The sequence below is a fragment of the Lampetra fluviatilis genome, chromosome 59, assembly GCF_964198595.1.
Source record: "Lampetra fluviatilis chromosome 59, kcLamFluv1.1, whole genome shotgun sequence".
In the NCBI taxonomy this organism is placed as follows: domain Eukaryota; kingdom Metazoa; phylum Chordata; class Hyperoartia; order Petromyzontiformes; family Petromyzontidae; genus Lampetra; species Lampetra fluviatilis.
Window position 1 is genome coordinate 5,286,364 of NC_136333.1, and position 140,128 is coordinate 5,426,491.

The 140,128-nt window shown below is 51.5% G+C and overlaps 10 protein-coding genes across 14 annotated transcripts in view; 3 read left to right on the forward strand and 7 right to left on the reverse strand.

Annotated features, from left to right (window-relative positions):
• Nucleotides 1-961: 961 nt before the first annotated feature.
• FXN (frataxin) lies at nucleotides 962-8,299 on the reverse strand. The gene is made up of 4 exons (XM_078880941.1): nucleotides 8,089-8,299; nucleotides 6,284-6,481; nucleotides 3,379-3,476; nucleotides 962-1,852 (listed from the first exon to the last, which is right to left on the reverse strand). The coding sequence occupies exons 1-4, from the start codon at nucleotides 8,215-8,217 to the stop codon at nucleotides 1,696-1,698; spliced, it is 582 nt and encodes a 193-aa protein (XP_078737067.1). The 5' UTR covers nucleotides 8,218-8,299; the 3' UTR covers nucleotides 962-1,695.
• A 518-nt stretch (nucleotides 8,300-8,817) lies between these two features.
• Nucleotides 8,818-17,034, forward strand: PMF1 (polyamine modulated factor 1). Its single transcript, XM_078880948.1, has 5 exons — nucleotides 8,818-9,190; nucleotides 11,257-11,362; nucleotides 12,131-12,225; nucleotides 14,198-14,393; nucleotides 15,891-17,034. Exons 1-5 carry the CDS (start codon nucleotides 9,048-9,050, stop codon nucleotides 15,954-15,956), a joined length of 606 nt encoding a protein of 201 aa, XP_078737074.1. The 5' UTR covers nucleotides 8,818-9,047; the 3' UTR covers nucleotides 15,957-17,034.
• Nucleotides 17,035-18,312: 1,278 nt separating this feature from the next.
• Nucleotides 18,313-32,106, reverse strand: DDA1 (DET1 and DDB1 associated 1). Its single transcript, XM_078880942.1, has 5 exons — nucleotides 32,044-32,106; nucleotides 31,652-31,732; nucleotides 26,660-26,711; nucleotides 25,368-25,429; nucleotides 18,313-24,390 (listed from the first exon to the last, which is right to left on the reverse strand). The coding sequence occupies exons 1-5, from the start codon at nucleotides 32,104-32,106 to the stop codon at nucleotides 24,280-24,282; spliced, it is 369 nt and encodes a 122-aa protein (XP_078737068.1). The 3' UTR covers nucleotides 18,313-24,279.
• Nucleotides 32,107-33,678: 1,572 nt separating this feature from the next.
• On the forward strand, nucleotides 33,679-40,882 carry MRPL24 (mitochondrial ribosomal protein L24). Its single transcript, XM_078880943.1, has 5 exons — nucleotides 33,679-33,993; nucleotides 36,177-36,272; nucleotides 37,587-37,690; nucleotides 38,694-38,824; nucleotides 39,445-40,882. Exons 1-5 carry the CDS (start codon nucleotides 33,799-33,801, stop codon nucleotides 39,579-39,581), a joined length of 663 nt encoding a protein of 220 aa, XP_078737069.1. The 5' UTR covers nucleotides 33,679-33,798; the 3' UTR covers nucleotides 39,582-40,882.
• Nucleotides 40,883-41,327: 445 nt separating this feature from the next.
• Nucleotides 41,328-46,705, reverse strand: LOC144950830 (small EDRK-rich factor 2-like). The gene is made up of 3 exons (XM_078880944.1): nucleotides 46,487-46,705; nucleotides 44,153-44,255; nucleotides 41,328-42,983 (listed from the first exon to the last, which is right to left on the reverse strand). Exons 1-3 carry the CDS (start codon nucleotides 46,491-46,493, stop codon nucleotides 42,890-42,892), a joined length of 204 nt encoding a protein of 67 aa, XP_078737070.1. The 5' UTR covers nucleotides 46,494-46,705; the 3' UTR covers nucleotides 41,328-42,889.
• A 288-nt stretch (nucleotides 46,706-46,993) lies between these two features.
• FKBP8 (FKBP prolyl isomerase 8) lies at nucleotides 46,994-62,556 on the forward strand. Its single transcript, XM_078880946.1, has 10 exons — nucleotides 46,994-47,151; nucleotides 49,919-50,264; nucleotides 51,128-51,278; nucleotides 52,276-52,445; nucleotides 52,751-52,839; nucleotides 55,144-55,367; nucleotides 56,032-56,207; nucleotides 57,238-57,315; nucleotides 57,908-58,045; nucleotides 59,527-62,556. The coding sequence occupies exons 2-10, from the start codon at nucleotides 49,935-49,937 to the stop codon at nucleotides 59,611-59,613; spliced, it is 1,443 nt and encodes a 480-aa protein (XP_078737072.1). The 5' UTR covers nucleotides 46,994-47,151; nucleotides 49,919-49,934; the 3' UTR covers nucleotides 59,614-62,556.
• Nucleotides 62,557-63,774: 1,218 nt separating this feature from the next.
• LOC144950738 (uncharacterized) lies at nucleotides 63,775-73,771 on the reverse strand. Its single transcript, XM_078880811.1, has 7 exons — nucleotides 73,745-73,771; nucleotides 72,986-73,249; nucleotides 72,313-72,486; nucleotides 71,345-71,372; nucleotides 70,048-70,324; nucleotides 68,847-69,772; nucleotides 63,775-67,411 (listed from the first exon to the last, which is right to left on the reverse strand). Exons 1-6 carry the CDS (start codon nucleotides 73,769-73,771, stop codon nucleotides 68,875-68,877), a joined length of 1,668 nt encoding a protein of 555 aa, XP_078736937.1. The 3' UTR covers nucleotides 63,775-67,411; nucleotides 68,847-68,874.
• BDP1 (BDP1 general transcription factor IIIB subunit) lies at nucleotides 73,161-87,726 on the reverse strand. The gene is made up of 11 exons (XM_078880947.1): nucleotides 85,691-87,726; nucleotides 83,077-84,007; nucleotides 81,765-81,877; nucleotides 80,066-80,494; nucleotides 78,627-78,760; nucleotides 77,305-77,399; nucleotides 76,787-76,841; nucleotides 76,030-76,158; nucleotides 74,906-75,443; nucleotides 73,745-73,962; nucleotides 73,161-73,249 (listed from the first exon to the last, which is right to left on the reverse strand). The coding sequence occupies exons 1-10, from the start codon at nucleotides 86,644-86,646 to the stop codon at nucleotides 73,803-73,805; spliced, it is 3,540 nt and encodes a 1,179-aa protein (XP_078737073.1). The 5' UTR covers nucleotides 86,647-87,726; the 3' UTR covers nucleotides 73,161-73,249; nucleotides 73,745-73,802.
• Nucleotides 87,727-88,664: 938 nt separating this feature from the next.
• Nucleotides 88,665-117,681, reverse strand: TRIM36 (tripartite motif containing 36). Of its 2 annotated transcripts, XM_078880949.1 has the most exons (11): nucleotides 116,188-117,681; nucleotides 113,330-113,624; nucleotides 103,495-103,667; nucleotides 102,036-102,218; nucleotides 101,432-101,578; nucleotides 98,996-99,091; nucleotides 97,515-97,768; nucleotides 96,460-96,584; nucleotides 94,912-95,262; nucleotides 94,049-94,490; nucleotides 88,665-93,220 (listed from the first exon to the last, which is right to left on the reverse strand). In XM_078880949.1, the coding sequence occupies exons 1-11, from the start codon at nucleotides 116,296-116,298 to the stop codon at nucleotides 92,581-92,583; spliced, it is 2,817 nt and encodes a 938-aa protein (XP_078737075.1). In that variant the 5' UTR covers nucleotides 116,299-117,681; the 3' UTR covers nucleotides 88,665-92,580. The 2 variants fall into 2 exon arrangements, with proteins under 2 accessions (XP_078737075.1, XP_078737076.1); XM_078880950.1 differs by lacking the exons at nucleotides 113,330-113,624; nucleotides 116,188-117,681 and adding an exon at nucleotides 109,996-110,022.
• Nucleotides 117,682-123,219: 5,538 nt separating this feature from the next.
• LOC144950836 (AN1-type zinc finger protein 6-like) overlaps nucleotides 123,220-140,128 on the reverse strand; it is a 19,612-nt gene continuing 2,703 nt past the window's right edge. For 2 of the 4 annotated variants that reach the window (XM_078880951.1, XM_078880953.1), the window contains exons 2-7: nucleotides 135,443-135,517; nucleotides 135,011-135,184; nucleotides 132,485-132,851; nucleotides 131,486-131,610; nucleotides 130,798-130,911; nucleotides 123,220-129,679 (exon numbers count right to left, since the gene is read on the reverse strand). In XM_078880951.1, the coding sequence (XP_078737077.1) occupies nucleotides 129,528-129,679; nucleotides 130,798-130,911; nucleotides 131,486-131,610; nucleotides 132,485-132,851; nucleotides 135,011-135,161 (909 nt within the window). In that variant the 5' untranslated portion in view covers nucleotides 135,162-135,184; nucleotides 135,443-135,517 and the 3' untranslated portion in view covers nucleotides 123,220-129,527. The remainder of the gene's footprint in view (nucleotides 129,680-130,797; nucleotides 130,912-131,485; nucleotides 131,611-132,484; nucleotides 132,852-135,010; nucleotides 135,185-135,442; nucleotides 135,518-140,128) is intronic. The other 2 variants (XM_078880952.1, XM_078880954.1) reach the window with 2 other exon arrangements.

Below are 140,128 nucleotides of genomic sequence, written 5' to 3' on the forward strand. Positions count from 1 at the left end.
ACCAGTCATCAGCAAGTCCACTCAGCTCCACATCCTCCTGTACCACATCACTTCATCTCTTCTCTAGCCCGTGCCGTGTCCGTTTTGCCCCCTCGATCCGGCCGAACAAAAGCTTTTTAGGCATGTGGTAGCTGGGCATGCGGTAGCTGGGCATGCGGGCTACATGGCCCAGCCAACGCAGCCTTGCCTGCCAGAGGAGCTCACCGATGAAACTTTGTCCAGATCTTTCAAGGATTTGTGAGCTCTTCGCATAATCCAGCCTGGTTAAACCCAAGATGGATCGTAGGCAGGTCAGCCTAAATGTTTCTAACCGGCGAAAATGTTCCATTAGGGGGGTCCACGTTTTGCAAGCGTAGAGAAGGGAGGGAATGCCTGTGGCCGAAAAGACCTGAAGCTTCCTGCGGAGCGACAGACCAGGTAGCTTCCACACAGCGTTACGCAACCGATGAAAAGATATTGCTGCTCGACTGATTGGGAGTGAATTCTCTGCTGTTAAACCGGAGCCGGTCATGAGCACACTGCCCAGGTATTGGAAACTCTCCACTCTCTCCACTACTGCCCCATCACCGATTGGGAGTTGTGGGGGTGGAATGTCCGACGGTACAAAATACCCAGGCAGATGCTTAGTTTTGGTGGGGCTGATGGTAAGGCCCCACCTCGACTCACGAAAGACCCCCGTAACGAAGTCTTTGTCATCAACACAGTTCCTTTTCAAAAAAATGTTTTTCCCTTTGCCCAGTTCCACCCAGATCGTGCTGCCGGCATCATGTGTCTCCACGAGCTGCTCTCTCGGAGCAGTGCAACCCTTCGCGATGGGAAAGAGCCGATCAAAGTGGCTTCTTCAAGCGACTTCTTGAGATCTATTCAAGTGACCTCTGGTGCACACAGCAAGGGGCAGCACTTTCCTCTTGGGTGTCGTCCCCCCCCCCCCCCCCATTGGCTGACATGCACACACGCCATATATACAAAAACACCACCAGTTTATTTTTTGCCGAGAATTCCCAACATCGGACAGCCCACGCGGGACAGTTCGCAAGGTGAAATCGCAAGTGCTCGGGGTCTTTATCGCGCAGTCGATATCGCGAGCGCGAAGACTGCGACCGCGACAAAGTACAGTGAAGTCGCGATTATCCACGGGAAATTAACAGCACTTGCGAATAAATAAATAAATAAAGTGCCCTGGCGCCCACTGGTTCAAGAGCTGCCCCTCACTCGTTGAGGGTCAGTGACTCAGTGACCCATCTGGCCACGAATACACTGCCAAGTGCACTGATTAATGTGCTTCAAACATAACAAAAAACACTTTTTGGACACGTTCTAAATATTCACCCCCCATTCTATATTCGGTAAAACAATGTTGTTATAGCCTAATTCTCAGGTGTTTTCGACGACTTATTTGTACCTGGGCCAATGCCTTCGCAACCGTCACTTCACTGTACCCATTTCGACATGGGCGAGAAATCAACGTCGCTTTGTCAACGTGGTAACCGGCCACTGCATTGTTTGATGCCACCCGTATCCAATGTCCATCTGACGGTCGGCGTTTGTTCATCAGCGCCAGTTGCTCTACCATCGGTCAGGTTCGGTTGTTCCACCATCGCCGCCGCCGCCTCCCGCCTCCACGTCTCACGAGCGGGTGGCGCCGTGCCACGAGGTAGTTTTGTCGCCGACGTCACAGTGGCAGCGGGTGGCGGCTCACTCTGGGAGCTTCCCGCCGGCGTACGGCAGCGCCGTGAGGTCGAAGGGCGAGTGGAGTACGGAGGAGAGCTCCCGCGAGAGCAGCACGTGGAGCGACGTTCCGTCGTGAGCGTAAATCCAGCAGTCGCCCGTCCAGTCGTAGCGCTTTGGACCGCTGTAACGCACGCACACCCACGGAGATAACGGCAGTGAGCAACTTCTCATGACATTTATGGGGAGGGGTGGGTGGGAGGGTTGCCAATGGTATCCCAAATGTGCTATTGGCGTCATGTCCAGCAAAAGAAAGATACATATGGATGTTTAGGGCCCGCGCAAGTGGATATCACAGAGCTAGCTTCTGAAATGCCTTTGAGTGACCTATGGTCCACACATAATAGGGGAGAGAAGCACTTTTCCACCCATCCATTCATGTTTTTTTATTCTCAGAACAACAATTCGGCCAATCTTCAGTGTAGATGCGTCCCAAGTGTAATGTTATAACGTAGTTTTATAACGTAATCTCATTATTTAGTATTATGATAAGTTATTGGTGAGTTGAGACCTTGCACCAGCCTACATCGTTGACACGCTGCACCCATATGCCCTCCCCTCAAGGTCCCTAAGATCTGGGCATGATGCAGATCTTCTCTCTGCATTGGCAGGTCGAGACTTTGGTCTATGGGTGACTGAGAAGTTTCCCCGTCGTGTAGCCTCCAGGCTACGCAACACTCTTTCACGAGGTAGCAGGGATCTCTGAGTCTGTGGGCATTTAAAAAATGCAAAATTTTCTTGCTGTGGATTTTTAAAAAAATTCTTGCTGTGGCTTTCACACCTGATGATGATTGCTTGTGTTGCAGTCGAAACGTCGTGAGAATTTTTATTGTTTTATATTAATATTATTTTATTATTTCCCTTCTACGTGACTTTACCGAAAGAACCAAGAATATGAATCCCTGCAGTCACGAAAGCTTTAAATCGAAACCCATTGGTTCGTAAATCAAAATTTAATGTATTCATCGATGGTCATTAAAACAGATTCTTGAGGTGGACAGGTGCCTCTTGCGATCAGAGCGGTCACGGTTGAGATGCTGGCTTTGCATCCTGGGCAGCTACCCTGTGATTCGACCGGGATCTCGGGTATGCCAGATTGATGGTCTCAGCCCGCTGGCTAACGCTTGCATAAAAAAAAAAACGATCTTTAAAAAAATGTTTTTTTAAAATATAATTCTGCACTTATGTTCACTAATTCCCACTGAAAAAAAATGATTTGGCCATCATGCGGTGGACATTAAGTCTTAGTAGCAGAGCAGGTGGGAAAGTTTTGCCCTCTGCAGTGTAAATCAGACGTCATTTTGATAGGATTTCAGAGGTACCTTTGAAATAGCTACCTCCATGGGCCATTCTATAACATGAAGGGTCGCACTGCTCCTGCTACAATCCGCATGGATCGTCTCGTAACGTGACACAAACGCACGCTCAAAACACACGTATCGACTCATGTACGTATAAATAAATTACCGACAAACGTATGCGCAAGTGTTTCATTGCAACAAACGGAACAAAGACAGCGGAAAATACAAATGAAGCAGTACAAATTTGACCGAAAAAGGCATCAATCCTTGAATCAAATCATGACCTCAAATCGTGACGATCCATGGAATTGCATGGGCTGTACACTCAATGCGTGCGCAGGTCGGTCACCTGAATGGTGAAGAGAGCCATAACTGCTTGTTTGGCGTCTGCTTGTTTATCACGTAGGTGCCCAGGCCCCTGCCAAGCTTTACCGTCAACACTCCCGTCTGCAGAGTAAGAAAAACGCAGAGTCAGCACAAGAGGTCTGTCAACATTACAACATTCATTGATATTCACCACCACCACCACCACCCCTCGTCCAGGACCGCCCATTATCGTGCGTCGATGAGGTGGAAAGAAAAGGCTGGTTGGGCAATTACGTGGCCGAGTGATTTGAATGTCAACCTGTGACCGCCACTGCGAGAGAAATGATCAGTCTATCCGCTGCCATCGCCCTTCGTGGTCTTGCGACGCCACAGTCCGTCTCTCACTCCTGTCCACGAGCCGATCTCATTGCCATTCATCACCGAGGTGGCCGCAGCCTTGGGCCCTTTCTGTCCTAGACTCTTTGGTTTTTCGGTAAAGTCACGTAGGTAAAAAATTCAAATAAATTTAATCACGACGTTTCGGGCGCAACACAAGCGTCCTTATTCAGGTGAGGACAACTTAGCGAAAGCACAACCGCTTAAGTGTGTCGTGATTTAATTTACTTTAATTTTTTACCTACGTGACTTTACCGAAAAAACAAAGAGTATGAATCCTTGCAGTCACGAAAACGTCAAACCTTTCTGTCCTTTCGACTGCCATTTGGTCACCAGTCTCGACCGTCAGATGTCATTCCCTTTTAGCAAAGTGTCCTTCAAATGCAAGGCAGTGACGGTTTTTTTTGTCGAGCGGTGGCGGCATCTGCCGCTTCACACGTGGTTGTTGAACTTCTCTGGCACCGTACATAGCCGACCGTGCGAGTCGGAGGTGCCGCTGGTTTGTCCGTGGTTCGAGCCCAACAGCCACCCTCTTAAATTTCGATTTAAAGCTTTCGTGACTGCAGGGATTCATCTTCTTGGTTCTTTCGGTAAAGTCACGTAGAAGGGAAAAAATAAATAATAAAATTTTATTTTATTATGTTTTATTTATTTTATTATTTCCCTTCTACGTGACTTTACAGAAAGAACCAAGAGCCACCCCCTTGTTCAATACTGCGGGTGATTGACCAAAACATAACGCTTCACGGTGGACGTTAAACATCCCGTGACGTTATAGTATAAAAAGGCTCGAGACCTCACAGTTAAAACAAAACAAAAAAGTTTTTGCTATTTTATCAGGTAAAGCCCACTGAATTAAATAGCCGTTTTTCAGAAGTGACCTGGCCACAAATGATATCTCAATGAAGTGGCTTATCATCACTCTGAAACGCGCATTGATTCTAAACGGGGAGACACACATGCAAACTCCAAATACACAGCAGCAGGTGTCAAGGTCGGGGATGGAACCTACAACCTCCTGTATACCAGGCGAGGTATTTAACATCTCCTAGCCACCGTGATGACAATGAGAGAGAGACGAGCAAACTGTAAATATACAACAGGTGTCGTCAAGGTCGGTGATGGAACCCACGACCTCCTATATACCAGGCGAGGTAGTCAATATCTCCAAGCCACCGTTATGATGATGATGAAAGAGACATGCAAACTCCAAATGTACAACCCACGACTTCCTGCAGACCAGGCGAGGTAGTTAACATTTCGCGACCGTGGCACACGTAGTGCGGGGTTTGTGAAGATGAGGTGGTGGGGCAGAATCGGTGCAGTTATCACTCGCCACTTATTGATAGGCATAGCATAGTGTGCTAACCATTGCACCACCACTGCACCCGGTCTCTCTCTATGAGTGCCAGCACTGAATAGATGTCGCAATGTGGAATCGTGCAAATAAGGGGAAATGCTCTTCGCAGCGATTTCACATGTCGCTTAAATACGGTTGAGCAAATCGTTGACAAAATTGTAATGATATTCAATGTGCGTTTCACACAAACCTGGAAAGAAAAAGACAAAAGTATTAACACGTCAGTTTCAGGTGCATACATATTGTGACCACGGTTTGTATTTTTTGTTTAAAATCAGTGAGGAAATTATGAAAGAACCTGGGCGCCCATTATTTGTTGTAATAAATTCGTATTAATGTCCAAACACAGATACTCCTCTACTTACGAACACTCGAATTCACGAACTTTCAGAGATGTCCAGATTCCTGTTCGGACCGAGAGTCGTAAGTTCAACCACCGCGCAATAGATGGCGGTGGTGGCATCTACATCTGCGGCACATGAAGAATCGGTGGCATCTACATCTACAGGAGAGTATACAACTTTAAAATCCATTCCCCGTGTTTAGTGTACACGCCGTACGTGTTTGGAATCGACAGGAGGAAAGTTGGACTTACGAACGAATCGACTCTGGAACCTAACTCGTCCGTAAGTAGAAATCCCTAAATACAGGCGTCAGGGTCTGGATCGGACCTGCGACCTCCTGAATACCAGGCGAGGTAGTCAACACCTCCTAGGCCACCGTGGCGCTTAGCCAATCAAAGAAAGGGTGATGTGGGGGGGCTTGCCACTTGACCAAGACGTGAGCAGCTCGATCGAGGACAAAATCGTGCGCATTGATTACATGTTGTCGTTGTTGATTCTGCTCATTGATTTGCCTGCGGAATTTGAAGAACATATTATAAATTATAATAGTAATAGGTTTTTACCCTTTCAACTGGTACAAAAACTGACACCTTTATACAAGGCATCATGTTTGCAATAACCACAACACAAGCAGTCAAAATGCAAATAAAAAGGTGTCAGTTTTTGTACCAGTTGAAAGGGTAAAAACCCATTACTATATTTTGCCACTGGTAAAGGAGGTCTCACAGTCTAAATTACAATCTCCGTTTCGTTTTCCTATTGCAGTGCAATGTCCCCTCAGAGCGTATGCGTAGCGGCGGCCGGGGAAAGTTGTTGGGGCAAATCTCCGGGGGGCTTTCGCAACTCGCCGCGTAGGCGACATCGTAGTCGCGCGGCGAGCTCGGCGCGTCCCCCAGCTCATCGAAGAAGTCGTACAGGGAGTCGAGGGTGCCGTCGGCGAGCCGCTCGTACGCCGCCTCGCCCAGGGGCGCCGTCGTCACCGTGCCGCTCACCAAACGCCGCGACCTCGCTGGGCACGGCCGAGAGGCGGGCTGTAGAAGGGCCCTCTGTTGTCACACACACAGACCACACACACACACGGAACACACACATACGGTACACACAAAGATCTCAGTAGACTGTTGGGGCAAGTGCTGTTAGCGAGTAGCACCTATGAAGGACAGCAGGGCGCACGAGGGGGGTGGGTGGCCAGCACCACGCCCGACCGCCTTTGTCTCCCCAGTGGCGATGTTTACGCATCGCACCGGGTACTAATGAGGCTGAGTCGACCTAGGGGAGGCCCAGGACTGGTTAAAATAATCGTCACCGCTCCCCACACACAGTACACACAACACACACACAAACATATCCCGTAGAGCCTTAACAGACTGTTGGGGCAAGTGCTGTTAGCGAGTAGCACCTATGAAGCCGGCACGGTGCACGAGGGTGGGTGGATAGACAGCACCACGCCCGGCCGCCTTTGTCTCCCCAGTGGAGATGTTTATTACACACCGTACCTGGTGCTCATTTGAGGCTGAGTCGACCTAAGGGAGGCCTCAGGATGGGTTCAGATAATCGTCATCGGTGTTGGTGACCGTGAGTGGGAATCGAACTCAGGTCTCCGGGTTCGTGGCGCAGCGTGCTAACCACTGTGCCACCACCACCAACACACACCACACACAGTACGCACTACACACATTACATACCACACACAGTACACAAACCACACACAGTACACACACAGTACACAAACCACATACAGTACGCACTACACACATTACACAAACCACACACAGTACACAAACCACACAGTACACACACCACTCACAGTACGCACCACACACAGTACACCCACCACACAGTACACAAACCATACAGTACACACCACACACAGTACACCCACCACACAGTACACCCACCACACAGTACACCCACCACACACAGTACACCCACCATACAGTACACAAACCACACACAGTACACATCACACACAGTGTACACATCACACACAGTACACACACCACACACAGTACACACACCACACACAGTACACACATAACACACCACACACAGTACACACATAACACACAGTACACACCACACACACTACACAAACCACACACAGTACACACACCACAAACAGTACGCACTACACACAGTACACACCACACAAACCACACACAGTAAACCCACCACACAGTACACACACCACACAGAACACACACCACACACAGTACACACCACACAATACGCAGTACACACAGTACACAAAGCACACACAGTACACAAACCACACACCAAACAGTACACACATCACACAACACAGTACACACAGTACACAAACCACACACAGTACACACATCACACACACCACACACAAATTATTTCGCCTAAATTACACCCTAATGGCACAATATCATTCGGATCTTCGAAGCAGGGATGGACCTCTCTTATTTGCAGGTACAGTAATATTCTTGAGTTGCTATTTGTTTACACACTCGTGCCAAACGCCAATAACCCTTTGGCAACGGTATTTGCCTGAACAACTTCCACTCTTTAAGTGCACATTTTAACTTGTGTGAGCGGGATGGTCTTTAAAATAAAACATTCTAGAAGCAGCAGCAGCAGCACCACCAACAACGGCACAACGCAACAACTCAAGGCCACAACTCACACACGGGCGGTCACTCAGTCGGGCAGCCGCCGCCGTGGCAAAGCGGGGAGCCGCGGGAACACGGAGCGGCCAACGTCCACATCGCGACAACAGCCGAGACATCATCGTCCCCACCATCACCACCATCATCACCACGGCCGTTCACGTAAGTCACGATGATCTCCACTGAATCTCTCTGTCTCTCTCGTTCGACTGATGAGATGGACCCTACCCCCCCCTCCGAATCGATGTCGGCCATGTTGGGTAGGGAGCTGCTGTCCAGTAGCTGTAAGCGGCGGTGGGGGGGGTGCAGTGTGATGACGTTGACGCGAAGGGAGTCGCGGGGTTTTTACCCTGAGCAACATGGCCGCCGGCGGTGGCTGCGGCGGCGGCTTCCGCCTCACCGTCGCCAGCCCTCGGCGTCGACGTCTCTCGGTGGTGGGAGGGGTTGTGAGGGTGGGGGAGTTGTGGGGGGAGGGAGTTGTGGGGGGGGCGTTGTGAGGGGGAATTGTGAGGGGTGGGGGAATTGTGAGGGGGGGGGAATTGTGAGGGGGGGAATTGTGAGGGGGGGAATTGTGAGGGGGGGGAATTGTGAGGGGGGGGAATTGTGAGGGGGGGGGATTGTGAGTGAGGGGGGGAGTTGTGAGGGAGGGGGGGAGTTGTGAGGAGGGGAGTTGTGGGGGGAGGGGGTGGTAGTGGGGGGGGAGGGGGTGGTTGTGGGGGGGGGTGAGGGGGGGGTAGTGTGGTGGGGGAAAAAGGCGGGAAACGTTCAAACCAACTTCCTATGGAGGGGTAGTCCTCGAGGAATGGTATTCGTTACAAATAAACCCGACGTGTAATTATTTTAGTTTTCACCATCGGCGTCCTATTTTAAATTAGGTGTTGCTACCGTAACAATACTGTAAATTCGTGCACGCGTTGAGTTGCGCATTAATTTTGAGGGTGCCGAGGGTTGCGGCCTAAGCGAGGCCGATCCTCGGATGGATTCTCCGCCTGCAGAGGGCGCTCAGGGCCCGCAGAGGATGGAGGCTGAGGCGGCTGTCGGGGCCGAGGAGCGAGAACGAATGTCCGAATTGTGGATTGCTATAGAGAAGCTTCTGGAGCGTCTTCCCGCAGCCCTCAAGTGAGACTATCAACAGCCAAGGAAAACTAATCATTTTAATTTGGCTGTCGCGCCTGACGATGCTGGTTGTAATTACCGACGAAACGTCGTACACCAGATTGTAAATGTTGTGGGTTTACTCTCCAACACACCGGTTTAGTGCTGTACTCGTGACGAATTGCCATGTTTTGTTTAGGTGACAAACCTTACTAATTGGCTATGTCGGGTGACGGCGGGTTTAACGACACATTCATATTTACGCGATATAAGCCACAAAACTTTAATTATGAATATTATTAATAAGATTCATGCGTACGCATGCATTGTTGTGACGATATCCCCCCCAATATGCGTTCGTCAGTATCATCATCACGATCTATGGGGCAGATATCCCACTTTCCTCGCTGTCTTATGCCCAAATGTTAATGTAGTGGCCACATATTTCTGGCACTAATCTCTTATGATGTCAAGCCAAGCCATTCTCTGTTAGGTCTTCCTCTCTTTCCCGTTCCTTCCATTTTTCCGAACGTCATCCTTTTAATGTCACCTGTTGTCCATCCTACCCACGTTTCCTTGTGATCACTCACTGCCTGCATCATCCGCTGTTCTTCTGTCCGCTAACCTTTTTTTAAAAATCACTTCTATGTTTGGTTACGTTTTGAGTCCAGCTTAGATGCAGTGGTAATCCTTCTAACAGCGATACATTTCGAATGACAATTTCTGTCACGATATGCGCTTGTATTTGGACGTATTTAACTACATCATGGGACCTCCTTTGCCAGTAACAATATATCACAATAGGGTTTCCCCTTTTTTCTGGCAACAGAACAGGTGTTAAGATGTTAAAATACCAAACTGAAACCTTTTACAAGGAATCATGTCTGCATTAACCACAATACTTGTGGTCATAATGCAAAAAAAACATACTATTCTTTGGGTCTTTCGGTAAAGCCACGTAGATTAAAAAAATAATCTAAATAATAACAATATCACGACATTTCGATCGTACCACAAGCAATCGTCTTCACCTTCACCTGTTATTTAATTTTTTCTATCCACGTGACTACCGAAAGACCCAAAGAATATGAATTCCTGCTGTCACGAAAGCTTTAAGTCGAGAAAAAATTTACTGTACTCTGATAATAATTATAACGCCTGTTTTGTTGCCAGAAAAAAAGGGGGAAACGTATTTCCACGTATTTAACTGTTGGTAATTATGTTCCTGCATATGTAAATATGTTGAATAAGCTCAATGTCAATGCCGAGGTCTGCTAGCCATTAATTAAAGATTTGAGGAGAATGTTTGTAGTTTTTGCTGCTATTCCTAAGTTGAAGGCGCGTAGGCGACAGTGGTATTGCCTGGTAGGGTGGGGATAGTTTAGTTGTATTTGTGTGTTTGGGTGAAATGCTTACCTTTCTTGTACTTTACAGCACTATCATGTTTTTGTATTGTTTTTTTTGTAACGTTCTGACCCCGTACATCTGTGAAAAAAAGAGCTTCATAGCTCATCGGATTTCTTTCAGTATAAATAAATATTCTGATTATTAGATTTTTCGTAGTTTTGAGTCATCGGAGTTGTTATCTCCTAGAGTGTGCATTACACGTTCAAACTATTAAAAAATGAACCTGTAAAAACAAAGTTTTTCACTATAAATCCTTTATATGCGTGGCGGCTAGAGTCCTCTCGTCCTCTGGCTTGAGATGGCTGCCACCTATGGGTCAGATGATTGCCTGCCACCATCAAGCAATTGGTAATTAAATATAATTTATTTTTTCCTAAAAAGTAAAATTTTGGAAAAAAAATTCTCGAAAATAAATTGTCACGCACAACGAGTCTGTGTGCAAAATGTCAGCTCGATTGGATCACGGGAAGTGGGTTAAAAAACGACCGAAAGATTTGCACGGTCGTAAGCGCGCAAGCAAGTGAACTTAATATAAAGGATTTAAAAATATAGTTTTTCCCCCCAACCCCCAAACCGATGCGCGTATTGCGAGAGAATTAAGAATCGACGTAAATTATTTGAACGGATGCATCGGTTACGTATAGTGCGTTGAGCACAGGCACGTGTGTCTGTCTCTGCTGCAGGCTGAAGCGCTTTGTGAAGGCTTACCCCATGGTGCACGCACACAAGCCTGAGCTCCTCAAGAAAATCCACGAAAATTCCAAGGAGCATCTTCGCAACGCCATCAAGGTGTGCCAGCGGGTGTCTGTCAACTTGAAGAAGAAAGAAAATACATACACAGAAAGGAGATCTCGTAAAACCCTCAACTTCGGCAATAATTTTTTCTTATTTTCATCGGGTCAGCTTAAACAAAAAAAAAATCAACAGTCAACTTGCAAAAGTTGTCATCAATGGCACTGGTCAAACATCCCAATGCAGGACAAATGCCTGATCAAAATATGAATGAATAAAATGAATACAAATAACCATAATAGAGGTTTTTTTGGGTTAGATCGCGTAAATATAAATGCGTCGTTCAACCCAACACAGCCAAATAGTAAGGTTTGTCACGTAAACAAAACATGCCAATTCTATACTAGTACAACACTAACCGGTTGTGTGTTGGAGAGTAAACCCACTACAACATTTACAATTCGAGGACCGTGACGTTTCGTCGGTAATTACAATCAGCATCATCAGGCGACAGGACATAACGACACATTTATATTTACGCGATCTAAACCAAAACATCTCTGTTATGGATAAAGTGCAATTCAAGCATCTGATGTGTTCAACTCGCATTCCAGGCATTCACCACACTTGATACAGCTATCGTGCTGTGACGGTTCCACCTGAAGACGGAAGCTTGTGTTGCCTCCGAAACGTCGTGATTTTTATTTTTATTTAACTTTTATAAATTTTAATTTTTTACCTACGTGACTTTACCGAAAAAACCTAAGAATATGAATATTCACCACAGTGTATGTGCGTGTCTCTGTGTGTCTCTGTGCCTGACAGGAGGAGATGGATCTGATTGTGAGAGAGGAAGGGTTGGAGAAACTGCTGGGAAGTCTGGACGAGATGGCCAAGGGTGCTCCTGTCGAGCCGGCATGGTGAGCAGCAGCACGTGGGTCTAAGCTGTGGTGTTGCCCTCATTGATCTGGGGTGGCCCAGTTTTTGTGGGTCTCCGTCTTGACTAGTTTTTTCGAATATCCCTTCTTCACCTTACTCATTGACACACTCATAACTAACCACAGGCATGCGAAGTAAAAACAAAAAAACAAACCCCACAATTTCAATTTAAAGCTTTCGTGACTGCAGGGATTCATCTTCTTGGTTCTTTCGGTAAAGTCACGTAGAAGGGAAATAATAAAATAATAAAAAATAAAACATTAAATATTATTCTTTTTTATTATATTATAAAGTTGTATTTTTATTACTTTATTATTTCCCTTCTACGTGACTTTACCGAAAGAACCAAGAAGATGAACCCCACAATATAATAGGGTTTTTCCCCTTTTTTCTGGCAACAAAACTGAAACCTTTTTACAAGGATTCATGTCTGCATTAACCACAATACTTGAAGTCAAAATGCAAAAAAAAACACTATGATAATATATGTATTGTCCTTGAAACTGGTGTTGGCCAAATATCTCCATGTCAAAAAAAATGTACTTGCAAACTACTCAGTTGGGATTACACAGAAAAACATCATCCCCTACTGCGAAAACTTGGCTGGAAGCCTCCTGAAAAAAAAGTTATGAAACTCGGTGAGGCTTTCCTTGGTAAACAAGCATCATAACAATTGAGTAGTAATAGTTTGGTATCCAGTATGGAACAATTAAGAAGCAGAAGCCTTCCCAGTTTATAGACATGGTGTGAATGATAATTACAATTGCAGCAGTATTGTTAGATGAAATGAAAATTACAACTACTTTGTGATTATAATTCATTACTTGGCCTTCATCGAGCAAACCGTGGCTCACGATGAATGTTGTGACATGAAAAAGTGTGACAGCCACAAACATCCATCGCTTGCGTCAAGCAGCGTGCAGTTATACGAGTTTTCACCAGTGCCCTGTCTTTTCCACACAGTGCAGTGGTTTCTAAATTATTGGTGTTTTCCAACGAAGGTTGGAAGAGTTAATGTAATAGCTCTGTCCGTCCATCCCTCCATTTGACCATGCGTCTGTAATAGGACAGCACTATACCTCCCGTAAAAAAATATCCAATATGAACTATACTTAATTAGTATAAAGTTATGTTGCATTGAGAAGCTTATTTTAAAAACCAGGCGTTGATTTAAGGGTTTCCCAAAATTTGCAGATAAAAACCAGCACTGAAAGAAATCACCTCCGTGTCAACTTCGAAGCAGTAGAGGGACTGATTACCCCCCCCCCCTCCCTATTACGTTATTATCTGTGTTGAGTTGAACTTCTTTCACACCATGTGTAGCCAACCACACTAATCGTAGTCGTACGCGACGTCATCTCGCGACGGCGCTCGTTCAATACCTTGGAGGACAAAACCCCCGATGGGAAAGCGTTTACGCGATCCACGTATAGTGGCTTCGAATTAGGTGCACACACACACACAGCTTGGAGGCAACACTATTTATTAAACGGTAAGTAATATAACACTGTACATGAGGTGGTGACCACCTTCCTCAACTCACTAACACTCTGGGACACGACACAGAGTGGACCAGGCAGGCAACGGGCTGCCTGGTCCAGGACGACGACCCAGGACTTGAGGACCGATGATGTCGTCTTCACTTCGGAGTTCAACAGCCCCGCTCTGCATCTACACCCCGCTTATATCCCCTCCAGCGTGGCCGGGTTCAGCCCAGGCCACGCCTCCCTTCACAGGCCACGCCTCCCTTCACAGGCCACGCCTCCCTTCCCCCACCTCACGGGAAGGTCTGGGTCCCTCCACCACGTGACCCCCCAGGCACCCCCTTGGGGCCCCCAGCCCTCGTACGGGCCGACACAGTAGTGACGTCCTATGTCACTACACATGCACACGCAGGCGTTTTCCTTTTTTTACCCCCCCCACCCAAACGTCTTCTTTCCCTGTGCACGCGAGGCGGCCGTCGGGAGATCCAGCGAGCGACGTCCGCGCCCACTTCCACAAGTACAAGCGGCAGGAGCCCGAGTTCGTGCGCCGCTCCCTGCAGCGCTGCCAAAGGGACACGGCGGCATTGGCGCAGAGGGTCTTGGACGGACGGCAGCAGATCCAGGCGCTGCAGGCCAAGATCACTGCCAAGCAGGCGCAGTGGGAGGTCAGAGTTTGGGCTCGGTTTTATAAACAGTAAAACCTTGGATTGCGAGTAACTTGGTCTGCGAGTGTTTTGCAAGACGAGCAATTTTTTAAAATAAATATGAATTTGATAAAAGAGCAAGGCCTTGCAATACGAGTAGTACGTGTATACGCTTTGTCTGCCGAGCGTCACGTGATCACAACTGATATACGAGTGCTTTGATATACGAGTGCTTTGGATTACAAGCACGTTTCCGGAACGAATTATGCTCGCAATCCAAGGTTTTACTGTATATAGAACAGAGATGGTTGGAACCTCATTTGCCAGAAGAAAAAATATGATAATTGTTTTTTTACCATTTTATCTGGCAACAAAACAGACACCTTTTTTTTACAAGCAGTCATGTTTGCATAGACCACAATACCTGCAGTCGTAATGCAAATGCTTACCCCGAGCTCTCATACTCTGATGGTGCATTGTCTTTGAGTTGTGCACCTTTTGGCGTCATCTGGTCCAACACCATGTGAGACTAGGCTCTAAGGAAAGCTGTCTCGAGTGTGGATCAATCAACTTCTAGGACAGTGCATACATTACGACTGCAGGTATTGTGGTCTATGCAAACATGACTCCTTGTAAAAAAGGTGTCAGTTTTGTTGCCAGATAAAAGGGTAAAAACAATTATCAAGCGATGGTTGCTTTTTTATAACACCTGCGAGCATCGTTGAGATTATTTGGATTATTTTGGTGCTATAAATGTCCAAATGATGGGCCACTTTGTGTCAGCCAGGTTGCTTCTGAAAAATAAGTGAATATCTCAGTGGGCTTTGCCTGGTAGGATGGGGATGGTTTAGTTGTATTTTATTTGGGTGATTTGTTTACCTTTCTTGTACTTTGCACCACCATCATGTTTTTATATTGTTTGCGGTTGTAACGTTTTTTCCCGAACCTACTGGACATCTGTGGAAAAGAACTTTATAGCTCATCGGATTTCTCAAGTATAAATAAATATTCTGGTTCTGATCATTTGGAGTGCCGATTCAATTTGAAGAATCGGTTATTTTATAACGTCACGTTTTTCTGGTGTTGTTTGTATTTTACTGTTTTGTTCGTACAGCTTTTTTTTCTTTTTCCGTTAGCCTCAAAGAACATTATTGTCACACATATTGCGAAAGGGTGGAACCTCGATGCAGTGATTCCAAGCCACGGCTAGCATCAATGGGCGAGTGCTATTTTTGATCGGTCCTGAGCCCCTCCTCCAGTCCGTAGTCACCAAAGTGGTGAAATATGGTCAAACTCCCATGAGCCACACGGTGCGGGGAGGGCACTTGTATGTATGTTGAACTTCTTTTGCGCCGTATATAGCCAACCGTGCTAATTGGAGGCGTGGGGGAAGGACAAGAAACGAAACACTGATTTGGCACAATTCTTCATGCTGGATGATCAGGTCTGCGGTTGCTTTCATGCTTCCAAGGTCACACGTTGGTGCTTTCTTATTCACTCTCCACGTTTTTCTTTCAGGAGTGTTACAAGATCTGCCAAGAAGTGCCCCGTCTCCAAGACGCAATATCGGACGGCAAGATTTGAGCTCTGCGTCACCGTATTTGAAAGGCATCCGTTCAAACAGACCCTTTCCTCCACTTGCCACTGTCCGCGTGGCCTTTTTACTTACTTAAATTGAGATTAATTTACACACACTTGCCAAACATACCCTGTATATATATAATAATCGCATTTTTTATAATTACATTGTTAGCCGGGTGGTTCAGAGGTCAGTGCCGTACCAGAAAAGGGTTCGTAAAACAGCATACAACATAACGCTCGTCACTAAATAAGAGAGACATAAAATTTCGATTTAAAGCTTTCGCGACTGCAGGGATTCATCTTCTTGGTTCTTTCGGTAAAGTCACGTAGAAGGGAAGTAATAAAATAATAAAAATAAAACATTATAAAATACAATTCTCACGACGTTTCGGCCACAACGCAAGCAGCCGTCCTCAGGTGAAGAACAGGTCTGTCGGAAAGACAGCGTCTGAATGAGACGCTGTCTTTTGTATAAAATAAAACAAAATAGTATTTTGTTTTATTTTATTATTTCCCTTCTACTTGACTTTACCGAAAGAACCAAGAAGAAGAGAGACATTGCGGAGTGTATTTGCCAAGTCACGCCTTCTTAACTCTTGCGCTGTAGTTATTTTAACGTAAATAAAACTCTTATTTCAGTTTTGAAAGTATTGATTTGTTACACGGATCGTCCCGTTCAGGCAGTCGCCCGACTGTTTTATGAGTGAGATCCGTGATGCGTGAGCACAGCAGCAATATGAACAATAGGCAGTAGTTCAACAGCCCATGTGTACCTGTGTGGGTGAGTTTTCATGTTTGTGCGGGTCATTTAAGCCAATGATTCTCGTATTTTACCTTGCCGATCTCAAGGAGAATAAACCATCACGCACACTCTGGTAATCCTCGCAGAAGCTTTTGGCTAACCACACATTTGGAATGTTCTTCCGATTGTAGGAAGCCACTGGAGCTAGCCACTTTGAAATCTAAATTGAAAACTAATCTCCTTAGAACTGCTTTTTGTTTTTAGTTTGTTGTCCTTCCCGCACACCTCCGATTAGCACGGTTGGCTACGTACAGTGCGAAAGAAGTTCATCATACATGCAAATTTAATTCTCAAAACCAACGCGTCTGGTTACGCCAACCCCCGATTTGTGCACGGAAAGTCGCACCTCTGTGACCCACTTCCAAGATGACAGCTACGTATTGTTGACCATTTGAAAACCATCCCCACAGTTCCCCAAGGCAGGTTGGTAATATTGTACAGCACAAGGTTCAACTTGTGAAACCAGTATTAACAAACACACGTGTGACACAAGTGGCATGGCTAAGTGCAGGGAGAGAGAAAAAATGTTGGATTCAACTTCACCTATCGTGGGTGAGGTTTCGTCATTGGTTAATTTGGTCTGTCATTTAATTCAGCAAAATTTTGCTCCGAAGACGATAAATCTTTTGCGAAGGTGGCACACAGTTTAACATCGCGAGGAACACCTCTATGGCAGGGCATGGTGAGGTGCTGCACCTGGCATGCAGGAGGTCGTGAGTTTGGGCTCGACCCTGAAGGCTGTACAGTTGAAGTTTGCATGTTCTCACCGTGGTGGCGTGGATTTTACTTTGGGTCCTCCGGTTTTTCCGTTCGCATTTAGAAACATGCGCTTAAGAGTATTTGGCTGTTAGAAATTTCCACGTGATTAGCTACTTCGTTGAGCTATCGTTTGTGATAGCCAGGTCGTTTCTGGAAAAGTTATATACTGTAGCTCAGTGGGCCTTACCTGGTAAAAAAAATCAAGAGGTGGTGACAGCATTGTGGATAAGAGATATTGGAAGGGACGTCCGAATTAGTACGGGGATAATCTTAATTTGGAGCTTTCGTGACTGCAGGAATTACTCTTTGGTTCTTTCGGTAAAGTCACGTAAAAAGATAAAATATTAAATTAAATAATAGCATACGACGTTTCGATTGCAACACAAGCAATCATCATCAGGTTTGAATGAAATAGAAACACAAATTTATACCTGATGATTGCTTGTGTTGCAATCGAAACGTCGTATGCTATTATTTCATTTATTATTTTATCTTTATACGTGACTTTACCGAAAGAACCAAAGAGTAGTACGGGGATGTTCTTCCAGATGTTGTTTTCTGTCGCAGGGCGATTCACCCATAGCGGCGGAGTTCATGATTGAAATTTGTTCTCATGATTTGACGCCCATAGCACAATTGTAATGTAATTGGGAGGACGTTTTTATTTAAAAGGGTTCTAGCATTGGTTTGAATTTCAAGTCAAGTAATGCAGCTAATGTGAGTTTAGCTCACGGTGATGGGACAGCAGACACTTGCACACAAAAACACAGACCACCAGAGGGCAAAGGAAGTAAAATGTCTTATCCGCAATACACTTTATTCAAACACACGACATAAAGTTGTGTGTATGGCCAACTCGGGCTGCTACCCATTTTAGAAAGTTACCACTTGTAAAAGCCTGCTTCTTCAGACAGTTGGTTACTTTTTAGATTAAACTCCTTAAATCGTTCACGTTTTTATTACTCGTTGGATGCTTTTCTTTTCGTCATTTTCTTTTCAAAACAAAAGCGCCGCTCTTCGTTTTTCGCGGAGAGCGGCAATGTAGTTGGGCCGCGCGCACGGATGCCGAAATCTTCCACCGTGCCATAGCAAGCGACGAGCTGAACTCAAAAACGGCCACCGTCAAACGCCGGTCTTTTGTGGGGGGCGCACGCTGGGGAACAAGATTTGGCCGTTGCTGCCAATACCAAGTAAGGTGAACGGATCAAAACCGGAACCGCAAACTCGACATGTGCATGGAAAGCAGACTTGGGCAACGCGCATGAGAAACAGCAATCGATTGTGCGGAATGGGGAAAAAAAGAGCAAACGGTGGCGGATTTACATTCTAATTCTGCAAACGACCTTTTTTTTTTACAACGAATGTAGATTTGCCATTTGTGAAGGGACTTCACAGAAGTAAAATGTTAGGGACAACAGGCTCGGTCAATCCCGAGTAAATGGCATTACGATTACTTTCGATACAACCAACGGGTGACCGAATAAGAGGAACTGGTATTTTGTCAAAAGTCGCCCAAGCTCAACCAACCCATCACAATATGAGGGCATCCCTCCCCCAATAGAGAGGACCCAGAAAATGTTGTGGATTTAACGATAAGTTTTAAAAAATAAAGACATACAAAAATGGTCAATGTCCAACGTGCAGGCCTGGCTCAACTCCGCACACGGCCACCCGAGGTTTCTGCACCCTATCGGATCGAGCCTTCGAATTTGTTCAGGCGTTTGTCCCAAAAAGCTGATTTTTTAAAATAAATACTTAAAAAAAAACAACCTCCATTGGTGCGAGAAACCTCCAGTTAAAATGTACATCGCACGCGTGCCGTCGCTGCGCAGAGCCTCCTAAGGGGGCTAACAAACAACCTCGCTTGTCGCCTCGTCAAACAACGCTCACTGCAGTTACAATGAGTTAGTCCCCATGGAGTGGGCACCTCCGCTAAAAGCAACTGCAAATGAGCCAGGTAATTCATTCCACGCGGTGTCCACCGCAGTTTTTGGAGAATTAATAAAGCGGCGATTCTTAAATGCAAGGTGCACACCGCTTGAGAAGTCGACAGCCGAAAGAAGAGGCTGGCAGCCAGTCGCTCTACACAATAACGAGGATCACCAGCTTGGGTCAAAATTCGTATCTTGTGAAAGATGTATGTAGGAGCCTTACTCCTGGGCGCTTTACAACATAAAAAATGTACAGAAGATGGTAGTCGTGAAGATGAAGAGTGTGATTATTATGAAAAGTGGTGTGGTTACGGTGACAGAAGATGCAGTTGGGCTACGTTTAGGGGTTTTGGGGTAGTGATAGTTACAGGGGTTGGGGTAGAGATCGGGGTACGGTTAGAGGGAGTGACAAGGATTGGGGTTGTCCTAAATGGGGCAGGGAGATGAGATGGGGGTTGGTTTAAGGGAAGAAAAGCAGGATGCACGCCAACCCTTATCATCGTCGGTCTGACCACGCTTTTATCAAGCCGGCTTGGGCGCATTGTCGATGAGGCAACCCGTGAACTGTTCAGATATCACTCGCCACTGATGTTTAGCGGTGGACAGAAATCAAACTCGAGTTGCTCTCTACACCCACATTAACACGGCCAAAATGTTCGGTCGAATTAAAGTTTTTAGTAATCGTAAAAAAAAAAAGAACGCAGGTGACAAAAAAAAATGCCGACCGAGTCAAATTCGAATTGGGCCAGACTTTTATTTACATATAAAAAAAACTACAGCAGCTGAAGTCTCTAAAAAATGCACAAGTGGGCACGAGGAAGTGATGAGTTGACCATCGTCTGAAGGCAATTGCGTTGGGGAAACTCGTGCGGTCGAGTACTGGCTACAGTTTCTTCCTCCTCTGGTGGCAGAAACCACCTTTGGAGCTTCAGGAAACAGCCGGCGGTGGCTCAACCCAAGAGGATCGAGACCCCTGGGATGGCTTTGGTTTTAATTTGCGGGCACACGTAGCTACATTTGTGTGCCTCTGTTCATTCGGCCGCGAACCCAATTAGAACATCATTTTTTTTCATAAACACCGAGGTTAAATACGATTCTTTTTCTAGGATTTTAGCGGCGGACAATTTAAATGCGAAATATTAGGCGACGTTCTAGCACAGACAGTGAGCAATCAGCAAATAATCCGGTGGGTGGACAGCAGTAGACCATTGTACATGTCACATCATAGATATCTATCGATAATCCTGACTGGCTGGCACAAGTACTTTTTTATTGTTTCATAGGGCTTGAAAGTGGACATTAGACAAATATAGTCGTGTCTGCGCTCAACCCAATAAAAATTCGAAAGCCAACATTTTTTTTTATTTCTGGCTAACAAATTTTGGGTCAAAATGTGAAGTTTAGTTTTTGAAGCCATGACGGTGAACGGTTGTACCCCGCAGTGTTTTTAAAGGGTGCTAAATACAAATGACATTTAAAAAAAATCTGAACACCCAAATTATTTGTATTCAAGACCCTTCAAATTTTGGACCAGGTATATAAAAAAAATTTGTATTTTAAACAATCCTCAAAAGGTTCTGAAGGGTATCGAGTCCGAATATAAAATCGAGATTTTTTCTGCAACCCAAATTTTCCTCGCCGTTTTTTTTTAAGCATGTAACTTTAAAGATGATAAAAAAACAACGAGCGATGCGCGCTACCGGTCACCCAGTCAATACAAATGTCCAACTTTTACATCGCCCAAGAAACGCAGACGTGGCAATCGCCACTGCCCGTCGAGTCGTCCCCTACTGTCGGGTCCAACAAACGACGTCGCCGCTCATTAACATCCAATTTCCACTGCAAAAACCGAGCCGCGCTGGGGCCATGCCAAACCAGTCCCCTGGTGCTGTCCAGGTTGTGGAACTCGATGCAACGCGTCTGCACGAGATGCCGTGTCGACGGTGCACGCAACGAGCAAGCCGGGGCATGCGTGGGGGCGACACGGTGACCCTGTGTTTAAGTCGAATTGACGCATTAGCCTGACCCCTGGCCCCTGTCTTGCGAGGCCAGTGCAGTGATTTGATTGCGGCACAGCAAAACAGCCAGCGGGGAAAAACAATTCACGCTCGGCTGGCTTGGCTCGGATGCGTCGGTGGAAAACGGACATCGAGAGGTCCAAATGCACGTCGCATGTGAATTGTCAATCCACAGTGAACTTTGTTATCATTGGCACTGCAGAAATACCTTAAGCAAAACGAAGGGTACACATCCTCCATCCTTCCGTACACTGCTTATACCGTAAATTTAAAAATAAAAAAACCATTTCATTTGCACACTCTCATCCACTCTCACCACCCTATCCTTTACCCCCACCCAAAAAATAATTAATCGATACGTTTGATCTCGGCGTCATATATAACGTGTTCAGACAAGCACGAGGAACCGCAAGGTGAGCTTCACGGTGACAAAGCTGTTGCATTAAAAATCCCTTTTCCTCCTCCGCAAAAAAAAGCAATCCTATCCGGTTTCCACATCAGAACGATGAGGCAGTGACAGGTTTTAGCTTCAATGATTTGTTGTTCCCCATAGCAGGAGGCTTAGCGATGTTGGTGATAATCAACGCAGCGCGTGAAATGACTCGGCACACGCACACACGGGAGTGTTTCACTTTTGGTAAACATCCCACCAAATTAGCAAAGGGATCATCATTGCAAGAACAAACCAAGACCCCCCCTCACCTCCCCTGCACGTAGGACCATTCATGCCAGTTGCGTTTCAGTGCCGGCGAGAGATGACGCTAGTCGTTTTTTATGAAATGTTACCGTTTGAATATAGCAGGAGAACGTTCAACCTGACACACCCACGATGAATTAAATAAAATGAAACCCAAAGAGGAATAATTACTTTGCCGCGCAGTCCGTTCGGGTTATAATTATTTTATGCAAAACAGCAAACCCGCTGTAGTAAGCACTCCGCTTGTGGTTGGAAACCAGGCGAATAAGCTGCGAATTAGTTGACAGCTCCACATGGGGGGGGGGGGGGGGGGGGGGGCGAAAATCTAAAGTAAATGGAATGAAACTGATTTGCATGCTTCTATTTGCAAATTTACACGGCAGAATTACAAAACCAAATGGCATCAATTTAATTGGGCTAGCACGGGTCAGGGTTACGGTACGGGGCCTACTTTTATTTACTAGCAGCAGCTGCTTTAGTGCGAAAGAAACTTCCTACGGATAGCAACCTCCCCCCCCCCCACCACCCCTCGTTTGAAAGAGGAGCGAGTGAGTGACCGAGTCAGGGCCAGGTGTCCCCCATAGCATTCTCTTAACTCTTTTAAACTTGCTTGACAGGCAATGCAACAGCCCGACTGCATCTCCTGCAGCACCTACCGACGTCGGGTGATCGCCAGAGAGACAGGCAGCCTGATGCTCGGTGGCGAGCGCGAGAAACGAATTTTCTTTCACCACTGCCGGAGGAAAGGGGCACCCACCCCACCCGCTAGACTGAGCTCTAAAGAGCCACTCGAGTGGTCGTTTTCACCTTGATCTTCTAACACGCTGAACAAACACACACATCGTCCAAGAGGTGGGAGTAACCCACACCTCACCCCCACCGCACACGACCTGCAGACAAACTGTGGCGATCTCGAGTAATAACTGCTGGCTGTACAGAGGCAGGGGAGGAGGGGCGTTTCGTGAACTTGCACCGGTGGGAGAACGAACCCAGTGACCAACAGATCGCACGCAGGTCCAGCGTGCTGACCCGAGTCAATCACGCCGAAGCAAAAATGTTCACGGGTGACGTTTTAAAAGTGACGCGTCCACGGGGCTTGTGGGCAACACTGTGCTGCTCACTGGGAGCATCGGTGAGAGGGGAGACTTGGGGATGGGGGGACACGTGGGGGGAGGGGAGGACGATGACAAAAAGATCGCGAGGTCCGAGACAGCGCAAAACGCAAACGTCCGCAGGAAGCGTTACGCGCCGAACTAAAAACAAAAAGTAAATAGACGTACGGACAGACGGGTGGCAGACGTACAAAAGACGAAAACGACAAAAAATAATATACACATATATATAACAAAACGTCGTTAGAAGGGTCGTTTGTGAGATGAGTGCGAGTGTGTTCTGTTTAGGAAAATGCCATCGTCAATTGTAGTTGTGCTCCATTTGTACCCAAGATTGAGTCGAGTGGGTGAGTGATTCGAGTGGACGGGTGGGTGAGTTAAGTGGGTGGGTGGATGAGTGGGTGGGTGAGTGGGTTACCATTATCAAGAACCACCCCTCATGTTGGCAAGCGGATCAGTGGGTGACTGAGTGAACGAGATGGTTAAGTTGGAGCGAGTGGGATGCCATTGCTAAGAGACAACTGACCCTGTGTAAGTGAGCGAGTGGGTTGGTGGGCAAGTGAATGAATCAAAGACCCCACGCCAGTGGTTCAATGGGCGATTGAGCGTCCGTGGTGTGGGTCGGCGAGTCTCCATCGACTGCAAGTATACACGGGTGAGTGAATGAACAGGTGCGCACGTCAGCGCGGGTAACGCAGAGGCAAGTGGGCGAGCGATCGTGGGTACGTGCATTTGAGTCGGCGAGCGTGTGTGTGCGTGCGGGCGCACGAGCGAACGAGAGCATTCGTTTTGGCCAAAGCACAGCGGGGGTGGGCCCCGCTGAGCCTCGGAGCCGCTCCCACCGCCCGAACACGCGAGATCGCCGGGGGTGGTGGTGGTGGGGGGTGGTGGTGGTGACGGTGAACAAAGGGGGTGGGGCGAGCGAACCACCGACAAAACCGGCCGTACGGCCGACCGAGTAGCCACCCCCGAATCGGACAAGCGTCACCGCGGGCGGGCGGCTCTTCTTAAGTGTCCTCGTTCATGTCTTCGCTGTCGTGCCGCGGCATCTTCTGCGGCGGTGCTGCGCCCTCGCCCTCCGCGTCCATCTGGCCTTGGTCGCGCTTCTTGCCCGAGCTCTGGGGGGTGGCGAAGAAGAGGCGTTACGCGACGCTCTATAAGAACATAATTTACACTATTGGAACCTCATTTGCCAGTAAAAAATGATAATTGGTTTTTTACCCTTCTATCTGGCAACAAAACTGACACCTTTTTTACAAGGAGTCATGTTTGCATAGACCACAATACCTGCAGTCATAATGCCTTTTGGCGTCATCTGGTCCAACCCATGTGAGACTAGGCTCTAAGGAAAGCTGTCTCGGGTGTGGACCAATCAACTTCAAGGACAGTGCATATATTATCAGAGTTATGTTTTTTGTTTGCATTATGGCTGCAGGTATTGTGGTCTATGTAAACATGACTCCTTGTAAAAAAGGTGTCAGTTTTGTTGCCAGATAGAAGGGTAAAAAACCAATTATCAAGAACATAATTTTAAACATTATACAATCCATAACAGGTTTTTTGGGTTAGATCGCGTAAACATGTGTCGTTAAACCCGCCAGCACCCGAAACACAGCCAATTAGTAAGGTTTGTCACGTAAACCAAACGTGCCAATTCGTTTCGCCGGTAATTACAACTAGCATCATCAGGCAACAACCAGGGTTGTAGGGAAATCCTATTTCGGTCTTAGAGGGATAATTGTGATGTCGTCACTTGTGAGCCAAGTAGGCGCGAAGACCGGGGGTGGGGGAGGGGAGGGTAATGGATGCATATAAATTACAGTGGATATCCATTAACGACTGGGTTACTCATAGGGTAATCAACATGCATAATGTGCATGCACAACGTGCGTGAACGATGCACATACATTACGCATGTCAATCGTCACGGTAACACGCGCGAATTTCACGAAATGGACATGTGGGGGCTGGATCTGCCACTGAGCGTCACGGGGGGCAGTTCCGTCTGTCCCAGCTCGCCGTCGGTGAGGTTCTCTCCTTTCCTGTCGTTTATCCGAATATAGCGCAGCGCGCACCGGGCGGTAAGGGAGCTCACCCGCTTGTCCAACCGCTGGTTAAGATAGCGGAGGAGGATGTTCGTCTTCTCTGTGATGATGACTGCGAAAACAACCACAGCGCACGATGTGAACGGCGGCATGGTGGAACCACACGGACCGCGTCGCCTCCGCAAGCATCCAAGGCCTCCCTTGTCAAGAAGAGAGGCTGCGCTGTCCGGGGACTTGTCTGGTTAGGACTCATCGTCAGGCCGCTGCCGAACGACTGAACGACAGCAGCAGTGAGGGGCGGCAAACACGGCTGTGTCTTCCATGTTAAAGGTTTTTTTGGGTACGATCGCGTAAATGGATGTGTCGCTAAACCCGCTACCACCTGACATAGCTTATTAGTAAGGTTTGTCACGTAAACAGAACACGCCAATTTGTTACGAGTACAGCACGCCGGTGTGTTCATATATTTACGTGATATAATCCAAGAAACCTGTATTATGGATGATATTGGTCGCGAAAGCCTTCGTGTTAAACGGCTGTATCTGCTTCACAGAGGACGTTAAATATCCCAGGACGTCATTTTAAAATGAGCAGGCCACTTGCACCGTCTTCACGGTACAAATTACTTATCTGGGGAAACGCAACGCGGCAACTTTGCCCCCTGCTGTCAGATGAATGCCCAGCCGGCAGGCCAGTGCTGCGTTCCCGTTGTGCCGCACAGGGACAGCTGCTACCGGGCGTATCCTTGGCTAAACTGCAGCAGCGCATTGGAATGCTTGAGATGAGATGCAAGGTGCTTAGAGGCATACAAGCATGCGGCCCTATAAATACAAATCCTTATCCCCTTGTACCTACATGGGAAAGCTTTCTTCCCGAATCCCCATCTCGATAGCACATTCATCATCAGCCACAATCTGTTCACCGGGCAAGGCCTTCCCAAGCCGTCACCACCTCTCTCACGGTCTCGTGACGCAAAAATCCACCGAGCAGCCCCTGCATACGAACCAGCTCCCATCGCTCCGTCTCTGCAGCGGACGTCCCTCTCCCGCACGCTCCTTCCTCTCTGGCCGCCACTTCATCGTCTGAGTATCGCCTCCTGCCCAAGCCCACTTGCCCCTTCCTTAAGAGTCAACACGATGCCCCGTAACTCACGTTTGTTCACCCAATCCTGCGCAACTCTAAGGTCAATTTCCACCTTCATTTGACGCGGCGGGTAGGCGAGCGTTGTCTGCGGAGACTCGAGCTTCGCCGAGGCTTCTCCATCGCCCCTCTAACAGACGACGGTGTAATGGGAACTGCCGCGCGGAGGAGGGGGGGGGTGTAGTGTAAGTGCACGTCTCACCCTGCTCCGAGGGGTACTCGCGCGTCGGCAGGTACACGGGCGGCCTGCGACTCTGCGACACCAAAGACAGAGACAAAGTTCCCCCGTGTAGCCTTAACAGACTGTTGGGGCAAGTGGTGTTAGCAAGCACTTACGAAGGCCGGCACTGTGGCACACGAGGGGGTGCGTGGCCAGCACCACACCCAACCTCTTTTGTCTCCCCAGTGGCGATGTTGACACACTGCACCAGGTACTCATTTGAGGCAGAGTCGACCTAGGGGAGGCCCAGGACCGGTTCAGATAATCGTCACTGGTGTTGGCCGTGAGGGGGAATCGAACTCGGCTGCCAGGTTCGTAGTGCAGCGCGCTCACCGCGATACCACCGCTCCACACGACATGCATACACACGTGCGCGCGCGAAAAAATGTGAAATATGGTCAAATAACACCCTACGACCTGCACGGCGTTGGAAGGTCTCTAATCCAGCAGTGGCTTGACAAAGGGCAGGACACGTACATGTGCGATAGCATCTGTAAGGCTATAACACCCCATACATTACAAAGAGTGGGAAATTGAGGCAGATAAGAGGGAGATTGCCGTGAAGCTGCTTCTGTGAGACTGAATTCCCAATGAAGTTGCAATGCTAAAATACTGCCTCCCACACACAGCAGTGAGACCATTTTCCCCCTCTCTCTACACATCTCCGCTCGCAACAGCAGCAGCAGTAGCGGCCACTGCCTGAAAGTGAGCAGAGAAAAATAAAAAAATAAATCACGACGTTTTAAAACTGTTTTAAAACAGTCTGCATCAGCAGCAGGCCATGCTTTCCCACCTGATGACAGACGCTTGTGTTGTGCCTGAAACGTCGTGATTTTTTTTATTTTATACTTACGTGACTTTACCGAAAGAACCAAAGAGTTTGGATTATTGCAGTCACGCAAGCTTCGAATCTAGATTGAGCAGAGAAAATAAACCCAGGATGGCAAGTGACGTCACAATGCCACGCCAACTCCAACCCAAATTATCCGTGAACAACCGAGAGGCGAAACAGGGAGGGAAGACGAGAGACGGAGGGAGGCGATGGAAGGGAGGGGATGCAGCGAGAGAGGAGAGTTGAGAATGTGGAGGGACTGGGGTGGGCAGAGCCACCCCTGGCAGTTAACAGCAAATGGAGTAATTGGGCGAAGAGGAGAGCGCAGAGGGGGAGGGGGTGCGGATAAGTTGCTGAGACAGGAGTGGATGGAGAAAATAATTAATATGGGAGAAGGGGTGGAGTCAGGAGAGTGTGAGTGTAAAGGGAGGAGCGGGTAGAAAGAGTAGAGATGGGGGAGCAGAGTGGGGCAAGAGGGGAAGCAGAGAAGTGAAAGAGGGGGAGCAAAGAGGGAGCAGAGAGGGCAGAGTGAAAGGCTCAGGAAGGGCGAGGTGATGACGAAAGTGGAGGAGAGTGAATCAGAGTTTGGAGATAGACGTCAGTCATAAAAAAGCCTGAAGGGTAAATCGTTCGCTTTCGAGTAACCGAGGTATCCGAAATCGCGCCAAACTTGGGCGTTGATTGGTTCATCTAGATATGGACGAATAGGCAGCGAGGTTCGGATATTCAGCCTGTACAATGCAGATTTGTATAAAGTAGATTCTCGATGAAACGCGTGCAGTCAATCCGCAAATTGGAAAAACCGCCCACTTAAGATTTTGACAAATTAATAACTCATGGATTTTCCCTTATGCCCAAATTAATAATCTAAAAGCACTGATACATTGTTACTCTTGGAAATGTGTATTACAAGTCACAGTGTTTAAAGTGAAAAAATGTGCTCTGGTTAATTCGAAATCCACGTGATCGCCTCTACAGTACAGTAGTTGCATATCTTTACAACAGTGGGCGGAGTTTGATTGATGTTGACTGACATGGCTTTGATATCCACTTCGTGGGCAGTCTTCTTTGTCGGAGCAGGAAAGTGTTATTGTATATCACCGAGCACGCGCATCTATCGGTCGTTTGTATTCATTCTAAATCGAAAGAGTAACATTCAAAATCGTCAGCTGTGCTTCATTTCGAGTGATTTATCTGATCATTTATGTTGCGAGTTCTCATTTACGAAACCGTGCAATGGCAGAGAAACGGAAGAGTGTTATTTTAACTTAATATCAGAAACTGGAAATACGTAATTTTTCAAACCTGTTTAAATGAGAGCATGTTTTTGATTGGACTTTTATAATAAAACAAGATCAATACATTCTTTACTACAAATTTTTGTTCAGTTAATTAACAAACAAAATTTTCTCAACTTAGACATAGAGATCTGCTGTAAATAGATCTTTTTGGATTATCCGCGGCCAACCTACCCATCATTAGCACGGATAATCGAGTCTACTTTCGTGTCTAAATAAGACTGCACCTCTAGACGCTGCACATACACAGTAAGGACGTTTACTTTATTGTGAGAAAGAGGCAGTTAGTCATAGGCAGAACGCAAGGAGGAAGGTCCTTAAGCCTCGAGTTGAACTGGAGTACAGAGTCCGAGTCATTATGGTCTATTGCTCTCTCTGAGTCTGTGGGTCTCTGTGCAAGACCAACAGATCCAAACAACAAAACGTGGATTTACATAGCATACAAACGCGACCAGATCTATCGACCTCCCACCTCATATAGATTTCTTCTCTCAAGAACAGTGGTTTCAAACTTGTCCCATCAACCCTCAATGTTTGCGGACCACTTTGCGCCAATAACGTACTTTTCTCGATTAAAACTCCTCCAAAAGTGCTGTCAATTGTTACTTTGAAAGTCTTACAAAATATAGCAGTAAAATTACGTCTGCAAACACAGTTCCTGGGGCCCACTTCTAAAGCCCCGGACGGTCGGCCAAAATATCGTCTCCAACAGTTTGGGAACTACCACTGCTGACTTCAGAGCTCATTATAAGATCGCGTAAATATAAATGTGTCGTTAAACCCGCCACCACCCGACACAGCCAATTAGTAAAGGTTTGTCACGTAAACAGAACATGCCAATCGCAAGTGACGTCATCACATCTATCCCTCTATTTAAGGAACGAAACAGGAGGATGTTTCCACAAATCTGGTTGTCGCCTGATGATGCCGGTTGCAATTACTGGCGAAACGTCGTACTCAGAATGTAAATGCTGTAGATTTGCTCTCCCAACACACCGGTAACGAATTGGCACGTTCTGTTTACGTGACAAACCTTACCAATTGGCTGTGTCGGGTGGTGGCGGGTTTAACGACACATTTATATTGATGCGACTGTTGGCAAGAGATAGACAGTAGGGTAAAGACCGTAGGCGATAGAGATATAGGCCTGGCACACCGAGTCCGTGGGGTAGTAGTACCCTGTGTATAGACTGCATTATGTATACTGCACAGACTGTACCACATATATACTGTAGAGTTTATGGACTATCTCACTGAGGCCTGGCACACGGTATCATGTGTGTGTAGACTACATTATGTATACTGCACAGACTGTACAACATATATACTGTAGAGTTTATGGACTATCTCACTGAGGCCTGGCACACGGTATCATGTGTGTGTAGACTACATTATGTATACTGCACGGACTGTACCACATATATACTGTAGAGATTATAGACTGTCTGAGGCCTTGCACACCGTATCATGTGTGTAGACTACATTATGTATACTGCACGGTCTGTACCACATATATACTGTAGAGATTATAGACTGTCTGAGGCCTTGCACACCGTATCCTGTGTGTAGACTACATTATGTATACTGCACGGTCTGTACCACATATATACTGTAGAGATTATAGACTGTCTGAGGCCTTGCACACCGTATCCTGTGTGTAGACTACATTATGTATACTGCACGGTCTGTACCACATATATACTGTAGAGATTATAGACTGTCTGAGGCCTTGCACACCGTATCATGTGTGTGTAGACTGCATTATGTATACTGCACGGTCTGTACCACATATATACTGTAGAGATTATAGACTGTCTGAGGCCTTGCACACCGTATCATGTGTGTAGACTACATTATGTATACTGCACGGTCTGTACCACATATATACTGTAGAGATTATAGACTGTCTGAGGCCTTGCACACCGTATCCTGTGTGTGTAGACTACATTATGTATACTGCACGGTCTGTACCACATATATACTGTAGAGATTATAGACTGTCTGAGGCCTTGCACACCGTATCATGTGTGTGTAGACTGCATTATGTATACTGCACAGACTGTACCACATATATACTGTAGATATTATAGACTGTCTGAGGCCTTGCACACCCTATCCTGTGTGTAGACTACATTATGTATACTGCACGGTCTGTACCACATATATACTGTAGAGAGTATAGACTGTCTGAGGCCTTGCACACCGTATCATGTGTGTGTAGACTGCATTATGTATACTGCACGGTCTGTACCACATATATACTGTAGAGATTATAGACTGTCTGAGGCCTTGCACACCGTATCATGTGTGTAGACTACATTATGTATACTGCACAGACTGTACCACATATATACTGTAGAGACTATAGACTGAGGCCTTGCACACCATATCCTGTGTGTGTGTAGACTACATTATGTATACTGCACGGACTGTACAACATATATACTGTAGAGATTATAGACTGTCTGAGGCCTTGCACACCATATCCTGTGTGTGTAGACTACATTATGTATACTGCACGGTCTGTACCACATATATACTGTAGAGATTATAGACTGTCTGAGGCCTTGCACACCGTATCATGTGTGTGTAGACTGCATTATGTATACTGCACAGACTGTACCACATATATACTGTAGATATTATAGACTGTCTGAGGCCTTGCACACCCTATCCTGTGTGTAGACTACATTATGTATACTGCACAGACTGTACCACATATATACTGTAGAGACTATAGACTGAGGCCTTGCACACCATATCCTGTGTGTGTGTGTAGACTACATTATGTATACTGCACGGACTGAACCACATATATACTGTAGAGATTATAGACTGTCTCACCGAGGCCTTGCACACCGAGTCCGCGGGGTATCGGCTGAAGTTGTTCTCGTCGTACACGGGAAGACCCTTAAGGAAGTCCGCCTGGTGGAGAAGAGACACAGAGACACACACACACAGAGAGACACGCGCGCACGTGAAACACAACCCACCTCGTTCATGAACTACCCCCAACTCGCCCCACCTCCTCGCTCAACGAGGGATGCGGTGGGGCTCGCGGAAAGCCGCGTTGCTGCTGCTACCGCACGGGCCTCGCTGGGGCCTCGCTGAGGCCTGCGGGCCCCGCTATGGCCTCGCTGAGGCCTCACTGGGGCCCCGCTGAGGCCTCACTGGGGCCCCGCTGAGGCCGCCCCGGGCCCCGCGGGCTTCGTGAGCCGCGTCTCGCCACCACCCACCATGTCGCCTCGCCGCCTCCTGCGGGCCCCGCGCAACGCCTTGTGGGAGCGGAAGTGCGTCATTCGTCACACACCCCCTCCCTCTTCTCCTACGAACGAAACCCCGCCCCTCCCAATCAATCCCCCCCCCCACTCAGTCCCCCCCCCACTCAGTCCCCCCCCCCACTCGATTGCCCCTCCCCCACTCAATTCCTATCCCTTCGAAACCAACACTCACTCAACCTCCCCACTCAATCCCCCCCACTAGCCCCCCCCCCCTAAACTCACACCGCTGACCCCCCCACTAACCCCCCATTAACCCCCCCTTACTAAACTCACACCGCTGAACCCCCCCCCCACTAACCCCCTCCCCCCCACTAAACACCCCCACTAACCTCACACCACTGAACCCCCACTAACCCCCCCACTAAACCCACACCCGCTCAAACTCAACCCCCCCCTTCCCCATTGGTTCAAAATAAAACGAAACGATGGAGTCGTTTCGACACCACACGGTGTCTCATCACCAGGGCTGCTTGGTTGTTACTGTTAGGTTTTTTCGGTAAAGTCACGTAGGTAAAAATAATTAATACAAATAAATAATAAATATTTAAACTAATAGAAATAATATTAGAAATAAAATAATATAATAATGCTTCGTTGTTGTAATGTAACCGGACGATTGCCAACGTTGTGTTATGATTGCGCATCTTTACCCAGAATTGCCTCGCCCGAGATCTCAAGACTTTGTTCAGGGGCCGTCCATAAATGACGTCACGCACCTAGGGGGTGGGGGGCGGTCAGACATTTGTGACGATGTGTGACGAGGGGGGGGGGTGAGAAATGTGACGTCACATCAAAATGCGCAACTTTAAATAAACATAGGCAACACGTTCTACTTAATTAAATAGACGATGGGGGGGGGGGGTCAAAAATCGTCCAAAATCGCGTGACGTCATTTATGGACGGCCCCTCAGGCGCTTCTTGCAAATGTTTCGCTGTTTGTTGTTGTTATTGGATGTAATCCCACTTGGAGTTTACAACGACGAAAAAGTAAATCGTATAAGTTCCAATTCGGATGGAACCGGTCCTTGGGTTGTCTCGATGCATCAGCGCTGCTGCTGCTGCTGTTAGTCTGCCACAATTGCGAAAAGTTTATTTGACGGTAACTTAACACAATAAGGGCCAACAATGACAGCTCTTCAAGAACTGTTGATGGGGTGGTGGTTTTCATTTGCCTCACTCGCGTAGGTTGTGTCATTTTTACACGTCCTCCGTGTTGTTCGAAACTTGTTGGCGGGGTGGATAGGTTGGGGTTTGTATGATTTTTTCCCTTCCCAGACTGCACGTTTATTCTATTAAGATTAGTTTTATTTCTATCGTTATTTAGCGATTTTATTTAAAACATAGCCTTGCACTGTATTTCTCCCCTACCTAAGATGGCCGTCCAATTAACATGCGCCCCGTACAGTTACAGCCGTTGTGCGATGACGCAACGACGGACTCCACCTTACCAAGATGGCCGCCACGACGTCATCGTCAACCACCACCGAGCTCTCACCTCCTGAATGGCTGACGGCGAGCACGTGGGGTTAGAGGGGGGAGTGGTGTGGTCACAGCCAATCACGTGGTGTACGGGGCGGGGCGAAGGGGTCACAGCCGTAGCACCGGAGGTCAACCCCCACGTGTCTTGGCGGCTGCTGCTGCTGAACGCACTCGCTCGACTTGGCATAGGGAAGGAAGCGAAGGCGGACGTCGCGTTCGCGAGGGGAGAAGATGCGTCTCACGGCCGTGCTCGCCATGGCGGCACGAGCCGTCAAGCCGGTGACGAGGGCGCAGAGGCACCACCGCTACGGCATGAATCGCCCTTGGACGCTCGCGTCGAAAGCGCGCAACCCGGCGGGCAGCCGCAGGCCCATCGTGCTGACCGAGCCCATCGGGGAGCGGTGGAGCATCTTCCGCGGAGATATCGTGAGGCCGTGGGCACAGACACGCCGCAGTCACCCGCAGAACATTGTCGTCAGCAGCGGTAGCGAGCAGCAGCATCGTTGAGTGGGTGACAACGGTTCTCGCTCAGGGGGTGTGGGCATCGTGGGGGTTGCGGGGGGTAGCCTCATGCGGCTCTTTAAACGACCGCTTCGTGAACGTTCTTTCATTGAGGACCGCCACCGTCTCGTGCATTGAGGCTATTGAATTATTGAGGGGTGGTTTTCTTTTTACTTTTTTGTTAAACCGAATTCTAAAAAAAAATAACGGCGGCTCTTCTTATCTTCTTGGTTCTTTCGGTAAAGTAACGTAGAAGGAAAATAATAAAATAATACAAATAAAACATAATAAAATAATTCTCACGACGTTTCGGCTACGACGCAAGCAGCCGCCCTCAGGTGAAGAATGAAACACCACCAAGCTTGGAGCGTAAATTTAAGCTGGGTTGTAGCCGAAACGTCGTGAGAATTATTTTATTATGTTTTATTTTTATTATTTTATTATTTTCCTTCTACGTGACTTTACCAAAAGAACCAAAAAGATGAATCCCTGCAGTCACGAAAGCTTTAAATCGAAATTTTATTGTTTTTTTTTATTATTTTATTATTTCCCTTCTACGTGACTTTACCGAAAGAACCAAAAAGAATCCCTGCAGTCACGAAAGCTTTAAATCGAAATTTTATTGTTTTATTTTTATTATTTTATTATTTCCCTTCTACGTGACTTTACCGAAAGAACCAAGATGAATCCCTGCAGTCACGAAAGCTTTAAATCGAAATTTTATTATGTTTTATTTTTATTATTTTATTATTTCCCTTCTACGTGACTTTACCGAAAGAACCAAGAAGATGAATCCCTGCAGTCACGAAAGCTTTAAATCGAAATTTTATTATGTTTTATTTTTATTATTTTATTATTTCCCTTCTACGTGACTTTACCGAAAGAACCAAGAAGATGAATCCCTGCAGTCACGAAAGCTTTAAATCGGCCCTTCTTATGTTTTGATTGTCGATTCCTTCCTTGGTCGAGATCTGGAGTGCGGTCACCACTTGGTGTTGCGGTGCTTCACGGTTCGAATGCAGCGGCCGCCCCGGTTATCGCTGCGGGTGTAACGATAACCGGAAAACTGTAATATTACGCGCCGCCCGCTTAGCCGTGTTCGTTAAAGATCTCCCGAAGAAATGCGCAAAAGTTTCCCATTGTGTGCCGTATATTTTGTTTTTAAAAATCGAAAATTACCCACCAATTATAATCCATTTGGAATCGTACATATCATCGCCCCCCCCCACCCCTATTGGTAGAATAATGCCCCAGGTCTCATGGCCACGAGACTGCCCTGGTCTCCTGAGTTCTCATGTGCTTAAACCAAAAAAGACAACTTTGATCATTGAATCCTCATCAGCACTCCCATCAATCTTGACATCGCAGTCATTGTGGTGGTTATCAGCATCATCATTGTGGTGAATATCTTTTTATCTATAACGCTTTAACCAAGGTGCTTTACAAAGAAATAACATCGGTACCAACATATGAATGTCACGGTGGAGATGGGGTGAATTAAATTGATGAGAGAGGAAGCAATGAGGGCAAATCTGTGATGATTCGTCAATTTGGTGAAAGAGAAATTGATGACGGTAAATGATGGATGGATTGAATGAATGGGGTGAATGAATGATAGCCATATAATGTGAATAATTATTCTGACAGTAAATGATGATGGATGGATGGATTGAAAGAATGGGGCTAATGAGTGATAGCCATATACTGTAATGAAAGTATGAAGAAGGAACAGTAACGGTGGTGGTGGTTATGAGGGGGAGATTAAGGGGGGGGGGGTCGTGGGGTGAGCTCTGGAATAAGAAGTGTGAGTTTTGAACGAGGAGCGGAAACTTCGTGAGCGAAGGTAACCACTTAATGTGGAGGGGTAAGTTTGTTCCAGTGAAGGAGGGGCGAGTGACAGTGTGGAGTGTGAGCACAAGGAGGAGGAACAGAGAGACGGTTAAAGATTGAGAACGCATGAACGTGTTCACGCTCAACAAATCCCAAGTTCAGCATCTACCACGTGCTACCCGTCGCTGTATTATCATGGCGGTTCTAATCGTCATAGTGCTGATGTAGCCCTCGGAAGGTGGCCGATCTCTTGACGCACCGAGGTCGTGTGGCCCCAGGTGGAGATCCTGAAGGGGAAGGACGCGGGCAAGCAGGGCAAGGTGGTGCAGATCATCAAGGAGCGGAACTGGGTGGTGATACAAGGACTCAACACGGTACGCGCCCGTTGCATGAATGATCTGGCTCTACCCATAACTATCCAACCAGCCACTTGTACGAGCCCTACCATTGAACCTAACCAACTAGCTACCAGTACTAGCACCTCCCCTAACCACTCACCAACTAAACACAAGGATTAGCATTACCTCGAACAGACAAGCCGCGAGTGCTATGAAAAATAACAATAAGTTTTACCCTTTCTGTTAAGATGTTCAAACACCAAATGGATACCTTTTGCAAGGAATCAAGTCTGCATTAACCACACGTACTTGTGGTGAACATGCAAACAAAATATGCTAATATACGCATTAGCTTTGAAACGGATTGGCCTACACCAGAGACAGCCTTGTTTCGGGCCTAGTCTCACCAGCGTAAGATCAGAGAATGCCAAAAGGTGAATAGTACAGAGACAATGCAATATTAGAGCAATTTATAGCTTGGGCTGAGCAGCTATATGATGGGACCTTTTTTGGGGGAGGGATAAGGTTGGTACTTTTTTGATACTGGCAAAAAAGGTCTCGCTCGTGCCAGCCCTACCTCTAGCCCTAACCCGCTCGCCAACGAACCACTCATACAAACCCTACCCACAGCTTTAATTTTAGCCCAAAGTGAAACTTCCAATTTGACGCGACAATATTTTTTTCGTGGTGACCGGGCTGAAACAAAGCAACTGCACTGCACGCGAGAACCTGGATTCAAACCCAGGATTCTTTGGAGCAGCAGCTCAGTGTCTCTGACCCCCTTAGGCAACTGGGCTACGTCTTGGAACGTAGTTTTATCGACTCAAAAACGTCCTGAAGATCTCTAAGAATGTGGAACAGATAAGCACACAATACGCATCCCTCCTATGTCGGTCTCTGCATGTAGAAAAATAAAATTAAATGAGGTTCCAATGGTGTAAATGCTTACCCCGAGCTCTCATACTCTGATGGTGCGGTGTCTTTGAGTTGTGCGACTTTTGGCGTCATCTGGTCCAACCCATGTGAGACTAGGCTCTAAGGAAAGCTGTCTCGGGTGTGGACCAATCAACTTCAAGGACAGTGCATACATTATCAGAGTTATGTTTTTTGTTTGCATTACGACTGCAGGTATTGTGGTCTATGCAAACATGACTCCTTGTAAAAAAAAAGGTGTCAGTTTTGTTGCCAGATAGAAGGGTAAAAAAACAATTATCATATTTTTTACTGGCAAATGAGGTTCCAATGGTATTACACGACCCATAAACCTCCACAGAATTAAGTACAAAGAATGTTATTGTGCCCCCCACCAGCACCAACGCTCCCCTCTCTGCTCCCCGTTCCGCCCCGCAGCACTACCGCTACACGGGCCGCACGCCCACCTTCTCCGGCATGTATGTGGCGAGCGAGGCGCCACTCCTGGTCAACGACGTTGCACTCGTGGACCCCACAGACCGGTAAGATGGTTGCTCGCCAGCTCGACGTTCCTCATTCACCGGCCACAGCCAGATCTTCCTTTGTTATGTAGACTAGCCGTAGTGTCAAGCCGCACCTTACCATAATAAAGGCTCAGTCCTTTGTTATGAAGACTAGCCGTAGTCTCAAGCCGCACCTTACCATAACAAAGGCTCAGTCCTTTGTTATGTAGTCTAGCCGTAGTCTCAAGCCGCACCTTACCATAACAAAGGCTCAGCCCTTTGTTATGTAGTCTAGCTGTAGTGTCAAGCCGCACCTTACCATAATAAAGGCTCAGCCCTTTGTTATGTAGTCTAGCCGTAGTGTCAAGCCGCACCTTACCATAATAATAAAAGTGGGCCGGTCCTGACCCATCCCCCTCCCCCTCAACCAGTATATATACGGGGTAGTATCCCTTGGAATCTCTCATCTACTTGATTACGGCAAGCGTGCTGTGACGGTTCCACCTGAAGACGGAAGCTTGTGTTGCCTCCGAAACGTCGTGATTTTTATTTTATTTTACTTTATTAATTTAGAATTTTTTACCTACGTGACTTTACCGAAAAAACCTAAGAATATGAATACTTGCAGTCATGAAAGCTTCAAATCTAGAATTAGTGGCATAGGGCCAATGGCTAGTGGCGTAGCGATCATGAGTGTACAGGCGGTGCAAATGCATCAGTGCGCCGAGATGTTAACTACCTTGCCTGGTGGTATACAGGTTGTGGGTTCGATCCCGACCCTGGTGCCTGCTGTATATTTGGAGTTTGCATGTTCTCTCCCCATGTTCGCATGTATTTTTCTCCGGGTCCTCCGGTTTTACCCTCCACATTTAGAAACGTGCGTTTAGAGTATTTGGCTGCGTTAAAATTTCCCACAAGCCACTTCGTTGAGCGATAATTCGTGGCCAGGTCGCTTCTGAAAAAGAGCTACATAGGCTTTACCTGGTAAAATAAAAAGTTAGTTTAACCGACGCGTCTCCGCGTGCGGCTGTGGCTGCTGCAGGAAAGCGGTGAACGTGGAGTGGCGCTTCACGGACGAGGGCGAGAGGGTGCGCGTGTCTGAGCGTACGGGACGCATCATTCCCCTGCCGCCGTACCAGCGAGACGACGGCATGATCCCCGAGCAGTGGAAAGGTTCGAGTCCATCGCCGCTTACCCCACCCAAACATTTCCCCATCTAACAACAACAACAACCGCCGTTCGGCCCTTCCTCTCATACTTTTTACCGTCACCTCTTCCTCTTGTAATATCATTATTCATCAACCCGTCCCCTCGAAACATGCATCCAATGCACTTATTCCGTCCCTTGATGGCTTCCTTTATCGGTCTTCTTTCGTTGAGACCACTCACAGCTCTATTTCTTCCTTAATCTTCTCAGTCCGGCTCACTCTGTGCAGCCTCCTACATACCCACACCTCAAACTCTTTGAAACGTCTCGCTCCATCCTCGCTCTACGCATATCTACACTCTAGGACCATTGGCTCGGCAGTCTTTTTCTTTACGGTTTCACTCCTCCTTGTCAAGAACACCTTTCCTCCCGCCGAATGGCTCCTTCACCTTACCGGTCCTTTGATTTCATTTCCACTATAGCCTGAGACCATCAATTGAAGACACTGGAGACCCCGGTTTAATCGCAGGGTCTCAGCTGTGCCAAGCCCGGCGCTCCGAGCCACCCGGTCGCCTCGGCTGTTTTGATTCATCGGTTGCCACTGGCTCCTTGAGTAACCCCCTCCCCTCCCGCATCCGTCTGGCAGACGGCCCAAAGGACACGTCGACGGAGAATGCATTGGCTTCCACCTACTCGCCGTCCCTCAAGACCTTCGAGGAGGAGATCATGGACGCCATGGGCATCGTGGAGGAACGACGGCCACGCAAGTCCTTCTGGTACTAGAAGAGGAGGAGGATCTGGAGTCGTACGCGCGGTCGCTGGTGGTTTTCGTAGCGGAGCACTAAGAGTTTGCGGGCACTGAAAGGTTCGTCGTGAAGTGAATTGTTGTTCACCACACACGCATCATCAAATCGCTCGTGAGAATCGATGAGCCTCGCACACGACGACGTGCCAATGGATAACTTGGTTTAACGGACAAGAGTACGTGGAGACAAACAAATAATCGATTTGTGAATTTAATCGTGGCAATTAAACAATTTAATTGCTGGTGAGGGGGGAGGGAGGGTGCACAGACATACTCGCATAGACACATGCGCATCGACACACATATATGCAGAACATACAGCAAGGGGGGCACCCACACATACCCACACACCCACACACACACCCATCGGGTAACTCCAACACAAAATACAAATATCCCCTGTATAGCCTTTAGCAGACGACAATTGCTCTTACGTGAGCACCTATTAAGGTCATCCCAGCGCTCAAGGGGGATGATGCAGTTAGTACCACGCCCGGCCACCTCTGTTTGGCCAGTGCTGATGTTTGCTCACACTGAACCATGTACAAAGTTAAGGCCAAATTTGACCTAAGATTCAGATATCACGTGCCACTTGATGTCAGCCGTGGCCGAGAATTAAAATGGGATTGGTCGGCGGGATTGTAACGCTGTGCATCGCTCGCCAGGCACTGCACACAGCACACATCCCTGTATAGCCTCTACAGATCGTTGGAGGATGTGCTGTTAGCGAGCACCTATTAATGCAGGCACAGGAAAACGATGGGGTGGGTGGCCAGCACCACCCCCCGGCCACCATTGTCTCCCCAGTGCTGAAGTTTAGACACTGCCCAAGGTACTCACTTAAAGGCAGAGTCAAGCTTGGGGAGGCTTGGGACCCGTTCAGATGTTTGACACCCATGTTGGCCGAGCGATGATCGGAATCTGGTCTCTGGGTGTGTAGTGCAGGGCGCTAACCACATCACGACCACTCCCAATTAGCACTCACACACAAGCAGACACAAGTCATTCCCATCCTCATGCTCTCCCACAAGAGTGTCTAACAACACGACTTGTACATGATTCACACAATGTCTAGTTCTGCCCTGAGCAGGCGATATCAGTGAATGCGGAAACTTTAATCTTACGCTAGCAGAGCAACTGCATCGCAGATAAACCCACGGCTGTTCCAGTGGCACAAGGAAGGCCCAGCAATCTTGACACATCTACACCATGTGTGTACACAATTAACTGTTCAATATCTGTGGGAAGATTATCCGTGTGCGTGTGAAACATTCTTAAATAAAATATCTTTACATGCTTGTTTTGTTTTAAGTAAAATATATACACACACATCTTTAAGTGTGGGTTGGTTTCATGATCAGCAGCACCTCACACGCCGAATGGGTCAGCGACTCTGTGGTGACCGCAAACACGGTGGCCAGTGAACCGCTAAGTTTCGGGAAGCAATAAAACTGATTGAACGTTCTACATGGTCACACCCATTCCACGGAGGTCAACAATGCATTTGTATAACCATATTCACATGTATTCTTCATGATCTTCCCCATTACCCTAGCTATTTGTGAATCCGACCATCTTTGTCACTGAACTACATCATATTGCTCGCACAGTAACAAAAATAACTAGGAGGCAGACGCGCCGACCGAATTGTACACGATAAGCACACACGCGCACACACACGCTTTTGCCTCTAAGTCCATTTAAAACGGACGCCAAACAGCCCGGACATTCTTTGAAACTTTATTCATTATATTGGGAAAATAAAGCTATAGACAGGAAAAACCGGGTGGGGGGTGGGCGCTGTGGCTACTTCGTCCTAAGGTTACACACGCGCGCACACGCTACAAATTTAAAAACAAAACCGCAAGCGTGGGGGGGGGGCATGCACTGCAGATAGAGGATTAACAACGCTAGTTCGCATATAGCATGGCTACACAATGGGAAAGGCAGCAGGGTCAGCAACAACTTTTGTAAAAGAGCAAGGGGTGGGGGGGGGGGGGTGGGAAGCTGCATGGAAGATGTGTTGCATGGGGTGGGCTCACAAACAACTTCGTCATGCCATAGTTGTCACTCGCAACAGCGCGCCAAAGGATTACACACACACAAGACGTTGCTTGTTTAGTCGCATTTCGTTACGCACCCTCTTCAGTGCCTCAACGCGATTCTGAAAATAAATGGTCGGTGTTGTACGGGCTGACTTTGGCGAGGGCGCGCGACTTTTAAAAACGGATCTGCCTCAAGCGCAAAACCAGGGGGTGGCTACAACTACCCCTTTCCTCCCCACCACGCACAGACGTGACCAATGATTCGATACTCTTACGAGTCTAGCCCGGCATGGGGGTTGGGGGGGGGGGGGTCTTTGCTACGTACTTCCTGTAGGAGACGTAGTAGGAGCACATGCGTAGGGTTAAGGGGGGGGGCGTGTTCATTGCAGAAGCCTCAACCCCCTTCCCCGCCCCCGTTTTCCACCACGTGTGCATGCATCTAACCAGAGGGGGTGACACTCGTGGGGTGGATTGGGGGGGGGGATGCAATGAAAGAGTAAAACGATTCCTCCTAAAGACAAAAGGAACTAAGAGTTTAAACATCTGACAATTTCTGACCAGAAGGGAGAGGCAACCCAACAACAAGCGGCTCTTGCCTTGACCGTGCCTGCCCTAGGCCGTTCGTGTCTCGGGCCGCCCGACGCGATTCTGGATCTTCATTAATGGAAAAGGGGGAAAAGATATTAAAGTTACGTTGTGCACAGTCACAGTGACGTGGCTTAATACAATGCCAATGCAGGGACGTCACCAGAGCTCTGTAATGTCACGCCGAAGGTCTGTTAGGATGTCGCCAACAAAGCTGCTCGCTCACGTCGGCCAGCCCGAGATGAGTCGCAGACGCACATCCCCGGCTACGTAACCGCATCACGAGAGAACCGTTTATTTCTTGGGCTGCGTTCTCCTTTCGTGGACCAAGGGGGCGAGGGTTGGGGGGAGGGGGGGCTTCGCCATCATCACGACGATGGCGGCGGTGGACGCGGGGCGACACCCGGCCACACCCCGCCGACGAAAATCTCACGTTAGGGGGCTGGGACGATCGTTCGGGGTCTCGGGTCGAGTTAGGAAGAGGATGGAGTGGGGGGGGGGGGTGATGACTCAAGGTGGACTGGTGGTGGAGCAGCCAGGTGAGATGAGCGCGTCGGCCCGCCGTGGAGCCACCCGTGAGTGCGTGGCGCTCACCACCCCCACCCGCTTCCTCTCCCCCTCCCCCGAGACCCCTCTGCATCGCTCGGCCCTGCTCGTTATTCCTTCCCGCCGGCCGCGCCACCGCCGCCGCCGCTCTCCTTGGGCTCCCCCGCCGCTTTCTGCTGCTTCTGCTGCATGATCTCGGCGTCCCTGCGGAGATGGCGAGGAGTGCGCGCGCCACCCATTTACACGGCACCGCGGTTCACGCGAGTAATGGACGTTGATTCGTGAGCTGCTGTGGTAGGCCTTTTAAAAGCCTTGTGGGAGGCCTCGATTGGGTGCACAATGACGCACTGGTTCTCTTTGCATCGAATTTCGCTAGAACAATGGAACGAATAAAGCTGTACCGAAACGGATTACAAATTACGATGTCAGACGTGGAGGTAAAAATCGAAGCCCAAAGAATTGCAACCCCATAACATACCTGGGGTCAATTCTAATTACAAATACAGCAGCATTAAGATGAACATTACATATTCTTGGTTCTTTCGGTAAAGTCACGTAGAAGGGAAATAATAAATATAAACAATAAAAATTCTCACGACGTTTCGACTGCAACACACGCAATCATCATCAGGTGTGAAATCCACAGCAATCCACACCTAATGATGATTGCTTGTGTTGCAGTTGAAACGTCGTGAGAATTTTGATTGGTTTTTATTTTTAGTATTTTATTATTTCCCTTCTAAGTGATTTTACCGAAAGAACCAAGAATATGAATCCCTGCAGTCACAAAAGCTTTAAATCGAAATGAACATTACAGTTGACATCACACTGCGATTCCCGTCCGTTGCCAATTACACAATAAACCACAATCGCAACGACTAACTTCAATCAGAGCTGACACTGCCCCTATAACTGTAAAATACTAAACACATGGACTCTACTTATGAACACTCGACTTACGAACTTTCAGAGATACGAACTAACCTGTCTGTACGTAAGTTCAACCGCCACACAACAGACGGCGGTGGTGGCATCTACATCTGTAGAACGTGAAGAACAGGTGGCACCTACAGGAGATTATACAACTTTGAAAGCCATTCCCCATGTTTAGCGTGCACGTCGTAACAACACGTTTGGATTCGACAGGCGTAAAAAGTTGGACGTACAAACACAAATCGACTTACGAGCAGACCTCTGAAGCCTAACTCGTTCGTAAGTAGAGGAGTCCCTGAATATATAATTGGTGACGTTTCAGGCAATGGCCCTTCTCCATCAACACATAGGCCAGGACGGGTGGCCGCCACGCGTGAGAGAGAGAGCTGGAGAGGGAGTAGTTGGGAGAGGCCAGTGGGCGGTAGTGACTGAGAGCGCACCTCTGCTTGCGAGCGGTGGCTGAGAGGCCGTCTTCCTTCTTCTTGCCCTTCTCAGAATTCTTCTTCATGTTCTTGGCACGGGCGAGCTCGCGCTGGTTTCCGCCTGAGGGTGGTTTGGGGGTGGAGGCGATGGCACACGGTTACTTGACAAGTAACGATCAATCGGCTCGATATCCGATTTTTTGTTTGTTAATCGATACAATGATAACATAAAACGAACGTGCGAGTCTTTGCGATGGAATATTCGGTCCAAAAAAACGTGCCAATTACTGCTTCAGCACCACGCCGGTGTGTTGGGAGAGAAATCCACAACATTTAACAATCTGGTGCATCGTTTATGATCAAGTCGTGCTCGCCAAAACGTAATTTAAACTTTGTCTAAAGTATATGCAAATGTTCGGTGACCTAGGTTCGATTCCCCGGTTCTGACTCCCCACCCTTCAACACGCAAGAACCCTAACTCCTAAACCCAGTGGGCTGCAAGGTGGTCAGTACCCCGAGGTAGATGAGAGATTGTGAACCCATCTGTGAGGACTGTTAAGTGATCCACCTCCGGTTATTCTAATTTACTCCCACACACTAAACTATTACCAAACTATTTTTTTTCTTTTACCAGGTAAGGCCCACTGAGCTATGTAGCTCTTTTTCAGAAGTGACCTGGCCACAAATGATAGCTCAACGAAGTGGCTTATCACGTGGAAATGTATAGCGGCCAAATACTCCAAACCAGTGATTCTTAATCTTTATTGCAGCCCCCTTTGGTTGTCCGAAAGGGCATCTCGCACCCCCAGGGGGTGCGTGCACCCCAGCTTAATAACCTAAATGCGTGATGTTGATGCTAAACGTGGAGGGAAAAACCAGAGCACCCGGAGAAAAATCCACGCGACCACGGGGACAGGGACATGGAAACTTCAAATATACAGCAGCAGGCGTCAGGGTCTGGATCGAACCGACGACCTCCTGTATACCAGGCGAGGGAGTTAACATCTCGCCACAGTGGAACCCTACAACACTCCTGCTAAAACTCCTGATGTGGGGGAAGGACAACAAACTAATCGCAAAAAAAACCAGGGTTAGAGTTGGTTTAGGATTAAGGTTGGAGTCTAGGGATGAAGCTAATGACAGCTGATAACCTAGACAGCTGTATTTTACCATGAAATCAGCGGGGACAGTAGTCGTCTCGGCCTGGCAACGTACGGTGCAAAAGAAGTTCAATATACATACTGCCCATAGACTCAACACTGCACCTCCGATTAACATGTTTGGCTACGTACGGTGCGAAATAAATTCAACATACACACATTTACACCCTTTTACATTGCGCGAACCCTTATGCCCTTCATCATCACCTTTATATCTTAGCACTGATTTCCATGTCCCTCCTTTACCATGAACCCTAATCGCTGACCCCCTTAACTGGAATCCTAACCGCTAAACCAACGAATACCCCCAACGGCCTCACCCCCTTACATTGTAACTTTAACCCTAAATCATAACCCCCATCCCCCACTACTTTGTAACCATTAACCATGAACCTACACGCATACCTGTCAACCCCTTATCAGTGCCCCTACCAGACCTTATTGGTCACTCCGTGCCCCTTACAAAGACCCATCGCAAGGACAGAGAAACGCAAAGCTTCAAATCAAGATTAAACACAAACAAATACAGTATATAACACGTTTTTTTGTTGCCCTTTTGAAACGGCTGTAGGCCGTATGGACCTGAAAACTCAATTCCCCTGTACAATAATACGGGGTAAACAATATTGGTTAACATGCATGCCACAGAGAATAGGTTTTCCCCTATTTTCTGGCAACAAAACAGTTGTGTTAAGATGTTAAACCACCAATCTGAAACCTTTTACAAGGAATCATGTCTGCATTAACCACAATACTTGTGGTCAGAATGCAAGCAAAATACCGTACTCTAATAGTATATGCATTGTCTAGAAAAAAGGGGGAAAACCTATTCTCATATTTTTGAACTGGCAAAGGAGATCCCATGAGGTACGCTACTACAAAATACACTACACTATACACTACACTATAAAATGTGCCCCTATTGAAACGGCTCTACGTCGTATTGACCCGAAAACTCAATTTGCCTGCACAAGAATACGGGGGGGGGGGTATAATAAAAACCCTACCTATGTGTTGACAGCTATGGAGCACGTCTTAACAAAAAACAACAACAACACAACTTCAAATCAAAAACAACACATTTTAAACGCTAGTCCGGATTGGCGCGGCCAGCACGCCGATCCGCGTCACCATTTCTAACCGCCCCCCCATCCTCCGCTCATCTCGAATCGTGGCGGCGAGCGCGACTCACGGGTCATCGTCGTCGTCGAGTTCGTCGCGCGGCGCCGAGCGACAGGAACGAGGGGAGCGCGAGCCGAAGGTGGCTGGAGGGAAAGGCGGGAGGGGCAAAGACGAAGGCGGTGTGAGAGAAAGATCAGCGCACACGAAGCTTCCCCAACGACTCCTGCTCCACGTCCCTACGACGATGGCGGCGAGTGACGTCACTTCCGTCTAGGGGGGAGTTTAGGGGCGTGGCCGTTCCGCAGGATGTGACGTGACGATAGAGATCGATTACGTGAGGGCGATTAATCGCCTTTATCGATTCCTCACTCAAAATCCGTGACAATTAACGGCATCCCGTTGAACAAAAAAAAAGAAATCGCTCGAAGCGCGCGCGCGCGTGTCGTCGTATCGATTCGTGCGCGCGGAGAATCGAAATTAAAGAGAATCGATTACCTCACAGAAGGTGGGGGGGGAGGGATAGAGGGGTTTGGGGGTGGCGAATCGATGCACGAAGCCAAATCACGACACCGCGGATCGAACTTCGATTTCTCGATGCGAGCGGTGGAGGAATCGATCGGTGACGTCTATAGGACGCGACCCGCGGCGAGCGGGGCGAGGTGGTGGAGGGGTCCCCGACTGAGGAGAGTTCTGGAAACGGGGTCGGGCGTGGGGGGGCCCCTAAAGCAGCGCCAGGTAGCCCCCCCCCCCCTCTTCCTCTTCTTCGTCTTCCTCCTCCTCGGTCGGTCACCTCCTTTGAGCTTCCACGCGCTGCCATCTTCAAGCGAGAGAGACGCAGGCCGCGCACGGCGCGTGACCCCCCCCCCCCTCGCTCTGTGATGACCCCCCCCCCTCGCTTGGTGACTTCCCCCCTCGCTCAGCCCCCCCCCCCTCGCTCTGTGATGCCCCCCCCCCCTCACTCGGAGGCCCCCCCCCCCCCCTCACTCAGTGATGCCCCCCCCCTCACTCGGAGGTCCCCCCCCTCACTCAGTGATGCCCCCCCCCCCTCACTCGGAGGTCCCCCCCCCTCACTCTGTGATGCCCCCCCCCTCACTCGGAGGTCCCCCCCCCCCCTCACTCAATGATGCCCCCCCTCACTCGGAGGTCCCCCCCCCTCACTCTGTGATGCTCCCCCCCCTCGCTTGGTGCCCCCCCTCTCGCCCGGTGATGTCCCCCCCCCCCTCACTCTGTGATGCCCCCCCCCCCCTCGTTCGGTGCCCCCCCTCTCGCCCGGTGATGTCCCCCCCCCCCCACTCGCTTGGTGCCCCCCCCCTCGCTCTGTGATGCCCCCCCCTCGCTTTGTTGTATATATTGTTTAAAAATATTAAATTAAATATTGTAAAATAAGGAAAGTTAATTATGTTAAATATGTAAAAAATGTGTAATTAAGTGTGATTACCTAAAAATGTGTACAAAGTGTAATTAATAATGTGTTTAAAAAAAATTATGATTTATGTGTGTGGGTGTGATTATATTACGTGTGATTATGTGTTTGTGATTTTAGTTATTACGTGGTGCGAGTATTATGGGCCAGAGGTCGCAAACGCGTTTTGTTTCCTTACCCGTACCCGGCCGCACCAGGGTCGCAAATGGGTACCCGTACCCTACCCGGCTGGGTACGGGTAGCCGGGTATCGGGTAGGGTACGGGTATCGGGTACCCGATTGCGACCTCTGTTATGGGCTCTCGTTGTCTAGGGGTATGTATGTGTGATTGTGATCATGTCAATGATTCTCGCTTGAACAATATTGATTCTTTAACAATTATGATTCTCGCTTGAACAATAATGATGTGTAATTATGACAGGTCTCGGGATTCGGATCTCACCGCAGGATACAGTTCCGTCATTTATGACTGATGCACGAGTGTCGGAAAGAAGCACTCAGAACCTGTTTTTAATCGAATCAACTTTAATCTCACTGTCACATCAAACTCTTGTCAACAAGAATTAATAATAGCAACGGCAATACCCATGCAAATATACGTACTCATCAATCAATAGGAAATGACAAAAAACAAGTATTGGCTAACATTCACGATCACGTGAAAAAAAAAGGCAGGCCCTAAAATAGCAATATTCGTACGGAAATGCGTGTCCAAAAAAAGATGCCTATCAAATGGTAGTACATGTTGTTTATGCCATTTATTGTGAAAATTCTGTCACAGTTCCTATGATTGCTTTTTCATTGCTTTCATGGCTTTATTTTGGTGATTTCGAAAAGTTTATTGGTTTAGCCATGTTTGTTTGTTGTAGTACAGAGTTAGACTGATGGCCTTAATTTAAGCTGTCTTGTGGTTGTTGTTGTTGTTGTTTGACTTGCATCCCACTGGGATTTTTGCACACAGCGTTGGTGTACGGTGTTTTTTCTGCAATATTTTGCTGTCTTTTCTTGGATTTTCTGTTTGCACTTAGTCACATATTCACTTTAAGATGTTTTTTTGTTCATGTTTTTGTTTTTTGTTTGTTGCGGTTGCACCCGATTCAAGAGCTGAATGGCTCACAGGGCTATACCTAATAAATGAACTTGAACTTGAACAATCGGATCTCACGATCATGTGATAAAAGAATACTTACAGGCTAAACCACAACAACTTTGTCAATACTATGAGACCTCCTTTACCAGTGGCAAAATATAGTAATAGGTTTTTACCCTTTCAACTGGTACAAAAACTGACACCTTTATACAAGGCATCATGTTTGCAATAACCACAACACAAGCAGTCAAAATGCAAACAAAAATAAACAACTCTGATGATGATAATGATATGCACTGTCCTTGAAGTTGATTGGTCCACACCCGAGACAGCTTTTCTTAGAGCCTAGTCTCCATTGGTGTTGGACCAGATGACGCCAAAAGGCGTACAACTCAAAGACAGCACACTATCAGAGTATTGAGAGCTCGGGGTAAGCATTTACACTATGAGACATCTCCTTTACCAGTGGCAAAATATAGTAGTAGATTTTTACCCTTTCCCCACATCGATGTGTAGAACCGCAGGCTTTGTTCCACCAAAATGGAGATGATTCAACGATGCCCACCGCACGCTTTCAACGCGTCGTGCTTTGCCGTTGACGGCCCGCGTCTTGTCAATGAATGTGCCTCATCGGTGGTTGTGCGACGGGAACACCTCCCTCCCCTTCGCACCGCCGCCGTAGGAATGCGGAATTCCCACCACTGGCTCTGCAGGGCTGTACGGTACACGGGAGATGAGCATCTTTGACTGTGATGATGATGATGATAATGTGGATTGATTTCTGTTTACCCGTACGGATTTTCTGTTGCTTTATTTAACCATTAAAACCTCAAGGTATAAGTACGGTAGTCCAATGTGTTTTTCGATTCTTTTTTTTTCCCGTCCAAAAAATAGTTTAGCAAACTGGTGGAGCCTGTGAAGAGAAAAAAACCATCTCCAATATTGGATTCCCACAGCTTCTCTACACCACCATCTGTGTGCGTGTGCAGGTGATAAAACCAGCAAATGGAGGGTGCGGTGTCCCCACCATCACCTCCGTCATCATCGCCACCGTCGTCACCATCGTCGTCGTCGGAGGAGGAGCAATTCCTCCACGTCTCCGCCCGCGATGTGCTCGACCCGGATGAGCAACAGGCGTCCGCAGAGGACACAGGCCGTCGGGAGGAGAAGGAGCAGGAAGGGTCCAAGTCGGTAGAATGCGCGGGGGGAGAGGAGGAATGGCGCGACCCCAGCGATAAGGTGGTTCAGCCCACTGACGACCGAGGAGTGGAGTTGGAGGATGACGATGATGACGACGACACAGGAATGCCCCCTCTCGAAGACACGAAGCTGTTGGTGAGTTCTTCTAGATCGAACGTGTGTCTTATTTTCACCCAATCATCTGAGTTGCCATGTCAGGCCGGGTAGAGGGGGCTAAACGGGCATGGCACAGGTTAGAGAAGATAGGGGCTGATTTAGTACAGGAGGATGTGGAGCTGATTGGACTTGCCAAAGACCGGTACCGATGGTGTCAAGATCAGCTTCTATGGAGGAGGCTCTTGACAGTCGCTATTGGGCAGTTGGAGGCAGTCGCTCTCCAACAACAGCGGAGGGTAGAGGAGCGACACTGAAAACAACGAGCGGAGCGCTAGGCAGTTAAAACGCAGCAAGTTGGCACAGTAGGGAGCAAAGGTGGTGCATCTGCCAGTGATCTCAGTCAACCTATAGGACCAGGGTTTGTTCCGTGACCGCTTCCTCCCAGCAAGCCTCCAACATTTTGCATCGCCTCAAAGGGGATGTCACCGCCACTTAAGTGGCAAATGGGGGCTATTACTGCTGTGTGAATGCGTACATACCTATCTGCTTATAAATGAATGTGTGCTGTGTACATGTGTACGCGCGGACTTACAGGGAGCAGTACTGTAGCGGTTGTCGCACCGCGATTGTGAACCCAGTGACGTGAGTTTTATTCCTGGCCAATGCCAACACCAGCGGCAAGTGATGCCTGAGCCCATCCTAGGCCGTGTGTGAACATCACTACTGGGGAGACAAAGGCAGGCGGATGTGATGCTAGCCACACTACTCCCACAGCTACTCAATATTATCACTTGCCTCGAATGTTAAAGGCTCTGGTGGGGATATTTGTCTACATGTGAACCTATATCCATTATGAATGCGTAATGTACGAACCTATGTCCACGTGCGTGTGTGTGACCCAGGCTAGCGGCAGAGAAGCGCCGCCATCCTACGAAGACGGAGATGGTAAATCTGGAGATTCCGGCCAAGTCCCAGGGCCCAGACCGGACCCCGCAGGAAACACAGACTCCACCGCCGCCACCGCCGCACTTGACCAGTGCATGGATGTGTTGGGTGGGTTTCGGAGGGCTCAAGTTCTCGCCGAATGTCTTTCCTGGTTCCTCTGTTGGACTGGCGTGGGCAGCACGTGACACGTAGGGAGAGATGTCCCGGATGTGGTGTGCGCGGTGCACGGAATGATTTTCTGGCTGGCTTACACGGACAGACCCGGCTGAAATAAAGGTCAGGGTGGGGCGGGGGGAGGTGGGGGTTAATGCTAGGCCGAGGCAGCAGCGCTGTTATGTGGGATGACTGCTCTCACTCGAGCATGTGGAGAGCGAGGGGACGGCCGGGTGGCGTGGGAGTCGGAGTGCCGAGGTGGCACGTGTGTGTGTGTGTGTGCGTGGGGAGCGGTGGTGTAGCGGTTAGCGCGCTGCCCTACGAACCTAGCGGCCCGAGTTCGATTCCCACTCACGGCCAACACCAGTGACAATATTTTGAACCGGTCCTGGGCCTCCCTTAGGTCGACTCTGTCTCAAATGAGTACCTGGTGCGATGTGTAAACATGGCCACTAGGGAGAAGAAGGCAGCTGGGCGTGGTGCTGGTCACCGACCCCCTCGTGTACCGTTCTGGCCTCCATGGGTGCTCGCTTAAACACAACTTGCCCCAACAGTCTGTTACAGGCTATACGGGGGATCTTTGTCTGATTTTTTTGTGTTCGCGTAAATCTTTTGGAAGAGCGGTCGTGCAGCGGTTGGCGCACTATTTCGGCAAAGCCGAGTTCGTATTCCCGCTCGTGGCCAATGTCCTGGGCCTCCCCTAGCTCGACTCTGACTTAAATGAGTACTTTGTGCAGTGTGTATAAAAGGTGAGTACTAGGGAGACGAAGGCCGTGGTGCTGGCCACCCACCCCATTGTGTAGCCGTGCCACCCTTCATAGGTGCTACTCGCTAACAGCACTTGCCCCAACAGTCTGTTCAGGCTATACGGTGGATCTTTGTCTTCGTGCAAGTCTCGCTAAGTTTCACCCTCCCGTCCCCCCTATCACCTGCGTTGCCGTGGCGACTGCAGGTAACGGGCTGCTCAAGAAGAAGGTGATCAGGGAGGGGCAGGGAGACGAGTCACGGCCGCAGCGGCGACAGGAAGTCACGATGCGAGTGAAGAGCATGCTGGGAGACGGCACAGTGGTGGATGAGCAGGAGTCGCTGCGCTTCACCATCGGAGATGGAGACGTCATCCAGGTGAGGGCGTCCACCCCTACCCAACCCTACCTGGTTCCTTGATGAAATTTGATGGTCTCTGATTATTCCTGATGGCTCGTGGGCTCTGTATGATTCTCGTTGGCCTTAATGGTCCCTGATGGACTTCCGATTAGCGCCGCAGTTGGCTACGTACGGAGCGAAAGAAGTTCAACATGCATGCATACATGGCCTCAAATAGTCCGTGATGATCCCTGACGGTCCCTTAGACTCTTTGACGGTTTCTGTTGGCTCATTTTGATCCCCATTGGTCTTTGTCTTTGGTGGGTGCGTGTGTCTGCGCTTAGGCCTTGGATCTTTGTGCGGAGCTGATGGCCTTGGGGGAAGTCGCCGAGATCACGACGGATGCCAAGTACGCCTATGGAGCACTGGGCAGGTGAGCGGCTTGGTGTTGGGTGAGGGGGGGGGGCATTGGGGGGCAAGCCACAGCTCCGTGCCAGCAGCCCAGAGGTCGCAACCGGGTACCCGATACCCGTACCCTACCCGATACCCGGCTACCCGTACCCGGCCGGGTACGGGTACCCGTTTGCGACCCTGGTTCGGCCGGGTACGGGTAGGCCGTGAGTCACTGGTGAGTCACCGTTTGTCACTCATTTCCCAACGTCTTGTCTCTTCTCACAATTCAAGTTCCTAAAATCAATCCACCCGCGCCTGCAACATGGCTTCATCCCAGAGGTCGCAATCGGGTACCCGTACCCTACCCGATACCCGGCCGGGTACGGGTAGCCGGGTATCGGGTAGCCGGGTATCGGGTAGGGTACCCGTTTGCGACCCTGGTGCGGCCGGGTACGGGTACGGGTAAGGAATCAAAACCCGTTTGCGACCTCTGCAGCAGCTGCTCCTGCAACCTCTCAGCTCTGTCGCTAAGAGCGCTGAGTCGGTACCGCTGAGATCCGGGGTTCGAGTCTAGGTCACAGCCACCTGCGATTTAAAACTGGGGTCTCAAACGTAGCACGCTTGCCCTATGTACGGCGCGAAAAAAGTTCTGCATACATACACAGTCAGTGGATGATCTCACGCCCGGGTCACCAATGACATTAATTTGGCTCCACTCTTAATTTGGCAACAGGTTTGAGAATTTTTAAAAAAAATTGGTTTGACTTGCGCGACGAACAATTACTCTCGGTCGTAGAACAGGTGGGGAAAGTATGTCGTCCTACTGTGTGAACCGCAGGTCACTGGATGGGAACTCGGAGGTAGCTCTGTGAAATCCGCTTCTGTGGGTCGTTGTGGAACACGGAGGGTCGCACTGCTCTGCGAGAGTTCCGAGTGGGTTCTCCCCGCCTCTTGTTTTGGTTTAGAGATGCAGGGAGTTGTGGGTAGAGACCTGACGGGCAAAGTGCCGTCTGACACAAGTCTTGATTGAGGAAAAAAATAAAATCATGGTCGGCGTGCTCTGACGATGTCGGGTAATGACGCCGATGATGATGATGGACGAATGGATGACGAAGATGCCAAGGGAACTTGTACCACGTACAGTACTCGCTCACTCTTGTAGAGAACAACTCGAGTTACCAATTTCCGCTAACAATTTCCCGAGCTCTGCAGTCCTCTCTGTATTTGAGGATGATGTTGCCATCCAATTACAGTGGAACCCCTCTTAATGACGGTAATTGGTTCCACGAAACGGGTGATTTGGTCGTAAAGCGAGTATAGGAAATGCATGTTAAAGGATGAATTAATTACGATAGCATCGCAAGTTAACCTTTTTCACCTAAAAAATACTTTATAATATTTTGTAACAATGGATATTAATACATAAAGATACTAACAACATTATAAACACACTATTAAAAGAAACATGGTTAATGCATTACTTCATATTTACTGTACCTACAACAAAAATCTTACCTTCGGCAAAAAAGATGACTGGTAGACACTAAATGTAAACAATGCCCCAACGCTCATGAATGGACGTCGCCCATTGGCCGAGGCCTGGTCAGACCACTTTGGAGCTCGCTGATTGGCCGAAATTGGCGGTCACGTGCTCGTCTTTAAGCCATCTTGATGGAGGAATTGTCGGTAAGTGAACACTTTTGGCTCTATGGAGGCCCATCTTTAAGCCATTAGTCGTCTACAGGGGTTGTCGTTAAGAGGGGTTCTACTATACACTGCACTACTATACTATACACTACTATACACTGCACTACTATACACTGCACTACTATACTATACACTACTATACACTGCACTACTATACACTGCACTACTATACTATACACTACTATACTATACACTACTATACACTGCACTACGATACACTACACTATACACCACTACTATACACTGCACTACTATATACTGCACTACTATACACTGCACTACTATACTATACACCAGAGGTGGGACAAAGTCATTGTTATGCAAGTCCAAGTCGAGTCGCAAGTCATCAAATTCATGACTCGAGTCTGACTCGAGTCCAAGTCACATGACTCGAGTCCACACCTCTGCTATACACTACTATACACCACTACTATACACTGCACTACTTTACACTGCACTACTATACACTGCACTACTATACACTGCACTATACACTACACATTGGGCTCTATGGAGGCCCGTCGTTAAGCGATTAGTCGTTAACGGGTTGTCGTTAAGAGGGGTTCTGTGCCGAGTATTTCCACGCGGTGTTGACGACGACGACGAACAATGCCGCCGTGGGCACCTGTGCGCACAGCCTCGGGGTGCCGGCGGTACCGGGCAGCGCCACGCTGGTGATGGAGGCGGAGCTGGTGGCGGTGAGCGACGCGCTGGACGCGGCCTCCCTCCCCGTCGACGACCGCGCCGCCCTCGCTCACCGCAAGCGCGAGCGCGGGAACCACTACTTCCAGCGCGGCGACTACACGCACGCCATCGCCTCGTACGACCGCGCCATCAAGATCGCCGACACGGAGAGCGCCGGTGAAGCGCCGCAGCCGCCGCACTGTTGTCACCGTACGCTAGCGTCGTCATCCGTCATCGGTTATTATTTGGTTGGGATATGCTAAGAGCGATCGCCGTTCCCCCCCCCTCACCGTCTCCTACTGTGAAAACTTGTCAGGGCCTTGCTGAAAAAGTTGTGATACTCGGTGAGGCTTTCTTGGGTAAACAAATGGGATCCTGAATTTTGATTTAAAGCTTTCGTGACTGCAGGGATTCATATTCTTGGTTCTTCCGGTAAAGAACGAACCAAGAAAAATGGGATCCTGATAAAGATCGTCGATTTCATCGCCGGTTTTTCCGTTGTAAATAATCATCATCCATCGGCATTGTCGTTGGCTTCATTCGTTTATTATTCCGACATCCATCCATGATCATTATTTGTCGATCCATCGTCATAATCATCATCCATCCTCTAACCATCATCATCATCCATATTTTAATGACCATCATCATCCATTCTATAACCATCATCATCAGCATGATCCACCCATTATCGATCTTCAACGTAACGTTGAGCATACCTAAATTGCACCGCACGGTGGCCGTGCACGCGAACGTGACCGACGCGTAACGGCCGCTCGTTTCTCTACCCACAATCCCTTCACCACCACCGCCCCACCACTCGTTGACGCGGGTGCGGCAGTGGCGAGTAGCGAGGACGAGGACCGCTCCCCGCTGCTCGACGTCAAGCTCAAGTGCCTCAACAACGTGGCGGCCGCGCAGCTGCGCCTGGACCAGCGCGACGCGGCGCTGAGGTCGTGCGAGGCGGCGCTCGCCCTGCAGCCCGACAGCGTCAAGGCGCTCTTCCGCAAGGGCAAGGTGGGTGGGGAGGGGGGGGGGGGGAGGGGGGGGGTAGTGGGGGGGAAGGGGGGTGGGGAGTGGGGGGGGAAGGGGGGGGGGGGTTGACGGGACAGGCTCGCCCCACCGATCGCCCTCCCGCCTGCCCCGTGATGCTCGCTCATTTGCTCGCTCGCCTGACGCTCTCGTATGTATGTATATTCAACTTCTTTCGCGCCGTACCTAGCCAACCGTGCTAATCGGAGGTACAGTGTTGATACTATGGGCAGTGTTGAGTATGGGTAGTGTTAGTCTGTGTGCAGTGTTGAGACTATGGGTAGTATTAGTCTATGGGTAGTGTTAGTCTATGTGCAGTATGTACGTTGAACTTCTTTTACGCTGTACCTAGCCACCCGTACTAATCGGAGACTGAACGCTTACTTGCCTAGCGCTCGCTCTCTTGCTCGCTAATTTTTTTTGCTCACTTTGCCATCGGCTCACTCCCCTCCCTACTCGCTCACTTAACCAGTCACTCAATTGTCCATTTGTTTACTCTCCCGCTCGATTCTTTGCACGCTCGTCCGTCCGTCCGATCCATCGCTCACCCTCTCGCTCCCCCGACCTGGGTGGGAGTGCCTCTATGGCCAACACTTACCCGTGTCCCCCCCCCATCCCAGAGGTCGCAACCGGGTACCCGATACCCGTACCGTATCCGATACCCGGCTACCCGTACCCAGCTGGGTACGGGTACGTTTGCGACCCTGGTGCGGCTGGGTACGGGTAGGCCGTGAGTCACTGGTGAGTAACTGTTTATCACTCATTTCTCAACGTCTTGTCTCTTCTCACAATTTAAGTTCCTAGAATCAACCCACCCGCGCCTGCAACATGGCTTCATCCCAGAGGTCGCAATCGGGTACCCGATACTCGTACCCAGCCGGGTACGGGTGTAGGGTACGGGTACGGCCGGGTACGGGTACCCGTTTGCGACCCTGGTGCGGCCGGGTACGGGTAAGGAATCAAAACCCGTTTGCGACCTCTGCCCCACCCCCACTCCGTGTGTCACAATGGACAGGTTTTGGCACTGCAAGGGGAGTTCTCGCAGGCCGCAGACACGCTCAGGAGGGCCCTCAAGCTTGAGCCGTCGAACAAGGTGCCTGCGGAGAAACACGGCGTCACTCGCGTCACATCCGCGTTCCTCACCCCCCACGCAGACTCTGCACCATCCTCGTGGAAGACCAGTGACAAGCAGCAATCTCTGCTTGCTCACAATAGATGACTTATTCATCCCTCTATGTAATGAGGCGTCTCGGGATCTCACGTGTCGTCCACTGTGGAGCAGACTGCGCGCGGCATTTTTCGTTGAACTCACGCACGGCATTGACCATTGGCTACCACATTCAGATAAGCCCCTCCCCCTTCCCTCCCCCCTTAACTTGTATTTAAGAGCTTGCATCTTGGAATTTTGCCTCACTTGATACAGCAAATCTGGCTGTGACGGTCCCACCTGATGACGGAGACTTGTGTTGCCTCCGAAACGTCGTGATTTATTATTTAATTTCTATTATTTTTTCTATTATTTTTATTATTTATTTTTACCTACGTGACTTTACCGAAAGAACCAAAGAGTACGACTTTAGTTTATAGTTTGTAAAAAACAGATTCCCAGCTACGACCGCGGAGAGCTGGGACACGCGCCCCTCTGGCGTCTCACCACCGCTGCCGTTGCGTGATCCTCGCGACAGACGATCCAGGCGGAGCTGCACAAGCTCAGGAGGCAGCGCAGCGAGCAGCAGGCCGAAGAGAAGACGCTGTACAAGAAGATGCTGGGCAACATGGCCGCGCCTGCCGACGATGCGGAGCGCGGGAAGCCGGGCACCTGGGTGAGCACCCGCGCGCACGCTCGTAAAACAATCATCCACCACTGTGCCGTCTCCCAGCATGCTCTTCACCCGCATCGTGACTTCCTGTCGCCGCCACGGCCGCGACTCGTCTCCCTGCCCCTCCCCGAGCACCTGCTTCTTGAGCAGCCCGTTACCTGCAGTCACCATGGCAACGCAGGTGATAGGAGGGACGGGAGGGTGGAACTTAGCAAGAAGACAAAGATCCACCGTATAGCCCTGAACAGACTGTTGGGGCAAGTGCTGTTAGCGAGTAGCACCTATGAAGGGTGCCACGGCTACACAATGGCGTGAGTGGCCAGCACCACGGCCTTCGTCTCCCCAGTACTCACCTTTTATACACACTGCACAAAGTACTCATTTAAGTCCGAGTCGAGCTAGCCCTTAACAGACTGTTGGGGCAAGTGCCGTTGGCGGTACACGCGAGGGGGTTTGGTGGCCAGCACCACGCCCGGCGATGTTTACACACCGCACCAGGTACACATTTGAGGCCGAGTCGACTTAAGGGAGGCTCAGAAACCGATATTTGTCTGTTGGCCGCGAGTGGAAATAAAACTCGTGCCCCCCCTTGTTAAATGAGCACCTGGTGCTGTGTGTAAACATCAGCGTTTGGGAGACAAAGGGCGGCCAGGCGTGGCGCTGGCCACCCACCCCCAACACGTGGCACAGTGCCGGCCTTCATGGACGCTCGCGCACGGCACTTTCCCTAACAGCCGGTGTAGGCTATTTGGGGGTGCTTTGTCTCTCTCGTATTTGTCCGCGTGTGTACGTGCGTGCGTGCGTGTGTACGTGCGTGCGTACGTTCGTGCGTGCGTACGTTCGTGCGTGTGTACGTGTGTACGTGCGTGCTTACGTGCGTGTGTACGTGCGTGTGTACGTGCGTACGTGTGTACGTGCGTGTGTGTGCGTGTGTACGCGTGTACGTGCGTGCGTGTGTACGTGTGAACGTGTGTGCTCACCCGCGTCGTCGTGACGCCGTGCGTGTGTGTGTGTGTACGTGTGTACGTGTTTACGTGTGTACGTGTGAACGTGTGTGCTCACCCGCGTCGTCGTGACGCCGTGCGTGTGTGCGTGTGTGCGTGTGTACGTGTGTACGTGTGTACGTGTGTACGTATTTACGTGTGTACGTGTGTACGTGCGTGCTCACCCGTGGCGCCGTGCGTGTGTACGCATGTACGTGCGTACATGCGTACGTGTGTACGTGTGTATGTGCGTGCTCACCTGTGGCGCCGTGTGTGTGTACGTGCGTGCGTGTGTGTGTGCGTGTGTACGTGCGTACGTGTGTACGTGCGTGTGTACGTGCGTGCGTGTGTACGTGTGTGTGCGTGTGTACGTGTGTGCGTGCGTGTGTGCGTGTGTATGTGTGTACGTGTGTACGTGCTTGCTCACCCGTGGTGCCGTACGTGTGTACGTACGTGTGTACGTGTGTACGTGCGTGCTCACCCGTGACGCCGTGCGTGTAGGGCCTCCCCTGGAAGTGGGTCTTCGGAGCGGCCACAATCGCGCTGGGGAGCATCATCGTCTCCATCATCGTGGCAGCCAGGAGCTAGGTGGCGGCACCTCAACGCTCCCCATACGAACCTCCTCGCCTGCTCCACAATCGCCCTGCGGCCCCTCCAGGAGGGGGTAAACCCTTGCCTTCGGCACCATCCCCCCCCCCCCAAACCTTCCGCACCCTCCACCAAGCGCCTGACACCCTCCCGCCACACCCCACCCCTGATTCTCCTTGCCCTGTCCGTCGTATCCAGGTAAACTCGGGCCCCCCCCCCCCCCCATGGCTTCCGTCTGCAGGTACCAGCAATGGCCAGAATATCTGTTGCTGCCGGTCACGCGGTCTTGAGCGGAGGGCGAGTTGTTGGGTAGTGCGTGTTTCTGGTGTTCGGCGTGGTATCCGACGGAGCGCTTGGGAGCGAAACGTCGGATATTGTGCCGAATTTCGATTTAAAGCTTTTTTCGTGACTGCAGGGATTCATCTTCTTGGTTCTTTCGGTAAAGTCACGTAGAAGGGAAGTAATAAAATAATAAAAATAAAACATAATAAAATAATTCTCACGACGTTTCGGCCACAACGCAAACCAGGTCTGTCGAGGCGACAGCGTCTCGACAGACCTGGTTCTTCACCTGAGGACGGCTGCTTGCGTTGTGGCCGAAACGTCGTGAGAATTATTTTATTATGTTTTATTTTTATTATTTTATTACTTCCCTTCTACGTGACTTTACCGAAAGAACCAAGAAGATTGTGACGAATGACAAAGCACATCGGAGAGCCGAGCAGCACGACTGCGATGATCCCCGCGGTGGGTTTTTAACTCTTTGTCTTCCCACGTCTGAACATTTTTGGAAGTCTTGACACGGGGGTCGTTGTGGAGTAGGGGTTGTCGAGTATGCAGCGCGTGTTCTTTAACGTCGCCGCTTCACTATCGTTTGTCAGTTGGTTCTTGTCTTGCGATAAATTCCTTGAATAATATGACGATAATGATAATTACCTTTTATTGTTAACCTCGGCTGTAACGACGCGGTGGGACACCGCCCAGAACTGAATATTTAACTTTCCTGGGTCCGCTGGTAAGACCGGAGGAGGTGGCGCTTGACTTGGTATTCGCCACAATCCGCAGCCGGAGGTGTGTACTGGATGTGGTGTGCCGGGTGCGGAAATATGTTGCGGGGTCTTCGACTTGGGGGCAGATGCGGCTAAAATGAATCCCTGGACTCGAGAGCAGAATGCGGAGATCGTGCAATTCTGACTCTCTGGCTTATGTGGCTCCATGTGTGGCTCCGAAAAGTGATTATTCCAGAGGCCAACCTCTAAGGCAATAATAATCATCTGCTTCCTGCTGCTGCTGCTGTAATAACGTATGCATGCACGGTCGTCGTCGTTTAACTAACCGCGTTAGTGGGGGTGGCAGCGACGTTATTCGTGCCTCGGTTAGTATCGAGCACTAAGGTTCACGAGGACACATGGGCATCTACGGATCACGTGTGGCAGAATGGATGTCGTATTTTGGATCGTGTGATTATTGGATCTGCGTCCCACTAGAGGCAGCTGTAAATGTCAGCCGAATCGCTTCGCTGAATTGGGTGTCGCGACGAATTTATGGGATTGTCCCACCCCGAAATCCGCAGTGCGTGCTTTGTGTTGTGATGACACCCACCCCAAGTGCACCTTCCTTGTACTTCACATGCAACCCAAGTAACTTTTACCCACCAATGCGCCCATGTCTTGAGTCGATTAATGGCTGAAACCGCATGGAACACATTGTTTTAGAGAATAACCCGAAAGTGAATAAAATTCTCAAGTGTAAAAAAAAAATCTACGGGGCAAGCTGGTCAGTCGTAAGGAACGCTTGCAAGCATTTTTCAGTCCCATCGAACCAGCGGCATAGCTGTTGATTGTGCCAGGCTCTGAAGAGAGGGATTAGGACAGGACAGGGGGGGGGGGTTGGTCGGGGGGGATTGTGCCCATTTCATTCCTTGTATTGGAGGCCGATGAGTTGAACAAAACCAAATAACCTGATTGCAAATGTGAATCTCTACAAGAGTGGGACCGGGTCCGCGTGACACGCCCCTTCACGTGACGCGTTCAACGTTACTCCGGTGTAAAGTTCGTCGGAAATTCTACTGATTGGGCCCCTGGGCGTCTCGCGTGACCAGACTTTGTCTCTGTGGTCTGGGGGTGCGAGGTTGAGGGACTAAGTTATAACCAGGATCGAGTCGAGCCTGGTCAATTGTCCACCCATCCCACCGGCGGTCATCTGCACCCGACTCTGGGTGCAGATGACCCTGGGTGGCCCCCTTGAAGAGAATCTTCACGCCTCCGGCGCTTCACCAAAGTTGCTCGAACTGCAGCGCAGAGGTCGCAACCGGGTACCCGATACCCGTACCCTACCTGATACCCGGCTACCCGTACCCGGCCGGGTATGGGTACCCGTTTGCGACCCTGGTGTGGCCAGGTACGGGTAGACCGTGAGTCACTGGTGAGTAACCGTTTGTCACTCATTTCCCAACGTCTTGTCTCTTCTCACAATTCAAGTTCCTAGAATCAACCCACCCGCGCCTGCAACATGGCTTCATCCCAGAGGTCGCAATCAGGTACCCGATACCCGTACCCTACCCGTGCCCGGCCGGGTACGGGTACGGCCGGGTACAGGTACGGGTACCCGTTTGCGACCCTGGTGCGGCCGGGTACGGGTAAGGAATCAAAACCCGTTTGCGACCTCTGCTGCAGCGTTCCAGAGGACAGATGTCTCCGATTTCCCCGTGGCTGCTCATGGTACCAATTGCCTGGCCATCGCCCCCACCCCTTTCCCCCCCCCAAAAAAATTTAAGACCAAACTTTTTTTCCACCGTTTTTTTTTGCAAGCACATACACGTGTGTCTGGGGAATTAAAGAGGATTACTAGTTGTTGTTACGCGTCCTATTTAACGTTAATACTATGAATGATCTGTATAAATGTTTATCGAATTATTTGGAAATAAATTAATTACAGTCTGTGGATGGTGTCTTTCGAGTTGTGTCTGTGATGACAGTGGAATTCATTGCCGCTCGCGGTTGCCGTGCAGCATATTTTTAGGGGCGGGTGTTTGACCCCCAACGCTAATTTCAGAGGTTCACGGTTCAAGCCCAGTGGGCACCCTGCTTAATACTGTGGAAGCATTTCCGTGACGACCTTAAAATGCACCTCAAGCGAAGTCGCGTAGATTCAAACAACCGGGAAATCTATGCTCTTGATGGACCATCATGGAGGGGCAAAATAAACAATGGAACTCAGCATTTTGAGGTCGAGCGAAGAGAGTTGATAGCCAGGAAAAGAGCACGCCTGGATGCACCGCCATGGGAGGTGCCGTATTATAAACATGGACGTGACCATGAAGATCTTCCTGAAATCGTTGGGACGAGCAGCGACGATATATTTCCACAAAACCAGATATCACCGGCTCCGGGAAGACACCTCATTCTCACAATCTCACCGGGAAGCGCTGCGTTGAAATGCCGGCTTGGTCACTAATCTTGCCGTCTCAAACGGTATCGGTACTCGCAGGGCCGGAGCGGCGGCGCAGAGACCGGTGCGGCATGAACCCGGCGAGCCGCGTTGAGTTTCTAGCCATGGAAAAAGTCGGTGGGCAAGGGATTATACAAATTGTTCGAGGGCAGCCTCCTCCCCCCCCCCATCAATCACGACACAAGCCAGGGTGAGGTAGTCAACCAAATGGCATTCGGAAGGTCATCATCCAGTGGTGGCTTGATAACACTGGTCAACACACTTTTTCTGGCATAAGGTATTCCAAAGGTTTTAAGGTAATTTTGGGGTGCCCATTCTAAATCTGGCATCAGTTTGTGTCTATCACATCAGGTTTTTGAGATATCAAAGATTGCATTTTCAATAAAAACTGCAGAAGAAAAATATTAAACAAATGTGGATATCTATATAAAATGATATTATAAACACACTATCCTAAAAATACAGCACCATATTTTAACACTAAAGCAGTCACTGACTCGCAACAACTTGCAATCATAAGTGACAGTTAATTTCGGGTAAAATCAATGAAAATGGGGTATGCCGATAGCATAAAAATGAGATGTGATCGAGCAAATCTGAGATCAGATTTGGAATCAGCACCCTGAAATTAGTCTGAAACAGCTGCAAAAGTCCAGGCCAGAAAAATATGTTTTTTTTGTTGACCAGTGTAATGGCAAAACCGTTACATTGCACTACGATAATCCGTACAGCCTTAAGTCACGTCACAGCGGGAATGTAAACATTGCAAGCAAGATTTATTAACATAGGCAGTGAGCACTTTTGATTTGCGCTGTACATATTCCGTATTTTTTGTACAAAAACATACAAAGGTTTGTTTGATAAATCCCGAGCGTAGCTTCGGAGCTGACGTTTCTCAAACATCTGTAAAATCTCCATTGTCAAGAGGTCCGGTGCTTTAACATCAGTGGCAGCATAAAAATTTGTTTAAATAAGTTCATAGCGCACATCTCCATGAATGGCACCGCAAATTTTAAAACACACAATCAAAACGTGTATAATACTCAAGTCAACACAACAAAATAAGCTTGTTTTAATGCCGGATTAATCAAGTGTCAGATCTAACAACTCCAGTGGTTATTTTCTCAATCGAATCAAGCGATTTACTCTTGACAACTATTTCACGGTTGTGCTACGTGGTTCGCTGGAGCGCGTTCGGGTCAAGCCGCGCATCGAGAGGTTCTTCAGGGACGCGGTTGCGGCAGCGAAACGTCAGACATCACGCCGAACAACAAACACAGCGCGTGCCAAGCGATTTTTTCTTCTCCCTTCACGATTATCCAGCAACACTCATGGCAGCCAGTGGACACGTTTCCACAATCGCAGGTTCATGACATTACCCTTCATGCAACCGGGCACACAGGTGGGCCCCCGTGCAAGGAATTGAAATGAGGCCTGCCCCCCCCCCCCCCGCTCCGTCCAATTTCCTCTGCTCCTCTCTGGGGACCCATTCGGCCCGTGGGTCCCAGCGTAGCAGCACCGCTAGCTACACAACGCGCTTGTGATGTCACGCCACCGTAGCCTCAGGTCTCGGAGACAGAGAGGGGGGCCCGCCCCTCGCGGTACGGGTGGTTTTCCACTAGATTTGAAGCTTTCGTGACTGCAAGGATTCATACTCTTAGGTTTTTCGGTAAAGTCACGTAGGTAAAAAATGAAATTAAAATTAATAAGTTAATTTTATTATTTTTATTAATTTCATTTTTTACCTACGTGACTTTACCGAAAAAACTAAGAGTATGGTTTTCCACTGCCTATTTGCCAAGCCAAGCCAGCACCAAAGCGTCATACGCTGGGGGGAGGGGGGGGGCTCGCAAGACGCATGCAATCTGGTCTGGGGCCAAGCAGGGCCAGGTGCGGGGAGGGGGGTTAAAAATTCTCCGTTGTACACTCTGTTATTCAGCCTACGGCAGAGGTCGCAACCGGGTACCCGATACCCGTACCCTACCCTATACCCGGCTACCCGTACCCGGCCGGGTACGGGTAGCCGTTTGCGACCCTGGTGCGGCCGGGTACGGGTAAGGAATCAAAACCCGTTTGCAACCTCTGGCCCACGGACTGACGCAATGTCCGTTCAGAAAGTCGCGACGTAGGCGGCACGGCTCGTGTCCTGCGGTGGCAAACAGAGTTGCGAGTTCTCGCGTCTTGCCTTGAGCAGCCACAAGACGGCACGGGGCGCGGTGATGAGAGCGCGAAGATGGGGACAGGCGGCGCCAGGAACAACAAACATCGGTCAGCACTGCGACACGGCAGCTATTCAACGTCGAATTAAATAATGTAAGCGACAATAAATTAAAAAGGTTTTACAAAACGAAAAACACTGTCGGAATCATCACTGGATCGGTCTCCAAACCTCCCCTTCCTTGGTGCAGCCTGAAATGATTATTTTTCTTCTTATAATTCGCGTAAGATAGCAATAATATACAACTTCCAAGCCTTTGTAAAATCAATGCTGGATGAAGACCTCCCTACGCCACGTCAGCTGAGGTGGTTGCTTGATCATACTTCACCACGTTGGTTTGTGCGGGGGTGGGGGGAGCGGGGAGTAAGCCGAGGACTGGTGACGTTTGCCGTGGCCGGGAATCCAACTGCGGCTCGCCGAGTTTATCGCGCGGTTTGATAACCCACCGGCCGACTGCTCTTCCCAAGTTATTTTTTGGCGCAAGGTGAAAAACGAAAATACTAAACAAGGAATTAACCCAACGTTACAATAGGAAGACCCCCCTCTTGAAATTCTTGAGACTCACTCGAGGCTTTCCTGAACACACTGGAAACGACTCCAATAAAACCCAGTGGTAACTTCCAGACGCCCCACTGATTTATAATGCAACTCGGAGACTTCCCAACAAGCGGCTGAATATTTTGAAAGCGATGGCTCCAGCCCGGTCTTACAGGAGGAGAGAGTTAGAAGATTTAATAACTTAGTCCGAGGCCAGGCCAAATATTTTACCTGTCGCTACCAAAAAAAACTCAACTTTAAATCGCCAATGGACAAGAATTATGCAAAAGCCCACCCGTCAAATTAATTTGCAAACACCTGTGGTACTGAATTCAACCGTGGCCCGAACTGCGTTGAGATTGGTGGGAGAGACGCGCGGAGACTTTATAAATACAATGTTTTGTTTTTCTCGATAATGTCAATGTGTCCACAACAGAGTTCTGGAACAATAAACTCACAACTCCTCAACAAACGCTTCTCTTGAAGCTCACTTCGTCTGTCACACGGGAGGGCTTCGATGAGCCAAACGATTGTGCGTGCGACAGACGTACACGGCGTGCACATGGACACGCGTGCACACGGACAGTTCATGTCGGACGGGGGTACAGGTCCTGGGAGTCGTTTGACCATACTTCACTATGCTGGTCAGTGTGTGCCGCAGGCAGTGGGGGGTGAGGTGGGGAGGGGAGCATAGAAGTACAGTATAAATATGGATTCTGCTGGTACTGCCCTCTCATGCCAACCAACCGCACACGTAGTCCTGCATCCACACGGGGCGACCTGGCGCGCACGTTGGTACACACCACGGCAAACGCAATTGATCAATCGTGTTCGCGGGGAGATGAATGCGGTTGGAGGCGGTCGCGCAGCTCACCGCCGTCATCGCGCGTCACGGCCACGTAGCCGGCACCGCCGAGGATGCTGGGCTCAAGTTCGGGCTTCAAGACGGAGACGATGGTCTCAGCCCGGTTACCGACGCAAACACAAAAATACATTTATACACGCGCACCGCGGTTTGGTTTTCACTTATTTTGGCGTATTTCCAGATATTACGAGGATTCACGGCATTTCCGGTTTGCCGCGTGACAAACACGTCCGGGGCAGAGCGTGCGAGTAGGCGCACCGACGCAGGCGTGGATACGACGACATGTCAAGGGGACCTTCAGAAGTAGTCCCGCGACGTTTTTTTCTCCTCCACCGCGAGACCTCCGAGTGGTCACCGCATCCATCTGACGACGCCGTGACGGCAAGGGGCGGGGTACACGTTCGGTGAAAATAATCGTAAAAAAAGAATGCGCGGTGAAGGAAAAAAAAACACAAACACGAGCTGCTCACAGACAATTTAAAGTCCGCTCGCCGTCGTTCGCGCGGCCGTACACGCGTGCACGCGCGCGTGCGTGTGTGTGTTGACGAGAGTGGCATGAGAACGCGAGGTTCACGATCGCGTCTCTCTCTACTCCGCCGGGCCCGGCCTTCCCGCCCAACCCCCAGCGCCGCCGGCGCCTCCGCTCACCGAGCCGGCTCGGACCTCGGTGACGATGCCGACTGAGAAGAAGCCGCTCCCCGCCGATCCCTTCCTGGGCACCAGCGTCTCTGCACACGCAGAATCACCCGACGTTTAACAATAATAATTATCTAGTAATAGGTTTTTACCCTTTCAACTGGTACAAAAACTGACACCTTTATACAAGGCATCATGTTTGCATAGACCACAATACCTGCGGTCGTAATGCAAACAAAAAACATAACTCTGATAATGATATGCACTGTCCTTGAAGTTGATTGGTCCACACCCGAGACAGCTTTTCTTAGAGCCTAGTCTCCATTGGTGTTGGACTAGATGACGCCAAAAGGCATATAACTAAAAAACAGCGCACTATCAGAGTATTGAGAGCTCGGGGTAAGCATAACCACAACACAAGCAGTCTGTGTTGTGGTTATTGCAAACATGATGCCTTGTATAAGGGTGTCAGTTTTTGTACCAGTTGAAAGGGTAAAAACCTATTACTATATTTTGCCACTGGTAAAGGAGATGTCTCATAGTGAGAATAATAATGATCGTTTCAAATCGTACTCGCTCTCGAGTTGAGGTCAATAAATCAATCTGTACTTCATTGCCAATGTCGCCCTCAATAAAGAAAGGCGTCGGTGCACGTTGCAACGGAGCAGAGCAAAATTGAAACCGCGCAGCATCCAATAGCGCAATAAAGGTAAGTAAATAATGAGTAAAGAAACGGTGCTTATTTTACATTTTAGATTTTTTGTTTTTTTACAGAGAGAACGACTCAAGAGAAGGAACAGCAAACGAGCGGGGGGGGGGGAGGCAGCAGCTGGGGCGGCCGGTCGATGCCAACAATTGCCAAAGCTCTGTGGTCCTCTACGTATCGAGTTGTTTTCAGCCATTTAATGAGTGCCGATACATGTAAAGGAGGAAACCAGAGCACCCAGAGACAAAAAAACCCTGCGAGTGCAAGGGGGCAACGCTCTATCCCTAAGAGCTTATTTGCGTTCGAGCGCGTGAATATAAATGTGTCGTTAAACCCGCCACCACCCGACATACAATTACTCATGTTTATCACGTAAACAAAACGTGGGATTTCGTTACTAGTTCAGCACGCCGGTGTGTTGGAGAGCAAATCCACAGCGTTTACAATTCGAGTACGACGTTTCGCCGGTAATTACAACCAGCATCATCAGGCGACAGCCAGAGTATTTAAGACCGACACAGATGGAAACAGATGGAACTTCGTCCAAATTTGCTCATCCGTCGTGTCTCTGGACGAGCAAGGATATGGCACCTTGGAATTTCATCCAGCAGTAGATTCACAAAGGGGCTGATCGTCGGCTCCCGCGCTGCAACATTCCATCCAACTCTCGCACGCGAGCCGATCTCATCGCTCCATCTCCGCGACGCCCGTCACTCCCTCCCGGGCACATATGCCGTTCCCTTCCAACACGACTTAACGCCGACGAATCATTTACCACGACTCCCGACGGGCGAGGCGGCTCGCTAATCCCCGACACTCACCTGCATCGACTTTGTCGACGCGCCGGATTCACTTCACCGCTCCCAGCGGGCCGACCTGCGCCGGCTTGGCCGTGCCGGCCGGCCCCGATGGCCGGCGCGCGCTGCACGCGGCGAGGTTCGGCCTGGGCTTGGCCAAGCGCGCCCTCCTGGCCGGCGGCGTCACGTCGGCGCCGCCCTTCTTGGCATCGCCGGCGCTCCGAGTCGGCCGCGGTCGCGCCGAATCAGACCGTCCGTCGTCGTCGGCGGCCGGCGCCTCGGTCGAACCCGGCAGCGCCGGCGAGACGGCGGGTTCGGCCGCTTCTGCGACCGGCGCCTCGTCTTCGCCGGTGCCGCGGCCCGACTCGGGGGTCAGGAGGTTGTCGCTTGCGGCTTCTCTCGACGGGACGTCCGGAGCTTCCGGCGTGCCCAGCGTGGTGTCCGCGGCGTGCCGTTTCGCCGGGGGGCCGTCTGCCACGTCGGAACGAGGCCTCCTGGGCCGCGGCACCGCGCCTGCATCGCCGGCGCTCGCGGTTGCCGGCAGTTGCACCGGATCGGCCTGGCCACCGTCGTCAACCGCGACCCCAGCCTCGGTTAAAACTGACACCGGCACGGTTGGGACCGTTGGTTCGGCCGGCTCGGCGACCGAACCCCCCTCCTCCTTGACGGTGTCGCGGCCCGACTCGGGGGTCAGGAGGTCGCCGCTCGCGCCGCTCGGGGCCTCCCTCGGCAAGACGTCCGGTGTTTCCGGCGAGCCCGGCGCGGCCTCGGCGGCGTGTCGCTCGGCCGAGTTGCCGGCCGTGTCAAGGGCTGCGGCGGCGGCGGCGAGAGGCCACTCGGGGCTCGGCGCGCCCACTGGTGCTGCCCACGAGGTCATGTGACCATCCGAGATGGTGGGTGCCGCCCCCTCCCAGTCGCCGGGCGGAACGCCGCTGCCCTCCAGCGCCGCGCTGCGCACAGCGACAACAACGAGCCCGCCGCCGTTACGATGGGGGAAAAAAAAACAAGATGGCGCGCCGCGGCGTCACAACGGTGGTGGACGCGTGGCGGTCGTCGGTTCTGCGCATGTCCGTTTGTAAAGCAGCAAAAATGTGAAATTACCCTCCATTTAAAAGCAAAGGAGTTGTCGCTTTGGACAGGTCTCACCGATCGATACGAGTGGCGCCTACTCACGAGAGCTGCACGTGACCGTGTGACGCAAAAACAAAACACGCAAAGCCGTCACCTTTTCGCGTTGTTCGTCTCCGTGGAGGTTTCCTGGCCCTCCTGATCGTCCGCCACCGCGGCGAGCGAGAGGTGCTCAACGTCCGGTGCCGCCCCTGCGGCGTCACCATCGTCCCCCCCGGCCAGCCGGAACGCTGCGCCAGTCTCCCCGCCCTCGCACATCATGAAGCAAAGCATTGTGGGAGCGCTGCCACCCCCGTCGCCCTCTTGCGAGGACACGTAGGCGTCCTGCATGCTCCCGAAGCCCGCCTGCTCCATCATCTCGTACACGAATGCTTCTGCGGTTGACAGCAGCACGTGGGGGAGGAAGAGTGTTTCGTTTATTAGTGAAGACATTTACGCGTTTAAGGAGGTGAGATTCTTGCACATATGCGATTCATCACAATGTAGAAGAGAATAGGTAATAATTATCTTTTTTTTCAAAGAGCGCATTACCCATGACACAAGGTTCCGAGGGCAGTCATTAACAACGAAACACATTGCAAGACGAAATGAGGATCACGTGGTGTCGAGGAAGACACGCGGGTTAATGACATCCGTACCTCCGATTGGCACGGTTGGCTACGCACTGTGCGAAAGAAATTCAACACACACGCACGCACGCACGTCATCCAAACTGCTAAGACCAGAAGCGGACTTGGGCGGGATGCGTCATGGCGAGGAGGGTGAAGGGGCGTCGCTCGAGAGTAATCGCGGAGTGGCGACCGAGGAATGGAACGCGTCTAAGGGGGCGTCCATCAGGGAAATGGAGCCATGAGATCGGCTCGTGCGCGGGAGCTACGTTGGATTCCTGCAGCGGGGCGGCGCGCGGAATGGCGGTGGCCTTTAGAGGCCTTCACACAGCAGATGGTGACGATAAAAAAATATATAAACACGTCTAAAAATAAATTTTTATTTAAAGCTTTCGTGACTGCAGGAATTCATATTCTTGGTTCTTTCGGTAAAGTCACATAGAAGGGAAATAATAAAATAATACAAATATAAAACAATACAAATTCTCACGACGTTTCGACTGCAACAGCAAGAAAATGTTCTTGCTGTGGATTCACGCCTGATGATGATTGCTTGTGTTGCAGTCGAAACGTGAGAATTTTTTTGATATCTGTATTATTTTATTATTTCCCTTCTACGTGACTTTACCGAAAGAACCAAGAATACGTCTAAAAATAGTTTGACAAAAAAAAATCCTAATTAAGTTACGATGATCGTTGTCATCGACACAAACGCACGACATTGTAGGGATTACACACGATCGCACACGCAACACTTTGAGGCCACCAATGCAATGCAGAACTCACCATTAACCCTCAAGTGTTCGTCGTCAGCCTAGGAAGAGAAAAAGAACACAAACAAAAAGCATGTCAATAGACCAACCACGTTTCATTCGTGGTGTTCCTTGCTGGCGTTTCGTCAATTTGAATGACAGCCGCTTTGGTTCACTGATGCGTGGTGGTTAGGCCATCCAGGCTCAAGCCTGCTTAGCTCGTTTATAAATGCGGAGAGAAAAACTGGAGGACCCGGAGAAAAATCCACGCGACTGTGGCGAGAACATGCAAACTCCCAAATATACAGGGTCGGGATTGAACCCACAACCTCTTGCATACCAGGCAAGGTAATTAACATCTCATAGCCACCGTGTGCAAGTCCCTGACAGCAGCACGACCACTACTGGAGAGTTTAATTCACACCGGACAATCGTTGCGAGAGTCACCGTGACCCCAGGCACGGCCAGCGCCGATGCATTAACGATCTCAACCGCGGTTGGTCGACGTTGATAACAAACAAAACTAAACAGAATTGATAATTGGTTTTTTAACCCTTTTATCTGGCAACAAAACTGACACCTTTTTTACAAGGAGTCATGTTTGCATAGACCACAATACCTGCGGTCGTAATGCAAACAAAAAACATAACTCCGATAATGTATGCACTGTCCTTGAAGTTGATTGGTCCACACCCTAGACAGCTTTCCTTAGAGCCTAGTCTCACATGGTGTTGGACCAGATGACGCCAAAAGGCGCACGACTGCAGGTATTGTGGTCTATGCAAGCATGACTCCTTGTAAAAAAAGGTGTCAGTTTTGTTGCCATATAAAAGGGTAAAAAAACAATTATCATATTTTTCTACTGGCAAATGAGGTTCCAATGGTGTAAACAGAATTGCTTTTTGCGTTTAGTTTGTTGTCCTTCCCCAGCACCCCCGATTATCACGGTTGGCTACGTACGAAGTTCAACAGACATGCAAACCCCCCAGGCGTGGGACTCACGATCACGACGCCGCAGTTCTGCTCGACGTGCAGAGCGCACGTGTCGCTGCCGGGGTCAACGGACTCCGCCTCCTCCTCCTCCGGACAATCGTCGTCATCGGCGACCACCATCTCCTCCACGCACGTCACCACCAGTTCCTCCAGCATCGCGTCGCCTTCCGACAGCTCCACCTGCTGTCGGAGGTCCGTCGTCGTGCCAACGGATTGAGAGAGAACGCTTCGTCAGCAGCTCACGCGTGGGCTGCTGCCGCCCCCCCCCCACCCCTGCCGAGCACGCGATGCTATTGGCTGTCTCGGGAACGGTGCGGAGTAATCGCCGGTTCCATCGGCGCCTCGGGATTAGTTTTACATTCGTGTGAGCCGCAATGTCAAGTCGCAAATGATGACCGTCGTCATCGGCGTCAATCGCGATCATCGTTACCATCGTCGCCGCTGCCATTGTCCTTCGTCATCGTCGTCGTCGTCGCCGCCACCATCAACGCGATCACCTCGACGCTCTTCATCAACTGCTCACACAAACATTTCTGCCGCGATTTCTTTCTCCAATTCAACCGTCAGCGAGTGTCCGCTTCACGTCGCCACCGATTCACTTCGGCCAGAGCGACCGGCTTCGGCTCACTTCACCCACACGCAGTATTTCTCCGTTCACCCCCCCGCCCCGCCCCGGCCATACCTCCTCCATGTGCTCCGTGAGCGGCTGCGGCTCGGGGGAGCGCAGGCACACCGGCACGAACGCTGGCGCGCAGCTCATGTGCTCCGGCCTCACGGGGGGTGCCGGCGTCGCCGCCGCCGCCAAGAGGCCGCTGGCGCGATGGCGCCGCTCGCTGGCGCGGTCCCCCCCACCCCGCCCCTCCTCCTCCTCCTCCTCGGGAGGGAGCACGGCACGCAGAGTCACCAGGCCCCCCCGGCCGCGAGTCGCTAGCACCGTCGCCTTGTCCTGCCGAGGAGAGGCACGCGTCACTGTGGCTGCGCGGGTGGCGAGATGTTAACTACCTCGCCTGGTATACAGGAGGTCGTGGGTTCGATGCTGAATCTGATGTATATTTTTCTCTGGGCACACTTGTGCAAGCCAACACATTCACACTGTATTGGATAAGCGGATATCAGGGGTGCCACAGTGGCAAGATCTTAACAACCTCGCCTGGTATGCAGGAGGTCGTGGTTTCGATCCTGATCCAGACTCTGTATATTTGGAATTTCCCTCCACGTTTAGATATGCGTTTAGAGTATTTGGCTGCTGCTATGAATTGCACATGAAAAGCCGCTTCGTTGAGCTATCGTGGCCAGATCGCTCAGTGGGCCTAACCTGCTAAAATAAAAACGGCTAAGTTTAGTGACCCAAAAATATATTTTAGTGAGAAATGAATCCCCCCCCTCCACCCCCGACTCCGTTGACGCGACGGTCCGGCCGATGGCCGTCGCCGCCCCTCACCGTCGCGTCCCGACGAGGAGGCCTCATCGGCGGCAGCGGCGGCTTCCGTGCACACGTGCTAGGCCTCGGCTTGGGCCTCACTGGGGCCGCGGGGTCTTGGGCCTCGCGTCGCCGTGGCCGCTTGGCCGCCCCCCCCCCCTTCCTTGATCGGCTTGTCCCCGCCGGGTCCCGCCGAGCCGGTGCTGTAGAACGCCGTGGGCTTGGGCCTGCGCCCGGACCTGTGCGCAGGCGGTCGAACCGACGCTTGCGTCACGCGGGGGCGGAACCGCGCGGCGGACACCGTGGCCATTGCCGACACGTTACCGCCACAGACACCAAAACCGTCACAAAAACCGTCACAAAAACCGTCACAAACACCGTCACAAACACCGTCACAAACACCGTCACAAACACCGTCACCCCGTTTTAAGTTTAATTTTCTTGGCAGTTTTTCACCATGCCTGACCATGAGTTTTTTATATTTCTTGTTCTCAATCACGAAGCCTCGTATCAGAGAAAGGCCAAGGCCACAGCGTCTACTTTGTGGGGAGCTCTGCACACGACTCCAGCTGTGTTGTTTCCTGCGTTGCGCGCTGCTCCAAGTGAACCGTTCGTCGCGTCTCAATTCTCTACCCACAACTCCCTGCTGCCTGCATCTTGAAACAAAAAAAATCTTTTAACCCCAATTTCATCTCAATTGCGCTATCGTCGTCACGTCAAGAGACCACTCGGAACGCTCGCGAAGCAGTGCGACCCTCCGTGTTAGACAACGACCCACAGAGGCGGATATCACAGATCTACCTCCGAATTCCGGTGACCTGCGGTTCACACAGCAGAGGGCAGCACTTTCCCAGCTGCCCTACCACAACATCTGCTGTTGCCGGACATTCAGAGTAATATTTTGTGTTCACAGGAGTTGGAATTTAACCGAATTAAGAAAAGAAACAAACTTAAACGCGACGTTTTATATACTGGTGACCGGGCCGAGACCACCAAATCACACAACCTTGAGAACCCAGTTTAATGACAGGCAGCTGTGACCTGAATTTGAACCCAGGATCTCAGCGGTGCCGGCCCAATGCCCTGACCCTCTCTGAGCCACCTGGCCCACCCCATGCACAACATTTCTCGTCGTCCGAATTCGAAGTTTTAACCGACGACGCTCGCTCGCCAGAACCTCACCTCGTCGGGTGACTCAACATCCTCTCTTTGACACGCTCAAAATCTTCTTCGTCGTCGATGTCTTCGTCACCCCCACTGCGCTCGTCTCGGCGTTCTGCCGATTCCACCACCAACTCTAGGGACGGTTCCGGCGCCGGGGCGCCCGCATCCGTGCCCGTGCCCGCACCGGCACCGCGAGCGATCTCGCAGCCCAGCGACAGCAGCAGCTCCGCCTCCTCCAGGCCACTGGGCGCGGGAGGGAGCGGCGGAGGCCCGGGGACCGACGTGCACCCTCCGGTTCCTGGAGTCGCCGTTCCGGTCGGCGTCTCGGTTCCCGTTTGAGTTTCGGTAGCGGTTCTGGTCACGGTTCGGATTTCCGTTCCGATTCCGTTTTGGGTGGCGGCCGCCGCTCCGATCGCTCTCCCCGTCACGCTCTGGGCGGCGGTTCTGGCTCGGGTTTCGGTGGCCGCCGCTCCGGGCCCGCTCTCGCCGCCGCTCTCGCTCCAGCAGTCGGCGTCGCCGTCGTCGCTGTCCGCGTCGCTCCTGCGTCGCCCCGTCTCTGTCGCAGGACCGGCGGACGCGGCGTGAGGACGACGACGACGACGAGACTTAAGAACGCCACGGCATTCACAGGAAATACAAACGACATCGGGATAAACCCGAGGGGAAGAAACAGAGGGGATGAAAAAGAGAAGCAGACCCACCCCTCCCTTCTCCACGCGGTGCTGAAATACCGCACGGAGGTGTTATGGCGGCGGTTCGAGCCCAGCGGCTGTCCTGGTTAATACCGCGGACGTTAAAAATACGTGCCGCGTCTACTTCACAAAGGGCGTTAAAGATCCCACGACGTCCGTGGGCAAAGCCACATTCGTCTCCCCGCCACCCACCCCACCCCCCCGGTGATGAGAAACAAACGCCCACTCTTTCCTGGCCGGCGCCGCGTTCTTCACCGAGTGCCTCACGGGGACAGCTGCCGCCCTGGCTTGTGGGGCGGAGGCGTGGCGGTGAAACGTAAAAAAGCGACGGCGGTGGTGGCGCGGTGAAACAGCCCCTCCGGGAACCGCCCCCCTCCTGGACATCTGTGAGAAAGAGCTTCGTAGCTCATCGGATTGCTCCAGCCACAAATGAAAAACCCGCACGCTCACTCTTTGGGTGGTACTTGCGCCGCCGCCTGCCCTTGGAGTCGGGCGCCCGATTGAGCGCCTCCGTCTTCTGCCGCTCGAACTCCTGCAGCAGCGTCTCGAAGCACGACACGTCCAGCGGCAACTTGTTGCCTGCAACACGGAAACAAATCAAAACAAAGGAACACAAGACAAATAATACCGGTCGGGGATCTGCCCGCCCGCTGCTGGACGAAGAATTTTTCCAAGCCGTCGCAGTTTCCCGACGGTGCTAGCGACGCGACGGTGCTAGCGACGCGACGGTGCTAGCGACGCGATTCCAAGCGTGCTTCCGTGCGCGGCACCCGTCAGCTTTTGCTGCACGTTCTAAAGAGCGACAGCAAGTTGAAAACGTCGGACGAAATGTCACGACGCCGAGGCCCGCGGTGCCGCTCAAGGACCGTTTCTTTATCATCCCAATTCGTTTTTGTTGTCCGTCTCGTGTGTACGTTGCTCTCTCTCGCCGCTCGTCCGCGGTTTCCTCCTCGTGCCTCCGACTCGTTCTCTGGCTCCGTCGGGAGCGAGCGAATGGCGGGCGGCGCGCGTTGCAACTTTGACGTTTTTGTGTTCCTCTGCCGAAGATGACACCCCGGAAAAGGTGGAAAACTGCTCCGGAGTTTGATTCGTGAGTAACATCGGTCTGGAGAGCCGATAGGGCCGATGTTCGGACGTTTGATCGCAGCCACGTGGAGATCCGATTTGCACGTCATGCCAGAGCCCTAGCAAGTAAGGAGGGACTCACGGAAAGCCTGGTCGATCTTGCGAGGATTGCACCGCTCCTCGCGCTTGAACTTGTTCTGCGGGAAGAGAGGACGTCCGATGAACGTGCTTTGCGGAGTCACACACACAAAGACAAAGGTCCCCCCCCCCCCTCCCGTATAGCCTTAACAGACTGTTGGGGCAAGTGCTGTTAGCGAGCACCTATGAAGGCCGCGACGGCACACGAGGGGGTGGGGTGGCCAGCAACAATGGCCGGCCGTCTTTGTCTCCCCCAGTGGCGATGTTTACTACACACCGCACCAGGTACTCATTTAAGGCTGAGTCGACCTAGGGGAGGCCCAGGACCAGTTCAGATAATCGTCACCGGTGTTGGCCTTGAGCAGGAATCGAACTCGGGTCGCCGGCTTCGGAGTGCAGCGCGCTAACCGCTGCGCCACCGCTCCTCACGAACGCGCACACACACGCACACACGCACACACGGGCGAGCAAGCGGGGGCAACGCTGAAGTGAGTTTGTGTAACCGTGCAACCCTGACGCCACCTTGATGTCGACGCGTGAGCGGTTGGGGAAGAGCTGTCCGATCATGGAGAAGTCCATGCCGACCATGCTGATGGCCAGGAAAAACAGCTCGGTCTCTGCGCAACCAACAACAACAACAACAACCACAACGTGATCAGGAACAGAAGATGCACGTACGACCACGTGCGTGTGTGTGTTGGTACCTACCCATAGGGAGCGATAGTGTTGAGTCTACGGGCAGTGTTGAGTCTACGGGCAGTGTTGAGTCTATGGGTAGTGTTGAGTCTATGGGCAGTGTTGAGTCTACGGGTAGTGTTGAGTCTATGGGCAGTGTTGAGTCTATGGGTAGTGTTGAGTCTACGGGTAGTGTTGAGTCTATGGGCAGTGTTGAGTCTACGGGTAGTGTTGAGTCTACGGGTAGTGTTGAGTCTATGGGCAGTGTTGAGTCTATGGGTAGTGTTGAGTCTATGGGCAGTGTTGAGTCTATGGGTAGTGTTGAGTCTACGGGCAGTGTTGAGTCTATGGGTAGTGTTGAGTCTATGGGCAGTGTTGAGTCTATGGGTAGTGTTGAGTCTACGGGCAGTGTTGAGTCTATGGGTAGTGTTGAGTCTATGGGCAGTGTTGAGTCTATGGGCAGTGTTGAGTCTATGGGTAGTGTTGAGTCTACGGGCAGTGTTGAGTCTATGGGTAGTGTTGAGTCTATGGGTAGTGTTGAGTCTATGGGTAGTGTTGAGTCTATGGGTAGTGTTGAGTCTACGGGCAGTGTTGAGTCTATGGGCAGTGTTGAGTCTATGTGCAGTGTTGAGTCTATGGGTAGTGTTGAGTCTATGGGTAGTGTTGAGTCTACGGGCAGTGTTGAGTCTATGGGTAGTCTTCTTGGTTCTTTCGGTAAAGTCACGTAGAAGGGAAATAATAAAATAATAAAACTAAAACATAATAAAAAAAAGTGTTATTATGTTTTTTTCCCTTCTACGTGACTTTACTGAAAGAACCAAGAAGATGAATCCCTGCAGTCACGAAAGCTTTAAATCGAAATCTATGGGTAGTGTTAGTCTATGTGCAGTATGTATTACGTTGAACTTCTTTCACACCGTACGTAGCCAACCGTGCTAATTGGCGGTGCGAGTCCCTGCTGCCCTGTGTAAACATCGCCACTGGGGAGACAAAGGCGACTGGGCGTGGTGCTCGCCACCCCCCCCCCCCCCCCCCCGTGTGCCGTGCCGGCCTTCATAGCTTCTACTCGCGAACAGCACTTGCCCCAGCAGTCTGTGAAGGCTCCACGGGGGTGGTGGGGGGGGGGGGATCTTTGTGTTTGTGAGTGTGTGCGTGCGCGTCACCGTTACCTAGGAGGCCCCACTGCTTGGCGTGGTAGCTCTTGCGGAAGCTCGAGTAGGTGGTGTGGGAGCCGTACTCGTGGATGGGGTCGCAGTCCGACACGGGGGGCAGCCCCTCCGTGCGTGACACCTCCACCATCAGGCTGCCGCAACACACAAAGGCAAGCGATGTTAGGCAAGCGATGTCACCTATGAAGGCCCGCACGGCAAACGAAGGGGTGGTTGGCCAGCACCACGCCCGGGGAGGCCCAGGACCAGTTCGCTTGTCACCGATTTTGGCCGTGAGTGGAAATTAAACTCTGGTTGCCCGGTATGTAGCGCGGTGCGCTAAGCCGCGACGCTGCCGCTCTCCACACACACAACAAACGCACGCACAGGCCCATCCTTCCTTGTGCCAGTGCTTAACCGCAGCAACTTGTCCAGGGAGGCAGTTGGCCTCGACTGACGGGGTCACAATGACGACCGAGGAGAGAGACCGACCACTGCTCCAGCGCTGATGATCAAGTCAAGTGCGGGGGGCACAGTCAGAGACAGCAGAGTGCAGCATCAACTCCTGGCAAAGGGCCCCTCCTGACAAATCTACCCCCACCCCCCACCCCTGTGAACCCACGTCACAGGAATCATAGGAGTCCCTCTCGACACTGACGTGCAAAATGCGTTGTCGTGACAGGATATGGTGGAGATGTGCCCTTGGAGGCAATGCTGGAGTGTGTGCTTGTGAACGGGCGGCTGGGCGAATGAATGAGCGGAAGGGCGAGCCGACTGGCGAAGCTGATTACCGGGTGGGCAGGTGTAGCAGCAAGTCGTTGAAGCTGTTGCGCAGGGTGAGTGGGGAGAGCTATCCGGTGAATGAGTGATTGGAAGCGAGGGTGGGAGTGTAGATGGATGAGCATTCATGTTCATGGGCGAGCGGGCGGGTAAGCGAAAATGTGAAAACTAGTGGGTGAGCAGAGCACCATGGTGACAAGAAGTTAACTATCTTGCCTGGTATACAGGAGGCTGTGGGTTCGATCCCGACCCTGACGCCTGCTGCTGTATATTTGGAATTTGTATGTTCGCCCCGTGGTCGTGGATTTTTATTCTGGCCCTCCGGTTTTTCCCTCCACATTTAGAATCAACGTGCGTTTGAAATATTTGCCTGCTGTAAATTTCCACGTGATAAGCCACTTCGTTGAGCTATCATTTGTGGCCAGGTCGCTTCTGAAAACGAGCTTCATAGCTCAGTGGGCCTTACCTAGTAAAATAAAATAAAAATGTTACTTTATAGAGTGAGCTCGAGTTTACTTGGACAAGCGGGTGGCTTGTTGGGCGACTTGGTGGGTAAGCAATTGTGCAAAAGCGGGGTGAGCAGATGTCATGGCAGGTGAGCAAACGATTGGATGAGGGGCAAGAGCAGGCGAGTAGGTGAGCAAGCAGGCAAACGGACAGATGGGTAGGCGCTCACTTGCCTGTCCTCGTTGAGCACGATGGAGCCGTCCTCGGCGACTCTGACCTGCGGCACGAGCAGCGACTGCGCGTCGCCCGCGGGGCTTAGCGACGGCGCAGCCGCCGCCGCCGCCGCCGGAGAGACGTCCGCTGGCGAGTCGCTCGACGCCGGCGCGCACGGGGTGGACGGGACAGACGCGTTCGAGGCAGCGGCGGCGTCGGACGGAGGAGTAGGGACGCCGGCGGCGGGAGCGGCAGCAGGGCTCGGGGAAGGAGCCGGATCGTCCAAACAATCCGGTGGTGGCAGTGGCGGCAGCGGGGAGGTGGGGCCGTCAGGAGGAGTCGGCTCGAGGGAGCCGCCGCCGTCGCCGTGAGCCGCCGACCGATCGCCCTTGGGGTACTTGTCGAAGCGCTTTTCCGGCAGCAGCTTCCCATCCTCCGACTTGAGGCGGCTGAGAGCGAAGCGCAGGCGGAAGAATGGTGAGCGGGGATAGGAGGTGGGGGGGGGGTTTAAACCTGGGCTTAATTTCAGCAGGGTCAGTGACCACAGAAAGTATTTCCGACCCGGCACACGACATCCTAATTTGGCTACAGCTGTGGCTACTACGAGTCACGTGCAGCCTACTCCAAGTCTACCAGCGACCCAGATACATATTCATTGACAAATTAAGCCTCGATTAAAACCAGTTATCTGATGGCGCACCGATTAGTCAATGAAAGTATGATCTTACGCTCGTCGTGTAGGCTTGAAATCGCGAGCGAGAGAATCGATTGCATTGGACCTGTACACACGTTGTATGTAATCGGCTCGCGTGACCCCAGCAGCCGCTGTACTGATGCCAACTAAGAGTGTGGCCGCAAAACCGAGAATAGTGAAGGTGAACCAAGGTCGCGACCACCAGCGAACGCCAAAGAGTAGAACACAAACGCAAGTTAACACTAACACGGAGATCTGAGCAGCCAATGCTATGTACAGGATAGTATATTCAAACTATAAAACTAGTAAACCATTTTTATTTGACCAAGTAAGGCCCACTGAGCTGTATAGGTCTTTTTCATGAGCAACCTGGCCACAAAGTGGCTTATCGTGTGGCAATTTATAGCAGCCAAATACCGTAGGACCCAGAGAAAAATCCACACAACCACAGGGAGAACACACAAACTCCAAATATGCAGGTGTCAGAGTCGGGATCGAACCCACGACCACCTGTATAACAGGCGAGGTAGTTAATATCTTTCCACCGCGGCAGTCATAATGAATAATGCATACGGTGTTAATCCTTGGCGCAGATAATTAGCAATACAATTAGAATATGTTACGGTTAATAACTAGTTTACATCACATTGATTATTCCTGTGATGTCATGACACCAATTTCAGAGGCCGGGTCAGGTGACCCAGTTCTGACTTCCTGTATCTTTCCCCGAAAAAGCTCGGTAAAGTTTCCAGCGAAACGTCGTTGGTATCTCTCCGCGAAATTCCATTGTGAGAATTGTTCTTCCAACTTAGCGGAGGAGGTGAAAACGACAATAACCGGCGCGTCAAATGCTTTCACGCCACGTTTGCCTGTATAGGGAGGTTGGGGGGGGGAACTTATTCCTTACCGCACACGAAATTTTGCCCGAATCGCCGCATGGCCTCGCCTCCCAACGATCAATTACCGATGCACAAATGCCAGTGTGCTCCATATTCCTTCGCGAAGCGTGGGGTTGCTTTACTCACAGCATGGGGTTGTTTCTAGGCACCCAGTAGAGCAGGTCCTTCATCGTCATCTGCGAGCGGTCGGGGGCCGACTGGTGCTGCTCCCACGTGCGCCACGCCAGTTTGCGGGCAGCCTGCCCCCCACCACACGACACAAAGAGAAAAAGATCCCCCCCCTGTTAGCGAGTAGCACCTACATCACCTACATGAAGGCCGGCCACCACGCACGGCCATCCGTTGACTCACCGGGTAACTCACAACAACTGCCATTGCACCACTAAGTGGCGGTGACGTCACCACGGCGCTTGTGCCAGGCAATGTGCACTATAAGGCCGCCACGTGAAGTGTCGAATGCCCGCTGGCAGGTCACGGGGCATACCCAGGTGCCATGGGTTGATTGACTGAGATGACCGGCAGATGCACCAACTCCCTGTGTATTAGCCGCCCGGCGCTGCGCTCGTTGTTCCGAAACTTGACATAGCATAACTACTGCTGATGTCACTTTCAATAGGCCCCATCTATTCACTTTATCCACACAAGGGGGCACATCTTTTACATGTCCTGCCAAGAGCGTTTATTGTATGTGAATCAAACCAAACTGTTGAAGCCTCACAGCCAGAATTTAACCAAATGAAGTGCACAGCTAAGTGCAGAACCTGCACCTCCGATAAACACAGGTTGGCTACGTACAATGGGACAGAAGTTCAAGACACATACGTACAACAACATTTAATGTAATTGGTTTTTTACCCTTCTATCTGGCAACAAAACTGACACCTTTTTTACAAGGAGTGATGTTTGCATAGACCACAATACCTGCAGTCATAATGCAAACAAAAAACATAACTCTGATAATGTATGCACTGTCCTTGAAGTTGATTGGTCCACACCCGAGACAACTTTCCTTAGAGCCTAGTCTCACATGGGTTGGACCAGATGACGCCAAAAGGTTCCAATGGGGGAACATTTAATGCGATGGATTTATTGTTCAGTCATTGGTGATGAGGCTGAGACCATCAACTCACCACAAGTAAGAACCCAGTTTAATCACAACTCAGTCTATTGGTATCTATGCGAGTCTACGAGTCTAAGGTTCTTTATGTTATTCGGTAAAGTCACGCAGGTAAAAAAATTAAAATTAAATTTTATTCATTTTTTTTTACCTACGTGACTTTACCGAAAAAACCTAAGAATATGAATCCTTGAGTCACGAAAGCTTCAAATCTAGAATTCTTTATGTTAGTCTACGCATCTATGTGAGTCTGTGGGTTCGTATGTGAGCCTATGGGTTCCTATGTGGGGTCTCCATCCTTAATTACTGTTTTCACGGCACCTTTTTAGCCTCGGTCTTCTCAGCCATCTCCCGAGCTGTCTTTTGCACCGTACGCGACGACTTCTTAAAGTTGGGCCTTGGTTGGGTCCTGCCAGCATTGGTCCCGCTCCCCCCTCCTCCTCCTCCCCCACCACCACCACTGGCGGTCCCAGGCCGTGCCGAGCCATCTTGCGCAGTCACCACCGTCGTCCCGGAGTCGTCATCGTAGTCGTCGTCGTCATTGGCTCCCGCCGGTGTGGCCTTCACCGACAATGCCGGCGGCTTCAGCAGGCTCTTCTTCAGCGACGCCAGCAGCTTCTTGGAAATCTCACTCCTGCTCGGCTCCACCAGCCTGCCTGGCAAAGCTGCGGCGCTCCCGGGAGCTCCGGAAACCTCTGCCGATTGCGCCACCGGTGGCGTTTCGGCATCGGCTCCGGTGGCAGCAGCACACTTCACTGCCCCGCTCGCCGGTTCCTCAGCGCTCACTCCAAGCTGTGCTAAAGTTACCGGGCCAGGAGTCTCGCCATCCGTCACACGCCAGTCAGGTACAATTGGTGGCCTTTCATATACCTCCTGTGCATGGTCCACCGCCTCCGCTGCATCCGCACCGGAGGGGCCCACCGATGAATATTGCGTCTCGCCGGTAGGCGGTTTGACGGGCACTGCCGGCGACACTTCACCGGATGCCTCACTGGTCGGCGACCCCCACGGGTCACGAGGTCCTTCGACGGTGGCTGCGGCGGTGAGCTTGCTGGCTGTCCCATCCTCGGCAGGAGGCGAGGTCTGTGGTTTCTTGGCAGGACCGGCTGGAACAGGAGCGTGAGCGGCTGCCCGGGTGCGAGGGATGATCGGCGCGGCGGACAGGCGCTTACGGCGAGACTGTGGCAGCAGCTTTCCGGCGTCAGGTCTTGAGGGGGTGGCGGCGGCGGCAGCAGTGGCGGGAGCACGGGCGCTGTCAAAACAAAGGCATGAGATCGGAGCCACTCCCAGCTTCACACACCCGCAGGTTTAGTATGATCTAATAATTTCCACGTCCGACGCAACGTGGAGAAGCTTTCATCAAGCGGTGGATTGACCAAGGCCATAGATTATTTGTATTATTACCCAGGAAACCAATGACGGAGTCTTAAAATAATATTTTTGAGGAGGGTCCTGCTTTGGGATGATTGACCAATTGCATTCATTTATATACAGAGTGCTTCAAGTTTTGTTTAACACTTATATAGGATTAACGCTTTTAATGGAAAAAGAACGGATAATACACTGTAACATGATAACAAATGTAATGTTAATAGCTTCAAAAAGTCTAAAGAGTCTCCACTTGTTCGCCATCATTGCCAACACATGCCTGGAATCTTCTCCCGGTGGTCTCCAGAAGCCTGGAGGCACATCTCGTGATATTGTTTTAAATTCTCGGAAGCGTTAACATTTTTTTCAAGCATCGTGTGTCATTCAGACACCGTCTTTCTGACAGACCAGTTCTTCACCTGAGGACGGCCGCTTGCGTTGTGGCCGAAACGTCGCGAGAATTATTTAATGTTTTATTTTTATTATTTTATTATTTCTCTTCTACGTGACTTTACCGAAAGAACCAAGAAGATGAATCCCTGCAGTCACGAAAGCTTTAAATCGAAATCTTAAAATATTATTTTTGAGGAGGGATCTGCTTTGGTATGATTGACCAATTCCATTCATTTATGTACAGGGTGCTTCAAGTTTTGTTTAACACTTATACGGGACTAACGCTTATAATGGAAAAAGAACGGATAATACACTGTAACATGATAACAAATGTAATGTTAATAGCTTCAAAAAGTCCAAAGAGTCTCCACTTGTTCGCCATCATTGCCAACACATGCCTGGAATCTTCTCCCGGTGGTCTCCAGAAGCCTGGAGGCACATCTCGTGATATTGTTTTAAATTCTCGGAAGCGTTAACATTTTTTTTAAGCATCGTGTGTGTATATATATGTGTACACCCATGAGATTAAAAAAGCCATACATGCCAGGAAGGGCGAACACACACACATCCACAAAATTAGACCACAACCTAACTGCTGCACTGCATCACCACCCACGAATTGCAAGAATCCCCCCTTCCCCATAACAGCCGTAACAACCTGTTGCCTCAAGAGCATGCAGCCAACCACCTCAGGCCGACTGAACTTTACACGAGGGGAGGGTGATGTGACTAGAACCAGTGCCGAATTATCCTAGTCGCAAAAGTAGCTACACATGCTACGGGCCCCGCACTTTAAAGGGCCCCGCGCTAAATGCTTTAAAGCTATCAATTCCGGTTCAGTGATTCTACACTTGCTCTATTACTATAGCACTATACCGCCTTCAACTTTTATGAACGACTGGGTGTTTAAGGTTCGTGATTTGTCTATTATCTGGCTGTATAGTAAATTAAAACATACAAAAACTTTACTGTGCAAATTAAAATTTTGTATTTTAATGTTTAAGTGTTTTTTATTTAGGGCCCCTTTATAACATTTATGGTATAGGCCAGGCACTACCCTAATCCGGCACTGGCTAGAACCACGCCTTTGTCTCCCCAGTGCCGATGTGTACACGACGCAACATCAGGGAACGACGCAACGAACGCCCGAGTCGACCTCTGCAAACTCGCACACCTGCGGTGGTGGCGCGCAGAAGCAGCAGTAGCAGCAATCGACAACGTTGTAGCTTCTTCGAAGGCATCAGCAGATGGAGAAAGCAAATTGGAGTCAGGGCCCGGGCGCATTGGCTCATCTCCTGCCGTGGCGTGCTGCTGCGAGCGTGCAGCACTGCATGCAGCAGTAGATGATGCAGCAGCAGTAGTTGTAGGAGTAATTGCAGAAATAGTTTCAGTAAGAAGAGAAATAACAACAGGTGGAGCAGTAACAGTATGAGCAGATGGCGGAGAATGTGCGGCAGGATTCGATGCAGCTGAATCTGCAAGGTCTGCAGAAGAAACTGCAGCACAAGTAGCAGCAAGAGTCGGAGGTACAGCAACAATCGAAGGGCTGGAATGTGGTGTGACAGAAGTGAGTGGGGCAGCTGAAGTAACGTCTGCATCGGTATCAACAGATGCAGCAGGCGTTGCAACTACATCAGCAGCAGCGTTGTCATCTGCAGACGCAACGAGATTATCAGCACCCAGAGAAACCAAGACATCAGGAGCAACAGCTGCAGCAGTGGAAGCAACAAGACCAGAATTATCAGCAGCGGTAGAGGCAACAGCTTCAGCAATATGTGCAACTGAAGAAGCAGTGGTAGAAGTAGAAGAAGAAACAGGGGCAGCAGGAGAAGCAATCAGTTTAGTAGGAGCAACAGCAGCAGGAGTCGCAGTGGCCGGAGCAGCAGCAGCCTCCTCCGGTAGCCGGTGTTCGGAGTCTGTCTCGACAGTCCGGCATGGTGGTGTCCGTGACGTGGCGGCTTGGGTCTCTGGAGCTGCCGGCGTCGCCTCGGGAGCTTCCCCGGCTACCTCGGCTCCCTCGGCTTTCTGGCCCCCGCGGTCCCGGCTGCCTGCCTCGAGGATGCCGGCTCCCGCCCGGCCCATGCTGGGACGAACGTTCGGCTTCACGCTGATTCTGGCGCGGCGAAGCATGGCGGATGGGTCGCGCACGCGCGTGCGTGTGTTCGTGTAGGTGTGTTGTGTGTATGGGTATATTGTGTAGGTGTGTGTCTATGTGTGTGAGTACACGTGTGTAGGTGTGTGTCTGGGTAGATTGTGTGTGTGTGGGTATATTGTGTAGGTGTGTGAGAGTACACGTGTGTAGGTGTGTGTCGAGGTGTGTGTGTCTAGGTGTGCGAGTACAGGTGTATGTAGGTGTGTGAGTACGTGTGTAGGTGTGTCTGGGTATATTGTGGGTGTGTGGGTATATTGTGTAGGTGTGTGAGAGTACACGTGTATGTGTGTGTCTAGGTTTGAGAGTACACGTTTATGTAGGTGTGTGTGTCTGGGTATATTGTGTAGGTGTGAATACACGTGTGTGTAGGTGTGAGTACACGTGTGTCTGGGTATATGTGTAGGTGTATGAGAGAATACGTGTGTGTAGGTGTGTGTCTGGGTATATTGTGTAGGTGTGTGAGAGTACACCGTGTGTGTAGATGTGTCTAGGTATATTGTGCAGGTGTCTGTGCGTGTCTATGAAAGAAGTGCGAGTTGTATGATTGTGTCGTTATGCGTGTAGTTATGACTGTACCGTAATAGCATTTGTATCTACGTGTATAAGTATGTACACTATACTTTAAACGTATATATATGTGCACATTGTTGTGGTGATATTAAAGTGTCTATGTGTCCATGTATATATTTCCGTATGCATGAGACCGACAGCTTTCACGAGGGTCCAACGACCACCCCCCCCCCCCCCCCGAGGTGCGGGTCCCGGGTCCCCGCGGCTCGCCGGTCTCACATGACCGCGGGCAGGCTGCTCAGGAAACACGTAAGGCTCCGAAGAGGCCTACCCGTATGGACACTCCAAAATAAGGCTCAAACAACTCAAACGCGAGTCCCTTTGAGACGCGACGCCGACGACTCGCTCATACCGACACTAGTTGCCGCCGATCGAGTTTAGTTTTTGTTCGCGTGTAATTGTTGTTACAATAAAAACATTTTTTTGCATGGAAAGTTACGCGGCAGGCTTAAGAAATGTGGGCCGCCATCCCACAATGCCGCGCAGTTCCTTCCCCCGCCCACATGCCCCGCCCATCACCGCCGCAACCAATGGGAGGTCGGCGTTGACGCGTGACGACCTCACCGCAATTAGCATATATGAGACTCCTCGACTTACGAACATTCGACTTACGAACGTTGAGAGATACGAATAGATCCGTCCCATATCGTGACTGCAAGGGTGGGGCTGGGTGGGGAGGGGCTGGTCACCCCGTGGTGCCCTTATAAAACTCAACGTTTAACCTACTCACGCCGGCTTGTGCCCGCCCTCACAGTCGGGCATATTTGTGGAATACACCACGCCGCCGTTGACCCTGGCTATTGACCGAGCAACCCAACGTTCCTACCAGCTCCCTCCGCAGGAATGTGTTTCCATTATTGTTAGCATATTCTCGTTAATTGCTAACATATTCTCGTTAAGAACTGCTTGTTGTGTTTTAGATTGTCGCCCTTCCCCCGCACCTCCGATTAGCACGGCTGGCTACGTACGGTGAGCGATCCAATCGAGCTGACATTTTGCACACAGACTCGTTGTGCGTGACAATTTATTTTCGTGAAAATTTTTGTCCTAAATTTTCCACTTTTTAGGGCATTTTTTTTTCATATTTAATTTAAAATACCAATGTGATAAAAATGAAACTCTTACTCAAGAGAAACAGAAATGAATAATAAAATAAAACCGATGCCACGCATATAAAGGATTTATAGTGAAAAACTTTGTTTTTACGGGTTAATTTTTCAGAAGCGTCCTCACCACTAATGATGGCTCAACAAAGTGTCGACTTATCACGTGGAACTTTATGGCAGGCAAATGATCTCGATTACTTTCGGTGGGTTAATGATCACAGCCTTGTGGTTTGCATGAAGGGGTTGAATTCAAGAGAGGAGAGAGAGAGGGGGGGCCACTCAGAAACACAGAACTCAATCACTTTTATTGGAGACGACTCTGTAACGAGTTACAACGGCCACCACCACGACCACCACCACCACCACCCACAACACTCGTCACAAACAGAGAACAACTCTGGCTAATTTACGCGTCGGCAGCGACATCCGTTTTGAATATACAGGATGCTTCAAAAAAATGTTAACACTTCGGAGAATTTGCAACAATACCACGAGAAATGTGCCGCCTTCGGGCTATGGAGACCACCTGGAGAAGATTCCAGGCAACGCGTTGACAATGATGGCGAACAAGTGAAGACTGTTTTGACTTTTGAAGCTATTAACATACATTTGTTATCATGCTACAGTGTATTCATTATGTGTTATTTTTCCAATAAAAACGACAGTCCCATATAAGTGTTAACTTTTTTTTGAAGCACCCTCTTTATTATTTTAAAGTCCAGCATCCTGCTCGTGGCTCCAGGTCGGTGCGGAGGCGGGGTGACCCACTCCGTTCCGGGTTTTACAGCTAAAGGCGCGAACCGTGCAGCGGGTGAATGCAAAAAAAGGTTTAACGATAGAGTTGGCCAGGTTCTAATCCGGGGTGGCCTTCGGTCGCCCCCCCCTCCCCCGTTGGTTAAAACCCGGAGTAGATTTGTGGTCCCACCGATCCGGATCCGCGCACCGAGCACTTGGTTGAAGCATTAAACGCTAGTCGGGGTAAACGGACACTCGGTTAGCACAACGCGCAGCGATAAAGTGCACGGACGAAGAAGGCTTGCGCAATCTAAAAAAGGGTGGCGCGGCTTTAAAAAAGCCACAAAGACACGAGCCGCCGGACTGATTTCCGCCCAACCCACGAAACCCACCCACCGCTTCTTCCTGGGAAGAACATCCAAATGTGCATTGCGCGCATTTGGAATCGGCGAAAGCCTCGACCCTGCCGGTGACATCGCAGACCCCCGGCATTGCAACGCGAGGGAGACCTGGCACGAAGAGGCGGGGGGGGGGAGGTTGAAGCACACAATAAGTTACACGTCGCAAAAAACCCGCGAACGAACGTCGCGTGCGGTTATCGCCACCGAGCGATCGCGTGCGGCGGCGAGCGCGGACACGCACGGGACTGGCAAGAAGGCACGACGGGCACCTGCGCCTACCCCGAGCTACGAACGCGATTCATAAGGCGGTCGTCACTGGCGTGGCTTGAGAGCGCACTTAATTAATGAGCCTTTAATTACGACAGAAGCCACAGACCCCCCCCCCCCCACGCGCGCCCGCCCCGAAAGAATGCCTCCCATTAGCATCCTCGATGAAGAAACTGAAAGTCCGTAATTGGTGAAAACATCCAGAATTTAGGGTGGCAGCCCTCCTCCTCCGCCTCTTCCTCCAGAGCAGTTGCCAGATAACAACATTCGCCTTCAGGTTTGGCCTGTGCGTCCCATCGCACCCAAGCAGCCCAGGATCTGGCACCATCACATTTCCCATCTCATTTTGGCTCATTCTGATGGGGGGGGATGGGGAGGCGGGCGACCTACGCAGGGCAACGTTTAGAAAGTGACGCCGCTGTCGTCCGTGCCGGGGTGACCGCCGTTCGCCGGCGACTTTACGCGCGTGCCGACGACTCCTGAGGTCGTGACGAACGCCCGGCGCGAGGCTTCCGCGTGAACGCCAAGTGCAAGGTAGCAGGAGAGCCGTGAAGTACGCGCGCGTTGACAATTATTTCGCGCCGTACGCGGGCAAACCGTGCTGTAATCCGGGGGGGGCTGTGAGAAGCAGCCTCGACGATTCACGACATTCACCGAGGTTCAGTGTCTACGATTTAACATCGGCGCGAACGAATGTTACTGGGGGGGGGGGGGAAACCGGAGTCTAATTTCTCTTTGGCTAATCCGTGATAGGCAATCCCTGGGCAACCGAGAGCCGGGGGGGGGGGGGGTCGCTAGGGACGAGAGTCCCCGCACTTCAGACAAAAAGGCACCACACAGCGCCTGGTTTCCTTTATGCCGTTCAACTATTACGCAAACACACACACACACAAAGATCCCCCGTAGAGCCTTTCAAGGACCGTTGGGGCAAAGTGCTATTAGCGAGTAGCACCTACGAAGGCCGACAGAGCGTGACAAGGGGGTGGTGGGTAGCCAGCATCATGCACGGCCGCCTTTGTCTCCCCAGTGCTGATGTTTGCACACCGCAGCAGGTGTTCACTTCAGGGAGACCCAGGAGCGGTTCCAATTAATCGCCGCTGTTATTGGTCGTGAGCGGGAATCGAACTCTGGTGGCTGGCTTCGTAGCGCAGCGTGCTAACCACTGCGCCACCACCCCCACCTACCCCTCCGCCACTACTTTACTGATTGATCTCGCGCGCACCGACACACATTCGTATGTGAGCTTAGACACGGTGTTAGACACGGTGTTAGACACGAGGACAAAGACACGAGATAAAGACACGTGCCCCCAAATCCCGACCCGTAGTAGTAGCAGCATCAGCAGCAGCAGCAATTTTGTTAGTGCCTTTCCTTTTTTTCGCAGTGCAATCTTTAAAGTTTAGATGAATATTGCTTTTGCGCTCTGCAATTACGTGTTCATTTGCATGCACATTTTCAAGACGTCAGAATCACCATCGCGGTGCTGATTATTATTGTTGTTATTATTAGGCAGCAGCAGTAGTAGGGGGTGTTGTTATGAGACCTCACAACTAAACACCTCAAGGGAAAAATCTCGTAATAAAGTAATTTTTTTTGGGGGGGGGGGCATTAGAACGCGGGGGCACGGGAACACGGCAAGAGGCGCGCTACCTGATGCTCAGTGACAGACGGTCAGCACTGTTCGACGCAACTTTGGAGTCTCGGCTGATGGCTTGGCACGTTGACGTCGCGAACGCTTTCGATTTGCGCGTCTTGCATAGCTCCGTGCGGCCGCTCTCGACCTGGGACTTTTGTTTCCGCGAGCTGAACGAGGCACGGGTTTGAGGTCGATCCTTCCGGAGTTTGGCGTTGGTCGTCACTCCGGGGGTGGCAAACCTCCCCCACCACCCCACTCCCGGCACAAGCGGCACCGACTGTCGCCACGGAAACGGGCATATCGCCGCGGCGGCGACGCGAAGACGGGCCGGCCGCGTCGCCCGCTTTCAACCGAAATCGGCTGCACCGAGAGATACGACGAGGGTGCCGTTTTTTTGTGATTTTGCCGAGCGCGCCGGCGTCGACGGACATAACACGTGGGAGGGGAGAGAGAGAGAGAGAGACAACAAAAAGTTACGAGATGAAATTAAGGTGGTGGGGATTTCTCGCAGGGCGAAAAGGTCGTTTTTTTAGCAGCACCTTCGGCGGTGGCGGTGGACCACCCATCACTCACCGCGTTCGTCATTTCCACCACCTTGGAGAAAGGAGAAAAATATTCCCTCCACTCGGCTGATGTTACAAGCAAAGGCCCCGATTCAGAGCGAGGGCTTTGTTCGATCAGAAAAAATAAGCAAACTAAACAAAAATAATAATAACGACCACAACAAGACACACCCGTCTCTCACCCACGCAAGCCCCAGGCTCACACGGAGACCCACAGACTCACGCGGAGACCCACAGACTCACGCGGAGACCCACAGACTCACACGGAGACCCAGATAATCACATAGAGACCCACAGGCTCACACGGAGACCCAGATAATCACACAGAGACCCACAGACTCACACAGAGACCCATTGACTCACGCGGAGACCCATAGACTCACACGGAGACCCATTGACTCACATAGTCTCACATAGAGACCCACAGACTAACATAACGACCCATAGACTAATATAACGACCCATAGACTCATATAGAGACCCATAGACTCACATAAAGACCCACAGACTCACATGGAGATCCATAGACTCACATAGAGACCCACAGCCTCATATAGACATTCATAGACTTACACGAGACCCACAGATGTTTTTTAAACAACAGGCCCAAAATTAATTTCCCGCGCGGCTGCAGTCAGACACCGTTCTCGCCGGGCCGTGCCGACAGCGGTGGCGCGGCTCCCCTCTTGCCGACGCCGCCGGCTCCACCGGTACCGTCGGCGCAGCCCCCACCGTCGGCCACTTCCAGCTCCAGCCCGCCGCCGCCCAGAAACGCAAACACGGGGAACACGGGGCCCGAGCAGTCGACCGGCATCTCGCAGAGCCGGGTCGCGCCGCCGCCGCCGCCGTCGGCGTCGTAGAACGCCACCGTCCCGGCGCCGTGGTCCAGGCACACGCCGAGACGCGCCGGCAGCGCCGACACACGCGCGCTCCGCCCCCCGGAGGCCGCGGCGCGTCGCGGCGTCCCCGGCGCCGACTTCGGCGCGGAGGCGGAACGAACGAGAGGCTTCGCGGCTCGCTGGGAGCGAGCGGAGGTGGCGCGCGGCGCCGGCTGCTGCTGTTGCTGCTGCTGGCGGTGCTGCGGAGACGCCGACGCCGGCGCCTGCGGTGCCGCCCGGGTCGTGCCCTTGGCGGGAGAGGAGGGGGGGGGCGCAGGCAGCTGGGCCCAGCTGGGGGCCACCACCTGACCCATGCCCACAGAGACGAAGGCGCAGGAGGGGGCGGCCGAGGGGGCAGCCGAGGGGGCGGCTGAGGAGGGGCTGTCCGGCTTGTGCCTGCGGGCGGGGGGGAGGGCAGTGGCAGAATCGTCGTCATCGTCGCCGTTGTGCTGATCGTCATTGTCTTCATCAAATCAAATATCAGCATCATCGTCATCATCATTGTGATAATCTTCAGGATCGCCGTCATCATTATCTTGATAATCATCGTCAACATCATCATCATTCTGAGCAACATCGTCATCCCGTAATTGTCATCGCCCATGTCATCGTGCATGGTGCGAAAGAAGTTCAACAAACATACGTATAACTTCCTGTCAATCGTCATCATCATCATGGCTCTCACCCAACGAAGCTTTAAACTCGTGGGACAGCCTGGGACATACGGCCTACGCATGCATCTACACGGTGAGAGGTGGACGTGCGTACATTCACCAGCTGAGAGACATAAGCTCTGAAAGACAATACAGCCACCGATCGGAATTCTCTTTGGGGCTAAGGTGATGCTGTATTGTGCCTAGGGGAATCCCCCTTATGGCAGCTGTCCCTGCGCAGCACAAGGCGACTCGGCACGGAACCGGCAATTGGCATGAGCCTGCCGGTAGGGTCGGGGGGAAGGCGATGATCGCCGTGCGTTTTCCAATTAGGAGTAATTTTTGTTGGGTAATTTTTTAAACTGATTTTAAAAAGGTAAAAGACCGTGACACGTGGCGCAGATGGCCTGCGATGTTTGCGAACGACGTCGCGACATCGTGGGAGTACGACGTGGCCGACGCGTGATATTAACCGGTAACAGCAAGAACAACAACAACAATAACAACAACAATAATAGATCTGCGTTAGGAACAGAATCGGGGACCACCCAAGAGCGTTAGCGCCGCTCACCGAACGCCCTTCCCCCGCGCGGCCGCGTCCTTGCCGCCGGTGCTGCCTTTGCCGCCGCCACCGCCGGTGACGGCGCGACGCAGCCAGCACCGCAGAGCCTCCGGCGCCGCCACCCCGACGCGCACCAGGAAGCTGCTCGGCCGCACGCGCACCACCCAGAAGTGGCGCCCGCCTCTCACGGCCGCGTCCCCGGCGATGAACGACAGCGGCGCCAGTGGGCCGGCGGTGCTGGCTGCGCCGTTGACGCCGCCGCCATCCCCGTGGCAGCGGTGCGGGTCGTCGTTGTCGCCGGTGCTGCTGCTGCCGGCGCTGCCCCCGGCGAGCCCCTCGGACGCGAGCAGAGCGGGCAGCCCAACGACGCTGTCGACGCTGGCGCGGCGCGGGGAGAGGACGAGCCGCTCGCGCTCATAGCCACAGTCGTCGTCCAGCAGGAAGCTGAAGACTGTGACGAGGGGACGGGGGAGAGTCGCGGCAACACAGCGCCGCTCGCTCAAAGACCTCGGCGTTTCCAAGCGCCTTCAAACCCCCCTTCATCCCCCCCCCACCCCCCACCGTCGCGTCCCATCTCAGCCGTCCCCACGCCTCGCCGCGGTCTAGCCGAGGCGGGCGCCACCGGTGTGGCAGCCGTCCCCGACTTGCAGGCTCACGCCCACTCACAGGCCGGTGCCGAGTCACTTTGCGCCGTGCAGGGGACAGCCCTTCGAGTGACCGAGATGAGGGTTTGATGCCAGGCACCTTGACACGCCGGGTGCGTTTAAGCAAGCGGCACCGAAACGCAGAGATTGCCACGATTCTTATTCTTATTCTTACGCGTGCCAATGTGCACGCGACGTGCGTGCCGGCGCGCGCAGGCGTCCGCCTACCTTGCGCCGGCGGCGCCGCCATTGTCATCTCCGCGCTGAACGCACTCGCTCCGGCTGCGTTGACGGCCCGGACTCGGACCGCGAGGTCCACGCCGGACTGGACTCCTGTCACCACGTGGCTCGTGCTCCGGATCCCGTCCACGCGGCTCCACTCCGGGTCGTCGACGTCATCTCCGCTAGCCGGCTCCGGGGTGCCGCGGTCCGGGACGGGCGACGGGCGGCGCCGTGGAGGGTGCCGGAACTCGAGCTGGAACCGATCGGCAGGAGCGGAGCCCTCGGGGAGAGACCAGCTCACCTGGGCGTCCTTGTAAATGGCGCTGCGGCTCGGGTCCAGCACCGGCGTCTCCGGGGCTGGAACACAAACCGCAGAGGGGTTCACCGTCACCGCTTCACTGTCACCGCCGTTTAAATCCTCACCGCCGGTTTACCGTCAAAGTCGCCGATTCATCATCACCGTTGCCGGCTCATCGTCACCACTGGTTCGTCACCGCTGGTTCATCGTCAACGCCGGCTCATCATCACCATCGGTTCATCGTTACCATCGCCGGTTCATTGGCACCGTCGTTTAAATCCTCCCGCTACGTTGGGGATGTCCGGCCAGTTCCGCTTCGGGGCGAGCGCTCGGCGCTTCGGGTGCAGGGGGGGGGGGGCAGGGAAACCGGAGAAAGCCCGGGGAAAACCCCGAGCATACACGAGGGGGGTGGCGCTCGAACGTCTACGCGGTGGGGGCTGGGGGGGAGGGTGGGGGGCTGGGGGGGAGGGGGGGTTTGCAAACGTGACTGCCGGATCGCCGCCAATCGCCGGGCCGTGTCGTATCGCGGGCCAGTCGGGGTTAGACACGCATCTGCGGTGCGGCTCGGCAGCGTGGTCCACGGTTGGACACGTTGCCACGCGACGTTCACGAGGTGCGGCGGTAGGCGCAGTGTGCCGGCGTGGCGGTCCACGTTTGGTGAATCTACTCACAAAATCGATCGGTCGCTGGGGGAATCCGCCGCAGAGCAAACATAGCTCCGCTACCGGCAGGCGGTCGACACTTCACGTGGCCTCAAAGTGCACCCAGCCTGGCGCAAGCGCCGTGGTGACGTCACTGCCACGAAGTAGCGAATGGCGGTTGTTGTTGTGGTGGTGGTGGTCGCTGTGGTGGGGGTAGTGGAGGTGGCAGTGGCTGTGGTGGTGGCGGCGGTGGTGGCGGTGGTGGTGGCTGTGGTGGTGGTGGTGGTGGCTGTGGTGGTGGCTGTGGTGGTGGCTGTGGCGGTGGTGGCTGTGGTGGTGGTGGTGGTGGCTGTGGTGGTGGTGGTGGCTGTGGTGGTGGTGGCTGTGGTGGTGGTGGTGCTGGTGGTGGTGGCTGTGGTGGTGCTGGTGGTGGTGGCGGCTGTGGTGGTGGTGGTGGTGACGGTGGTGGCTGTGGCAGTGGTGGTGGTGGCTGTGGTGGTGGTGGTGGTGGCTGTGGTGGTGGTGGCGGCGATGGTGGTGGTGGTGGTGGTGGCTGTGGTGGTGGTGGTGGCGGCGATGGTGGTGGTGGCTGTGGTGGCGTTGGTGGGCCCTCACCCTTGAGGAAGTCGAGGGAGCCCAGCAAGGCTTGTTCCCGAGCCACGTCCACCGTGAACCCCGAGAATGACGCGTCCACCACATCCGCCTCAAACGACTTGAAGCGATCCGTCGCCCTCATGATCCTGCGGGATCACAAAGACAAAGGTGCCCCGTGTAGCCTCCAGCAGACCGTCGGGGGCAAGTGCTGTCAGTGAACACCGCCGAAGGCCGGCACGGCGCGCACGCGGAAGTGGGTGGGGGCAGGACAGCACCGCACCCGGCCGTCTTTGTCTCCCCATTGCTGATGTTTACAGGCTTCACCAGGTCCTCATTTTAAGCCGAGTGAACCCGATGGGAGGCCCAGGACCGGTTCAGGTAGTTTCGTCACCGATGTTGGCCGCGAGCGAGGATCGTGTGTGTGTGTGTACGTGTTTGCGTGTGTGTGTATGTGTTATATGTGTATGTGTATACGTGTGTACGTGTGTATATGTGTACGTGTGTTCTATGTGTACTATGTGTACGTGTGTACGAGCACGTGTATGCGTGTGTGCGTGTGTACGTGTGTGTGCGCGTGTGCGTGTACGTGTGTGCTTGGGTGCGTGTACGTGCGCGTGTGTGTACGTGTGCGTGTATGCACGCGTGTGCACGTGCGCGTGTGCACGTGCGCGTGTGCACGTGCGTACTGCCTGGCCACAAAACGGCCGAGACGGCAGCTCCGCTTGCAGTAGCCGGCTCGCGCCACCGCTGGCGGCCTCCACCAGCGGGAATAAAGGGGCCTCTCTGGCACGCGCGGGGGGCCTCGCCATCGTCGTCATCGTCGTCATCGTCGTCATCGTCGTCATCGTCGTCATCGTCGTCATCGTCATCATCGTCACCGTCGTCATCATCGTCGCCGTCATTATCATCATCGTCATTGTCACTGTCATCATCGTCGTCGTCGTCATCATCGTCATCGTCGTCATCGTCGTCATCGTCGTCGTCATTGTCATCATCGTCGTCGTCATTGTCATCATCATCATCATAGCCTTCATGATCGTCGTCATCATCGTCGTCGCTGTCGCCGCCGCGTCTACCTGCTGTGCAGCAGCTTGGCGGTCTGCATGAAGCACGAGGGGTCGCTCTCCTTGAGGAACTCGCGGGCGAGGCCCACGAGCCCCGAGCTCTGCAGCAGCTGCTCGCACTCGGAGTGCTGCGCGTGCAGCCGGCACGCGACGTCGTCGCGGCAGCCCTCCAGGCGGTGCGACATGGCCGCGCGCCGCGCCCGCACCGCCTCCTCCAGGCCCCCGAAGGCCTCCGTGACGCTGCGCGCCGCGAGATCGCCGCCCGTCTGCACGCGGAACGGAACGGACACGCGGAACGGAACGGACGGACGCACAGACACGCGGACGGACACGCGGACGGACACGCGGACGGTCACGCGGACGGACACGCGGATGGACGCGCGGACGGACACGCGGACGCACGGACGCATGCGTGGATGCGTGGATGTTATGTGGACAGATGCACGCACGCGCCAGTGGACGCGCGGACACGCAGAAGGACTGATGAAGACAAAGATCCTTCGTATAGCCTTAACAACTAGAAACACAACCACACAGAAGACAAGGACAAAGATGCCCCGTGTAGCTTTAACAGACTATTGGGGCAAGTGCTGTTAGCGAGTAGCACCTACGAAGGCCGGCACGGCACTCGAGTGGGTGGGTGACCAGCACCACCTTTGTCTCCCCAGTGGCGATGCTTTTACACACTGCACCCCGTACTCATTTGAGACTAAGTCGACCTAGGGGGGACCGGTTCAGATAATCGTCACTGGGTGTTGGCCGTCAGTGGGAATCCAACTCGGGTCGCCGGGTTCGCAGCACGGCGCGCTAACCGCTACACCACCGCTGACAGACACACGTGCACACAGATGCAGTCAACAACAACCATTTGCCACGAAGTGATGGTGACACCACCACAGTGCTTGTAAACCAGGCTAGGTGCACCTTCAAGCCACGCAAAGTGTCCACGGCTCACTGGCACGCGGTGACGGGACAGACCCAGGCGTCACGGGGTAACAGCTGGGCTGAGACAAATGCAGAGACGGGAGAAGAGTTCACACGGACGAAGGAATAAACAGACGGAAGGGTGAGTGGAGGAAGGGTGGAAAGTGGAATGACGGCGGGGGGGGGGGGATGCAGGCGTTGAAGGATGGACAAACCGCAGAGACAGAACGTGGGACCCACGGCCAAATGAGACAGACGTACAAATAATGACGGGAGGAGATGCAGTTGAGGACAGCCACAGAGGTGGAATGACAAACACGTGGATGGGCACAATGGACCGGACACAGGAATAGAACAACGACAGACGGACGAGATGACGCACGGACGCACGCGCGTACGTTCGCTTGAACTTCTTTACCACCGCACGTGGCCAACGGCGGTGTCCTCATGACCCGCTGCTCGGACCGCCGCACGACCCCGACGACGGATGGGCGGGTGGGGGGGACGGGGGGGGGGGAGCGGGGTGGGGGTCTGGGACGCCGATCGATAAGCAAAGCAAAGCATCGCACCTCCGTGTCCTTGATCAGAGTCTCGATGACTCCCAGTTGCTCCTTCACCTGGTCCTCCTTGCTCACCAGCAAGTTGATGCTCTTGGCCAATTTCTCCTGGCAGCGCCGACGAGGGAGAGACGAGAAGAAGCAGCGGGAGGGATGGGGGGGAGGAGTGGGGTTAGAGGTGATGCCACAGGATAAGACGTGGAGTTTAAGCTGTAACAATGTGCTTGATGCGAATGCGATTTGGTGGGGTCACCTTTTCATGAAATTAGATTTAGTGGGGGGTCACCTTTTCATGAAATTAGATTTAGTGGGGGGTCACCTTTTTATGAAATTAGATTTAGTGGGGGGTCACCTTTTTATGAAATTAGATTTAGTGGGGGGTCACCTTTTTATGAAATTAGATTTAGTGGGGGGTCACCTTTTCATGAAATTAGATTTAGTGGGGGGTCACCTTTTCATGAAATTAGATTTAGTGGGGGGTCACCTTATTATGAAATTAGATTTAGTGGGAGGTCACCTTATTATGAAATTAGATTTAGTGGGGGGTCACCTTTTTATGAAATTAGATTTAGTGGGGGGGGTCACCTTTTTATGAAATTAGATTTAGTGGGGGGGGTCACCTTTTTATGAAATTAGATTTAGTGGGGGGTCACCTTTTTATGAAATTAGATTTAGTGGGGGGTCACCTTATTATGAAATTAGATTTAGTGGGGGGTCACCTTTTTATGAAATTAGATTTAGTGGGGGGTCACCTTATTATGAAATTAGATTTAGTGGGGGGTCACCTTTTTATGAAATTAGATTTAGTGGGGGGTCACCTTTTTATGAAATTAGATTTAGTGGGGGGTCACCTTTTTATGAAATTAGATTTAGTGGGGGGTCACCTTTTTATGAAATTAGATTTAGTGGGGGGTCACCTTTTTATGAAATTAGATTTAGTGGGGGGTCACCTTATTATGAAATTAGATTTAGTGGGAGGTCACCTTATTATGAAATTAGATTTAGTGGGGGGTCACCTTTTTATGAAATTAGATTTAGTGGGGGGGTCACCTTTTTATGAAATTAGATTTAGTGGGGGGGGTCACCTTTTTATGAAATTAGATTTAGTGGGGGGTCACCTTTTTATGAAATTAGATTTAGTGGGGGGTCACCTTATTATGAAATTAGATTTAGTGGGGGGTCACCTTTTTATGAAATTAGATTTAGTGGGGGGTCACCTTATTATGAAATTAGATTTAGTGGGGGGTCACCTTTTTATGAAATTACATTTAGTGGGGGGTCACCTTTTTATGAAATTAGATTTAGTGGGGGGTCACCTTTTTATGAAATTAGATTTAGTGGGGGGTCACCTTTTTATGAAATTAGATTTAGTGGGGGGTCACCTTTTTATGAAATTAGATTTAGTGGGGGGTCACCTTATTATGAAATTAGATTTAGTGGGGGGTCACCTTATTATGAAATTAGATTTAGTGGGGGGTCACCTTTTTATGAAATTAGATTTAGTGGGGGGTCACCTTATTATGAAATTAGATTTAGTGGGGGGTCACCTTTTTATGAAATTAGATTTAGTGGGGGGTCACCTTATTATGAAATTAGATTTAGTGGGGGGTCACCTTATTATGAAATTAGATTTAGTGGGTTTACCTTATTATGAAGATTTAGCGAGGTGGCTACGACCGTGCAGACCCTGCCACGTGGCACAGCACATCGCGTGAGTATCAGAAATAAACTAAACGATAAAAACTAAAACTTGATTATTATTTTTTTTACTACCAGACAAGGCCCACTGAGCTGTGACGTATTCAGAAGTGACCTGGCTTTCACAAATGAGAGCTCAACGAAGTGGCCTCATAACGTGGACATTGACGATGACGACATTGACGATGAAAATGACTGTGATGATGTTGACGACGACTCAAGTCGATGACCGACACGACGAGGATGATGACGACGACGATGACAATGTCGGTGGTGACAAAGGTCACCATCGTGACGACAACAATCGTGAATATTACAATGACGATCCCAACGATCGCGACGATTGTAAGAATCGTGCCGAAGCTCGTGGCGAGGCCGACGATGAACGTGAAGACCCCGAGCGGGACGATGACAGTGACAACGATCGCAACGACGATCGTCGTGACGATCGCGACGACGACTACGACGACGACAATCGTCGTGACGACCGCTAAAATGACCGTGAAGATGACCTCGACGATGACTGTTATGACAACTGCGATGACGAACGTCGTGACGACCGCGACGACGACGACGATCGTAACGATTGTCGCAACGATCACGACGACGATCGTCGTGACGACCGCAACAACAATTGTCGCAACGACCACGACATCAATCGTCGCAACGACCGCAACGACGACTACGGCGACGACGACGACGATGGCGGCGGTCCCCTCCGCGTCGTCATCGTCGTCGTCACGTGCCCACCTTGAGCGCCTTGTAGGCGCTGTTGATGTTGGTGACCTTGTGGTTGGAGTGAATTCCGGCGAGCTTGCACAGGTGGCACACGGGGCGGCGGCAAACCTCGCAGTACATGTTCACCTTCTCCGCCTCGTGCTCCGGGCACATCAGCACCTACGGGGGGTGTGGGGGGCACGGGGGGTGTGGGGAGCACGGGGGGTAAGCAGGGAAGCGGTGGCGCGTGGCTTCTCAGGCCACAAGCGAACTGAGCAAGGAGCCGAGGGCCCCGAGTTGCTGGTCAAGGGGGTCCCCCCCCCCCCCCCCACAAGCTCAGGCAAATCTACACAAGTCTGACCAAATGTTAGCGCGCTTTCAGAGCCGGGTAAACGTAACGAACGAAACATTCTAAGAATTCTAAGAACGTAGAGAGGGATGGGGGAGGGGGGTGGGTGTGGATCTAGGTCAAGCACGTGGGGGGGGGGCGGAGCGACGTCACGATCACAACGCACGGCCCCCACCCCCCCCACGCGGTCGGGGGGGGGGGTGGAGAGGGGGGTGGAGAGGGGGGGGGGGAGAGTCGGGGGGGGGGGTGCCTGACGAGCTGCCCTCGCGCCGCGAGTCCCGTCCCCACCTTGGGCCGGAAGTTTTTGGTGGGCCCGATGTACTCGTGCGTGGCCTTGGGCGTGTTCCACGGGTGGTGCACCTTGAAGCACTCGTTGCAGTAGCTCTTGCGGCAGTCCAGGCAGCTCTTGGTGGCCTCGGTCGGCGGAGGGTAGCACAGGTCGCACATCACGGCCGTCGCGGCCCTGGCCGCCTGTAGGTGGTGGCGGCGGGGGGTGGCGGTGGTGGTGGCGGTGGTGGTGGCGGGGGGTGGCGGTGGTGGCGGTGGTGGCGGTGGTGGTGGTGGCGGCGGTGGTGGCAGTGGAGGAAGTGAAGGCGACGGTGGTGGTGGTGGTGGAGGTGGAGGTGGCAGTGAAGGTGGCGGTAGTGAAGGTGACGTAGGCAATGGTGGCGGTGTTCACGGTGGTGGTGGTGGTGGTCATGGTGGAGGTGCCAGTGGTGGTGACAGCAGAGGAGAGGGGCGTGCAATAAAACAAACGCCCCTTGCCAACAACGCAGCTGGGATGGTGCAGTCTGTGCCCCAGCGCTTTGGGGGCACAGGGAGGGTGACACGGGGGGGGCGACACGGGGGGGAGGGGACATGGGGGGGGGCGACACGGGGGGGGGCGACACGGGGGGGGGGCGACACGGGGGGGGCGACACGGGGGGGAGGGGACATGGGGGGGGGCGACACGGGGGGGGCGACACGGGGGGGGGCGACACGGGGGGGGCGACACGGGGGGGCGACACGGGGGGGGGTGATACGGGGGGGAGGGATGCGAGGGGTCAACACGGGGGGATGGGGGGATGGTGGGGGAGAGGGGCGACACGGGGGGGCACGATACGGGGGGGGGGTGGGGGGGGGGACAAGGGCGCCCGCACCGCTGTGCAGCTCTCCCACGATGTCCGGCGTTCGCGATCCACGCACTGAGAGCTCCGTCAGGAACTCAATTCATTCGGAAACTTGGGGGAGCGAAATGGCAGGCGGACAGCACGCTGCACAGCCCGATAAGCGAGACACAGAGGCCCATTCTTGACCTAATTGCAACAGTCCCCTTTTGTTGTTGTTATTCTCTCATTTCATCGTTTAACTTCACTTCCCCATTGGCAACACTCAGCAAATAATGTCCCGTAAAATGTTTTTCAACAACCGATTTACGAAAGAGGGCGCGAGGCTGCTTTTCCTTGCGCGCATCAACGTCGATGACTTCGAGAGACTTTGATTGACTTTGATCGACGTCGAGACTTTGATAGGCTTTGATTGACGCCGATAGACTTTGATTGAACTTTAATTGACGTCGATCGAAATTTAATTGACGTCGATCGAAGTCGACTTTGATCGACGTCGATCGACTTTTATCGACTTTAATTGACGTCGATCGACTTCGCCCACGCGTAGGCGCACTACCGCCCCCCCCCCACCACTAACCCCCACACCCCCCCCAAACACCTCCCCACCCCCACACGCCCCGCCCCTGTTGGACACCCGCCTGTCGGAATCGCTCCACAATGGTCTCCAGCGTGAAGTTGCGGAAGAGGCCGGCGATCCCTTTGGGCCCCAGGTCGACGTCGCGGTCGCAGGCCGGGCACGGGAAGGAGCAGCCGCCGCGTGGGCCCGGGCGGGCGGAGCGCAACGGGGCAGCCGTCAGGTTCACAAGGGATTCTGGGTAGATCGGAGGCGGCGGGCGGGGGGGGGGGGCGGGAGGGGGAGTGTTAATTTTGTTCGTTTAAATTATTCGCTCGTCTCTGGGCGATCCGTCGAGTGTTGTTATCTCCTGGCGCGAGTGCTGGGGGGGGTTTTTCTCCGGCTTGGTTTTTCGGGGTTTTCTTGCCACGCGACGCCAAACGCTCATCGCTCAAGAAACTCAACACGGGATCGGCCAAAACATCGCGGTGGAGAGGTGCCCTCCCTGGAGAGAGTGCCAGAGAACTCTGTGATGTCTTCCTAGATAAACAAAAAAGTGCATCCACCCTTATTGTCATCGTCGTCGTCGTCGAACGTTCCCACCGGCCGTGTCGGAGACACCGCTATAGGAGAGCTAGCGAGCCGTGGTTCGGGGAGCCGCAGTTCGCCAGAAGGGACGATCGATCGCCGATGGCCGAGGGAAAAGGGAAGGAAGGTAAAAAAAAAACCGAGTGGAGGCCAAGGAATGGAACCGCCTCTTCGAGGATGACCACCGAGGTGGATGGAGAGGTTAAATGAATTCCAGGTGCCGTACGGATATATTGTGTCGCAGGTTCGCGAGAGGTTGACGACGATAATGACGATGATCATCGGTCGGGGGTGGGGGAGAGGGGGTCGCGACGTGACAGTCGGACGGCGTCGCAGCCTCCGGACGCGTGGATCAGCAGCGAGGAGGAGCGGAGGACGCTAGACCACGCACGCCACCCACACAGAACCCACGCACGGACGCTCACACACACACACGCCGCCCACGCACGGACGCTCACACACATTCCCGCAGGAGACACGGAGCTCCCACTCGGCGGGGCCTCTCGACCTGCTCGCGTCATCCATTCCGATCGTGTTAATACGCGCACGCACACACACCACACGCACACACACCACATGAACACAACACACACACCACACGCACACACACACACACCACACGTACACACCACACGTACACACATACACACCACACGCACACACACACACACACCACACGCACACACACACACCACACACACACATCACACGCGCACACACACATCACACGTACACACACACCACACACACCACACAAACACACAGAGATCCCCCAGTGTAGCCTTCACAGATTTTTGGGGCAAGTGCTGTGAGCGAGCACCTATGAAGGCCGGCTCGGCACACGAGGGTGTGGGTGGCCGGCACCACGTCTGACCACATTTGTGTCCCCAGTGGCGATGTTTACACAGCGCACCAGGTACAGTTCTCATGTGAGGCCGAGTCGACCTAGGGGAGGCCCAGGACCGGTTCAGCTAATCGTCAGTGATGGTGGCCTTGAGCGGGAATCTAACTCGGGTCGCCGGGTTCGTAGCGCAGCGCGCTAACCGCTACAAACACTATTGCTCCCCACGGCACACACAAACAGAAACACACACACAGACGTGCACACAAACACACAAATAGGCACACACGCTGTACCCTGTAACAGGATTTGGGGCCAACAGTAACGAGCGAGTGACAGTGGCGGTGATTGTGCCGTCACGAGCGGGGGGCTTGTTGGGACTCGGTGCGAATTAGCGTGGAAGAGGTTCAGGTATGCAGGCGCTTGCGCTTATAAAGCAAACCCGGGGGGGCTTCCACCAACCCCCCCCCCACGCCCCCCCCCCCCCCCCCACTAAGAGACAATCGAGCCTTTGTGCTTTAATCATCTCAGCACATTCACGCCAGCTCACGCAGCCCGCGCGTGTCTGTGCCGAGGCCGAGCGAGTGTCTCTCCGTGCGAGGGCGAATAGTTTGTGCACGAGTTGTGCGCATTTGTCAGGGCTGCGTGGGAGCGGCGGTGTAGCGGTTTAGCGCGCCGCGCTACGGACCCGGTGACCCGAGTTCGATTCCCGCTCACGGCTAACTCCAGTGACGATCATCTAGTACCGGTCCCGGGCCTCCACGAGGTCGGCCCACCCCCGCCCCCTCAAACGAGTACCTTGGTGCGGAGTGTAAGCATCGCCGCTGGGGAGATAAAGACGGCCGGGCGTGGTGTTGGCCAGCCACCCCCTCGTGTGCCGTTCCGGCTTTCATGGGGCAAGTGGTGTTAGTGAGCGCCTAACAGTCTGTTAAGGCTATACAGGTACCTTTGTCTTTGTGTTTGTGTAAGGTGCGGTGGTGTAGAGATCAGGGCGCTGCACCACGAACCCGGCGCCTCGAGTTCGATTTCCCGACCACGGCCAACAATCGGTGGCCATCCCCTACGTCGACTCAACCTTAAACGACCAGCTGGCGCGGCGAGGTAAAACATCAGCTGTGGGGGGAGACAAAGGCGGCCGGGCGCGGTGCTGGCCACGCACCGCCCCCTCGGTCGCGTGTCGTGCCGGGCTGAGCGCTCGCGAGCGGGATGTTACAATGGTGGCCATCGTCGTCAAGGTTCACGACGGGGGAGAGCGGGCCGCGATAGGCCACGATAGCTCCGATTGACGGCGGCGCCCGTGGGTACGGCAATCCGAAAGCTCCCCCCCCCCCCCCGCGGGAGCCAGCAGCATGCGGCGATCGATTTGGCCCGAAATCTCCCTCTGGGCTGACTCGGCAGAAAAACTAAAAAGCAAGCTTTTTTTTTTTTAAGACTTGTGAAAGCAGCGGACTCTTTAGATATTGCTGGACACGTCGCACGTGTAACCCCCCCCCGCCCGCCCGCTCCTCCCCCAGACCACGTCGAAAACCGTTATCCAGATTGTGGTCTATCGGCGGCGGCACGAAACGCAGAACCCATTTGGAAGCGGATAGCACAGAGCTACCTCCGAGATCGATTTTAGAGTCCTCTGAGCCCACAGAGTAACGACGCAGCACTTTCCAGCCGGTTCCGACTATTAAGGGAAGTGATGTTCGTCGTTACGGCGGAGAAACTGATCTGCTTATTTATTTATAAAAAATCTCCGAGCGTCAATGTATAATAATTAAATGCGGTGCCAATTTATTGTGGTGCGTAGTCACTGGTGATCGGGCTGAAACCGGCTTGTACCAGACGCGGCTGAAACCCAGATTCGAACCCAGGCTCTCGGCTGTGCTGGCTTCAGCGCTGTGAGCTTTTAGTCACCGGGCAACCTTTGATTAGTGATTCACAGTATTGAATCACTAATGTACATTATTTATAGCCACGCATAATTATCCACGCAATCCATGTGGTGTAATAACGCTGGCTGCTGACGGAAAAGTGGTACTGACAGCAGAGGACAGTACACACGTCAGCAGAGGGAGGAGATATGGGGGGGGGGGTGAGGAGATCTAAAGAGAAGCTCAGGAAGGGGTCCATCTGGAAGCCCGGGAACCTGCGAGTAGGTTCCAGAAAGGGGGCGTGGCGAGGGCGGAGCGAGGACACGCCGGGAGAATAAAAGGGGGCCCGGGGCGAGAGCTCGGGGCTGTCGCTGGAAGTGGATAGCCCCTCGCCATGCCGCTGTTTGTCACCTTCGTCTGCCGCAGTCTTGAGCACGTTCGACGCCGCTAGCTCGACAGCCTGCCGACTGTACTGGCTAGGTCGTGCCGTCAGAAGAGACGGATGCGTGACAAGCGTGTACACACGTAGGGTGCCTGGCCTGTAGTTCCCTGACGTGGAGAATAAAGAAGGTGCCTGAACGATCCCTGTCTCAGAAGTGAGTCACTACACATATACAAAGATCCCCCCCCCGCCGCCCGTATAGTCTAACAGACTGTTGGGGAAAGTGCGAGTAGCACCTATGAAGGCCGGAACGGTACACGTAGGGGCGGGTGGCCAGCACCATGCCTTTGTCTCCCCCGGTGGGGATGTTTACACACTGCACCAGGTAGTCATTGGAGGCCGAGTCGACCTAGGGGAGGCTCAGGAGCGGTTCAGATCACTAGTTTTGACCGTGAGCGGGAATCGAACTCAGCTCGCCGGGTTCGCAGCGCAGCGTAGCGCTAACCGCTACGCTACCGCTCCCCATAACAATACATACACGCACAATAACAATAATTCACATGCACACACACATGGCATACGCACATCAGCAAAACACGGCGTGGGGGGGGAGAAACACCTTGCAAGTTTCCAGCTGCAACACACGAACACGCATGCCACCCACATGGCCATTATGAGCCAACCCACGGGAGCGACAGAGGCTCTGCGCATCAACAACAACAGAGCGCGAGAGAAGAAGAGACAGCCTCCCGACACCTGAAACCACGCAGGCAGCGGCAGGGCAAGGCAGCGCGCTGCAAGCTGCAGCCGTAGAGGAAGACTGGCCTGCAATTGTGCCTGGGAGTGTGTTTCCCTATCCGCAGCAAGCAGTGCCGGGATTAGAGCAGCGCTGTGCCTGCCTCGCGTTTAGAAACGGCCCCCTCCCTACGGCCGTGGTCAGGTCTTCTTTGCCGCGCTGTGTGGCTTTCCGGGGAGTTGTCGGGGGTCGCGACCGTGGTGTCGTTTCGGCACGGTGTCCGACGTTTCGCGCCGCGTGTTGCCGAGAGCTCGCCCGGGAGCTGCCGGCACGAGGAGGGAGGAACGTCGGCACGCTATGCGCCGAACGACGCCTGCGATTAGAATCCCCCGAATAAAGTCAACGGAGAGGCAAATCCTTTAAAAAGAATCACCCCGCCCCTATTTGCGCAGCGTCCTCAGACGGGGGAAGTCACATTTAGCGGCTTTATAAATTTACATCTCGAGTTGTAAATTTAGGATGCACGGGGGCCTGAGTGCGGGACGCGCTACAAACTACCGTAGCGGCATACTCTTTGGTTCTAGATTTGAAGCTTTCGTGACTGCAAGGATTCATATTCTTAGGTTTTTTCGGTAAAGTCACGTAGGTAAAAAATCAAAATTAATAAAAGTAAAATAAAAATCACGACGTTCCGGAGGCAACACAAGCTTCCGTCTTCAGGTGATTTTTATTTTATTTTTTATTTTACTTTTATTAATTTTGATTTTTTTACCTACGTGACTTTACCGAAAAAACCTAAGAATACTCTTTGGTTCTCTCGGTAAAGTCACGTAGAGAAAAAATATAATAATAGTAGATCACTACGTTTCGATCGCCACGCAAGCGATCGTCCTCAGGTGGGATAGAGTATGGATTCCTGCAGTCACGAAAGCTTCAAGTCAAGATTGAACCGCAGCGGCGTCGCCTACTTCGGTTCGGGATGACGAATTCCCTTCACTCCGAGCGAAGGAGGGTTTTTACGGGACTCGTCGTTGGCAGACTCATGGCGAATCTCACCGGTCCAGCACCCGTCAGCTTGTGCCGGGCGGGTGCTGGTCCCCGTCTCCCTGGCAGGGTCACCGGCTGGAGACGGTGGCAGTGAGGACGCAACTCCCTAGCGACAAATCTTACGCGGGTGGGAGCTAAGATCTCACTACGAATCCCCCGTGTATGTACGTCTGTATGTACGGTACGTTGAACTCCTTTCGCTCCGTACGTAGCCAACCGTGCTAATCGGAGGCGCGGGGGAAGGACAATCTCGATTCTGTAAAAGTGCATCATAGTTCCCAGTGGGCTTCCTAATATCGGAATGAAGAGCGTCGTTCCAGACGGCCGCAGAAGCGCATCTGAATGCGCCGCGCGATGATGCGGTGGGGCCGCAGTCTTTGTTCGATGGCCTAAGCCAAAAGCTGCCGCCGCTGCCGTCGCTGCTGCGAGGATGACGACCCGAGTGGGTTTGCTCAGCCCCCCGCCCGCCCACTGGCTCCAATGATCCGATCTAAATCCCTCATTTCGATCGGATCATTGGGGTTTATTAGTAATAAATTGGCATTTTGCGACCCCCACTGCCACTGTGTAGCATATTTTTACGTGCCAGGGACTCTATGAGATAATAGGACAATAGTCTGAGTCCATAATTGGCAATAAGTAACGGCAAAGCGGTTATAAGTGACTCAGAATTGTGCGTAGTTGCGTATACAGGACACGACTTCCCTGAAGGCATTCACCTTCAGCGAGCGCGATGCCGATCACACAACACGGTTCGAATTCGACCCTCGATCGATGGCTGCGTCATCGCCACACACGCGTCTAACAATCATTTTTAATTGCTGGAGGGGTTGCCCCCCCTACCTAAAAATCCTGGCTACGCCATTGCCCCCGCCGCGCTCTTGCGATGTATTACGATCGCACTCCGATTGTAGCCAACGGCGCTGCGTCGGACGAGAAACACACTCCCAGGTGGGACCAGAGCGCACGGCTTGATGCGCTGAAGCTTTTAGAAGATTTTGTTTCCATTTACCCCCCCACCCATCCCCGGGGGGGGGGGGCGGGGAGAGAAAGAAAAACAAACATCTGACGACGAGGTAGGGGAACGGGACGTCGTCTGCCTCGAGGAAGAGAGACGTGCAGGTACGGTTTACCTGATTTCTTCGGAGTCACTTTTCTCAACTTAACCACTGCGGAAGGGGGTGGACAAAGAACCGGTGACAGGCGGTTAACGCGCGACACAAAGGCGCTTGATTGTTATCAATCAGTCCGGCTCGCCCGGGTCGACAACCAGAAGACGTTTCCCACAGCCGGCGCACCGCACGCCACAGGACACCTCTTGCTGTGGCCGGAAGTCACTACGTGCCCCCGTCCAGTGTCGGCCACGATTCACAGTCGAGACGGCACCGCGGGCGACGCCGGCGCTCCTCGACCCCCGCCGGTCTCTGTCTGGCTGCCGGAGACAGCGCCACTTCCGAGGGGTGTTGCTCCTGACAGCACCCCAACCTCCCCCCCCTTCCCTGCACCACAGAGGTCGCAACCGGGTACCCGATACCCGTACCCTACCCGATACCCGGCTACCCGTACCCGGCCGGGTACGGGTACGGGTAGGCCGTGAGTCACTGGTGAGTAGCCGTTTGTCACTCATTTCGGGTAGGGTACGGGTACGGGTAGGGAACGGCTACCCGTACCCGGCCGGGTACGGGTACGGGTAGCCGTTTGCGACCCTGGTGCGGCCGGGTACGGGTACGGGTAAGGAATCAAAACCCGTTTGTGACCTCTGCTGCACCACCACCATCTGGCCTTAGGGTCGCTGGCCTCGTGGAAAGCACTCCAAAGGGCATGTCTCGGTAAACGCAGTGATCCCGCGCCGAGAGACAGCGCCCTGGAAAGGATTCTGTACGAATCCAAAATACAATAGAATAGACATTAATCCCGAACCCTCCGCACGGGCACAAACGGCGTTTGCGTAGAATCCGCATTCGTTACGGATTGCGGATTTCGTTTTTGCCCTGGGAGGAGAGCGACTCAGCCGCCGTGAGCTTGTGGTTGGCGGCGGGGGGGCAGGGCAGACGGAGGGGATGGGACGGTGGGGCGAGGACCCCGACGTGAAGCCACCACAACAGGTGGCGCAGATGCCCTGACGCACGACCGCCCCCACAAGAGCGAATCGACAGAGGCGCGTGCACGCGCTCCCGCCCCGCTCCTCTCCACCCTCCCACCCACCGCAACGACACAGACTTCGACCATTCGCTGCGCGGCACTGTACGCCGCTCGCGCGCGAGGCTGCTCCCAGGACGAGCCGGACCGTTACCTCCTGCGAGGGTGTGGCAAAGCGAGCGCGAACGGAGCGTTGCAAGCGTCGTCGAGGAATTATCACGATGCAGCCGCCGCCGCCGCCGCCGCCGCGGCTGAGCTCGCTTTGGTCCCGTTCGGTGTTGCAAAGAAAAAAAGAAAAACTCAACTTTTTTTTTTAACTGCCTCGATGCCGCGAGCGTACGATTTTTCAAGGGGTGTACGTGTTGCACATGATCCATTCCTAATGTGCCACATACGAATCACCAGGCAGGGTCGCTCCACTGCTGGATAGATGGCCCCTGGCCCGGCTCCCCTCCGAATTTTAATTTTTATTTATACCTACGTGACTTTATCTAAAAAACCTAAGAATATCCCCTCCTCTCGCAATCCATCCATGTTAACCATCCACCTGCCGGCGTCTGCCACTGCCAATGTGTCAGCTGTTCTGTCATTTCCCTTCTCGCCGGAGGCTTCTACCGGCACGACGCCGCTGCCCTCCCCACGGCTCACGGCACGCCGTGCCGTGCCGTGTCGTGCCGCCGCCTGGTCTGCATCGTTGTGCTTTGGCTTCTTTGTCATGTCAGCCAAAAGAACATAGCATGCGCATGAATTCCACCAGGCCAAACAAGTTGGTGTTATATAAATCGCGAAGGATTCGGTGACCGTGAGAGTACATTTTTTTTATATATATATAATTTTAGCCGAGCAATCGATCGATGCAGTCACCGGATCATTGCGTGCCAATGCGCTGATAGCCGAGGGCCGTCCCTGGCACTTGCTAGAATGGGGGAGCGAGAGGGCCGATTGAACGAGATGGTGACGAGGTGGTGGGTGGGTGGGTGGGTCGGTCGGTCGGTGGGAAGCTAAAGTGGCTGGGACGCAGACCTCTGACAGCCAACGCAAGCAGAAGGAGATTGCATTTTGAGAATGTAAACCACTTTCAAAATGCGTCAGAGGCCAAAACCTGACTGGGCACGCAGAGAATGGGATCGCACCCAGGCAAGAAATGTTCTAACGGCCCTGCAAGTGGTGGCACGCTGACACGGGTGGCAACCCACGTCACAACCGGTGACCTCGGGTCCCCACTGCACCAATCTGCCCTGACCTGCGGTCAAACCAACCCCCCACAATCGAAGTGTCTTGGGGGGGGGGGGGGGAGCCATGGCAGTGGTTCGTATATCCAGTGGCCAATCTAGGACCCTCCCCCCCAACCCCGCCTTAAATTGCCCCCCCCACCACAAACCCTTCACCGACTTGCACTGATCAGCACGGTGAATTACGGTTCAGTAGCCCCACGTGATCGACACGTGCGTGGCCGGGCCTTCAATCCAACGGTGGTACAACGTCTTGGCGGAACGGCGGTGTGCAGAGGGAATCCAACTCGTGCGAGCACGACTTCACATTCTCGTCATCATGGGGACAGCTCGAGGCAATTACACGAAAATTAGTTGGGAGGGGGGAAGAAATAAAGAAACAAACAACGGCCCGGCTCTCTGTCCCGTCGCGTGTCGCTGGGACGGGAAAAAAAAAACCCCGTTAACTTTCCCCCGCAAAGCGGCACTCACCATTGGAACCTCATTTGCCAGTAAAAAATTATGATAATTGTTTTTTTACCCTTCTATCTGGCAACAAAACTGACACCTTTTTACAAGGAGTCATGTTTGCATAGACCACAATACCTGCAGTCATAATGCAAACAAAAAACATAACTCTGATAATGATATGCACTATCCTTGAAGTTGATTGGTCCACACCCGAGACAGCTTTCCTTAGAGCCTAGTCTCACATGGTGTTGGACCAGATGACGCCAAAAGGGTGTAGACCAATCAACAGTGCACATTATCAGAGTTATGTTTTTTGTTTGCATTATGACTGCAGGTATTGTGGTCTATGCAAACATGACTCCTTGTAAAAAAAAAGGTGTCAGTTTTGTTGCCAGATAGAAGGGTAACAAACCAATTATCAAAGCGGCACTCGTTTCACCGACCGCGGAAGGACGGCTCGAGTCGACTCCGAGGGCGTGAGATCGCGAACCAACTCGCGGTCCGCCCCGCCGCTGAGCCACACTGAGGCCGCCCGCCACCGCCACCTCCTCACGGTTCCGCCAGCGAGCCGGGAAAACCACCGCGGCGGGAGGGGGGGGGGCTCGGGGGGGGGGGGGGAGACGACAGCGGCGGCGCACGGGCTCACCGGCACGCAGCACCTTCTCCAGCCGCTCGACGCTGGGGGAGCCCCCGCCGCGGAGGCTGCGGCGGCGCGGGCTCGGCACGGGCGACGCGCTGGGGGACGCCGGCTCGGTGGAGGCCTCGTGCGGCGGCGGCGGGACCCATGGCGACGAGGTGGAGGTGGAACACTCGCGAGAGCAGAGGAGCTCCTTGGCGCAGCGGTGGCACACGCTGTGCTGGCACGGCAGGATGATCGGGTGCGTGAAGAGCTCCTCGCACACCGGGCACAGCAGTTCACGCTCCAGGTTCTTCATGGGGACCTGGCGGGTGGCGGGTGGTGGGCCGAGGGGTGCGGTAGGAGGTGGTGGGGGCGGGGGGGGTGCAGAGAGAGGATGGAGAGCCACGTGGAGGAGACGTGGAGGGGTGACGGCGTGGAGGAGATGTGGAGTAGGTGTTGATTCTTGACTCGTTATAATAGTTGATTATATCATTCGAAAATGTTTTAATGATGACCACTCCAACAACCAGAACCAGCCATCAAAACAACCACAATCATGCATCACAAAAAGTGTGCCAACACAACTACACACGCAAAACACAAAAGCTCAACTAGAAACACAACTAGACACACAACCACACAGAAGACAAGGACAAAGATACCCCGTGTAGCCTTAATAGACTATTGGGGGCAAGTGCTGTTAGCGAGCACCTATGAAGGCCGGCACGGCACACGAGGGGGTGGGTTCCCAGGACCACGCCCAATCGCCCTTTGTCTCCCCAGTGGCGATGTTTACACACCGCACCAGGTACTCATTTGAGGCTGAGTCGACCTAGGGGAGGCCCAGGACCGGTTCAGATCATCGTCACTGGGTGTTGTCCGTGAGCGAGAATCGAACCCGGATCGCCGGGTTCGTAGCGCAGCGCGCTAACCGCTACACCACCGCTCCCCACACACAGAAGTCAAATTACACAAAGACAAAGACCCCCCGTATAGCCTTCACAGACTGTTGGGGCAAGTGCTGTTAGCGAGCACCTATGAAGGCCGGAACGGTACACGAGGGGGTGGGTGGCTAACACCACGCCCGACCGCCTTTGTCTCCCAAGCGGCGATGTTTACACACCGCACCAGGTACTCATTTGAGGCTGAGTCGACCTAGGGGAGGCCCAGGACCCGTTCAAATCATCGTCACTGGGTGTTGTCCGTGAGCGAGAATCGAACCCGGGTCGCCGGGTTTCTTAGCGCAGCGCGCTAACCGCTACACCACCGCTCCCCCCTCCACACACATAGAAACCAATTGACACACACACACGCGCGCACACACACACACACACAACCGATGAGCACGGTGTGGCTACGTGCGGCGGTGTGGCTACGTGCGGCGGTGCGAAAGAAGTTCAACAATCCAACAGAACGGCAACACAGCACGGACACGTGACAGGAGGGCATCGAGGCAATGCGGCCCTCTGCGTAAATCCCGCGGTAGAATCGTAAAAGCGAAAATTCGTGGCCCAAGCTACATTGTTTTGTTTGTTTGTTTGCAATTGTCGGGGCCGTGCAGTAACGTAACTCGCGCCCCGGGCATCCAGATCCCACCCCGGTCAACGTAGAACGTTGGGCGAACGTTGGGCCCACGTTGCATGTTTAACTGGGCAGGCCCAAGAACCAGAAACGCAGATCCAGAGACGTAAAAGCAGCCGATCTAAGACCACGGAAGCTGGCTTGAGTCAAGAGACACAGAATCACAAAATCAGAATGACTCGGGACTCAAAATCCGTGGCCATAGAAAAAAAAAACCCCAAGACATTAAGTGCTCAGGAACCCCCAGAACCAGGGATCTAAAACCGTGGACGTGCGAAAAACCCAGAGCTCCCACAGTCAAATTATTTGGGTCCTTCGGTAAAGTCACGTAGATCGATTCAAATCAATAAAAAAATAAAGAATTTGAACCTATCTCCGTGATAAAATAAGAGAGACCTGGTTTTCACCTGAGGACGGCTGCTTGCGTTGTGGCCGAAACGTCGTGAGAATTATTTTATTATGTTTTATTTTTATTATTTTATTACTTCCCTTCTACGTGACTTTACCGAAAGAACCAAGAAGATGAATCCCTGCAGTCACGAAAGCTTTTAAGTGAAGATCCTCTCCCACAGTTAGTTCGCAAATCCCATGGGGCGGCATCGGCACCGGCATCGGCGGTGCCAAGGCACCAGGGGACCCACGGTGGCAAGCCTGGGGCCAGGGACACAGCAGGGGAGAAGCCACGCGGGACGAGGGACCCAACACCGAGGGTAACACCAAGCACCAGGCACCTCCCACCCCACCCAGTCAACGTCGAACGTTGGACTAATGTTGGCCCGACGCTAGGCCAACGTTGGTTTAACGTCGGGCCAACGTTGGGGCAACGTTAGGCCAACGTTGCCCCAACGTTAGGCCAACGTTGGTTTAACATCGGGGCAAGGTTGGGGCAACGTTAGGCCAACGTTGCCCCAGCGTTAGGCCAACGTTGGTTTAACGTCGGGCCAACGTTGAGGCAACGTTAGGCCAACGTTGGTTTAACGTCGGGGCAAGGTTGGGGCAACGTTAGGCCAACGTTGCCCCAGCGTTAGGCCAACGTTGGTTTAACGTCGGGCCAACGTTGGGGCAACGTTAGGCCAACGTTGCCCCGACGTTAGGCCAACTTTGGTAACGTTGGGGCAACGTTGCCCCGACGTTAGGCCAACGTTGGTTTAACGTCGGGCCAACGTTGGGGCAACGTTAGGCCAACGTTGGTTTAACGTCGGGCCAACGTTGGGGCAATGGTTCCAACAACATTGCAAACGTTGCCCCACGTTCAACACGCGTCGACTGGGGGGGGGGGTGAGTGCCCCCCTCCCCTTCCTCACCTGTATCTCCGACCGCTCCAGAAGCGCCTCGTGCACCCCGGAATCCAAATCTCCTCCGAACCAATCCTCCTCCTCCTCCACCAACTCGCCTGCAGCCTCAGAACCCGACATGCTGCTGCTGCCGCTGACGATGAAGAAGCAGCAACAGCCTCAAAATCAGGTCCTGCAGGTCTTGCGTGGGGTGTGGGTGTGTGTGTGGTGTGTGTGGTGGTGTGTGTGGTGTGTGTGTGGTGTGGTGTGCTGTGTGTGGTATGCTGTGTGTGCTGTGTGTGTGGTGTGTGTGATGTGGTGTGGTGTGTGTGTGTGGTGTGGTGTGTGTGGTGTGGTGTGTGGTGTGTGTGTGTGGTGTGGTGTGTGGTCTGTGTGTGTGGTGTGTGTGTGTGGTGTGGTGTGTGGTGTGGTGTGTGGTGTGCTGTGTGTGGTGTGTGTGTGGTGGTGTGCGTGTGTGTGGTGTGTGTGTTTGAGTGTGGGTGTGGTGTGTGTGTGGTGTGTGATGGTGTGGTGTGTGTTTGAGTGTGGTGTGCTGTGTGTGGTGCGCTGTTTGTGGTGCGCTGTGTGTGGTGTGTGTTTGAGTGTGAGTGGTGTGTGGGTGTGGTGTGTGTTTGTGTGTGGTGTGTGTGGTGTGTGTGTGTGCGTGCGGTTTGTGTGAGTGGTGTGTGTGAGTGTGTGGTTTGTGTGTGGTGTGTGTGTGTGTGTCTGTTATCGAGGCGAATGTAGTTAGCGAGCGCCTATTAAATCAAGCCAGGCTCATGATATTCCTCCAAGGCTGAGATTGTGCCGGCTTCCTTGGGCCGATGTCACCGATGCTGCCACGTCAAGCTTGCTTCTGCGTTGTGCTGCTGCTGCTGCTTCTTCTTGTTGTTACTGTAACTATGTCGCTCGTCGCTGTGATTTCTTCTATTTGCTGTTGTTAGCGCAGTGCAGCTGCTGCTGTTGCCACTGTGTGGTCTTGTGTCTCTGCTGAGTGTGGGGTAGTGCGGCTCTTCTGTTCGCCTGCGTTACGGGTGGTGGTGGTGGTGATTCTCTCAGCTGTTGTAGTATCACCGCTGTAAGGTGGCTGTGATGTTCCGAGGCAAAGGTCTTGAATGACTTGCTGATTATTGTTCTTCCCTTCTGCTGCTGCTGCTGCTGTTGGTTGTGGCTCAGTCAGCTGTTGTGTTACTACCGCTGCTGCTGCTGCTACTGTGTCTGCTGCTGTGTCTGCAGCAGCGATAGCTTCTTCATCATCATCATCGTCAGTGGCGTTCGCGAGCAGACCCGGCAGTGGCTGCTACGGCACTTGCTGTTTATAATGGGCGCTGTCCGCCACTCGCTGTTGCTGCTATATAAGGCGTGCCCACTCCTTGTGTGCGAATCGGTGTGTGCGCGTGTCTGTGTGTGTGTGGGTGTGTGCGTGTGTCTGTGCGTATGTGTGTGTGCGTGTGTCTGTGTGCGAATCGGTGTGCGCGTGTGTCTGTGTGCGTGTGTGTCTGTGCGTGTGTGTCTGTGCGTATGTGTCTGTGCGTGTGTGTCTGTGCGTATGTGTGCGTGTGCGAATCGGTGTGTGCGTGTCTGTGTGTGTGTGTCTGTGCGTATATGTGTGTATGTGTGTGCGTGTGTGTGTGTGTGTCTGTGCGTATGTATCTGTGCGTATGTGTGTGTGTATGTGTGTGCGTGTGTCTGTGTGTGTGTCTGTGTGTGTATGTATGTGTGTTTGCGCGTGTCTGTGTGCGCGTGTGCATGTGTGTGTGTGTGCGTGTGTCTGTGTGCGTGTGCGTATGTGTCTGTGCGTATGTGTGTCTGTGTGTGTATGTGTGTCTGTGTGTGTATGTGTGTGTGTGTCTGTGCTTATGTGTGTTTGTGTGTGTGTGTCTGTGCGTATGTGTGTGTGTCTGTGTGCGTGTGTGTCTGTGTGCGTGTGTGTCTGTGTGCGTGTGTGTCTGTGTGGGTATGTGTGTGCGTGTCTGTCGCTGCGTATGCGCGTGTCTGTGGGTAAGGTGCTTGCTAAAAGCACTTGCCCCAACAGGCTGTTCAAGGCTATACGTGGGATAGTTGTATTTGTGTGTGTGTCACTGTGTGTGTCACTGTGTGTGTCTGTTACTCCGTGTGTGTGTGTCACTGTGTGTGTCACTGCGTGTGTCTGTGTGTCACTGCGTGTGGCTGTGTGTGTCACTGTGTGTTTATGTGTGTCACTGAGTGTCTGTGTCACTGCGTGTGTGTGTCACTGTGTGTGTCACTGCGTGTGTGTGTGTCACTGCGTGTCTGTGTGTGTCACTGTGTGTCTGTGTGTCACTGCGTGTGTGTGTCACTGTGTGTGTCACTGCGTGTCTGTGTGTGTCACTGTGTCTGTGTGTGTCACTGTGTGTGTCACTGCGTGTGTGTGTCACTGTGTGTCTGTGTGTGTCACTGTGTGTCTGTGTGTGTCACTGTGTGTCTGTGTCACTGCGTGTGTGTGTCACTGTGTGTCACTGCGTGTGTGTGTCACTGCGTGTATGTGTGTGTCACTGTGTGTCTGTGTGTCACTGCGTGTGTGTCACTGTGTGTGTCACTGCGTGTGTATGTGTATGTCACTGCGTGTGTGTGTGTCACTGCGTGTGTCTGTGTGTGTCACTGCGTGTGTCTGTGTGTGTCACTGCGTGTGTGTGTGTCACTGCGTGTGTGTGTGTGTCACTGTGTATCTGTGTGTGTCACTGTGTGTGTGTGTCAGTGTGTGTGTGTGTCACTGTGTATCTGTGTGTGTCACTGTGTGTGTGTCACTGTGTGTCACTGTGTGTCTGTGCATTACTGCGTGTGTCACTGCGTGTCTGTGTGTGTGTCACTGTGTGTCTGTGTCACTGTATGTCACTGCGTGTGTCACTGCGTGTGTCTGTGTGTGTCACTGCGTGTGTGTGTGTGTCACTGCGTGTGTCTGTGTGTCACTGTGTGTGTGTGTGTGTCTCTCGGCTCTTTGGCTGCATCGCCCGCCCCTCTCCTATCACTGCAACGCCGCCTTAATTAATGACGATTCATTCTTTCACACGCGTTAGGTATTCAAATTCATGTAAAGTGCTCACCCTCTCACCCACACAGCTCGTGGTTGTATAACACGGGCGGTGGAGCGGTGGCGCAGTGGTTAGCGCATTGCGCTAAAGGGCCCGTCCATAAATGACGTCACGCGATTTTGGACGAGTTTTGACCCCCCCCCCCGTCACACGGCGTCACAAAAAGTCAGGCCCCCCCGCCTCAAATATGACGTCACAAAGCTCTGCCCCCCCCCCCCCCCAAATAAAACATGCTTCAAATCGCTATAAACTATTGTCATTGTAGTGCGTATTTAATGTGGCGCTGCACTCTGATGTTGTAGGAGAAAACGTTTATTAAAAAGTAAATTTAATTAAGTAGAACGTGTTGTCTATATTTATTTAAAGTGACGTCACATTTCTCACCCCCCCCCCTCGTCACAAATGTCTGACCCCCCCACCCCCCCAGGTGCGTGACGTCATTTATGGACGGCCCCAAAGTAACAAACGGAGCAGCGACCTTAGTGCGACACCCAGCCATGGCAAACATCAGCGGCGAGCGATTCCTGAGCACCCAAACCTGCAAATGACCAGCGTGGTGAAGTATGGTCAGACGACCACCCCCCCCCCCCCCCACGACCAAAACTGCGTGGGGAGGCCCTCCATCCAGCAGTGGATCGAGAAAGGAGCTGTGCGTATTTCGATTTAAAGCTTTCGCAACTGCAGGGATTCATCTTCTTGGTTCTTCAACCCGAGGACGGCTGCTTGCGTTGTGGCCGAAACGTCGTGAGAATTATTTTATTATGTTTTATTTTTTATTATTTTATTATTTCCATTCTACGTGACTTTACCGAAATAACCAAGAAGATGAGCTGTACGTAATTAAACAACGTCTTCAAATCTGTTGAGATACGAGACATTCTCCCGTGTAGCCTTAACAGACTGTAGGGGCAAGTGCTGTAAGCGAGTAGCACATATGAAGGCCGGCACGGCACACGAGGGGGGTGGGTGGCCAACACCACGCCCGGCCGCCTTTGTCTCCCCAGTGGCGATGTTTACTACACACCGCACCGGGTACTCATTTGAGGCTGAGTCGACCTAGGGGAAGGCCCCAGGACCGGTTCAGTCACCGGTGATGGCCGTGAGCGGGAATCGAACCTTGGTCGCCGGGTTCGTAGCGCAGCGTAGCGCTAACCACTACACCACCGCTCCCCTACACACACGCGGGCGATTGAAACATTGTAAATAAACCACACATGCACTTCTCTCCCAGTCTAACAGTCTGCATCGTGTTATGTAATCACACGTAATGGTTGACCGTTAGGGTCCCTCTGTCCTATCCGCATATTACATCGCAAAGTATTATTCAATTGAGGTTACACGCGCCCGCATAGCAATTGTCGTCCCCTGACTGCAATTAGCTTAAATAGACGCTCCAAGCGTGGTGGTGTTTCATTTAGACGCTGTCGCTTCGACAGACCTGGTCTTCACCTGAGGACGGCTGCTGTGTTGTGGCCGAAACGTCGTGAGAATTATTTTATTATGTTTTATTTGTATTATTTTATTGCTTTCCTTCTACGTGACTTTACCGAAAGAACCAAGAAGAAGCTTAATTTTGGTTTTACCGGGGCACGAATAAAAACACCATTTGGGGCAAAATCAAATGTTCGATGTGTGGCGCTGCTGGCACCGCAGACACCGGCGAGGGTTTATTAAATTTTTTGTTTCTGCAGAAGAAAAAACAAATGGAAGATAATCTTAATTTTGGAGCTTTCGTGACTGCAGGAATTATTCTTTGGTTCTTTCGGTTAAGTCACGTCTAAAGATAAAGTAATAAATTAAATAATAGCATATTACGACGTTTCGATTGCAACACAAGCAATCATCATCAGGCATAAAAGAAATAGCAACAAAAATCTAACTAGAAAACTATAGACAGACATACAAGCACACTCTCTGTGTGTCCTTGTGATGTCTGTCTGCTTGTATGTCTGTCTATAGTTTTCTAGTTAGATTTCTGTTGCTATTTCTTTTATGCCTGATGATGATTGCTTGTGTTGCAATCGAAACGTCGTAATATGCTATTATTTAATTTATTATTTTATCTTTAGACGTGACTTAACCGAAAGAACCAAAGAATAAATGGAAGAGAACCCCAAACCCGGAGCAGAAGCGACCCACAAACACAACCCCTCCGAGTAAACAGAGTTCAGGCAAGGTACACACAGCCAGCCCACGTAGTCACCTGCAGTCTGCGAGGCGGATAGGTCAATCGCACACTCACAGACGCCATACACAAGGATTTTCGAGGTCCGGAGAGTAGTTTAAGGACGATAAGGATTTGGGGTGGGGTGGGGGTGGCATTTGTTTAAATGATAAACATACTGGGAGGAATTTCGATGTAAAGCTTTCGTGACTGCAGGGATTCATCTTCTTGGTTCTTTCGGTAAAGTCACGTAGAAGGGAAGTAATAAAATAATAAAAATAAAACATATTTGATTTTATTATGTTTTATTTGTATTATTGTATTACTTCCCTTCTACGTGACTTTACCGAAATAACCAAGAAGATACTGGGAGGACGAATGCTGCAAAGGTCACTCTTGCAAATGAGACTCAATGGTTTATTTTTGAGCGAGATTGCTTAAATTATAAATGCGTCGTTAAACCCGCCACGACCACCCGACACAGACAATTGTTAAGGTGTCTTTCGGTAAAGTCACGCAGATAGATTCAAAGAAAATAACAAAAAATAACAAGTTGTTTTCTTTGAACCTATCTACGTGCCTTTAGCGAAAGACCCAACGAATATGAATTCCTGCAGTCACGAAAGCTTTAAGTCAACATTGTTAAGGTGGTTTGTCACGTAAACTAAACGTGCCAATTGGTGACTTGTTCAGCACACACCGGTTGTGTTGGGATAGTAAAACGTCTTCGAGTTGTCACTTGGTGAAACGAAATCAACTCGACCCTGGAAGCTCCCCCTCCCCACACGCACGCCCGTGTCGGTCATGGGGGGGGGGGGGGGTTGTTTGACCATACTTCACCACGCTGGTCAGTGCGAGTTGGTGAAACAATTTAAAACAAAAATTACGAGCCTAAAAGCTGCTTCAGATTAACGAATCGCTCACTGAAGTTAGCCGTGGCCAGGAGGAATCGAACTCGGATGGACGGGGTGCGTTGGTCCAGTGTGCGAACCTCTACGCCACGGCTGACAGTAGTGTAATGCTTAACACGTCGGCTTTCGCGACGAATATTATTAATAATCAACGTTTTTGGGTTTAGATCGCGTTATTTATAAATGTGTCGTAACCCTCCACCACCCAACACGGCCAATCAGTAAAAAAGTGTCACGTTGACAAAAGACAAATAGTTCACTGCTTTAGCCCACCGGTGTGTTGAAGCGTGAAACCACATTTACAATTTGAGTACTCATTTGAGTACTCAATTTGAGTACTTGGCCGTGTCGGGTGGTGGAGGGTTACGACACATTTATAAATAACGCGATCTAAACCCAAAAACGTTGATTATGAGTGTAATGCTTGTTACAGGATCTCGCCCAAAAATAAACAATTGTTAAAAGCATTCCCGTTGTTTAACAATGCTGACCACCATCTGTGTGTGTGGGGGGGGTAGAAAGTTCGTGGTTGACCAACCGATGTGACATCGTCGCATTTGACAGAGGCGAAATCAATCCATGCCTCTTGTTTTTGTCAAATCTGTCTCTCATTTTCGGTGGGGCTCAACCGGGACACATTGAATCGCCACATCTGGATCAGCCTTTGCTCACACTGGATCATCTTAAGGAGAGTTGCATAACTCCAGCGCCTCCCCCTCCCCCCCCCCCGCATATCACCCTTAACAGATAAACAAACCCCTAATTGGAAAGCGTGAACGATGTGAAATGAAGACGGGGAGGGGGGGTGAAGGATAATAAACAAAATGCTCGTCATGTCACTTCTGGTTGGTTTCCAAACATGACAGCATGGGTCTGTTGGCTGGTTTCAAACCAGACACAACACGCGGCGCGTTATTTAGCAATACGAAGTGAAAACTAATTTTCAAAGCACTTTATTACCGTAAAATTTGTACAATATACTGTCGAGACGATGCCTAAAACAACAAAGCAGATTATCTAGCATAAATAATTTGTTTTATTCATACAAATCTATGAACAAAAAGAAAACAAAATGATAAAAGTTTGTAGTTGTCGAAGAGATTAGTTCCCCCCATCTGTCCATAACTAGGGACGAGATCTGGATAGTTTAGTGACAGACGTAACTTCAAAAAAATCAAACTTTATAAAGATTATCCCCCGATGAGCTCAACTGATGGTTAAGTTTGATCGAATTTGCAACTTTTAGCCATAAAATGAGGACAGCATGGCCAATTTTCATTCGTTTAAAACTGTCGTCAGTCGAGAGTGAAAGTACAGAGTTGTCAACGCAGGGCAATAGGGCGACGCTGCACTGAGGACTCCAAAATGCAGGGTGATGCAGGTACACGTGGGTTGGCAAAGCCGTTTTTACTGCCAGGAGCTTTAAAAGGCCACGCTTTCATCCTCCCAAGGACAGTGGCTACAATCAGGCTACTGTGCGCACACAAGACAAGACAAAGATACCCCGTGTAGCCTTAACAGACTGTAGGGGCAAGTGCTGTTAGCGAGCACCTATGAAAGCCAGAACGGCACACGAGGGGGTGGGTGGCCAGCACCACGCCCGGCCGCCTTTGTCTCCCCAATGGCGATGTTGACACATCGCACCAGGTACTCATTTCAGGCTGAGTCGACCTAGGGGAGGCCCAGGACCGGTTCAGATATAATCGTCACCGATGTTGGCCGTGAGCGGAAATCGAACTTGGGTCGCCGGGTTTGTAGCGCAGCAGCGCGCTAACCGCTGCGCCACCGCTCCCCACACTGTGCGCACACAAACAACACACGTGCTCTCCGTGGCTTGCATGATTCCGCGCGCATACTTGCGTGTTGTTTCTTCCTCCTCCAGAAGACCACACATGCTGGACATGGTTAAGTGATTGAAAATAGACCTACGGGTCCACCTGAGCGCTGAGATACGAAGAACATTTAAAATCAAAATAACTTTCAAGAGAAACACAGAGAATGGGGGTGGGGGTGTACCCCCACCCAGTCCGATGTAATCCATCGCACCTGAATGGGAGGCACGCCCCGTGTAGCTTGGGCAAGAACTGCCGAGTGTCATGTTCTCAAGCTCATGCGACACATCACACACACAAACACACAAACACGCGCGCGCATTATCCAACCAGACCTGGCCAAAACCAAGCCATGCAGTTCCCCACGCTACAGGCGCACTTTGCCACAACCTTATCTCCTATCGTCCCCCCCCCACACCCCCCACCGGCAGAATCCTCACTCCTTAATTGGCCAAGTGTTAATTAAGGAGCATGCGTTGAGCGACAGTGGTGGTGGTGCGAGCGAAGGGGGTGGTGGAGCCGAGGCTAGGATCAGGTCGAGTGTGGTGAGAGTTTAGCAAACCACCCCACCCCCTTTCCCCATGCTTGGAAATGGAAAGGTCCGCCCACAGCAAAAGATTAATGTTATTTCAAGACATTAAGAGCGCACCACTGCGTGAACTCAGACGGGGGGGTGGTGTTGTGGATTTACAGATTTACGTTCCCCATCAATCTCGCGCCCCTCCCCGAAGCTGGTCGCGTGTCGATAATTCACAGTTCCTCGTCTCCCGTCGCCTCCCACCTCCTTCCACAGCATAGCTTCCACTTGCTCACAAAGGGTAAAACGTTTTCTTGGTTCTTTCGGTGAAGTCACGTAGAATGGATATAATAAAATAATAAAAATAAAACATTATAAAATAATTCTCACGACGTTTCGGCCACAACGCAAGCAGCCGTCCTCAGGTGAAGAACAGGTCTGTCGATAAGACAGTCTGAATGACACGTCCTGGGCCTGGAGCGTCCTCCCAACTTAAATAGACGCTCCAAGCCCAGGACGTGTCATTCAGACTCCGTCTTATCGACAGACCTGTTCTTCACATGAGGACGGCTGCTTGCGTTGTGGCCGAAACGTCGTGAGAATTATTTTATTATGTATTATTTTTATTATTTTATTATATCCATTCTATGTGACTTTACCGAGGAACCAAGAAGATGAATCCCTGCAGTCACGAAAGCTTTAAATCGAAATTTAGGGTAAAACGTTCTTAGGATTCAGCAGAAATTCCCAAATGTCGACAAGGGGGACAAAACAAAACTCGGGTCACGCGCAGTTAAATCAAACGTGGCACACTTTAGCCCCACGTGTGAACAGAGCGCAACGGGACTTGGGGGGGACGTTTAGCGTATTCTTATAAATCTTATTAGCACACGGTACATGCAGACACCAATACCCGCAATTCGCCACTAAGTGACGGTGGCGTCATCACTGCGCCTGGTGCCAGGCCAGGTGCACTGAGGCCACGTGAAGTGTCCAAGGCTCGCTGACACGTGGTCTCGGGACAGACTCAGGTGTCATGGGTTAGCCGACAAATGACCGGTAGATGCAAAAGCTGTACCCCTTACGGTGCCAACTTGCTGCATTTTAGCCACCCGGCGCGTCGCTCCTCCACCCTCCGTTGTTGCTGGAGGGCGACTGCCTCCAACTGCCCAGAAGCGTCATTCACGAGCCTCCTCCAGAAGCCGATCTTGACAACTGGTACCAGTCGTCGGCAAGTCCACACAGCTCCACATCCTCCCTGACAGCATCAATCCATCTCTTCTCCAGCCCATGTCATGCCCGTTTAGTCCCCTCTATGCGGCCAAACAGAAGCTGCTTGGGCATGTGGTGGCTGCGCATGCGGGCTACAGGACACAACGCAGCCTTGTCTGCCGGAGGAGCTCACTGATGGGAATGTGTCCAACATTTTCAAGGATTCGTGAGCTCCTCACATTAAACAAAAGATGGATCGTAGGCATGCCAGCCTGAATGTTTATAGCTGGCATTCCATTAGAGGGGTCCACGTTTCACAAGCACAGAGAAGGGATAGCATGACTGTGGCCAAGAAGACCCGAAGCTTCATGAAGAGCGACAGACCAGGTAGCTGCTACGGAATATTGCACAGCCGATTAAAATGCTGCCCAACGGATGCGGAGTGAGACCTCTGCTGTCGAACCCGGAGCTGGTCATAAGCACTGTCCAGGTACGGGAAACTTCACTCTCTCCACAACTGCTCCATCACCATTGGGGAGCCGAGGGAATGGAGTGTTTGGTGGCACAACATACCCAGGCAGGTGCTTAGTTTTGGTGGCACCGATGCCAAGACCCCACCCACTTCTTAGTGGCACACACCAGGTTCAGCAGCAGCAGCACATCAAACTCCTCCTGAGTGACTGTCTGGACCCATCCTGTGGTCCAGAGAGTTGTGATATCATGTAGGGTAGTCTGCACACAGATGTCACCCTCCCTCAGCATTTCGCTTGAGAGATCATCTCTGACCGGCACTTTTCCTGGTCTCAGACTTTGGATCGCCCCTCACTTCCTCCACAAATGGCACCCAAGCCAACCATTCACAAGGGGTGGCTTCTTCTGCCAACGAGGCACCGCCGCACTAGCAGGGTCGTCCCCACCTGGCCCCACGAGGGTGTCTGGATTGAGGGAATTCCACTCCCAAAGACCTCACTCAAATGCTCTGCAAACCTGCAGACCTGTTCCTGGGGGTTGGAGGTCGGCTTTCCGTTCTTTCTCTCAAGGACGGTGATAAGCAAGGGACTGCAAGTGACCTGATGGAATAGCAATTTGTGATTGCCGGCTTTCAAAGCAGATTCCATCTCCTCAGCAACCCACCCCACCACTCATCCTCGCAGCACCACACGGCTCTCAGATCCAGAGCAAAGGCTCATTCTCCAATGTTGGATTTTGTACATGGGAGTGGGTCTGTTATTTTCTCTCAACCAGCCAGAACATCTCCTTCAGACAGGGTCTCTGGGGAGGTCTGGACCACATACCCAATGCAGCCATTGCAGCTGCATGAGCCGCAGTCCTACACCTCACCCATTTCCCCTCGGCCTCAGGGTAGCACAATGCGAACCCCAGCTGCAAGCGATGTTGAAATGCCTGCGTGCAACTGTCCTCAGCTAGCTGAGACCAGGCTACGTGGGTTTGAACTGGGTCCTCATTAGACACCCACCACCAGAATAGAAGAATGGTAGGCACATCTTACAGATGACAAATCGATGGTCAGTGGGCAGATCAGCTCCACGGTAGGTCCTGGTGTCAAGGACATGGGCCCACATCCACTGGTCTGTAATTATATTAGTCCAGCAGATGTTCTTGCTTGGACCCGGCATGCATCTATGTGGTGTGGATGCGCAAATGGCGGAACAGAGTGTTCGTAATTACAAGCCCATGGGCTGCACAGAAGTCGAGCAGCCTCCTTCCGTTATTATGAGCCGATCTGGCCCATGCCTTCCGATCCATCCCACGCAGGTGGCCCCTCAGGATAGAGGATGACTCTATCCTGAGGGGCCACTTTAACTAGCACCTGGGACACACACGAGCCAGTCCCGCCGAGCCTTGCATACCAACTGGGTTGGGTTCTGTTTGCGAGCGCAAACAAAACTTACCCCCGGTACAGCGCATAGGTGGGCGGGTGAGTCCATCACCATGCTTTGCTGGCGAGTGTGCAGCGCTGGGGGGGGGGGGGGCTCCGGGTGGCCGAATCGGCCTCGCGGGTTTGACTGCCGCTCCTCTACCACCCCCCTCCCCACCCCGGGGAAAAGACGGTGGGCCACGGACCCATTTCAGACACGTTCTAGGCGCCCCCCCCCCCCTCCAGCGGACAAACTCGAAAACGACAGATTTTTAGATAGACGAGAGCACAGCGGGTATTATACTAATAACATATATAACGTACACTGAATTTCCATTTCAAGCAAATTTAAAAACAAACGAAAATCACACGACCAATTAAATGGGGGTGGGAGGGGGGGGGAAAAACACAAAATCCATCCATGCGAGCCTCACTCCGGTTTGGAAGGAGACACCGTTAGGCTGTTGTGCCGACGTCCAAACCTAAAGAGAGGATTCGCCGTCGACTATCACACAACCGGATCGTCTCGTGGAGCAGAGTCCAACAGATTTGCTAATCTTGAAGCCATTATAACCAATATTCATGATATAGTTTATCTTATTCGTTTGTCACTTGCCGTAATTAACTTTGTACTCTTCACTGCTATCGTTACCGCCGCCTGCCTAAAAATGTACAAGTCTGTCGCATGCAGGAACAACCGCGAGAGTTGGGCATGGGACAGAGCCCAATCTCGCTCATCACTCGATTATCATAGTTATTTTTGTATTAACGAGCTAATTATCGCAACTGCTGGTGAAACTGCCTAATGCTAGGACCCCGCTGCTTGGCCAATCACCGTTCCATCTTCCAGCGGGGGGGGGGGGGGGGGACAGGGCATTATTCCGCAACGTGTTAAGTAAGATGTGCGAGCAAGTCCTTTATTTCTCACAGCACCGCAACCGACGGACAGACCTCACGCGCGCCACAAGCCCCCTGCTTGCCGTCAGAGCTAAAAACGTTCCCTTGCCACCAGCCACGCGATATTTGTTTCGAACTGCGGGAGTTGCACAAATCGATGGACGCTGGCGTGAAAGCTGGCCGGTGATAGTGCTCCACGCGATGATGGCGCCTCTCCGTTCGTGGGCTCCTCCACGCCCCCTGCAGTTCGCAAGGCGGCCCCCACTTCTTCCCCTTTTAATAGTCAAGTTTTCGGTCGACGCTGCGCATGGGCAAACGGCCCGGCAAGGAGTCGCGCAGTCGGCAAATCTCCAGGCCCCTTCCCGTCACGGTGTGGGCGACCGGGCGCGTACACAAGCGTGTTCCGGCGACGTAAAACAGAAACAAACCCACTGTTTCACTTAAATTTGTTTAAAACTGATGGTACTTGATTCAAAATAAACCAACAGGAAAAGAAAAAAAACAAAGAATAAAAGTTGAGGGGGGGGTAGAAAGTAATAGTTGGGAACAAGCCAAACATCCTCGACGCTTTATTATCTTCAAAGGATTCCAATGCGAGCATGCCTGGGCACCTTGTAATGCATGCCGGTCAAAAAAAAACAAAAAATTTAAAATAAACCAAAACGTGTCCCCAGCGCAAGGAGGTGAAGGACAGGCTGAAATGGCCCTCATCTTCCACCACCCCTCCTCCCTCCCCCCCACCCCCACCAACTCCCTCCCACCACCCCATAACGAGTGATCGGTGGAGGCGGCTCGGAAGGAAGGAGGTCGCGACTCGTCCTCCTGGCCCCCCCCGGGTGCACGTGCGATTGTTCCCCTGGCGTGCGTCCCCCCCCCCGCCTCCACCCGGTGGCAACGCCGCCACCGTTTCAAATCTTCTGGATCTTCTCGCTCACTACGATGGGGTTCTCCTTGCGGATTTTCTCGGCCGCCTCAGACTTGTAGTCGTACGAACACTCATGTTTGTCCGAGTAGCGGTGCAGGCCGCAGAACAGGTTCCCGCAGCGACACTCAAATCCTGCTGGGCGGGCGGGTGAGCAAGTAAGCAAGTGGGCGAGCGAGTGAGAGAGCGCGGGGCAAGCAGGCGGGTGGACGGGCAAGCGAGCGAGAGGGCAGGTGGGTGAACAGGTAAGGTGGGCGAGCAAGCGATGTGGGCGCAAGAGAGTGAGCAAGAGGGCAGGTGCGGGAATGTGCACGGACGCAAAAGTGTAAATAAGAACCGTAATGCCCAACCGGTGATACAGAAACCACAATCTCCACTCACCATGACCACCACCAAATTACATCAATCGCCACCACCATCACCATTCCTGCAATTGCCACCAATGGCACTGGCTAGAGAACCATAACCACCACCGCCACCATGCATGAAGTTTGAGCCCCGTGTTCACAGTGGAATAAAACTAATTCACGAAAATAAAACTGAACTAAAAAAAATCTAATTCCTCTCATTATCTTTGACGCAATTAATATGATATAAAATTTGTGCATGATTTGACTATTAATCTGGAGGGTCTGAACTTTACAATTCAACCGTGCATTAAGTACACACGAACACAGACACAAGTGTTGTGAGCAAGCACTTCATTTTTAAGAATGGCACAGAGCACTAGGTGGTGGTGGTAGTAGTGCAGTCAGCACTCATTTAGTAAGGCTCAACCTAGTAGCGACCAACAACAAGGTTTCAGATTACATACTCTACCTGTGTTACCCTTCATCAGGAATCGAACTCAAGTCACCGACTTCTCACACACAAAGAGTCAGATCCCCTGTGTAGACTGTTGGGGCAAGTGCTATTTGCGAGCACTTATTAAGCCAGGCATGGCGTACAAGGGGGTGGGGGGTGTCGCCAGCACTGTGCAAAGAACTAATTTTAGGCCGAATCGATATAGGCGAGGCTCAGAACCAATCCAGATATTCGTCACTGATATTGGCTGTGGCAGTAAATTAAACACAGGTTGGAAGGCGTAGCGGTGGCGTAATGGTTAGCGTTACCACCTGTGTATGTCAAACCCAGCGACACACAGGCAGACACGCACACAAAGACACGAAGGACGACACGCACTTACAAAAACAATAAACGCAAACAATACCAAAGACAAACACGGGGCCCCTCGTGCAGGGAGGGCGGCCACATACCGGTGAGGCCGACTTTCTTCCTGCAGGTGTGGCAGCGGTTCTTCTTCTGCTGCCGGGGCTTGTCGGCGCCGTCTGGCGAACCCTCGGCGCCATCCAGATCCGCGAGGGTGCACGCTGCGGGTGTGCGGCGAGGTGTGCACCACCACGAGAGTGAGCGACGTCGACAGACCGCCATTGACCGTCCCCGCGACCTCTCGTGAACGCTCGGTTTCGTCACCACCCGTTTTTCTCCAATGGCCATTGCGGCAGTGGGCAATCACAAACCGCATCGAGGACTTCCCACGGACGACGCGGATCGTACCCGATACATGAGTGGTGACGATTACTAAAAACACAATCCGCGCTGCAACTGGGAACGTGTCAAGCAACCGTGCCAATTCCACCTCCGATTAGCACGGTTGGCCAACGTACGGTGCACAAAAGAAATTGAAAATACAAAGGTACAACAACGGCAGACACCGCGAATCGTCGCCCCTGATATTCACTTTCCCAGCGGGACGACAAAGGTTAATTCCGCTTTCGACGATGCCCTCGGCCGGATATCTAAACTCGCTCTACCTTCGTAAATATTTATATTTTCGTATGACAAAAGGTTAAACTTCTGCCGTGGAAAACATTCCAAGGCGGCAGCCGAGCTGTCGTGGAGACGTGTGATCGTGCGAGCGCGCGTGCGGCCGAGCGAGAATACCGCTGAGGTCGGCGGAGGTGGTGGCGGCCACAGGTTGGTCGGTGGTGACCACGTCCTCGCCGTCAGCCACCAGGGTCATGGCCGTCATGCGGGAACTGACGGGTGAGGGCTGGCTTGTGATGGGGCTGCAAACACAGCAGAGGGCATCCACGCAACGTCACTCACCCACCCATTCACACACGCATCAACAACTCGCCTAGCTGCCTGCTCACCAAGTCACCCACTCACTTACTCAACGAGTCGTCACTCGCACACCTCACACACTTTTCGTTGAGTCACCCACCCACTTAATTACCAACCCACCCATACACCCTCTCAATCACCCGCTCAACTACCAAATCACCCCCTCACCATCTCAATAAATCACATATAAATATTCACCTATTAACTCTACCCACCCACTCAAATCACCTACTAATCCATCTACTCACCACTTTACCAACTCGCACTATTAATCTAGTACTGGTAAAAAAGGTCCCATTTTGCTCACCAAGCTATAAATGCTCTGAAAGTGCATTGCCTTTGTACTGTTCGCCATTTGGCATTCTCTGGTCCGACACTGGTGAGACTAGGCCCTAAAGAGGGCGGATCAGTTTCAAATACAATGCCACTTATTATCAGCGCATATTTGTTTCCATGTTCACCACAAGTACGCGTGTGGTTAACGACGGACACGATTCCTTGCAAAAGGTTTCTATTTGATGTTTGAACATCTTAACACCTGCTGTATTGCCGGAAAGGGTAGAACCTATTCAAATTTTTCTAAAATATTAATCTACTCACCTCGTCCACCGGCGCTCGACCACTCAATCACCGACTCACCCACCAAATCACCATCTCACTATTACTTGCGCAATCTCTCTCAATCACCCCAACTATTTACGCAGTGCCCATCCCATTCACCCCTCCCCTACCCACACCGCTCAACGTCCCCACCCCTCTACCCGCTTTGCCCCTCATCGCCCAACCGACTTGGCAGCGCCAACTGCCCGTGCCCACCTGCTGGGAGAACCAAAGACCCCGGGTGAGGGAGCCTCCGCCTGCGAGGGCTCCTGTTGTGGCGTCGGTGTCGTGGCAGGGCTACCTTCCCCCCGTGCCGCCGTCACCATCATGTTTGCCGTTGCCATGGCGGTGCCAGTCATCACCGCTGAAGAGGCGGCAGTGGCGGCGGCAGCAGATGACAATGACGTTGAAGATGGCGATGGTGATGGGGCTGGCAACGGAGAGGCACTGCCACTCGTCGCTGGAGCGACCGATGAAGGCGACGAAACCGCAGCTGCCACGGCAACGGTTGCCGTCGACGATGCGAGGCTGTCGGCCGCTGCTTGAGCGACCGCGACTGCACCGCTGTTCCCGGGACTTGTGGCTTCAAGGGGGTGCGAGTCCACATTAATCAGAAAAAAAGCGATGGGAACGCAAAGTTATGGATTGTAAGTAATGGAACAAAAGAGATGGAGCGCCAGTGACTGAACGCAAAAGCGAATGCAAAGTGACAGAATGCAAACAGTAGAACAGTGACAAGAACTCAAGAGACTTTATACTGGTAGGAACCTCCTGGTTACACCAGCCCACAGGGGATTATTGTGTCCATCCGTCGTGCATCCAAAAATGGGAGGGGCTGGGTGGGGGGTGGGGAGGGGCTGGTCACCCCGTGGTGCCCTTATAAAACTCAACGTTTAACCTACTCACGCCGGCTTGTGCCCGCCCTCACAGTCGGGCATATTTGCGGAATACACCACGCCGCCGTTGACCCTGGCCATTGACCGAGCAACCCAACGTTCCTACCAGCTCCCTCCGCAGGAATGTGTTAAACTTACAGCATTTCAGGGGTGCGATTCGATCATTTGGAAGAGAATGCTTGTCTCGTTTGTACCGTATTGTTCTCTTCATTAGGTTTAACATTAACAAATCACCTGCATACACTTCTAATAAATAAGAATATACAAACTTACAAAATGCACTTTGATGCATGCATCATGAACTTGATAATTAAAGCATTGCTACACACCTAGCCAAAAGAATGTAATGATTCAGGCCTGCCTTAAAGTCATTACGATCCGTAGTCATGATTTGGTTTTGGAATCGACACGTTCCTGCACAGTGGTGCAAATTTGCAAAACCTAGGGAGGTACGATTCAATAGAAATGTAATCTATAGACTCGAAAGGACATTGGTGCGATTATGGACTGTAGGGTGGTGCGATCTAGTGTTGAAAGTATATAATTGTACACCGAGCAAAGGGGCCGACAACCAAAATAATTCGATAAAAAAACTCAATATTCATTCTAGATTTGAAGCTTTCGTGACTGCAACGATTCACAGTTTTTCGGTAAAGCACGTAGGCAAAAAATGAAATTAAAATTAATAAAAATCACGACGTTTCGGAGGCAACACAAGTCTCCGTCATCACAGAGATTTGTGTTGCCTCCGAAACGTCGTGATTTTTTTAAAATTATTTTATGTTTATTAATTTAAATTTCATTTTTTACCTACGCGACTTTAGCGAAAAAACCAAGAGTATAAAACTCAATATGCCAAGAAGCACAACAACGAGCATGAATAACGCCACAAAGCGGTCCATAAAAATAGCCGCACGCAGGTCGCCGACCCCTGACCCAACATAAACACGAGGGGACGAGACGCGCTGCGATAAAAGCAGAGTCAGACGCGGCGGGGGAAACCGACCGGGGAGCCGAAAAATTCGCAAAAGAAATAAACGAGTTGTGTCTCTTCTTGGTTCTTTCGGTAAAGTCACGTAGAAGGGAAATAATAAAATAATAAAAATAAAACATAATAAAATACAATTCTCACGACGTTTCGGCCACGACGCTGTCTCCGACAGACCTGGTCTTCACCTGAGGACGGCTGCTTGCGTTGTGGCCGAAACGTCGTGAGAATTATTTTATTATGTTATATTTGTATTATTTTATTATTTCCCTTCTACATGACTTTACCGAAAGAACCAAGAAGATGAATCCCTGCAGTCACGAAAGCTTTAAATCGAAGAGTTGCGTCTCCTATTGTGCATTCTGCGCGACTGGTCCCCGCAGCACGGAGCAGTCTACTCGATGGCGCTAGACTTGTACCAACGCGAGAGGCTTTTAAGAGATCACTAAGGATGCACTCGTGTGCCACATCTCTTCTGTAGCATTGCACAACGTCCTTAAAGGATGTAGTTATCGCGGTATGGCGTGACAGAAGCCATCCAACTCATGATCATCATCATCATCATCGTCGTGCGACTATTCAGTCATGTGAATTTACAGTGGTGCGAATATAAAATACACAGGGGGTGTGAATCTCTAGTGGTGTAATTATAGAATGTGTGGCAGTGTGCAAATCTTCAGCGGTGAACATTTACAAAAAAGACTTCATAATTCTGTAACAACCCATGCGAGTGAGAGTTCGAATAAAAATAAAAATGCTTCGCAGAGTCCATCTGCCGTCCCGTCAACACAAGAAGCGATTCGTCGCGTCGCTCAAGCCTCCCTAGCGCAGGTCACCGACGCGGCCACCGCACTTTACCTGTGGGGCTGAGTCTGCCGCCAGCGTTCTGCCTCTGCAGGTGCTCCTTGTAGCACACGGAGCACATGCCGTTGGTGCGTGGGTTCCCGTAGAAACCGCAGCCCATGGTGCACAGCATGGGGCCCTGCGAGCGGTTCGCTTCTTGCGCCATCGCTCGCCTCGCCGCCCTGCTGCCTGCCGAGAAAAGCGCCGCCCAAGTTCAGATTTTAAAAATTCAATTAGTTAGAACGTTTTTTTTACGTGCTTAGATTGTTGCCCTTTCCCCCGCGCACCGTACGTAGCACGGTTGGCTATGTAAAGGTATGAATATGAAGTTCAACATGCATGCATACTAATCGCAGAACGGAATTATCCACAGTCACGTCAATGTCAATTAAATCGCATTAAGCATCAGCGTATCAATTGTGGTAGAGTATGGACGTTATTACTTACCGACGCTTTTATGTCTCGGCGGCTTCGTGTGGACAAGCCCGCCCCGATCACTGTAGAGGCACAGACTGGCACTGCCTAAGGGCGACAATGATGAAGAAGTCACACAAGACTGAAAAGAATGTGCAGGCTGCATCCTTACCCTTACTTATTTCCAGCCTGCACTAGATTTTTTTTTATTACAAAGTTTCACAAATGTTACTCGAATTGCGCAAGGTGTAGCACACACACACAAAACACCGAATTTGGCTAAATTCCAGCTTTGAGAAATAAAAATATGCGTTTGAGTTTCATAAAATTAACATTTCTCAATACCTGTATGAAAGTGCTGCCCCCTAGTGCGTAACAATGGTCACTTGAAGGAATTTTAGAAGTAGTTCCGTGACAGCCACTTTGTTGAACATTTTTTTTTCACCGTACAAAGCTAACCACGCTACTCAAAATGTTCTCTAAACAAGGGTGACACTGCACCAAGAGAGTTCCGAATTGATTAGTCTCGTGACACGACATCAAGAGCACAACCGGGATAAAAACTGGGGAAATATCCAAAAGATAAAATAAAAAAACAGCATTATATTTCATGACTTAAATAAGTTTTTCATTACCAGAGGAAGCGGGAGGGAGGGGGGCGAATTTTTATTTCTGCCACAGTTTTCCAGGCCAACGTGCAAATGAGTTGCAGCACTCCCGTGTCCCTCACCTTCTACAAGAGGTCATCGCGCACGTGGCTCCTCCAATAATAGTTGGACTAAACCCACCCCACTTCACATCGCTCGAGCAATAACGACCCACGTCATCTCATCGTCATTGCTAAACGCAGCTTGGGTACCGAGGATTCACCTCCGACGTTGGGTTTAAAGGGCGCTGTAATATTTCTTTAAAGCCTCTACAAGAAATCAGCTTAGGTCTTGATGTTGCCGGCAGTTAAGCGTGAAAACCAACGTAGGTCTTTGCAGGCACCTATGAAGGCCAGCACAGCAAACGGATTCGCACATGGGTCAGTCACCAGGTTCATAGCAGTGCACAAATACTACAGGCTCCACATACCACAAATGATAAAGATTCCTCGTATAGCCTTAACAGACTATAGGGGCAAGTGCTACTAGCGAGAACCTATTAAGGACCGGCACAGCACACGAGGGGGGTGAGTGGCTAGCAGAGAGCCCGGGTGCCTTTGGCTTCCTGGCGCTGATGTTTACTACACACCACACCAGCTACTGATTTGAGGCTGAGTCGACCTAGGGGAGGCCCAGGACTGGTTCAGATAATAGTCACTGGTGTTGGCAGTGAGCGGGGAATAAAACTCGGGGTCACTGGGTTAGTAGCGTGGCGCGCTAACCGCATCCCACAGACCACCATACACACACATCATTTACACACTGGAATGTCCTGTGTTAGGAACAGGGAGTTTTTTTGGTGGCATTTAACTTTAGCTGCACTACTTTCAGGAGGTTGATAATGACGCACCTGGGGCAGGTGTGTGTGCATCAGTTGCTATTCAGCGTCAATATACATCGCATGCAAGCACACACACACCTGTTCAACAGGTATTTGAAATGACTCCGGTTGAAGGTTCACTTAAAACAACCAAAAACATCACCACAAACAAATACACGAGTTATGCATCACTGAGGAATATATTGTACGTCATCAACGAAGCAATTCCACCAGAATGCGATTATTTAATCGGCGATCTCCTGCAGCCTGGAAGGGCTGTTGGGATGGCTGCCGTTAGCGAGCGCCTTTAAAAAGGTCTTCACGACCGTGCGACTGGCAAAAGTTCGCAGCCGCACTGGCTAATTAATGCGGATGTGTATGTACCAAACATATGCAGCATACCACTTCACAGTGGACGCTAAGGATCTGTAACATTAAAAACAAAGAGTTAGGCCACATGTGCCAGTCATGGTCCAAATTTTTCAATAAAGAAAAACTCAAATTTATCATCTGATTGGGTAAAATCAGAAAGAAACATTTCTCCCCCCCCACTGTGAAATTAGTGCGGACTACAATCGTCAGGAAAACATCGCACCTCCGCCGATGACCTCGCGCTAACGGAACGGCGCAAATATCAAGTGCCAACGACTGAATAAATGATTTGGGAGGCAGCGACTCGCTAGGTCTCCATTCACCCACACCTCTACCAATGCCGTACTACCTGCCCCAGGCGCAACGTTTAAGGCTGAGCTGACCCACGCGAGGCTTTCGTTCACGAGTGCGTGTCGTGGATCAGTTTGAATTATTAGAAGTTTTGCACGCAGTTACAAGAAAAATGTACAGACAAGACACCGTGGCTCAAAACCAATTTCGTGTTCCCCAAATCGCGATAAGCAATACACGACACCAGCCACAACAAATGACACCGGAGTGGGAGCTGAGATTTAAAAGAAGTGTAAAACTTTAAAGGGGGAAAGTTTCTACTTAAATCTGACGTCAGCTAAACATCGGGTAAAGTGATACCTCCATCTGCGCATTCATTTACAACTTGTATTCAAATAACCTTGAGTTTGGCTATGGCGTAAACTGCAGTCTTAAGTGAAAAAACGTTACTTCGTGCTGTACAGCGTTATCATCACGAGCGTCCCAAACAAGACATCCGCCAAATACTGCGACAGGGCCATGGCTTTGAGGCCAAAATATTGACCACGTTCAACTGGAATTCTGCACGTGCTGTTTTGTGTTCTTTGGTCAATTATTACCTTGTTCAAATGGAAACCAGGAGTGACACACAGCGATGGCACCAGTGGGTTGAGTCACGATACAATTTCTAAATATTTGGCGTCTATGTGCAACTACATCAAGACGCCATGAAAAAGAGTGGGGTGTCCATCACCCTTGCCAGGTTTCCTCTTCACCCTTTCATTCTATACAATTAGTGATTTGAAAAAAATCAATATGATTGATAAATATTTATGCGTTTCAAAATCTCAATATGCTCAAACAAATAAAAAATGCATAGATTGATCCAGAATCAAGACGCTATTGTAAACGCAATGTGAGAATCACAGCAACGTAAAGAGATAAAGGTGTAGCCCTGCAATTTCTTGCTCATTTCACTGCTGGCAGAAGGGCCTCTGCAGTTTAGAATAGAGCACCTCTGTGGTGGCTCTTCCACGAGGGCCAAATGTCTTGGAAGGGTTGGGAGGACCTACACTTTACCCCACCACGCTTGACCTGCCGATCGAACAATTGTGGCGTTCCTATTTATATGTGGGGATTTAAAAACGTGCCGATCGCTTCAATGAGAGTGCCGAAATCAAACCGGTGACATCCAGAGTGCCAACCATTACACCGCGGCGGAATCCCTCGAACCCAAGTTAGTGGCCGTTAAAGAGAAAATATTCTGACAAATGACTCCAATTAAATAAAAAGAGAAAATAGTATAAAACACGTTTAGGTATGTCTCCTACCTGCTCGTGGCAGTTGTTCCAAGGACCCGGTTCGGAGTTTAACCCTCCCCCCAACCCTGCCTGAGGTGACTGGAAAATTCAGAAGGGTGAGAGAAAGGACACTGATCTTGAGTTCTGGTGGCCATGTCGCCTCGCCTGGCTCCGTAAGCCCACGCCAGAGGTCGCAAACGGGTTTTGATTCCTTACCCGTACCCGACCGCACCAGGGTCGCAAACGGGTACCCGTACCCGGCCGTACCCATACCCTACCCATACCCGGCTGGGTACGGGTATCCGATTGCGACCTCTGGGATGAAGCAATGTTGCAGGCGCGGGTGGGTTGATTCTAGGAACTTGAATTGTGAGAAGAGACAAGACGTTGGGAAATGAGTGACAAACAGTTACTCACCGTGACTCACAGTCTACCCGTACCCCGCCGCACCAGGGTCGCAAACGGGTACCCATACCCGGCTGGGTACGGGGTAGCCAGGTATCGGGTACCCGGTTGCGACCTCTGGCCCACGCTCCTGACGACAAGCAAAAAGTGTTTCCACCAGTCCCCCTTCACTATTAATAGAAACCACGCATTCATTACAGCAAAAGGTGACTCAACTCGCAGGTCAGCCACTGGGAACAAAAAAAATTCCGCTCTCCCACACTATAAGTTCTTAAAATAAAAACAAACGCACCCTCAATGTGGGCGTCTTTGTAGCTTCGAGATAAATGCATTCTTACGTGTTCGAAAAATCATCCATCATGAACCAGTCAATCCACAGCTGGATGAAGACCTCCCGAAGACACCACCCACCTCTCATGACCGTGATGTAAAAATCCACCCAGCACCTGTATACTCCATCGCCTCGGTGGACGTGCTGTCATGCATTCCAATCCTTGGCTGTCACTCCATTATTTATACTCCATTATTTATTCTTGACTAATGTAAATGATTCATAGCCCCGTGTTCATCCATTTCTGAAAGCATCTACATGCGTTGTCAGTCATGGGTGCCTATTTAAATTTACCACAGTTCTAGTCACTGGTGAGTATGGGGTTGAAGGGAGGGCGCGCGGTCAGGACGGGTTCATATATCACTCGCCACTGATTTTAGTCGTGGCCGAGAATCGCAGCGTGTTACTCACTGCGCTGCCACTCCACCCCATTGTTTTCTATGGGTTATAAAAATGTCAATAAATGCTGTTTTTAAAAACGAAACTCTTAGTGTTCATTTGTAAATGTTACAGTTTTCTCAGGGCCACATTGTGCAAAGTTCGATCTCAAAATATAACCTATATAAGAGACGC

Excerpts from the sequence above, each read along its gene's own strand:
- PMF1 (XM_078880948.1), top strand. The coding sequence starts at position 9,048 with ATGGATTCTCCGCCTGCAGAGGGCGCTCAGGGCCCGCAGAGGATGGAG. Across the intron at positions 11,363-12,130 it reads ATCTTCGCAACGCCATCAAG|GAGGAGATGGATCTGATTGT; the intron begins GTGTGCCAGCGG and ends TGTGCCTGACAG. Across the intron at positions 14,394-15,890 it reads CCAAGCAGGCGCAGTGGGAG|GAGTGTTACAAGATCTGCCA; the intron begins GTCAGAGTTTGG and ends TTTTTCTTTCAG.
- LOC144950738 (XM_078880811.1), bottom strand. The coding sequence starts at position 73,771 with ATGAGGCCTCCTCGTCGGGACGCGACG. Across the intron at positions 72,487-72,985 it reads TCACGGAGCACATGGAGGAG|CAGGTGGAGCTGTCGGAAGG; the intron begins GTATGGCCGGGG and ends GACCTCCGACAG. Across the intron at positions 69,773-70,047 it reads GAGACGAACAACGCGAAAAG|CGCGGCGCTGGAGGGCAGCG; the intron begins GTGACGGCTTTG and ends CGCTGTGCGCAG.
- FXN (XM_078880941.1), bottom strand. The coding sequence starts at position 8,217 with ATGATGGTGGTGATGGTGGGGACGATGATGTCTCGGCTGTTGTCGCGA. Across the intron at positions 3,477-6,283 it reads ACTACGATGTCGCCTACGCG|ACGGGAGTGTTGACGGTAAA; the intron begins GCGAGTTGCGAA and ends CTTACTCTGCAG. Across the intron at positions 1,853-3,378 it reads TGGCTCTCTTCACCATTCAG|CGGTCCAAAGCGCTACGACT; the intron begins GTGACCGACCTG and ends CGTGCGTTACAG.
- TRIM36 (XM_078880949.1), bottom strand. The coding sequence starts at position 116,298 with ATGTCGGGTTCTGAGGCTGCAGGCGAGTTGGTGGAGGAGGAGGAGGAT. Across the intron at positions 102,219-103,494 it reads TTGTGGAGCGATTCCGACAG|GCGGCCAGGGCCGCGACGGC; the intron begins GCGGGTGTCCAA and ends CACCACCTACAG. Across the intron at positions 99,092-101,431 it reads GCGCCTACAAGGCGCTCAAG|GAGAAATTGGCCAAGAGCAT; the intron begins GTGGGCACGTGA and ends CGGCGCTGCCAG.
- MRPL24 (XM_078880943.1), top strand. The coding sequence starts at position 33,799 with ATGCGTCTCACGGCCGTGCTCGCCATGGCGGCACGAGCCGTCAAGCCG. Across the intron at positions 33,994-36,176 it reads GCATCTTCCGCGGAGATATC|GTGGAGATCCTGAAGGGGAA; the intron begins GTGAGGCCGTGG and ends GTGTGGCCCCAG. Across the intron at positions 37,691-38,693 it reads CTCGTGGACCCCACAGACCG|GAAAGCGGTGAACGTGGAGT; the intron begins GTAAGATGGTTG and ends TGGCTGCTGCAG.
- DDA1 (XM_078880942.1), bottom strand. The coding sequence starts at position 32,106 with ATGACGCACTTCCGCTCCCACAAGGCGTTGCGCGGGGCCCGCAGGAGG. Across the intron at positions 31,733-32,043 it reads GGAGGCGGCGAGGCGACATG|GCGGACTTCCTTAAGGGTCT; the intron begins GTGGGTGGTGGC and ends CTTCTCCACCAG. Across the intron at positions 26,712-31,651 it reads ACTCGGTGTGCAAGGCCTCG|AGTCGCAGGCCGCCCGTGTA; the intron begins GTGAGACAGTCT and ends TTGGTGTCGCAG.
- FKBP8 (XM_078880946.1), top strand. The coding sequence starts at position 49,935 with ATGGAGGGTGCGGTGTCCCCACCATCACCTCCGTCATCATCGCCACCG. Across the intron at positions 50,265-51,127 it reads TCGAAGACACGAAGCTGTTG|GCTAGCGGCAGAGAAGCGCC; the intron begins GTGAGTTCTTCT and ends TGTGTGACCCAG. Across the intron at positions 57,316-57,907 it reads AGCTTGAGCCGTCGAACAAG|ACGATCCAGGCGGAGCTGCA; the intron begins GTGCCTGCGGAG and ends TCCTCGCGACAG.
- LOC144950830 (XM_078880944.1), bottom strand. Across the intron at positions 42,984-44,152 it reads GCCACCGCTCGCAAGCAGAG|GGACGCCGAGATCATGCAGC; the intron begins GTGCGCTCTCAG and ends CCATCTCCGCAG.
- BDP1 (XM_078880947.1), bottom strand. The coding sequence starts at position 86,646 with ATGCTTCGCCGCGCCAGAATCAGCGTGAAGCCGAACGTTCGTCCCAGC. Across the intron at positions 78,761-80,065 it reads ATCGTGCTCAACGAGGACAG|CCTGATGGTGGAGGTGTCAC; the intron begins GCAAGTGAGCGC and ends GTGTTGCGGCAG. Across the intron at positions 75,444-76,029 it reads GCGCAAGTACCACCCAAAGA|AGACGGGGCGACGCAGGAGC; the intron begins GTGAGCGTGCGG and ends GTCCTGCGACAG.